Below are 144179 nucleotides of genomic sequence, written 5' to 3' on the forward strand. Positions count from 1 at the left end.
AAAAATTATGTTTGTAAATATAGATTAAAATTAAAAAAAGAAAATGATTAAAGACCGAATTCTCTTAAAAGAATTCTATTATACAGACAATAATTCTGAATTTTTTTATATTATTTAATGCATACAAAAAAGTACAACGATGTTTTAACACTGTGAAAACTATCGATGCATTAGCAATATCGATATCGCAACTCGATAACAATTTAGCTCATTGGATTATCATAGAAAATGAGCAATTTTGCATGACTGTAATAGAGGAATAAACAAAAACAACTATTATAACATTATTTATGAATAATGCATAATTTCAATATTAAATTTTAATTTTTTGTTGTTTCCATTGTGCTGGTTGTTGTTAATCAAACAATGGGCATAAAGTGAGCTGTTTGTTTGCCGACTCTTTTTAAATACGAATAATATAATTTTCAAATAGTCATATTCGCACATAATACTACAATAACTAAATATTAATTTACTTTTGTTACTTCCTCAGTTTCACATTTGCCACATTTATTTAAACGGCATTTTATGACTAGATATTGTGCAGTGCTTCCAAGTAAAAATAATAATAAAGCAAGGCGACACTTTTAACCAGATGTGGATGCACTTTTATGTAAAATGTATTTCAACTGGATTTTAGCTTGTATATTTTTATGTTTGTGCATTATCTGTCTGTATTGCCAACAAGATGACAACAAGTTACAATAATTGGCGCAATTAAGAGGGAGTCAAAAACTGATGCTCATTTCTACGCATGTTGTATATTGATGTGTAGGTACACACATACATCCATACATACACACATTCATACATTCATACGCATACATCCATGGTTTTGGAGTCGATTCAATAATATATACATAGTTTAATTTGCCGGCTAACAATACAATAATAAAACAAAAAAAAAACAGAAAAAAATTAATTTTTAACTAAAGAATAAACCACAAAAAGTTAACAATAAATTTGAGGATTATAATAAAGGTGTAAAACATTTTGCTTGTCAATCGTCACATTGGCTTTTTCACAAGCAAATTAATTTCATGCTACTGCGGCTGGCTAACCAGCAGCGAAAGATACTCGTTGGTGCGTCTCGTTAAAGAGTGCTACATTATATTTGTCCCACTCGCACTCCTTCAATTTAGCCAGAATTGTGTATAGTTGTTATTCGGCCATCTCTTTTTTATCTGTGCTCTCGATTAATTTAATGTTCATGTGCATATGTGTGAGTTGTATGTGCTCGTTAATATTGTGTATGTGTGTGTGTGTACAAAAGTGTGTAACAAACAAAAGCGCGCAACAGCTTTAACAAAAAATTAAATAAAATTACATTTAACTGGCTAAACAAAAATCATTGATAAAAATTGACAATTGCATATTTATTTATTTCGTCGGTTATTTAAGTTGCAAGTGCCGGCTGCTAGACAAGGACAACGATAGTTCCACATCCTGGTAGAAACTCCGCTGAATTTTGGTTTTCATGAAACCACATAGCGTTTAGTGTGGCCGCCACGACTAAAAACATGCACATTGGCCACACTCTACACCACAATGTATACACTCGTTATTTTGTTATCTTGCGATTCTCTCCTACACTCAGGCATACGCACACATACAAAACTCACGCACACACACTCACGGCGCATGCCGCCTAAAATGTCCAATTTCGATACCTAGTGGGAATTTGTGACTGCGCTCTGTTTTGATATACACATAAATGTGTTAATTCCAACCAACCGGCAATTTAATATGGCTTATTTAATGTTTAAGCATGTTTCAATTTTTCCAAAGCGATTTTCTGTTGTCTATTCTTTTATTTTCTATTTTACTATCTCTTGAATTTTATAATAACTACAAAAAATTAATAAATATAATTTTTCTTTAAATTTTTTTTTTAATGTACAAAATTCGATTTTAATTAAACATACGTGTAAATATGTTTGTATTTGACAAAGTTTATACATTTTTGTATTTTCCCAGGCAAATATGAATAAGTAGAAAATATATGCCACAAACACCATACAAAGTATGCCAAATGTGTATAGCGTAGTGCTAGTTCCCAAGTCAGCAGTGTGTAGTAAGCTATTTCATCAGCCAATTTTGCAGTTAGCCATTGCTTAGCATGACACTCTTTTTCGTGTCTCTCAATGAGAGCGAATCTGAGCGCTGAGCGCGAGAGCGTGTGCTCTCATTCTCTCTGTCGAGTACCCTTACTCGTCACTGTCGCCACTGGCTGGCTGGCTGGCGTTACTGGTCGCGCTGTTGTTGCCGTTGTCGTTGTCGTCGTCTGGCACTAATACACAACACAGAGTCGCGGTCGTTTCAGCTTCAGTCTTTCTTTCTAGTTCTGTTGCTACTCGTTCGCGAAATCAGTTGACTTTCTGCTGCAACACAAGCGGACTGAAAATTTTTGTTTTAGTGTTGCAAAAAATTTTTTATAAATTATCTAAAATAACAAAAAAATGTGAAAAATATATGGTAAAAATGCGAAATTTTATAAAAATACAACAAATAATACAAAATTGAGTGCGCTGTAAAATAATTTTTTTTTATTAAACAAAACAAGTGCGGAAATTGTACGAATTTTTTTTATAATTTTCTACACAATTTTGTCGAATTTCGTATTTTGTGCAAAAAATTTACAAATTTTTGTAGCGCTGTCAAAAATATTAAATACGCGTTCAACACAAAAAATTTCTGCAATAGAAAACTTTGATACGACGATGAAGAAAACGGACGAGCAGCGCCACAAAAAAAAAAGGAATATATTTTCTGCCGTCTGTTTTTCTTTCTTTTTTCAATGCTGCTCGCACTCGTTGTCAGTTGCCTGTGCTGTGTGTATGCGCACACCAGTGTGAAAATACCAATACCAAAGTAAACCGACGTTTATTATGTGCGCTCTCTCTCTCTCTCTCTCTGTCTCTCTACTCACTGTATACTCGCTGACATTATTGTCTCGCTACATTTTGCTGCTACGTGTGTGTGTGTGTGTGTGTGCGCGGACGGCGCGTCTCAAGCGAGACGGAGAATAAACGTTTACGAATATGTGTGTGTGTGTGCGTTGCTATATATGTACATGTGCACTGGGCGCGCGCCTATTGTATCGAAGTGTGCTTTTTTTTTTTTTGTCTGCGTATGCGTGTGTGTGTGTGTGAGTGAGTGAGTGATAGTGTGTATGTATTGCGATGTACTCGCCAGCCGACAAGCACAAGCAAGCATTCGTAGCGGCGGCAGCGACGTTTCGCTTATAAGCGAAAAAGCTTTCGAAAAGCTTCAGCTGCACGTCGTCTGCTAGTGTATGTGCATGTGTGTGTGTGTGCTTTACTGTGCTGTGTGCTGTGCTGTGCTATGCTCTGCTCTTTGCTGTGTGTTTACTCGTCACTCGCACTCGTCTCTTGAAAACAACCGCCACTGTTCCAACATATGCGTGTGATGTGATGGAGCCGCCTTTTCAGATGCGGAAGCAAAAAAATAAATAGAAATTTTTTATAGACATTTTTTTTTCTTTTGATTTTTTCTGTAAATGACAGATGATAATGAAATGAATGCAAAGCATAAATCAAGTATTTATTTTTCCCCAATAATTTGGGGCATTGTTTACAAAAAATTGCGCGCGATTTAAAAAGTGGCGCACTTGGCGCACGCTGCTCTGGCACATTTTGTGTTGCGTGCGTGTTGGCCAAGTAAAAGTGCACACACACACACACACACATGCATATAAAATCATGACACATAGAGAGTGAAACACGTAGACGAATGCGAGGCGAATACGAATATACGAAGCACACACAGCACAGCAGAGCTCAGCTCGCGCGTTCAGCGAGTTGGCGAATACTACGAGAGCAACACACACACACACACATGCACACACTCACACACAGACATGTAGTGAGAAAATAGCAGCGAGTTGTATTCAGTCGGTCGGTTGGTCGCGGTCAGCAGGCGGCTAAGACAGCAGCAGAGCGGCTGAGGCAGTGAAACAACAGCCGCACCGCACCGCATGCGGATAAAATACGAAAAATAAAAATCAAAACCAAAAAATAATGAAACGCATTTTGCAATATGTTGTTGTTGAAAAATATATATTTGTATTTCAATTTCAATTTGATGTTGAGTTAAAAAGTTATGTGCGTGCAAAATTATAAATCGCGCGATGCTGCGAATTCGAATTCGAATGTGATGCGTTGTGTTGTGTTGTTCTAATTTTTTTTTTTGTTTTGTTGTTGTGTTATGTTTTTACAGTTATGTGCGATGTTCAATACAAAGCGAATGTAAACAAGACGACAGAAGCAGCAACAACAACAGCAACCGAGCAGCAACATCAACAAAAATAAAAGACATTTTCAACATGTGAATGCGCTTTACAAGAATAACAGCAAGAAGAAGAGGAAGAAGAAGAGCAACAACAAGAACTAACTGTAAACCAAAACGAATATGAACAGAAATTGAAAGTGGACAAAAATGCAAAATAATTCAAAAATGTTGCGGCAATAACAAATCAACAACAACAAGAACTGCGACGACAGCAGCAAATGCAACAATTTCAAATTTGCGCGCATTTGTTGCTAGGGAAACAAGAGCTACAAAATCAGCGGCAGTGTCTTCTTCTTCTTTTCGGATGTCCATTCAATTGCACTGAGAACAGAGCAACAACAACAACAGGAACAACAAGAAATTTACAAAAATTCCTAGCCAAGGCCGATTTAACAAAATTCGGCCAATTTGGTGGATTTTGTAGATTTTAAACACAAAATGCACTCGTCCGCATGCTGCTGTAAGACAAACAACAACAATCACTACAACAACAAAAACAACAACAAGAACAGCAGCAGCAGCAACAACATTAACGAACAGCAGGAAGAAGAAGAGCAGCAGCAGCAGCAGAAATATCCAAGGCGGGAACTGGAAGTGGAACTGTTGGAAAGTGCATGGGACGCCAGCAGAAGTGGAAGCAGCCACAGCAACAGGAACAGCAACAACAACAACGATCTCAACGGCGAACCAACGGAGGAGGAGGAATCAGCGAGGACGTGCTCAGCTGGAGCGCTCGCGGACGTCGCGGTGACGATAACGCTGACGACGCTGACGTCGTCGACTTCGTCGCAGCGGCAGACGGCAGCAGCAGCAGCAAAAGCAACAAAAGCAAAAGGAGTAACAATAACAAAGGAGTTACGTTTGTCAACAACTCCCGCAACAACAAAAACAACATTAGTAGAACAATTTAACAAGCCAGTGTGGATCAAGAACATTTGAAGCTGCAGCACTTAAGGATAACGTATATATAGAGCGATTTTATATATATATGCATATGAGTATGTATATGTATATATAAGTGTATGTATTATATATATATGTATATGTACAACATATGTGTGTGTATATATATGTATATGTATGTATATATATATATCCCCATATATATGTATGTATGTATGCATGGACATATGTACAAAGGAGCTACGATATCCGTGCGAAAACTGTCAATCAAGAAACATATTTATTGTTCATACTCCTCGTCAAACTCAACTCACAACTCAAGAATTTGTCGTCGTCGATCCGAGTTTTGTTTTCTGTCACATTTTTTTTACGGTCTTGCAAAAAACAAATCAACAAACAAAAAGAAAACAAGCAATCGCTATCATCGCAGGCAACAACAACAGCAACCACTCCAACAACAACAAGAACAGAAAAACTTTATATATATTCTCTAAGACGCGTTTTGCTGCCAAGGCAAGCAACAAAATCTATATATGATGGCCGATCACTTGGACGAACCACCTCAGAAGCGGGTCAAAATGGATACAAGTAAGTAATCCTTTATCCTTTATGGATATATATGGTTCGTGTCTTCTTCGAAGTCCATGCTACGGTTTGTGTCTCCACTTACACTCAAATGCTAAATATTTTGATTCCGGAATTTTGATGTCCTCCTGAACTATGTTGTGTCAAAATTAAAACTGTGACAGAGTGATTTAGTCAGCACAAAGAATATATATAGAAGATATCCAATTAGCATTATTGACTAATATGTCAAATGTAGAGTCACTTTGATGAGTGAGGTGTACAACCGATAACTAATTCTTATTAATCGAGGACTTATTCTTATAAATATCGAAACCGATTAACATGAGAAACTATGCAATCGAAAACTTATTATTAATATCGAAGTACTAGACAAAATATACCAAATTGTACTCACCTTTTCTTTTCTTTTACCTTTTCGTTTAGCGGATCTATTCTTTTTGGAAGAAAATCTACCCGATGAGCTGGTTTCCTCCAACAGCGGCTGGCCAGATCAGCTAAACACCGGCGGTGGCGGAGTTGGCGGCGTTGTCACAACGACAGCAGCCAACGCCGGCGGCGCTGGCGGACCAAATAAAACACCTGCCCAGGGACCCGGCCCGGGACCGGGTGGCCCAGGAGGTGGTGGCGTTGTGGTGCCACCGCAAATGAATGGTGCCGGCAGCGGCAATGGCGGTGGTGATGACGGCAGTGGCGGCAACGGCGGTGGCGGTGGCCCAGCTGGCAATCAACTGCGTCAAATGCAACACCATCAGCACTTGCAGCATCTGCTGCAGCAGCAGCAACAACAGCAACAACAGCAGCAGGGCAACAAGGGAGCCGGCGGCGGTGGCGGTGGCATGGTTGTGCCCAGCATGAATCAATTGGGCAGCAAATCGCCCAATCTGCAATCGCCGAACACGGCCGGCATTCAGGTGCCAACACAAATGGGCATGGTCAACTCGATGCCAATGTCCATCTCGAATAATGGTAACAATGGCATGAATGCCATACCGGGTAAGTCTTCCTTCTGGAACTGAACCTCAAGTTCATATTTCATTCGTTTCTCAACAAACTTTACAACATTTCCCTCTTTCTCTCTCTCGGTTGCAATCTGTTTTGTACAGGCATGAACACCATCTCACAAGGTAATCTTGGCAACATGGTGCTCACGAACAGCGGCGGCATGGGCGGCTTGAGTGGTGCCGGTGGCATGGTCAACACATTGAAGCAACCAAACGCGGCATCCATGATGAACGCCGTGCCCGGTGCGGTGGGTGTGGGTGTCGGTGTCGGTTCCGTCACCGGTTCAGTGCCTAATCAACAGGGAATGCATATGCAGAACGGTCCGATGATGGGTCGCATGGTCGGACAACAGCATATGCTGCGTGGTCCCCATTTAATGGGCGCCGGTGCCGGTGGCAACGGTCCAGGCGGCAACGGACCCGGCGGTGTTGTTGGCGCCAGCGGTGGTCCCCGCATGCAAAGTCCAAATATGCAGCTAGGTGCGTATCTTTTCTTCTGTTCTTCTTCTGTCACATTTACTATATGTATGAAAAATCTAAAGATCTATATAAAACAAACACTTTGCCCATTGATTTTGTCAGTCAAAATAGCTATGATGTTCTATTCTCCTATTGTATTTAAAGTCAAATAATAAGTTGGTATATTACTACCACAAAATACTAAATCAATTGAGAGGAGCACCGATAATAAGTTGGTCTATCACAACCACAAAACACGAAATTCCCTCGTATCGAGAGACTCTACAAATTGTGCATGTCAAAAAATGTGTAATTTGAAAATGAGAATAATAATCCAGAGTACATTTGGTGTATTAATGCCATAAAATACCAAATTTCCAAGTTTCAAATGTCAAATTGAAAAACAAGCAAAAGAATTGAGAGTTTAGATTTTATTTTACTAATTTTGGCAGTCAAAGAATTAGTAAATTTAGAAATCACAATGATAAACAAGATGCTACCGAAGAGTATATTCAATATACCAATTGTTTAGAGCTCAATTGGTATATTAATGCCACAAAATACTAAATTTGCTAGTATCGAATGTCAAATCGAAAAATAAACGAAATAAAAAATGAGATCCCAAAATGAAAGAGTTTTAGTTTGTCAAATAATGAGTACATTTCAAAATTACAATGATAAACGAAATGATACTAAAGAATAAATATATATTATGTTAAACTATTAGTATATTACTACCACAAAATACTGAAATACAACCAATGGCGTTTCCACTGTCAATTTGTACTCACTGTGTGTTCTATTTCAATAACGTTTTGTTAAAGGCCAACTAAATAACATGCCTTTCGGAGTTGGCAACTACGGAGCGCCCGGCGGCAACAATGCACAACAGCAGCAACAGCTGTTGACCCAGCAGATGGCCCAACGTGGCGGAGGCGGCGCCGTTGTGGCGCCCAACATGAGTGCGAGCATGCCACCGCAGGGCAATCGACCCATTGGCACCGTGGTGCCCATGTCCAGCATGGGTGCCGATGGAACGCCAACTGGAGCACCTGGTGGCCTGCAACAGCAACAGTTGGCGGCAGCGAATGCACAAATGAATCCCCAACAGCAACAGCCCGGTGGATTAGGACCACGTGCACCGCAGCCTCAGCTCTTGGGTCATCCCCAGCAACAGCAACAGCAACAACAACAGCAGCAACAACAACAGCAGCAGCAACAAGGCCAGCAACAGCCGGGCACATCTCAGCAACAGGGCGTTCCACCGGGAGGAGTACCAAACGCATTGGGCGGTGGAGGCGGCGGGGGTGCTGCCTCGGCGCCAAGCATGTCCGATGAGCGCAAGAAGCAGATACAGCAGCAGCTGATGTTGCTGCTGCACGCCCACAAGTGCAACCGACGCGAGAACCTCAATCCGAATCGCGAGGTCTGCAGCGTCAACTATTGCAAGGCAATGAAAGCTGTCCTCGCTCACATGGCCACATGCAAACAGAGCAAGGACTGCAGCATGCAACACTGCACCTCATCGCGTCAAATACTGTTGCATTATAAATCGTGCACACGCACCGATTGCATCATCTGTCTACCGTTCCGCCAGAATCATTCGCTGTTCCAGAATGCGAGTGGTGGCACCCCAACCGGAGCGGCTGGCTCGACGCCGCTCCAGCAGCAGCAGCAGCAACAGCAGCAGCAGCAGCAACAACAAGGACAACAGCAGCAACAGGTGCAGCAAAATCCGTCCGGTGTTGGCGGCGTTGGTGTCGTCGATGGCAAACCTGTGCCACAGAACGCTGGCGGTGCACAGAACACAGCAATTGTGTTGCCACAGCAACAGCAACAACAACAGCAGCAACAGTCCGCTGCTGGTGGTGCAGGAAATGTGGCCAAGAGCAATGCGGATATGGCACAGCAATTGGGTCAACAGCAGCAGCAGCAACATCAGCAGCAGCAGCAACAACAGCTGCAGCAACAGGAACTGCGTCGCTTTGAGGGCGTTGGTCCCACGGTGCCGGCTGGAATGCTTGGAGTGCCAGCTGGCATCCGAATGCCAGGCGGCGGACCAGCGGTGCGTGTGTTTGGCGGCGGCGGACCCGGCGGACCAATGCCAGCCGGACAGCAGAATGTGTTGCCGGTGGCGAACGAAGTGAACAGTCTGCAACAGCAACAGCAGCAGCAACAGGCCACTCAACAGGCTGGACAACAGATGATGCTGCAGGGATGCAACACAGTTGCGCCCGGTGGACGCAGACGCGCCATTCCCAACATGGTTGAACAGCAAGCGAATGCGCAACAGCAACAACAACAGCAGCAACAGCAACAACAATTGGGTAACATTCCAGCGCCACTGTCGGTCAATGTTGGTGGCTTCAATTCCAATGCCAATTTCGTTGGCGGCGGCAACAATGACAAACAACAACAGCAGCAACAGCAACAACAACAACTGGTTGGTCAAGCCGATCAGCTGGCTAAGATTAAGTTGCTGCAGGCGCAAGCGCAAGCAGCCGCAGCCCATGGCAATGCCGTCTCAGGTGGTGGAGCACCACCCGGTGGCGGCGGCGGCGGTGGTGGAGCGGGTGGCAACAATGCCGGCGGCCCAGCTGGCAGTGTGCTGATGCCGGCCGATACAACGGGTGCCACGTCCGTCTCGAGTGTGACGGGCGGCGGCGGCAGCGCTGGAAGCGGAGGCGGTGGCGGAGGAGGGAGCACAGCTGGTGGAGCGGGAGCGGGTGGTCCGGCTGGGGACAATGAGAAAGACTGGCGAGAATCGGTGACGGCAGATCTGCGCAATCATTTGGTCCACAAACTGGTGCAGGCCATCTTCCCCACCTCGGATCCGACAACGATGCAGGACAAGCGGATGCACAATCTCGTCTCGTACGCCGAGAAGGTCGAGAAGGATATGTACGAGATGGCCAAGTCACGATCCGAGTACTATCACCTGTTGGCCGAGAAGATCTATAAAATCCAAAAGGAGCTCGAGGAGAAACGTCTCAAGCGCAAGGAGCAGCATCAACAGCAGATGTTGCAGATGCAACAGGGCGGCGGTGGAGGGGGAGGCAGTGGACCCAACGGACCCAGTGGCAATGTGAATGTTGTCAATGCCACCTCACTGCCCAACAATCCACTCCAGCAGCAGCAGGCACTTCAAGGCAGCGGCGTTCGTCCCATTATCAGCCCGATTGGACCAACTGGCATGCTACAGCAACAGCAGCAGCAGCAACAACAACAACAGCAGCAACAGTTGCGTCCACAGGCACCGGGCATGGGCAACTGTTCGAATCAGCAATCCAATATGGTTGCTGTGACCGCAAGCATGCGCAGCCATTCGCCCGGCGGCAACATGCTGGCGATACAGCAGCAACAGCAGCAACGCATGCAGTTCCCGCAACAGCAGCAACAGCAGCCACAGCCTGGCCAACAGAGCGGCATGCTCGTTGGCCCGCCCGGACCCAGTCCCGGTGGCAACATGGTTGCTAATCCGGTGTTGTCGCCATTCAATGCGCAGCAGAACATGCAAACGGCGGCCGGCGGTGTGCTGACAAGTCCGGTGCCCAGTCAGCAGCAACAGTTCATCAATGCGAACGGGGGCAGCGGAGCGCAGAGTCAGCAGCAACTGAGCGAGATAATGAAGCAACGATTGCTGCATCAACAGCAACAGAATGCGGCAGCAGCAATGTTGATGCCTCAGTCGCCCTTCAACAGCAATGCATCGTCAGTTCCCAATCAACAGCAACAGCAGCAGCAGCAGCAACAACAAACGAATGCGTTTAGCTCACCAATGCAACAGAAGACACAGCAACAATCGGCCGTGAATGTGCTCAACAATATGCCGCCGACACCAACCAGTTTGGATGCATTGAATGCTGGCGGCGGTGCAGCTGGAGGAGGAGGTGCTGTCAGCGGTGGCGGAGGCGTTGTTGCAGCGCCAAGTCCATCGCCCAGTTTCATGTCGAATGGACCAATCGGCACGCCTTCGAACAACAATCCGCCATCGGTTAGCAGCAGCCTGATGCATCCGCTGAGCAATCGCGCCACGACACCGCCTTACATTGCCGGCTCTCCAGTGCCGCCAGCTGTGGCTAGCAGCAGCAGCACACCGACAGCGTCTGGTGCAGCACAGTCAGGTGCTGGAGCAGCGGCGACGGCGGCGGCGGCAACATCGGCTAGCAACAGCAACAGTAGTAGCAGCAGCAGCAGTACGACTAGCAGCAGCAGCAACAGCAGCAGCACGGCAGCGGCGGCAATCACAACAATGACCACAACGGCAGTGACAACGCCGCTCAGCTGTGCCTCATCTTCGGTAGCAACACCCACATCCACATCGATTGCATCCAGTGGCAATGGCAGCGGCGGCGGCAATGGCAATGGCAACGGCAACAGCAACTCAACGCCATCCGCCAGCAGCACGTTGTTGTTGATGGCACGCAGCAGTGGCAGCGGCAGCGGTAGCAACAACAGCAACAGCGAGAACAGCAGCAGCAGCAGCACGACAACAACAACTACGGCAACGACAGCAGCCACAGCAGCAGCAGCAGCACCTCCGCCCAGTCGCATGATGATGAGCACCTCAAGCAGTTTGTCATCACAGATGGCGGCACTGGAGGCCGCAGCGCGTGACAATGACAACGATACGCCATCGCCATCGCCCGGTGCGGGCAATGATAATACGAATGGCAGCAATGGCGGCGGTGGGATGTCGTCGAAGGGTAAACTGGACTCGATCAAGCAGGAGGATGAGATCAAGAAGGAGTTCATGGACGACAGTTGTGGCGGCAACGGCGATAGCTCGCAAATGGATTGCTCCACCGGTGGCAAGGGCAAGAATGTGAATAACGATGGCACCAACATGCTTAAGATGGACATCAAGTCCGAGGACGGCGAGGATGGTGATGTCAAGATCAAGACCGAACCGATGGATGTCGATGAATCGGGCGCCGGACGTGGCGGCAGCGGTGTCGCCCATGGGCCCGATGGTGCTCCAATTGTCGATGGCAGTGGCAAGGATGATATGAATGGTGCCATCTATGTGAATGCTGCGGGCAGTGCGACGGACATCAAGATCAAATCGGAGACGAAGCCACTTGTGCCCGAGCCACTTGCGCCCAATGCCGGTGACAAGAAGAAGAAATGCCGTAAGTTGTTCTTCAATCTTTAATCGATATGATAATACAAAAAAGTGTTCTAATCATTTGCAGAATTCAATCCAGAGGAGTTGCGCTCAGCGCTGTTGCCAACGCTGGACAAACTGTATCGCCAGGAGCCGGAGTCAGGGCCATTTCGTTACCCAGTCGATCCACAAGCGTTGGGCATACCCGATTACGTTGATATTGTGAAGAAGCCCATGGATCTGGGCACCATACGAAACAACATACTCACTGGCAAGTACAGTGATCCCTGGGAATACGTCGACGATGTGTGGCTAATGTTCGACAATGCCTGGCTATACAATCGCAAAACATCGCGAGTCTATCGCTACTGCACCAAGGTTGGTTTCATTATCATCCATTACCGTCATTAAATATATACTGATCTCGAATTGAATTATTTCATTCATTTTCTTTACTTTTACCTTTAGCTATCGGAGGTGTTTGAGGCTGAGATCGATCCCGTTATGCAGGCGCTGGGATACTGCTGTGGACGCAAGTACACATTCAATCCCCAAGTGTTGTGCTGCTACGGCAAACAACTGTGCACGATTCCACGCGACGCCAAGTATTACAGCTATCAAAATAGGTGAGTTGTTGCGACTTTCGTCAACATATGTACTACTCTTCATGCAATACATCCTTTTTTTAAGTGTACCCAAATTGTATACTACTATATACTGAATACAATCTGAATATACTATATATTTATACTACTATATACTGAATATACTATATGTGCTATAGATATATACCACTATATACTGCATATACTACAGATATATACTGCTATATACTAAATATACTGTATATACTATGTATTGATACTACTATATACTAAACATACTGCATATACTATGTATTTTTACTATATATACAATATATTTATACTACTAAATACAGTATTTATTGTATAGATAGTAGTATACTACTATATACTGAATATGCTATAGATATATACAACTATGTATACGGTATATACAGTATTTATAGTATAGATAGTAGTATACAGTGTAAAGTAGTATATGAGTGTAGTATATACGGTATATAATAGTATTAATATATGGGTTATACAGTATGTACTATGATACATTTATACTACTAAGTGCTTTATATACTATAAATACATAGTAGTATAGCTACTATAGATATATACTGCTATATACCGTATATACCATAGATATATACTACTATATACTGTATATACCGTATACATATATAATAATGTATACTATATATATACTCTATAACACTGAACTCGCTTTTGGCGCTTAAGTAAACTTCCAAAAATGTTTCTCAAATCAACTCGTGCTACAGTCGCCATTTGTCCTAGTTCCTTTTGCTTTTTTCTGTTTGTTCGATGTTTGATTAATATTGCGATTACCATTAGGAATATAATTAGGATGCACACTAATGTGAATGTTTTTCGGGTTCGTCCTTAAGGATATATACATACATACATATATGTGTAAATGCTATTGTCAGTTGTTTTATAATTTAAATTGATGTCAAGTGTCAACTATTTTTATTTTTTATGATTTCTTTTTCTTGCTTGCTTGCCTACATAAATGAATAACTCTACATCGAAAGTACAACAAAGAAAAGCATAGCTTACATTTGGGTTCAAAATGCATTTTTAATGATGTGTATAAATCTCGTTTAAGAAGTATAGTTTATTACTTTGTAGTGTGAATTATCTCTGACTTCTAAATATGGTTTACAGACTGGGTATAAAACAGCACAGAATTAAGGAACTTTTTTTTTTTGAGAATATTTTAGTTTTCCCTCGCCAAAGCCATTTATTTATTTATGTATTTATTATTAATAATAATGACTAACAAAATATATCGGAAAACAATAATATCGGAGCTTTTGGATGTATAATAGAATGTAATTTTATACATTGGTCGCGTATGTTATTTTGAAATCGAACACAAATCATAATTATATTGTGTGATGATGAATACATATGAGACAGCAAGCAGAGATTATTATTTTTTGATTCATTTGTTTATTGCTGCTTATATTTTGAATTGAATTTTTATTATTTTGTAAATCGTGTGTTGTGCTTATCGTTAATTGTTCGTTCTATTGTCATCGCCTCCCCCCAAAAATAAATCTCATCGTCATCGTCATCGCCTCATCGCAATCGCAATCGTAACTTGTTGTTGCCCATGAAAATCACACAACAAACAGTCTAAAGGAATACGGTGTTGCATCAAATAGATACACGTTCTGCCAGAAGTGCTTTAATGACATACAGGGAGACACTGTGACCCTGGGCGATGATCCGCTGCAGTCTCAAACGTAAGTTGAACAAATGAAAAACGAATTCAACATCCACAAACTATTATTATTATTGTTATGTTCACGTTTTCATTCAAACACAGGCAAATCAAGAAGGACCAATTCAAGGAGATGAAGAACGATCATCTGGAGCTGGAGCCATTTGTCGATTGCCAGGAGTGCGGACGCAAACAGCATCAGATCTGTGTGCTCTGGCTGGATTCGATTTGGCCCGGCGGATTTGTGTGTGATAATTGCCTCAAGAAGAAGAACTCCAAGCGAAAGGAGAACAAATTCAATGCCAAGCGTTTGCCGACCACCAAACTAGGCGTCTACATCGAGACGCGTGTCAACAATTTCCTCAAGAAAAAGGAAGCCGGCGCCGGGGAAGTGCACATTCGTGTCGTCTCATCGTCGGACAAATGCGTCGAGGTGAAGCCGGGCATGCGACGTCGCTTCGTTGAGGGCGGCGAAATGATGCAAGAGTTTCCGTATCGGGCTAAAGCTTTATTCGCCTTCGAGGAGGTCGATGGCGTCGATGTCTGCTTCTTTGGCATGCACGTGCAGGAATACGGATCGGAGTGTCCGGCGCCGAATACGCGACGTGTCTACATTGCCTATCTCGATTCGGTGCACTTCTTTCGACCCCGACAATATCGTACCGCTGTCTATCATGAGATATTGCTCGGCTACATGGACTATGTGAAGCAGCTGGGCTATACGATGGCCCACATTTGGGCGTGTCCGCCGTCTGAGGGCGACGATTACATATTTCACTGCCATCCGACTGATCAGAAAATACCAAAGCCGAAGCGCTTACAGGAATGGTACAAGAAGATGCTCGACAAGGGCATGATTGAGCGTATCATTCAGGACTACAAGGACATACTGAAGCAGGCCATGGAGGATAAGCTTGGCTCCGCAGCCGAATTGCCTTATTTCGAGGGCGATTTTTGGCCCAATGTGCTCGAGGAGAGCATCAAAGAACTCGACCAAGAGGAGGAGGAGAAACGCAAACAAGCTGAAGCCGCCGAAGCAGCTGCTGCTGCCAATGTAAGTACATTTAATTCGATGATTTCTTTTTATTGGATATACCATTCGAATCTTCTGTTGTATTATTATAGCTCTTTTCCATTGAGGATAACGAGGTGAGTGGCGATGGTAAGAAGAAGGGGCAGAAAAAGGCGAAGAAGTCAAACAAATCGAAGGCAGCTCAGCGTAAGAATAGCAAAAAAATCCAATGAGCATCAATCGGGCAATGATTTGTCTGCCAAGATCTATGCAACGATGGAGAAGCACAAGGAAGTGTTCTTTGTCATACGCTTGCACTCGGCACAGTCGGCTGCAAGTCTTGCGGTAAGTTCATTAAACCTGTTGCAAATTGAATCATGTACATAACTTTCCCCTTCCATGCACAGCCTATACAAGATCCCGATCCGCTGTTAACCTGTGATCTGATGGATGGTCGTGATGCGTTCCTCACACTGGCGCGCGACAAGCACTACGAGTTCTCATCGCTGCGACGTGCCCAATTCTCCACGCTGTCCATGTTGTACGAGCTGCACAATCAAGGCCAAGACAAGTTTGTGTACACGTGCAACAACTGCAAGACGGCTGTCGAAACGCGTTATCACTGCACAGTCTGTGATGTAAGTTTTATTCTCCTTTTCGAAAACACCATTCTTCATCACTCACTCTTTTCATACTCTCTTTTTTTCTTTAGGATTTCGATTTGTGCACCGTGTGCAAGGAGAAGGTTGGCCATCCGCACAAGATGGAGAAACTTGGCTTCGATCTGGATGATGGCTCAGCACCGGCCGATCTCAAGCAAGCCAATCCACAGGAGGCTAGAAAACAATCCATCCAGCGTTGCATTCAATCATTGGTCCATGCGTGCCAGTGTCGCGATGCCAACTGCCGTCTGCCTTCGTGCCAGAAGATGAAGCGCGTCGTCCAGCACACGAAGAACTGCAAGCGAAAGACAAATGGCGGTTGCCCCATCTGCAAGCAACTCATCGCTCTCTGCTGCTATCATGCCAAGCATTGCCAGGAGCAAAAGTGTCCAGTACCCTTCTGTCCGAATATCAAGCACAAGCTGAAGCAGCAGCAACTCCAACAAAAGTAAGTACTGAGAGCTAACAATTTATAGTTAAAGAGTTACGATTACGAGAGTTATTCTCTCGCATTATACCCGCTACTCATAGGATTGAAGGCCGAAAAAGTCATCTCCAATTCCTTAAAGTATCTATATTCTTGATCAGCATAAACACCCGGGGCGATATAGCCTTGTTCGTCTGTCTGTCTGACCGTATAAAATATATTGAAGCTTTGAGACTATAAGAAATAAAAACTATAATGTTTTTCGACACTTGTTTGCACCTAAATCAAGATTTGTTCAGATTAGTAAGCGTAATTGTGTAGCAACATTTTTGGTATATGCAATATAATAACTACAGAATTTATAATTCCTGAAAATTAAATTGGGAATCCTATACAATTTTTAGAAGTTTTTTAAGAAATACTTTTGTATGGCAAAAAAAAAACCTACTGTAATGGGACTGACGAGCTGGTATATTTTGTACCCTATGGTATATTTTAAATATAATTCTAGACCGATATACAATAGCCTTCATATTTTAGTATTTTATCGATATGTAAGTTCGGTATCTTTCGAGTAGGTATATTTTGAATGTAGTACCAAACCCATATACCAAAACGTATCCTTTGGTATATTTCAGTATTTTTTGTATATAAATTCGGTATATATATTATGTATGTAGTACTATACCGATATGTCAAGTATATTTCCGGCACATTTCAGTAATTTTCGGTATAGTTCAGTATTTTTTCGGTACACAAATTCAGTATATTTTAAGCATGTATATTGAAAATGGAATACTACACATACCGATATACCAAACACAACCTTTGGTATATTTCAGTATTTTTGGCATATTAATTCGGTATATATTCAGTACATATTTTGAATGTAGTACTATACTGATATGTCAAGTATATTTTCGGCACATTTCAGTATTTTTTCGGTACACAAATTCAGTATATTTTTTGGCATGTGTATTGAAAATGGAATACTAAACGCATACCTATATACCAAACATAATACATTTGGTATATTTCAGTATTTTTTCCGTATATAAATTCGGTATATTTTTCGAATATGGTTTCATTGGAAATAGGTAGCGGGTAGACCAAACTCAACTCGTCGATCTCACTCGACTGCACTTTATTTAACGCTGTACTTAACCCACCTCACCTCAAATTCATTCTTTCCTCCCTCCCCCAGATTACAACAGCAACAATTGCTGCGCAGACGCGTGGCCCTCATGTCCAGAACTGCTGCGCCAGCGGCACTGCCTGGGCCAGCTGTGAGCGGGCCCGTGGTAACAGCCGGTGGCGTCGGAGTCGGCGGCGTCGGGGTCGGAGTCGGAGTGCCAGTGGTTGGGATGTCGGGAGCCGGTGGCCCGGTGGTTACCCAACAGGTGATACCTGGCCAGGCGGCCATAATGCCAGCGAGTGCCGGCGATATGAGTCCATCGACAGTACCGGTGCCGTCACCGGTCTCGGCTGCGGGTGGGATGGGCGGCATGGCATCGCCGCATCCACCGCATCAGCCGGGCATTGGGATGAAGCCGGGCAGCGGTCACTCGCCGTCGCCGAATGTGCTGCAGGTGGTCAAACAGGTGCAGGAGGAGGCGGCACGGCAGCAGGTGCCGCACAGCTTTGGCAAAGGCGTCCCAATGGCGCCGCCAGTGATGCAACGATCGATGGGCGTCGGTGTCGGTGTCGGAGTCGGCGGCGTCGGTGTCGGGCCCAACCAGGGCCCGATGGGCGGCATGGTCGGCAATGTGGGCGTCAATCAGCTGGCCGGCAATGTCGGCGTGGGCGGACCAGGAGCTGGTGGCCCACTCTCCGGTGGGGCCAACTGCAACAATGTGCTCAACGCCAACAATCTGCTGCCCATGGAGCAGTGGGGCGGCGGCGTTAATGTTGGCGGTGCCGGACAGCAGCGGTATGCGAACAATGCGCCCAACCAGCAGCCGGGCGGCATGCGACAGTCGAACCAACAACTGATGCAACAGAACCTTCAGCAACAGCAGCAGCAACAACAACAACAACAGATGATGGGCATGCCGCCCAATCAGATGGGTGTTGGCGTTGGCCTCGGTGTCGGCGTTGGCGTCGGCGGCGTTGGTGCCGGTCAAATGCCTGTTCTGGGCGCTGGCGTTGGCATGGGCGGCGGCGGCGGTGGCGGTGGTGCACCGCATGGCATCGGCATGGGTGCGCCCATGGGCGCGGCAGCTGGCGGCGGTGGCGGTGTTCGACCGCCGGGCGCTCAAGGTGGTCCGGTCGGTGCCGGTGGCTCGGGTGGCGGACCGAATATGGTGAATGGACCGCCGCTGAACACACAGACGCTGGCCCAGATCATGCAGAAGATCAAGAACAATCCGACCAACGAGAGCAACCAGCACATACTCAGCATTCTCAAGCAGAATCCACAGATAATGGCGGCCATCATTAAGCAGCGGCAGCAAAGTCAAATCAATGCTGCTGCAGGCGGAGCTGGCGGCGGATCGATTCAGTCCGGCAATGGACCCCAGACGGCGCAACAGCAGCAGCAGCAACAACAGCAGCAACAACAACAACAGCAGCAACAACAACAGCAGCAGCAAGTTATGCAACAGCAGCAAATGCAGCACATGATGAACCAACAGCAGCAACAGGGTCCTGGTCCTGGAGGTCCCGTCGGTCCCGGACAGCAAATGGGACCCGGCCAACAGCAACAGCAGCAGCAGGTGAACCTGATGCAAGCGACACAACAGCAACAGCAGGGGCCACCGCATCAACGCATGGCGAACATGCAGAATGCAGCGATGATGATTCCAAATCTGCCGCCCGGTGTAACAACGCAAGGCAACATGGTAAGTTCAAATCGAAAGCACTTTCAATGAACCCCACAATGAACAGATGCGGATGCGGATGCGAAGGCGGAGACGGCAATCTTTTTAGAGGATTGATTGTATTTCTTGTTTTCTGAGTAGTTTAGCCAAGATGACAAAATCCAAAACAAAACAAAATTTTAACGAGTTTATGTTTCTTTCGTTGTTTCTATTGTGTTATGTTTAAACTGTTTTTGACCCCCCACAATAATAATTCGCATTCATTGATGCCAGTTAGGGACAGTTTCAAATAAAAAATTTATGTTAATAAATAGAGTTCGAAACCATATTGCTTTTAAAAGTACTTCTCTCAAAGTTAGTGTTTGATTAAATTGAAACAAATTATAAAAGTGAATGCTCATTAATATTGTATCCAGTGTTTGTTACAGCCAAAACAAGATTGCTCCTTTGTATTATGTCAAGAAACGAAGAATTTGTTGTTGTTGTTGTGAGAAATGTACCAGAAGTGCATATATATATTTGTCTCCCTTCTAATACGATCAATCTCTCTTAATATCAATTATATAGTATTTGTTACAGCCAGAAGAAAAAGATTGCTTTATTCCCTACCTCAATCAAGAAAAGAAGAATTTGTTGTTTTCAGAAATGTACCAAAAGAAGTGTCTTTGTCCCTGTCTTTCTGATCGATCGTATAACGATCTCTCTTAATATCAATTATGCAGTGTTTGTTACAGCCAAAAGAAGAAGATTGAAGCTTGCTTTATTCCCTACCTCAATCAAGAAAAGAAGAATTTTGTTAACAGTTGTGAGAAATGTACCACAAGAAGTTTGTTTGTCTCTTTCTTTTTGATACGATCGATCGATTATTTTATTTAAAATTTGCAATTGTATTTGATGAAATTTAGAAAATATGATAAAAGTTAATGCCTATTAATGTTACATCCAGTGTTTGTTACAGCCAAAAGAAGAAGATTGCTTTATTCCCTACCTCAATCAAGAAAAGAAGAATTTGTTGTTGTGTCTCTTTCTTTCTGACACGATCGATCTCTCTTAATATCCATTATGCAGTATTTGTTACAGCCAAAAGAAGAAGATTTAAGTGGAGTACCCTTCCTCAATCAATCAAGAAAATAATAATTTGTTTACAGTTGTGAGAAATATTCATATATATATTTGTCTCTTTCTGATACGATCGATCTCTCTTAATATCAATTATCCAGTGTTTTCAACAGCCAAAAGAAGAAGATTGAAGTGAATACTCTTCCTCAATCAATCAAGAAAAGAATGATTTGTTCACAGTTGAGAGAATTGTATCAAGAATGCATATATATATGCATATATATTTGTCTCTTTCTTTCTGATACGATCGATCTCTCTTAATATCAATTATGCAGTGTTTGTTACAGTCAAAAGAAGAAGATTTAAGTGGAATGCCCTTCCTCAATCAATCAATCCCTTCCTGAATCAAGAAAAGAATAATTTGTTCACAGTGAGAAATCTACCAAAAGTACATTGTATTTGTCTCCTTCTTTCTGATGCGATCTCAATCTCTCATCTCTCGTCTCTCTTTCACACACACAGGGTGCTAACCAAAACTGGAACAAGATGCGCTACATGCCATTGAATCAATACCCACCACCATATCCTCAACGCCAACGCGGTCCACACATCGGTGGCGCTGGCCAACAACAATTTCCGGGCGGCGGGGCAGCTGGCAACTTTAATCCGGGCAATGCCGGACCTGTTGCTGGTGTCCCAGTGTCTGGGGCCAATGTTGGTGGCAGCGGGGGTGGCGGCGTTGCGGGTCCCGGCTCTGAGCAATACTCGTTAGCGAATGCGACGGTGCCGAATATGCTGCAGCAGCAGCAACAGGGCGGCGGCGGCGGGGGCGTCAAGCAGGGATCCCAGCAACAGATGGGCGTGATGCAGCCGGGCATGCAACAGCAACAACAACAACAGCAGCCACTGCAACAGCAGCAGCAACAAATCATGCAGGTTGTGGCAGGCGGCGGTGGCGGCATGCCGAATACGACACCAGGAGGCGGCGGTGGCATTGGCGGTGGCAACACCGCATCGGTGATGGGTCCACCGACGCCGCATACGCTGCAACAGCAATTGATGCAATCGCAGCAGGCGCGCTCATCGCCACCGATCCGATCACCGCAACCGACGCCATCGCCACGATCGGCGCCATCGCCTCGCGGTCCCTCGGCATCGCCACGTGCCCAGCCGTCGCCTCACCATGTGATGAGCAGCCAATCGCCGGCGCCGCAAGCGCCACACGATCCGATGCACGGTCATGGGATGCACCATCAGTCACCGCTGCCGGGTGTGCCCCAGGATGTGGGCGTTGGCGGTGTCGGTGTGGGAGTCGGTGTCGGAGTTGGAGTTGGCGTCGGTGTTGGCGTTAATGCTGTTGGCAATGTTGTCGGCAATGCTGGCGGCGTCCTGCCCGATGCCTCAGATCAGCTGACCAAGTTTGTGGAGCGGCTTTAGTGCAACAACAACATTGCCGGCGCCGGCAATGACAACAACAACAAACAAAGCAGCAGCAGCAGTAGCAACGTTCACTTTCGTTGCAATGGCCAGCCAACAACGGAGCAACAACAACAGCAACATCAACAGCAGCAACCATCGTCGTCGTCATCATCATCAGCGTCAGCGTCGAAATCGCCGCATTACTTTTGATTCACGGCGCATTTTCGCATTGAATGTTGCTTCTTCGATTTAGACAGAGAACGAAGTCAACAAGAATATTGTGTGTTACAACTTTATAAATAATTTTCTTATGTATAGAATTATGCTTAGGTTCGGCTATCAACTAACTATTATACTACTACACATACATACATACATACTATATCGCTTTAGTTCATTTCAATTTCAACTTTTGTGTAGTTTATTTTATTGTTTTTTTACAAACTGATCCTCTGATTGTGTTATCATCACTTTACTTACATATATTTACGTCATGCAGGAAAGGATTATTTTCACGAGTTTTCATATATAGAACTATATATACATACATATATATATATACGTATAGAACATAATGTGGCACTTGATAAGTTTAGGAAGGATTTGAACAAAGCTCATACAGCAACTGAAACGATTTTGATTATGATAATTACACCATATTGATTATCACTATTATTTTAAATCATATTTATCAATATTTAGTGCAATCGGTTAGGTCACACACACACACCAACACACAGCATACGGAAATAGCAAGAACTAGAAATATTAAACGTAAAACGTTAAAATTATGGTTTTTCTTTAGAGTACACAACAAGACACAAGTACACAAAAACAAAAGAAAGGAAACTTAAAGAGCAATGCTGAAGATGCTGCGAATTAAAACGAAACAAAAACAAAAAAGAAAAAGAAAAAAACAAGAAAAAAGTCGAGAATAATATTAACTAAACCAAACACAAATTAAAAACAAAAAAAAGGGAAAAAAACTTAGAATACATTATATATATACATATATATATGATAATACTAATAATAATAATATTGATAATGATAATGATAGTATCTGGATGTATATACACTCTATTTTATTTGATGCGTCTGTACTGTATGCAATTTTACCTACACGTTTAAAAAATCAAACAAAAAAAAAACACAAACAAAACAAATTTCAATGATGCAGAGATGGTTTATATAGAGTATATTTATTATTATTTTTAATATTTTTTTGTACCTAACTTTAAGATAAAAAGATAAAACAAAACAAATATCATTCTAAAAACAAGAGACATGCAAAACGACACAAAATAATAAAAAAAAAAAATAAATATATATAATGTATTGAGACTATCAAAACTATCAAATGCATATAGACTATATACAATATACGATAAACAAAGAAAATGAAAAAGAAAAAAAAAGAAACCCCGCATATGTATGTATAGTGTTTTATGGCTAGCAATTCTTGCGCTAAGTTGTTCGCTATTGTCAGTTTATTATGTGCTCCTTATAGGAGCTTGAATTGGGAACACATTCACACACACACCTACACATTCACACACACAAATATTTTTATATGGATATCGAATCACTCACACCAACGCCGGCAGACATATACGCATCTATATACACACGTTTCATATATACGCCAAATATATATGTACTATGTATGTATGCGTGCTTCACAAACAACAACACATACTATATAGACAGAAGATGAAAGAACATCGCGATATTGTATAACTCTCCTTTTTTTATAAACTTCCAATTGACATACAACAATAACAAAAGATATTGCCTACACCATAATAATAATAATATTGGTAGAGAGAAACAAACTACAACAACAACAACTAGAACACCAACAACAACAACAAACAAGCAACAACCATTTAAGCAATAGTCAAAATAAGAATCATAGAATTTATTGATCGATAACTAAATCAATCGATAACTAATTCATACAAATTCTTGTTTTTCTTTAAGTTTTAAGTATGTACGTAAAAAAACAAAACAAAACCCTTTTTTAAACTTATACTATATATACATATTTTGTTTGCCAATAACTGTAAATACAAACATTACATAATTTACTTAGTATTTCATTTTGTGATAGCGCTGGAAAGAGAAAAACAAAAACAAAAACGAAAAGAATCATATTTAAAAAACGTTTTCATTTGTCTCAAAATATCAAGACAAAGTACATAATGTTAATTTTATTGATTATTTCAACTGTAATTAATACGATTGCTATTTATAAACGCATAACACATAACAAAAAAAGAAAAATGAAGAAGAAAGAAAAGAAAAGAAAATCGTAGCAATAGGGAGCTAAATGTAAGGCTCGCACTATTATTAGGTAATAAGCAGTTAACTTATAGTCGATAATTTTTGATAAGCATTGGATGTAAGCTCATCATTTTTTTTCTATTATGATTATTATAATTACATATAATTACAAAAGTTGCCACCGCCCAAAATTTTGTGTACAGATCGAGAAGAGAGTGAAGAGAAAGGGAGGAGAACGAGGATGATAGCAAAAGCAAAGGATAAGAGAAAGACAACGCGTTCAACATTTTGCAAAATTAAATATACATACATACATACACATACATGCATACAAAGTGTATTCACATAGATACCAAATTGTAAAAATGCCTTAAAAATGCGTTAACAGGAGAAAAAGCTATGTTAAATGTAAATGTAAATATACACATACATACATACATATGGTATATATATAATATATGGAGCTGCACACTTTGTTATGAGGTACTTTGCTACATACTATATACATATACATATATATATTTGTAGACATATATGATGTATATATAAGTCAAATTCAACAACAACAACGTAGATTGTAAGCATTGAAAAGCATGCACAGTACATACATACATACATACATTATACATAATACAACAGTTGACGTGTTTTTAAATTGCCCAGTTTGTTATTTAAGCAAAGAAAGAATATCGCGAGACACGTAAAACACGATGAAGGGTCGCAACAACAACAACAACAACATGAAGAATAACAACAACAACAAGGAGAAATATGGGTCACAAGGCGCTACCAATAAATGCCTAAGGCTCTTTTTGCACGAATGAAAAACAAGAATAAAATAAAATCAAATATGAAGAAAAACCAAAAACAACAACTAACAATAGAGTATTTCGAGATAGTTGCTACGTTTGCTTATTTTCTGTTCTGTTTTGTTTTAAGGTCCAGTTGACGAAACGTTTTTAAATCGAGATTGTGTGTATGATGATGATGATGATAATGATGATGAAGAGCGTTTTGAGAAGAAGAATACATTTAAGCTTCGACGCTTCTTTTTAATGACAACTTTTTTTTTCTGTTACTTTGTGTGCGAGAGTGAGCAAACGATAGAACGCGAGAGACAGATAGAGCGAGGGAGAGAGAAAGAGCATATTCCAAAACTATTTGTGATTACAATTATATATGAAAACAGAAAGCAACACAATTAATTATTACGCGAAATAAGAGGTAAAAATCTAGCAAGTAAGCCCTAGTTTAGAACAAACACACACACACACACACATACAACAACAACAACAGCTATATACATACCGTACCACACATACATACACATGTATCTGTATGCATGCATATTGAGAGCCGATGAGTAGATCAGTAAACAAATGTAAATTATGAAAAGAAAGAAGAAAAACAAACAAAAAAAAAACAAGTATCATTTATTCTAAAGGCAAGTAGTGGGCATAATGCCCGCATTGCTGACATGTTTATTATTATTATAATTATTATTATTATTATGCATAAAAATGTAGTTTCTTAAAATCATAAATATAATATAAACGAAATAAGCTAAACAAATAACAAAACAACAACAACAACATAGTTAAGTCAAGTGTAAACCAAGCCTTAGTAAAAACTAGTTCTAATAACAAACAAATGAAAAACAAAAAAAAACTTACAAATACTAAAAAAAAGAAAAGAAAAAAAAAAAAAAAAAAATCAACACAAAGGTTACGATACGATAACGACTTGTAATATACTGCGAAGTGTATGAAAAAAAGGAGACAATTTGTTTTCAATGAATTGCTTTGATTATTATTTTCAATATTGTTTTTCGTGTTTTTTTTTTTACTTGAATTAATTGTATTTTATATCTTGAAATATATCTATTAAAAAATGATTAAACAGTAACATAAAAAAGAAAGAAAGAAAGAAAAAGAAGAAAAAACAAAAAGAAACAAAATAAAATGAAATCACACCCAACAAACACACACTGTAATTAACAAAAAATACTTTGCTTGAAAGTGTAAAATAAATTAATTTAAATAAAATACGGAATTACAAAAATTTACATATATTTCGATGTTTTTATTTAATGGAATGGATTACGGATAATTATTAATCGGATAAGAATTGACATAATATTTATTTGGTTGGTACTTAATGTATGTACTTCAGTCTATCTATGAGTAATTTTCGCTATCTCTTTCACATTCTTTGCTTCTCCTTCTTTTTCGATGTAGCGACATCGAAAATCGTTCGATCCCTAATTAGAAAGTATCTCTTATTAAATGCCAAACAATAACTGAACTTTCTATGCTTAAAGTTTCCTCAAGTCGAAGAGATTATAAAATTATAGATTGAGGAGTCTATGAGGGGAATAATCTTGGAATATCTGTATTGATCGGGCCAACCTCAAGTTATGTGTGAGATCACTTTACAATTTGTATGTGAACCCTTTAATTTATTTGTAATGTAAATATATTTAATAATGCAATAATATTGTTTTCCTCTTCTTGAACATAAAAAATGAATTAAACATTTTTCAAATCAAATCTAAATGTACATATACAGACATACATATATCTCAGAGACTTGGAGGCAGTAAAGATAAACATGTGTGTACATACATACATACATATGCCATTCAGAAAAAAAGGTAAATATGTAAGAGTTGGCAACACTTGAAAAGGTTGCCAACCTAATGGATTTGGATCTTAATTGCGGCAGTCACAGGTCAGCGTTTACTTATTTTTGTTTAGTTCCACAAAGATTACTTTCTATGAATACATACAATTGCAAATATTATTGCATTATGTCGTATCAATACATCGATGCCTGAACAATAGAATCGATCTTCGTGCAAAATCAATATCGATATAATATCGTATCGTGTGCATCTCTAGTTGCAATTTGTCTGTCGTGCCGGCAAGTCGTCTGTTGTTAAAAGTCGTTAAAAGAAAAGTCGTGGAAAAGTCGCCATTTATATTAAAGGTTTTTATTCTTAATTTAACATTAATATTCTTCATTTCCGTGACTTTAAATTAACCAATAGCCAACAAAAAATTGAGCAATTGTGATATGTGTAAATGTAATAAGTGATAATTGTGAAATACCAAAAACAAAACAAAATGAGATTAGAAGAAGAACACAATAATAGTCGAGTGAAAAATATCGAAAAGATAAGGTTCTCTAAAACCATACTATCTATGTAGCATTGAGTTTTTCTCATGAGTCAGAGCCAAAGTCAGAGTGCACGGAGAACAGTTGTTCCATTAATTGAGCGAGTAAACATATGTTTTGTGTAGTTTTGTGCAAATTGATCTGAATGAGACATCTACGAAGCTTTAAAGTTTATACCAAAATATATATTCTGGATCCAGCCGAGATGAGTTAACCATATCGATCCAGCAACAGATCTTCTTTCTACTTTCAATTTGTTATTATGAAAATTCACAAGGAACTAAATTTGATTTGGGTATTTCGTAGTCGAGCAATCCCAAATAGAGTGTTTATAATTGTTATATTTACTGCTGAGTGGGCTCAATGCAGAGCGATGAGCAAATAAATACAATGAGTGAGTTTGTTTTGAGGTTTGAAAGAAACAGGGGATTTTCTTTAATCTGCGAGAGATCGGCGAACGTAGAGTGGAAAAGCTGTAAAGGAGATTGGAAATTCGAGATTTTGGCCCGAATTCAGCCTTAAGTTGTCTTTTGTTGCGGCAATGATCTTTTGTCAAAAGACTTTGAAAAAAGAATAATCGGGGGAAATCCAAACATTCATCAAGTTTGTAGCACGTCTTCGATAAACTTTCATTGTTGTGTACGAATTTCAGCCTCCCTGCTCTTACCGTTTATTAATGTTAAATCAGTAAATTAGTTATCACAAAACAATTTTTAATATGTTTATGTGTACTAGCCAACTGGGTTAATAATTTCGCCTAGATTAGCTTTTTTAAAGATATTGTTCTTTAAGTGCTTTCGGTAGTGAATGAAAACTTGGAGTTTTCTTTTGAGTAGACAGTAAATGTGGTAGAAATTAAGATTGAAAACCACAACTATTCTGTACTGTAGCTAACTAATTTTGTTAATTTCATTTTTTTAGACAGCAACAGCAACAATTGATGCTCTCGTAGTCAATCATTAAAAAAAAACAACAACAGCGAGAAGTCATGTCACAGGAACAGATGGCGTCCCTGGCGCAGATAGTGCAAGGGATCAAAAACAATCCAAGCAGCGAAACTAGTCAACAGATGCTTCGCATTCTTAAGCAAAATCCACAGATAATGGCGGCCATCATTAAGCGGCGACAGCAAAGAGAAATGAGTGCAGCTGACGGTGGAGCTAGCGGAGGATCAATTCAGTTTGGGAATAGTTGCCAACAACAACAGCAAGAAGTCATGACACAGCAGCCGATTATGGTGAATGCGCCGCCGCCAAAGACGCTGGCAGAGATTATGCAAAAGATCAAAGACACTCCAGTCGACGAGAACAGCCAGCGCATGCTCCATATTCTGAAGCAGAATCCGCCGCAAAGAGAAATTAATGATCCTGCGGGTGAAGCTGACGATGGGGCGCTACAGGATCTGCAGCAAATGATGGAAGACATGATGATGAATAAATGAAACATGGCCAACAACAGCAACAAGCATCAATTACTTTTGGTGCCCAAATGTAAAAAACAAAAACAATGATGAAATTATATTCCCTGTAGCCATTCTTACAATGTACATAAAATATGTTAGCAGTATTCAATTCTGGTTCAAATATATACCGAATTTAATCTAACATTGTATTTGCTGCAACTCATGTATGCCTTATTAAAGAGACAATTTAATAACTTCAAAGGTTTTTATTTCGCGGTTTCTCCTGCACGTTCACAAATACCCTTGTTGTTGTTGTTGCTGTTGTTGTGCTTATTCTTGTAGTTGTAGTTGTTGTTGTTGGGAATTCCATGCCATGGCTGCAAAGTGCCAAGATATAGAGTGAAATACCAGGCGAACATAAATTAATAGCAAGCAGAAATACGGCAAGTCATTCAATTATTTAGTAGCGCCATCTATGATGGTTAACTGGAACATAGTATGAAGGTTGAAATTGGCGCAGCCTAAAAGTATGCTACGATTATTTCGCAGGCTAAAAATAGCATCAGAGCAGCAAACAATTTTGTAAAGCATACTTTCAGGCTGCACCAATTTCAATCGTCAAACTATGGCCTAGTTGACCTCCAAACATAGATGGCGTTACAAAATAATTGAATGACTTGCCGTATTTCTGCTTGCTATTAATTTATGTTCGCCTGGTATTTCACTGTCTATCTTGGCACTTTGCAGCCATTCGTCGTGGCATCGAATGACTAACAACAACAACAACATCTGCATCGAGATGACGAGTAACAACAACAACAACAAGCACAACAACATCAACAGCAAAAACAACCACAACAACAACAACTACAACAGCAATAACAACAACAACAACTATAACAACAAACACAACAACGACAACAACAACAGCAACAACAACAACAACAGCAAACAACAAGCACAACAACAACAACGACCACTACAATAACAACAACAACAACTGCAACAACAACAACTGTATTTGTGGATTTGCAGGAGAAACCTAAAAGCAATCGCGCAATGGAAATTTCGAAAATTATTAAATAATCTATTTAATGCGGCATATTATGTACATGAGTCGCAGCAGATGCAATGTTAGATTAAATTCGGCATATATTTGAACTGGAATTGAATACTGCAAACATATTTGATGTATCTCAGTTGTTTAAAGGACTTTTAAGAGCTACTTACCTTGATTATAAAAAGGTGTCCTTGCGGGATTGTTAAGAGTTATAATAATAATAATAATAATAGTAATATTTCTTAATATTCTTTCGAGTATTTGTATTGTTGTAATAGAAAAAGTAAAACAATGCTAGCAACAAAAGCCTAGAATCAGTTAATAATAAATTGTATAAAAACAGGCAGGATAGTTTTTATAGAAAATTGTATTGATAAAAAAAAATAGATTTATTTGTAAGTATGTTAATTACAGTTACGCATTTGATGGATTTGCAGCTCTGCTGATTGCAGGCTCAATTTCGGACACCTTTTCAGCGTCGGTGGTGGCAGGAACAGGTTCTTGAAGGGGCTCGCTAGCAGCCTTGGGTTGATCGACGGGCGCGGGCTTCTTGGGAGCGGGCTTTGAGTCACCACGTCCGAAGATGGCCTTTTCAATGCCCAGAATGGGAGCCTCAAAGGCCAATGTTGCAAAGATGGAGAGAGTCAGCGTGATACCGAAATCGTGCCACCAGCGCAGGATCTGAAATCAAACGAAACGAGGATCGTTTAGAAAAGTGAACCTCAAAGGAATCTCAAAGGAAGATTCACAACTTACCGCATCGTAATCGGAGAAATGTGTGTCCGTCTGCAGACGTGCGGCATTCACCAGTTGAACGATTCTGTGGATCACGTACATGCAATAGGTAAGACGACTGAAACCGGTGAAGAAGCTCCACGAAAGGAAGTCGTTGATTAGACCACCGTGTCCATTGTAACAGGCCCAAACAATCCATCCAATAGCAAAGGCCCACGAGCTGCGACTGAGTGGCTCGAACAAAGCGCCCTCAATGAGTGGGGAATCCGGAGTGTGGGGCAGGATGCGCCAGTAGGGACCCCATAGATCAGCGAGCATGGTGCCAAAGGCCAGAACCCAGCCGGTGATCACCCAGTGCTTGGCCAATGGAATTTGACGTCCACGATTGCGTGTGAAGAGGAAGTAGCCGAAGATGACGCCAATCAACCATGTGGGAATGCGTGTGTGTGTTGGATAATATGTGAGGCGCTGGCGAAGATCCACATGATCGTCCTGGACACGGAACAGCGTGAAGTCGTTGTGCAAGAATGTGGCAACTGTGCAGCCCAAGCAGAGCAGACCAAAGATCACAATTGGGATGAGCGCCTTTTTGCCCCACTTCCACAGCGGAATTAGGAACAATGGGGACAGGAAATACAACTGAGTATCTACGGCTAGATACCAGGATTGCGACACGCACTGTGGAAATAAAAAGAAAGCAAGTCAAAGGTTAATGCAGTTATAGAGGATTATTAGTAAGATGTGAGTTGTATAGTACATTTTTGGGTTTCTAAGTTATGTTTTATGTTTTGGTAATTATGGAAAAGAATTGGTAATTTAATAAAAGGGAAAATAGAAGGAATACTTGTAGGTCATAAAATGGAAACATTTCATTACATTTCACTGACTATTTCCCATTGGGAGCTCAAGAGTTCAGTCTGAGATATGAGATAGCTTTACTTACAATGCTGTAGGGGAAGGCATAGTTCTGCACATAGAGGAGTGTGGCCCACCAAGTGTCCGCGCAACGTGCATCCTGGGTGCCCAACTTGAACCACATGGGACCGGCGCCAGAGTATTTGTATAGGGACATGATGTAGAGGACGACAACGGCAACGACGGGAGTGAGACGAATGTAACGATGGAAGTACATCATGGGGATGTTCAGTTTGCCCTTGGTGCGCTCCATTTCACGGAATGCTCCCCAGCACATTAGCAAGCCGGACATGAAGAAGAAGGTGTCCACGCAGAGGGAACCGTTCTGCACAAGCATGGAGTACGGGGTCTCCAGCCACGCATAATAGATGTTGCGGTTAATGTGTGGCAGGTCATAGAAGGTCATATATCCGTGTCCGAAGACCACCCACATCATACTGAAGCAACGCAGACCATTCAAGCAGTGAATCACATTTGGACTGTTCACCTGTTTCACTGTGAAGATCTTTGGTGCATTGTGGAGCACCGAGAAGGCCAAATAAAGTGGTTTCTTTTGTCCTGCAACAAGGATTAATCAGAATGTTAAACTCCGAATGGGACTCTGTATTAACAATGTTATAAATTACCTCCATTGCGAGTCTGTACAAAGTCGTAGATACTGCTGGCTATCATGAAGAAGACAATCAGCGAGAAGAAAACGCTAGATGGAGAAGAGAGATATATTTATTTTCAAAATATTTGAAGATAATGGCATGAATGACGAGGGAAATTCTGAATGTCTAGAGAATGCTTCGAGTGCATTGCCTAGATCTCAATTAAATTGCACGATTATGCAAGCAATTTCAGATTAGCGATTCGAAGATTGGCTATCAAGCAAAAAGTGTTGTACAATAATCACATAGTACTACATACAAACATCGAACGCGGTGGGGCGAGAGCTGTAAATAAACTTATTTCGCTATATTTGGCAAATCGTGGGCTTTGGCGTAACCGTTTGGAACTTTTGATTTCCGATAATCGTATCGCCAATTTTCGATTTGACAGCAATTGTGCGAAATTTGACGTTTTGCGATAATGCCTGATCGGCTGATCAAAAATCTATAAACGAATCTATAGCACAAATAAAAAATGGTCATTTTGTTGCCTTGTCAAATAAATTTCCCAATTTCTGGGCATTAATTTGTGGTCAATTTGTGGGTAATTATTAAATGTTGAACTTCCTTAAAGCTGATGCAACAACCACAAAGCGTTGCAATAATGGGTAAGCAAATGTTTAAAGAGTTGATCAATCAAATCAGCTAGAATTCACGTGAATAAGTTCGGAATGGATTAATGAATAATACCAATACAACAGATTGTACTCACATGGGTATATAAATTTACTTATTTTATTATACTATTATTTTTGTAGTACGCATTATTGGAGTAATTTAAAGGGTTGTTCTTTACCATAAATAATTAATCAATACACTACGAAATATGCGGAATTCCCTACAGATTGCGATCTATATAAGATTGTTAGGTAGACGAACTATCGATTAAAAATATATAATATATAACTTTTTTTTTTTAAATTTGCAAGTTGTTATGAGGCTTGTGTGTTTGAAAATAGAAAACAAATTGATTGTACTTACATGGCAAAAATATCGACGCCACGGAATTCAATTGGTGCATCATATTTACACCAACTTTCCGAAACCATTTGCTCGGTGAGATTGACATAATCAGTGCCATAAAAGTGTTCAATAGCGTATTTGAGAAGTAGATCAGTTTTCTCGGCACTGCACGTGCTTGGCACACATACGCCCAATTCAAAGATTTGTGGATCAGTTTGCTTATAGCTGATACGTGCTGATGAGTTCTCCTCATTCCTGCGCCTCACTTGGCTATAGAATTGGGTGATATTGAGACGCGTCAGGCAGTATTGACCGCGGATCTCATCGCCGTAAGTGCTTGAAGCCGCAACGCATTCCTCGTATTGACCCATGCTGATCAGATGGCCCCAGAAGAAGCCAACTGGTAGACGACCCCATGTGTCGGGAACTGCAAAGATCGTGGTTGAAGTTATAGAAAATTGCATTCTTTAGGTTTTAAGATATTCGCATATTCTTATGGCACAATATATGTATGTGTATACGCTAGAGAAGCGATTGTCTATTGTCTGAAGATTATTATAAACATACAAATTAAAATATGAGCGAGCCAATTATATCTGTTAATCCACTATGTATGTAAATGAAATGCAGAAACAAAATCACTCTACTCAAAACGAATTTCTCTAAAATTTTAATGAATTTAAACTATCTACAATTTAAATAAATAAACCATAGGATCCACCTACAGTTGCAACATTTGGTACATTTCGATTACAAGTTTTGGGACATTTTTCATTCGTTGGTACTTCTTCTTCAAATGGCAATTTGTGCCATGCATTAGATCACTTCATCAAAAAGGGACATTTGTTCTATGCATTGCATCACTTTTGCCAAAAAAGGAAATTTGTTCAATGCATCGGTAGGTACATTTTTAATATTGGTTCAAGGCGCTGCTAAAGTCCCAGAACTTTAAATAGTTGAGGACATTTTCCGATATAAGGTGCGATGATCGTTTCGAATCTTTTTTAGTTTAACATTTAATTTCAATTTATATTGAAACATGAATTCGTATTAAATGGAAAATTTCTTCAGAAGTCTTTAATGTGGATTATGTGCACAATTTATCATACTTCACATGGAGTTAAGTTTCATTAGAACACATGATTTGTTGGAGTAAAGAAAAAAAAATTGATCACTTCACTTGTTCACATTAGTTACTAGGATGAAATGGCATTTCAACACATTCATTCTGGTTGCTCACGTTTGAAACTGTGATTGGAATACAGCCGAGCTATATATCAATCAAATCAGGTTACTGTAAAACACACGCCAATATCTTTAATAGGGGGGTAATCGTAAAACGTTGTTTATAATCGATAATCACGGTATAAAAACGATGGTGGAATCTGTTGCATCATAATACGATTAATCAAATCTTATCACTTATCAAAATTTACAATATGCGTTGAGTTCTTATCAAAATTTGATTTTCAATTTGATTTACCACCGACAATAATACGAATTCTTCAATGGGGGATTAAACAACCAACGAAAAAACAACAACAACAACCCAAAAAAAAAGAACAAAAAAATTGAAGCTTACACTCGAGTGCCCACTCTTCCATATTGGCGATTGCGTCACGGATGCGTGCCACATCTCGATCACAGAGATCATCGTTGTAGGCTTTGTTGCCATATGTGTTGCTGGGGGTCAGCAAGCCAGTGCTGGCGGTTTGATTCGAAATGGCAATTTGCTCCGCGGCAAGGGCAAAGAACTGATGTGCCAAGCTGCTCTGCATTGGCAGCGAGTGTCCCGTCAGCAGATCCTGGCCATTGTTCAAATGAGCCGTGGCTGTTGTTGTTGTTGTTGCTAGCAGCAGAATAAATGCTGTTATCGCCATTGCTGGCATCGCCAGCTGATGGAGTTTCGTTGTCATAATCCTGATCGAGACGAAGCGAAACGAGACGAGACGAGACGAAGCGACGAGCAGATGAGCACGGAATTGAATGCTCCGCTAACTAACTGTTTGGCCAATGGACACAATAGCCTTTTATAGGCTCACCAATAGCCACTTGAGGCGTCGTCAGCATCGACGCTGACGTTGCGATTGTCGGTTGCGGTTGCGAAGACGCTCATGAAATTTATAAATAGTTGTTGGAACATACACATACACATAACACACATTGTACATAGATGATGCAGGCCCTTGATAAGGAAGTTTATAATCAATCGCGCTTATCTGATTTTGTATTTCACTCTTTCCTTTTTGGCTACCTGCTACCTGGATTTGCTTGGGATTTGCAGCGCAGCTGGTATAAATTATATCAAAGTCAACTGTGCTTTAAAACTGTACAGATAAGCCATGTCGATTTACAACTAACCGCTCTTAATTCAATTACTGGAAATCCCGATAGCAGTTAGTATTGCTCTCGAACTTCGACCATTGCGCTTAAAGTGAGTAACTTTCTCACAGTGTTAAATAGTTTTGATAACCATGTATTGTATGTTAGTATATTATAAGATTTAGTAATTGGCTCAGTAACAATGTTTCCGTGTTTGTTTCAACTTGTTTGTTATCTGGCATCTAGCATACCTTAGATACTGCTAATTATTACTCAAGAGTTAATCAGTTAATTGAATTCATTTAAAAAGTTCTCTTTTTTTTTTTTTTGGGGGGGGGTAACTAATAAACTTATTAAATGAAATGATACTAATAGTAAGTAAAGAAAATTGCACGTAAGAATCATATGTTCAGAAATAAATAAGCATAAATAATACATAAATGTATTTCATAGATTACATAATAACTTTTCATTAATCGATGAAAGCAACTAATCCTTCCCTATGAAATTATTGTGAGATTTTCAGCAAACTTATTTCCAGAATGATCATTTTAGGATAAAGTTTCAAAGTATGGATCGGACTCTTTGATAAACTTTAACATTCTTGTTCAAAATTGTATTGATAGAATGTTAATTCAAAATAATTATTATAGAAAATAGTTGAACTGCAAATTTAAGCTTTTATTTTGTAATAATATTTCTACTCCAAAGTCAGTTTTGTTATTGAATAATTGGTATTTATATATATATATTTTATTGTATTTAATTAAACTCTGTATAAGCCTTTATCATAGTTTGTAAGGAAAATAACTAGCATTGTAAATTAACTAATTATGTCTTAATAAAAGGCCAAAATTTGGAAGTCATTTCAAAGTTATAATTTCTGAATAGTGATTTAAATGGACTAATATTGATTTCTTCTTATGAATATAACAAATTTTACACAATTGAATTGAAATAAAAAAAACTATAAATTGTTAGAACGTAGTGTCATAATTAAAAAGCTTCAGGTAATAGCAACAATAAAAATAAACTAATAAATTATAAAATTGCATAGTACTTGAGAGTGAAATATAAGAATGGAATTAAGCGGAAGGGATTTCTAATTCATTTAGTTCAAAGAATGAAACAATGAAATCAAATCTGTTGATATTCTTCGCCAATAAAAATTAATGCAGATAGAATGGGAAAAAACCAAAACCGAGTAAAAAAAACATTCCTTGAGAACAATCCCAAATAAAAAAGAAATTCAACCCCATAATAATAGTTAATACTTGCATGCGAATTAATACACATTTCTTAATTAAATAAATACTCTCCCATTCATAAATTTCAATAGAATCGAAATTGGGCATATCACGGATTAAAGTTATGCATACAGCTGGGAATATTCATTTCTGATGATTTGATTTGAACGGTGACTGGACTATAAACAGGAACAACAAAAAAAAGAATTGTATGATTTTATTTATTATTTCCTGAGCTTATAATTTGCTGCCTCGGTGAAATAAAAAAAAAAAAAAACGCGTTAAGGAATATTCAATATAAAAATCGATTGATAAGATTAACTGATCCCATGATAGCCGTTCTATTGGATTGGCTCTGAAGCTGAAGCTCCCACGCCGTTATTCATATATGATCTAGGCTGCATTGAAGGCGACAACATCGACTTTACAAGGTAGAGACAGACGGAGACGGACACGCCACAAAGCTATAAATTTTAGACATGCGTCAGTCGTATTATAAACAAGGCAAAGCTTTTCTCATTGTTAGAAGAATCGACCTTTGCGACAATAGCTCTATTGCTATGTTATAGAAACTGTCCCAGTCTATAAGATAACAAATCTAGAAATCATTGAAATCACTCAGCTGAGTTATCTAATCTTTTTTATTTAATATGTTACTTGCTTTCGCCATTAACAACTAAATTTTTAATCACTTCATGCTAAAACTAAATCTTGGTGATGCAGAATCTAAACATTGTTAATTTTAATCCAAAATTTCAAGAAGTTATCTTTGAAACTTCGGATTAGTGTTGAACACAATTATTTTGAAGAATGGACTTTATCACAAAAGAGCAACTAATATTAAAATGTATAACAATGATTATGTTTGTATTTAATTCGTTACAATTGGAAGCTTTGAAACATCTAAAAACTTTGAAAGCTAATGTTTTATTTTGAATTTCATAGCAATCATATTTCTATGTATGATTTGTTAAATATTCGATATTCATAATGTTATCAATAAAATCATGTTTTTTCATCTCTCTTTGGAAATTCGAAATTAAACAACGCACATGCAATGCAAGTTAATATCAAATTTATTCACACAGTAGATTCTATAGTTAATATCATTGAAACATGTTACCGCAAACGTTTACTTATAAAAATTACTCGGTGATTTAGCCTAGTATTACACAGACAGCATGTAATCCTCCTAGTCGAGACTACCTAGCGTTATAGATGCGACTGCTCTTGATATCCACATTGAAGAGTCGCGACCAATCCGCAATCACATCCAACTGCAATCGAAATTAATCAGCAAAGCAATTAATAATAGAGATCAATGCAACAGTTAAATATAAATATCACCTACATCACGATCCATAATACTGTCGCAAAAGCTGAGATCCAGCAATTGAAGCTTCGTACAATGAACCAAAATACTGAAAATAAAACAAAGTAGTATGAAAAATAGTGATCAACTGTGAAATACCCGCTCCACCCATTGCAAAACGATAATGTAGCCAACCAACCATCAACATATAATATAATAATAATATATTACTTAACGCAATATTCGATAAATATATCAAAATAAAAAGTATTTGCTATATGAATTTGTTGAATAACTATAAATCATTAGAATTATTATTGTTAATTTGAGTATTCTACCTTGCAAGCTGCACAGTTTGAGACAATTTTGCAACAAAATTTAGTAGATTCATATCTTATACTTTCAGGCAAACATAAAGGTAATCACGATCATATCAACACGCCCGCTGATCAAATATATACATATTTATTTTATGACGACGCAAATGGTTGTCTCTCTCTCTCTCTCTCTTTTACGTTGTGGGTAGCGAGTATTCAGTAAATTAAAAAACTCACTCATAAACTCGTTCGTGGGTTATGTTAAGAATTCCCATCAGATCCAATTGTTCAAGATTTTTGCCCAATGTTGCTATATGGACGAGATCACGTTCTGTAATGCCGCGCACAGCCGACAAAAAGAGCTTTTTTAATTTGGGACAGTTGGATAGAAGCTGATGAAGGCTATCTCCTAAAGTTGCTTCACGCAGGCTGCAAACAAAATTATCAAAGAACAGTTAGAAGACGCAGAAGCATATGCAACAAGAGAAAGGGCAGCTTATACAAAACTTTAAACTTACCACCAGCCAAGATCGAGCTCCTCTAGATGCTGACATCGAGCTAGAGATTGCAGGCCGCGTGCGGACAAGAAATGAGCTTTCCACATATCCAGCGATACAAGCTGTGTGTTGTAAGTGCCGAGATGTGTAGCAACATTATCCATATTCACCGAGACACCACAGAATGCTGCATAGAACATTAGAGAAGTGTTTGTTAATCAGATTCATTTACGCAGATCGAAATTCGATGATGATGGATGACCCACCTAAATTCAGATGCTTGAGCTTGCGATTGCCTTCGAGCATGCTCAATAATAGCTCGGACTCAAATGCAGTTTGGAAAAGATCAAGGCGCTCCAAATTCTTGAGATTGGCCAGACACGAGAAGTTCAACAACGGCGGATCGATGGCACAGTTGCGAAGGCTTAATTCTAATTTAAAAAAAAAAAGCAGAATACGTATACAGTACATATAAAAATGAACTATTTGTAGGGACTTACCTATCAGATTATCACAGACTATGCCCACAGTCTCAATGCAGCTGGCATTCAGAAATTTGCAAGAGTTTAATCGCAAGTGGGTCAGATTATCACCTCGTTGGGTTAGAAATCTGTGTGTTGAAAATTGATTCATTAAATGAGATCGATTAGCAGATTATTTCGACTTTCGACTGACTTTTTAAACTCGGTGGGTGAGACTTCACCAAATCCCCCGCACCATGATAGATCGAGTTTACGCAACATTGTTGCACGTCGCGCCAGCGTGCAAAGAAGCTTCGAGTTGGTCAACTGCCAGTAAGGCTTTAGACTCAGCTCTCCATATAGCAGCGGATGTGTGGAGATGTCGTAGAATAGACGCGACACTTGACCCATTCGGAAGAGTGACTTTAGGTCCAGGTAACTAAGTATTTTCAATAGTATTTCAAACTGCAAACATAAAAATAAAGAGAGAATATGTAAGAGTGAAATTGATAAGTCCTAAACATATTTGTGGACTGATCGTAGTTATAATGTTCAAATGGATAAATCGAATTAAGATTGACGCACCGGCAGATCCGTTAAACATGTTTGTGAAGCGCTACTATTCAATTGCTGACCGGGCTCCAAATTGTTTTCTATTAGAAACTGGCTCAGATCGTTGTTGATGAATTCATGCAATTTGGCGGCATAGTTTTCACGACAACTCGGTTGAAACTTAAGCGTGCGCAGCTTGTTGGTAATGGGTCCGCCACTTGTAACCTCTCGAGAGCCATCAAGACGCTGGAGACCTGCGGAAGCGGATGCGGATGCAGATGCCGTTGCAATGAGCTGTTGCATGCTACGCATGGAGACAGTTCGTCCGCACAACATGATGGCATCGATCTCAGTGTAGTAATTCAATTGACTGTGATTGAAATCGATGCGCAATGTCCTGTGTGAAATCAGACAGATATCAGAGATATGAAAATCATGAATGCGCGATTTAAAAGTGAAGCCTTTTACTTAGTTATAACGTTGGTCTTCTTCAAAGGCGGTGCAAAGCGTCGAGAGTCGCGTAGAGCGTAATTACTTCGAGTCCGAGGCTGAATCATATCACTGCTCTTTGCTTCCCACAAGCAGGTCCAATGCTTTGTGATGTTGTATGCCCAAATTCGCACAACGCCGCCCGGATTGAATGTCTCGAAAATGGCCACTTCCGTTGGCACCACAAACTTCTCGAAGTAGACAACTATTGGCAGGCAATATAAACAAAATTAATATGAGAATACAGTTAACGACACTTTATGTTTCATACTTACCAATAAAATCATGTGTGGGCAACGTGGGCAAATTCTGTGATTGAATCTCTCGCATGGATGATGGAGCGCACTGCCACCAGTCACCATAGGTACGCTGTAAGTAAGGTAAGGTACAGTGAATACAGTTCCTAATAGGTACGATGTAAGTAGGCTAAAGTACAGTGAATACAGTTCTTAATAGGTACGTTGTAAGCTAAAGTACAGTGAATAGAGTTCCTAATAAACCAATAAATCAACCTCAATTAAAATCAATTTATTGATTCCTTTCAAACCAAATATAAAGTATATCATTAATTCTGTTCTCTTCAAATACTATTTACTATCATTGCTAAAACAAATCCCCAACAGATTCTTGCTTTCAAAATCGTAATCTGACGCAATATTTGAATTACAAAACTAAAGACAATCTATTTACAATTGTAATCCAGAATATAATGGCCTATTTACAAATCGATGACACACAAATTGTTTGTAGGGCTTCTTCCAATTTGCAAATAATTTGGAATACAGTGAATATCGGCTAGAAAGAATTTCGTTAACTGCAATTATGTGCAAATATTTCTATTTAACTTAAGAAGTGAGAAACGAATTGTAATTATTGATTAACTGCATGTTTGCTACAAATTAAGTTTAACTTCATGAAACAGTTCAATGTTGCCTATAAACAGCATTCATTTTAAATAAACAAAAGCCCACTGTAATTGGTAAATGTATTTTTTTTTCCATGTAGTAATTTGATTAGCATTCTCATACTTACACATTACCTGTTACCTACAGAAACTAGTTTTTATTAAACGTCAAATTTATTCTAGACCTACATACATAGATGCTTTTCGGAGAATTCCTTTTTACACAATTCATAAAGATATGTTTAGTATAGGAATATATTCGACTTCTCGGCTCAATACGTTTTCTATATGCTAAAGAATTTTTAAGAACCTAAGAACTTTTTTCAAGTTTTCATTGGATTTATTGAAAAGCAGAATGTTTTTCAATCTAATATAATGCTTAATCAAATCTCATCTTTTTCATCAAACTAAACCAAAATAACGTCACAGAAAATCAATGTAATAATCGGATTTGCATTTGTTAAAAATATAGTAAATTTCTTTCAATAAAAGGTTTTCAGCTGATTGAAAAAACTTTCACTGTTATTTGAAAACTATTCAGTCTATTTTATTTTTGGAATATATACTACGATGCGATGTATAAATTTGATTTGTCTGACGTCGTTTACTCACCATAGTAAAGGTCTCGGGATAGTCGCCATACGCAGGAAATTTGGTCGGTCTACCAATTACATTGGCGGCCGTATAGGATATGCTATAGTCGATGCCATATTGCGAGCTAAAGTCCAGTACTCCCAACACATATTGTCCCAGGCAGTAACCCTGATTATCCAGTGATTGCGATTGCAGTTTATTGTCCCCATCTCCATGCAGCCAACTGCTGGAGTCATTGCAATCACCATCATTGTCGCCATGTTGTCGCTGCTCCATTAGCATGGCGGTGAAATCAATGAGTTCATCGGGTTCGGTGTCGCTGGAGTTACCATCGTCGACGCCACCATCGTATGCCAGTAGAGACATTTTATGGCGTTGGGTTTGCTGGTTAACCAGCGGATAAGAGGATAGCTGTGTATCAGTCTCAGCGTATCGTTTGCTTGTAAAAATCCGATGGCTCGCTCCTCAACGTTGCAAGGCGAACGTTTGGCATACCGCGCTTTCCCCTCGAATGCTCTGCACTTGCAATTGCCTTGAGTGACTAAATCAGCCTCACGCCAACAACGTCGTGTTGCTGCACTTGCCTGACGTTATACAAGTTAAATGAGAACCGAACACAACGCTAATCCAATTAGTTAATATGGCGAATTCGCATTGCTCAAGTGCTGGAGTAGTGTGACGTCTTGGCTTGGTTTGCTAGCTTAATGATTGTTTTGAAATGGAAAACAACAACAACATTCGTGAAATCTCTGATAACAAACAATCCTTATTTTTTGGCGCTATTTTTCTGTTTACTATTTTACATACGAGATACCACTGACAATTGATCGTCTTTTTTTGATGATTATTTCTTTCCGTTTTGTGGAATTTCAGTTAATTTACTTGTGAATTTTGATAACAAATCCAAAACAACAACATAACTAGTTCAGCTCCTAAATGCAGTAATGAAAACAGTCGCACTGTTGCTTTCGACCAACCATCGATTTCGATATATCGATATATACGTAACTGACAGTCCAACGGTCTAGGCACGCTACGACTGCTGGCACCTCTCATGCAATATTTAATTTGTTGTAAAACCAATTAATGTGCTTAAATTTAATAATATGAAATGACAACTTTCATCATTAATTTTGTTTTATTTTCATTAGTAAGTGCGAGTAAATGCAAAAATGTATTGATCCAATTGTATAACCATATCAAATATGTAACAATGTTCGAAGTGTTCGATAGACAGCTTGCAACATGTCGTGCAACTGAGTCGTACCAAAACCAACAGCATCGTTGTATCAGCCGTCCGCATGGGACCCTCGAAGTGGTTGTCGATTTTAGATAAATTCATTAAGAACATGAGCATAGTGAATAAAAAGCGCCAATGCCTTGATTACAAAAACAAACTAATCCTGGCTCCCATGGTGCGTGTCGGCACATTGCCAATGCGTCTGCTCGCCCTTGAAATGGGCGCAGATATCGTGTACACCGAGGAGCTGGTTGATCTCAAATTGATCAAGAGTATTCGACGCTCAAATCGTGAGTTTTGTGCATACCCCATTTACACGCTACATTCCATTACATAAAACGCATTTTTGAATTCGTTTAGCTGCCTTGCAAACCACTGACTTTGTGGATCCATCCGATGGCACGATCATATTTCGCACATGCTCGCTGGAAAAGTCACGCGTTGTGCTCCAGCTGGGCACCAGCGATGCTGCGCGAGCCTTAGCCGTTGGCAAATTGGTGCAGCATGATATTGCCGGCATCGACATCAATATGGGCTGCCCCAAAGAGTTCTCGATTAAAGGCGGCATGGGTGCCGCGTTGATGGCAGTGCCCGATAAAGCCGCCCACATACTGAGCAGTCTGTGTTCCGAGCTCGATATACCGGTAACATGTAAGATACGCATACTGCCTGATGTGGAGGAGACGATTAAACTAGTGCAGAAACTGGCGGCCACGGGCATTGCAGCAATTGGAGTTCACGCCCGAACTCGCGATGAACGACCGCAACATCGTCCACATCCGGATGTGTTACGAGCACTCGCCGATGCCGTGGATATACCCATTATAGCCAACGGTGGTTCCAGGGACATGCATGCCTACGAAGATCTGCACAAGTTCCAGCGACTGTGTGGCGCTGACAGCGTCATGGTTGCTCGTGCTGCCCAACAGAATGTGTCCATATTTCGTCCGGAGGGTCTGTTGCCCATTGACGATGTGATATGCAAGTATTTGCGTCTCAGCGTCGATTACGACAATGCGCCGCACAATACCAAGTATTGCGTGCAGAGCATACTCAAGGAGTTGCAGGAGACGCCGCGTGGCAAGCGTTTTCTGCAGTGCCAGACGCTGCAACAGATATGTGAAATCTGGCACCTGGGCGATTATTGTCGAATGCGCCAGCAACAGCACAAACTTCACGGCAACATTGGACGTTCCGATGTGGTACCGCCATCCGAAGATGACGAAGAAGCCGTAAGCAAACGTCGCAAAATTGAGAGCAACAACGAAGACTCGAGTGCCAACGAGGCATATGACGAGGGCGTCATTAGCCGCAATATGGCTTTTCTGCGTTCCACATACCCGAATGGTAAGAAAGCTCTACTCAATTGTAGTTTCCAATGATTGTCATATGTGTACCATTCTTTTTGTTTGCAGACAATTCGCTGCCAAAAACGTTGCTCTACGTCCATGCTGGTCGCTTGGATAAAGAGGCGCCCAGCTATGAGACACAGCAATGCAACAAGTTATTCCGCTCGATATGCACCTTTGATGGTCAACGTTACAGCAGCAGTTTCTGGGAGAAGAACAAGAAGCAGGCCGAGCAGGGCGCAGCTTTGGTGGCATTGCTCACACTGGGACAATTGCAAGAAGAAACGCTTCGGGACAATGGCAGCTTAGTTAGTTAGTTAGAATATCCTTCATACTCCAATATATGTAGTTACACAATGCATAAGAGGATCGACCGTACGATTTGACGAAACTACTATCAGGCAAGACCTGCTACGCCTGCTGTGATATTATAGCAGTTGGTTAACACGATTGTTCAAATTCCGCAATGTTCACATTTTATAGTATGTAGTCGAGTACAATAATATGGCTGTGACAATCGACAATGTTTGTAACACGCCTCCAAGTCTACACACTCGATTTTATGTTGAAAATAAAATCAAAAATTACTTGTTAATACGATTAGTTTTGCCAAAATAAACTAAGTAGTAAATCTATTCTCGTTTTCATTTTTCGAAAAACATCAATATTGATAAAAAAAAAAGAAAAGTTTGTCGCAAAATCACGAACTTTATTTTGAAGATCAATTTCAACTTCTTTTGTCACCATAATAAAATAAGTTTAATAAATCTGTTCCTTGCCTTAAGTTTTGAAATTTCCATAGATTTTTAGAGTTCTGCAGATACTTAAGATCAAATCACTTGTTAATTTGACTATTTTTCGTAACACAAAGTTTAAGATTGCAAAGTAATTAAATTATCAAACTTCATGGTTTATATATAATTTATGTGGATTTATAAACATTACACTCATAATGCTCTCAATTCTACAAATCCAATCACTTAATGCTTGTTTTTGTTGTATTGAATTGAAATGTTCAATAAATACATTTTATTTTTGAAATAATTATGAATTTATTTATTTCCTAGTGTGTGTATTTATGTGGTGAGGGGGAGGATGCGGTTGGTAGTGTAGGAAGGGGATGTGGGAGACTTTGCTTAGATTTACTAGCGTCGTTGGGCGGCCGGAGGAGGAGGCATCATTGAATGATCGTCGCGGAAGCCGAAATTTGCTATAAAATTGAGTAAATATTCCTTGGTGATGGGATGCTTGATACTTTCCACGACGGCTGCAAAATTGAGAGTGTGTACATTAATTATAATATAGTATACATAATTTACATATCAACAATACTTACAGACTGCAGTGTTGAAGCTGTTAGGCAACTTCTTGTCCGTACGCTCGCGCATAAACTCCCAATTTCCGTATTGATTCATCGTGCACTCAACTATCTTATTATCCAAATCTCGAATCTCCTTAGTTAGCTTTTGCATGCGACCAAAAGGTGCATCATGTCCGCCCACATAGAGGAAGCCCACTTTTTTTGTTAGCAAGCTAAATGAGAACATATAAATTAATTAATTCAACTCCTAAATATATTAATATATGTATTCAAATTAGGAACGAAAGTTCATTCGTATCGTATCAGAGAAATCGTTAACCGTTTAACAATGTAAGATAACAATTTTTTAATTATTTATTAATTTTTAAAATTAAATTCAGGTATGTTCCCGTTGATTAAATGTTAATTTTTCAAATCAGTAAAATAAAAAGTGATCTCAAAAATGACATCTCTACATTTTGGAGATATATTTATATTGATCGCAGCTTAAACATATTTTTCAGTTGCTTACCCCTCTCCACGTTCTGTAATAATCTTGAGACGAAAGTCCACGGAATTGAGTTCATGTGGTTTCCATTTAAACACATCGGGACAAACGCCGGCTGTGTACGGCAGCTGAGAGGGTTGAAAGATGAGGCCGTCAGGTTCATGGGCCAAAGAACGAGAAAACTTTTCACCCAATAATCTGGCCGATGTTCGTATTTCCCAAAAGTCTTTGTTGCGAACGCTGAAAGGCTCCAGAGCGCGGTTAATGATGCCGTGCTTCATGGCCAGAATGCGAGGTCCTGTTACATTGATTAATGTGCTTTACTTAATAATAGGTTTGCATTTGCGAATGTTTCAAAACGTGCACTTACCTATAACATCGTTTTTAATGTATTCCAGGCGATGTGGATAAAAGGCTTCTTCGCGTACATCTCGTCCCGCCAGTCTTACAATATCGTACACAAGAAATCGCGGCGTCACAGTCTCTCCAATCTTGTCTAAAACCATTTCCTGCGCAAATATTATAAAATACAATTTAATTTGGAATTCATTCGAGTATCCACGCAAGCTATACGTCTTGCAGTCTCCGAGTTTTAGACTCCTTGACAAACATTTACTTATGATAAAAAAGAAAGAAAACTTACACCATCGAGCAATGTGCCATCTAGATGTTCGTGCAGATTCTTGCCGAGCACAAATGTGACATTCTCGACATGAAAACACGAGTTATTGCGGTCCACAAAGTAGACCTCATCGCGTCCATCAATGAGCATCATATACCGCGTACCGTCGGCCTTCCACGACACACGATATGGCATCTCGCTAAGTCGCTTAATGTTGTGTCTGTCCATCGAGACAGGCTGTGCGCCGGGAAATCCATTCTTTTGCCATTTACACCAGTCCTGCACCTTGTGCTGCAATGCTGTCAGACGTGGCTGATCTGCCACATGACGTACGCCGGGTACACCGGCCATGAATGAGGCATTCTTCACAATTAATTCGCGTCGTCGTTTTTCCTTTTGCTGGCCTTCCTCACTGTTGGCATCCCCATCGCCATCAGCATCGCCAGCAGCAGCGTCATCATCATCAGCTTTGGCACCTATAGCCGCTTGTGAAGTGGATGAGCAGTTGTCATCCGAATGTCGCTTTAAGCTGCCGCGATCTGCAAAATCATCGCTGCCATTGCTATCATCATACTCCAAGCACCAGTTGGGCTGCTCTGGCGCTTGGGGTGCATCCTCCTCGTCGTCGTAGCGTCGGAAAAGCTCATTGATATAATCCTGCTTGTAAATGCCTGGCGGCCGTGTGTTGGCAAATATGGCAAGTGCCGCTTCCACCGAGCAATCCATGCGCTCCACCATATACGAGATAATAAGGAAACCGGTGCGATTAAAGCCGTGTGTGCAGTGGACAGCGATCACATCGAATGGCCGCTCGCTGATGAAGTTGTCCACCAGCTCGATGAAGCTGCGCGTCTGCTCCACGGATGGTGTTTCGCCATGGCCGCGGCACTGCAGCTTAATGTATTGGGCGTCTCGTTCCTCGACTGTGCTGCGATCGTAAAATCGCTTCGTGTTGGTCAAATCGATCCACAGTCCGAGCTTCAGCTATAGAAATCGAATATTCATGTTATACTAGTATATGATCATAATAATGAACTTGTTGCCGTCTTACCTTTAGTGTCTTGCAGTAGTCGAAAACCATTTCAGGCCGAAAGGTGCATTCAATAGGCATTTTGTCTTGGAAGGCTTGGCTCAGCGGTGTCTTGAATGCAATGAATCTCTCGGATATCAGTGTATCACTTTTCCGTGGGCAATATAACCAACGATTTGGTAATGGACCTGAGCCCCTTTCGCCGCGCTGAGACTGAGACATTATTATTATTATTAATTATTTGGCGACACTGCGGAGGACGGAATCGACGGCACTCGACACGTTCAAGTGAGATTAGCGATGGGGAGCAGGGGCGAGGGGGCTATTAAGGGGATAATTGTTGCCAGCAAGGTAGGTGAAGAGTCGACAGCAATTGCGTTGCGTTTCGTTACTGGTCCGATGGCAACAATTTCGACAGTTTCGGGATATGAATCGCTGTCAAAATCGCGATCTGCTTGCGTTGTTCACTTTTTCACAACATCTTCATTATGTGGTAGCGCACTCTCGTTGTGATTGCTTGCTAGCTTTACTTCTTAGTGATGGAAATGACATTTCTACAGAGTGACCGCAATTTCAAATTAAATAAATATACCATTTGCCTTCACTACGTCCAAAAATACTTCATGCGACAATTGCTACATTGGTCACACTATTTTATTGGTGATGTGCACTGACATGGCGCTAGATTTTTAAATACTTTGGTTTTCAATTAATTACGCTATTATTTTATCTATTTGAACGGCATCTCAGAATTATCTCATCTGTTATAACTTATTAAACGTAAATGCTATATGTTTTGAAAATTATTATGCCATTACCATGATACCAAAAATTATCTAATATACAATATAGCTGCAATATTATGAATACAAAATACGAAATGGCTAAAAATTTAAACGATTCACAAAAGAATAGCATAGTTAATGTCAAATTATTATTGACAATGACAATGACAAAATGTTAAACCATAGGAAGACAAGCGTTAATTTTAAAATTAGATAACAGATGCGACTCAATTTGTATTTTAAGAAGCCATTTATTCATTTATACAAAAGCAAATAAGGATTAAATTTAAATTACATTTGCATACTACATTTGGATCCATACAAAATATAAATTGAGCAGCATTGCCTGGTTTTTTTTATTAAGGATAATTGCGCAGAAGTCGATATTTTGTTATCGAAACTATCGTTGCATTAATTCAGAGATGCTTTAGTGTAAATCGATGTTTCTGTACCTCTAGCGTCGCATCGATAGAGGAGACGATTAATACTTTGTGCGTCTCACTCGACTCTAAATTCCTGTTTATTTGTTTTGTGTTTTGTGTGCGGCAATCTCATTTAGAATTTAAGTAAAAAAAAGAATTGTCGTAAAATGGGACAATGGCGACGGCAAGCAGAGCTCGCCACTGGACTGCTACTGTTTACTGCGGCACTTGCAGCGGCAGCGTTGCAGCCGGCATCAAAGCCACTGACCGACACCGTTTACTTGGCCGAAGGAACCTCGATCGACATCACCGCCAATGGCTTTGGACACAATGTGCTGCGCACGTATTGTTATCCTGGGAAAGGACACTCGGTCTTCAGCCTTTTTGAGACGGTGGAATTTGCCCTGTCGATTGCCAACGATGATTATACCGAATATGGTGGCAAGACGCCCGGCGAAGTGCTCGAACACTACAAGGAGCAACGTTCACTTTTCAGCTTTACGCTCTTCTCGCAGAAGCGTCAACGCATCCAACTCTCGCCCTTCGAACAGCAATGCATTGGCGTCTCCTCGCGTCAACCGTACAACGTGAGCCTCAAACATTCCCAACTCGATTTGTGGCGTCTGCTGCAATTTGGTGTGGGCATCTTGATCTTCTGGAGCGCTGCTCGTCTGGCCAAGAACAGTGTGTTCTACTACTTGGCTGGCATTGTGTTGGGCATCTGCGCCTCGTTGCTCGTACTGATAGCCATTGCCTCGAAGCTGGTGCCCCGTCGTCCCATGATGTATGGCGTTCTAATTGGCGGCTGGACAATTGGATTGTTTGTGCTCAAGCAGCTGGCGGACAATATACGCGTCATCCTGCTGACATATCGCGAGTATGTTATGTGGTATTTGGCCATCACGGGACTGGCGTCGTTCCTCTTCTGCTATCGCATTGGACCACCGAAGAATCCGCGATCCCAGCACATCATCAGCTGGGTGCTCCAGGCCATTGGAGGCGCCTTGGTCTACTTCAGTAGCTGGCACACAAGCGCCTGTGTTGTGCTCATGGTTGGCGTGTTTGTGGCACGCTATTTTCCCGACTCGTTGCTGCAGTATGGCCAGCGATTGTACAAGCGTCGTTTTCCGCCCAAACGTCGTCTGCTCACCCAGGAGGAATACTATCAGCAGACGGTGAACGAGACCGCTCGATCGTTGGCCGAGTTGCGTGACTTTGTCACGAGTCCCTATTGCAAGCAGTGGAAGACGATGTGCAGTCTGCGGGATCCGATGAGATTTGCATCGTTTGCGAATGGAGCGCCCCATCTGTATGACGAGGAGATTGAGGATTATTCGCGCACCATTGAGGAGTCCATGGAGGGTGCCGACGAAGAGGAGGCCGAGGATTATCTGCAGTGCAACATGTACTATCGTCCATCGGCCAGGCGCAATCATCAACGTCAGACGCTGACGTCGCCAAGCTATTATCAGCCAGCTCGTCATTTGCCAGTCGCGGGGCGTCAGCAGCTGGAGCGTAATGCACCGCAGCGGCCAGAGCCTGACGATGATGATGAGGAGGAGGATGGCGACGAGGATGAATATAATTAAGACTTTTTTTTTGCCACAAATTTAAGACTCATTTAGTGGATAAGCTAATGATGCAAAAGACTATTCATTAACATTTAAAAAAACTCTTCGGGTGTTTTTTTGTTCTTTTTCTGTTTTGTGTCCTAGTCCAAGCCAAAAATGATCGATCGTACTTAAGACTTAAGACTATATTCTAGCTCGTAAGTTTCTTCAGGTTTACAAAAAAATAAACTTAATAATCTGGTCTCAGTTTCCGACTCATTTGTAAAAATCAACAACTGTTTCTACACATTTAAATATTATTTATAATAAATATTAAGCTGAACTACCGATTCTTCAAAGAAAAATCTTCAATTCTCCTTTCAACTGATAAAAAACAGCGCTGATCTTTGACTTGAAAGATTACGTTTCAAGTTCGCATATTTCAGTCTTAACAAATCTTATTTATATAATAATAAAAAAAATACCATTTTTGGTCCATAGTTTATGCCATCTCGCTCTTTATGGTGGGGTGAATTTGACATCCCTTTTTTGCGGTTGCTCGCGTGTCGTAGCAACCAGCTGCTGTCAGCTACATCACATGCCAACATCTTCCCTCTCGTTGCGTTTCAAACGCTTTGGCTCGCTGCTATGAAAAGGCGAGGACGATGAAGGAGAACGCTTTTCTCCCACCACATACACGACTTTGATTCGTTGCATTAAATTCTCCATTTCCACCGGCAGTTTTTCATCGAGAACATCATGTCGTGATCGTTCACGACGCTCGCGACGTGGCTGCGGCACCGCAAATCTATCGTAAATTTGCTGCAGCTGAGCCAGCGATAAATTCTCCACATTCGGCACAAACAATGCGCGCTGTAAATGTAACTGTTAATTATTTATCAAAATAGCGTATGTGCACTTAAACCTTTTTGAACAACTCTAAAATCGAGGCACGCGCCGTTTCGTCACATTGCATGGGTTCCATGTTGTTTTTGCTTTTGTTTATGTCGTCCTATATTATTCCATAATATAAACATTTCAGTTCTACAATTACTAAGATCAAGTTGCCGGTAGAGTTTTATCACTTTGTTAAATAAATTGTAAACATTCATACGTTGTCCAATTAGACAAATGAACAGCTGTTTGCAAGTGTGACCGCAAGTTAAAGAAAAGAAGAATGTGTTAATATACCAAATATACCAAAAGCGAAAGTCATCTGGTCACGCTTGAATGTAATGTATGTACCAAAGGTGCGACATTTAAATTGAACTTGACAATACTTTTTTTTGTTAATATGTAATTACTAATTATAATCAATACTTTTAAGTATTTAATAATAATACATTAAATGGCGTTCCCTTTTATATCATTTATTCAAGCTGTTAAAAATAATATAATTAAATGACTGCGCATCAGCTTAATGGGTTCACATAAAGTTTGTAGCATACTTTAAGGTAGTCAAATATAATTTGCCTAAGTTTCAAAGGCACTTTGTTATCGGCGAGTTTATACTGATATTTACTATAAGGATATTGCGTAAAAATAAACTTTTTTGTTAGCACAACTAAAGTCAGCTGCAGCTGGGCTACTTAGACGTGAGCTCATTAATATGACACAAGAAGGATGTGTGTGTGTGATGTATGTATGTGTGTGTAGATAGCTGATGGGGCCGATTAAGGCGATCAATGAACCACATTGAGAGGCGCATCTCCATGCTAAGCATGTATGAAGAGGTATAAATACATGTATAATTAATGCATGTTGAATTTCATATGGCGACTATCCCCCGGATAGCCTCTCTTTCGCCTTCGGTTTTGTTGGTCGATCGTCTCTGGTTTCCACTACAATACGTATGTACATATGTATGTACATATCTCTCGCATCGTTTCGTCTCGCACATTGACATTGACGCTGACAGTCGATGTTGGGCAGACGGACAAGGAGACATACACACAGACAGACAGACGGACAATGCGTCGCTTCGCTTCGCTTCGACTCGACTCGCATCACATAGCGTTGCGTCGGCGGGTTCCAATTTCCTTTTGCCATAATTTTTGGCACTTTATGTGCCGGAAGATAAGAAATACTTAATATGCCTGACTTTCGTCTGTTGTTTTTTATTTTCTTCTTATTTTTGGGATTTTTTTTTGTTGCACTTGTCATACTCTGTACATTTCCGTAATGGGTATTTTACTAAGGGTTTGCACTGCTCTTTTGAATTATCAATTTAGATGTATAAAAGAGTTCAGGCTAAGTAGTATTCTGTTTAAGGGAAAACTTAATGCCAGCCAGTGTTTTTTTGTTATTAAATTATTTGTATATAATACAAATATAATTCAAAGCTTGACAACCATCGAATACAAAAGTATGAGTGAATATTAGTGTTCTATATTTTAATAGATCTACATAAATAGGAAAACTTCGATAAAAATTATACATGAAATATATGAAGAACCTGTTCAACTTAATAAGTACATTAACAACACAAGGATAGTATGTGAAATTTAAAGTTAAGTTACTCACGTTTTCAAATTTGCATTTAAAATATAATAATAATAAAAATAATAAAAGTTAATTTTTCGATTGTTTTTACACTTTCTACTACTTGGTGTTTTTTTTTTTGATTAGTCTCTCACACATAGGGTATTTTGCAGTCGAGCAGTAACTTCGTTGTGCACTGCTTAATTGTCGCCTTAAGTGTTTAGTGCTAAACGTTTCCTTTTGCCCCGCAAGCTACTGTCGTTGTTGTTGCTGTCGTTATCCTTTGGTAAAGACAATTGTAAAACGTTTCACGTCCGCCAAAGTGTTTTTTTGTTTTCTGTCCGTCCAATTTGTCACTTCACTTGGCTGCAACACATCAACAAATTTTACTCAAATATCATTTACGCATAGCGGCGATCTTTCTAACTGTGTCCATCTGTGTGTGTGTGTGAAAGGCACAAGAAGCAGCAGAAGAAAAAAATAACAACAACAACAAGAACAAGAAGAAGAATAAAAAACTAAAACTCTCTCATCAGTAGGGGGTCAGGGCAATTGCCTAACTGTTGCTTAGCTGCTGATTGAAAATTTTCCGTAAGTGCATTCAAGTATTAACTATGCGTGTCGCTGCTGCCGTGTTTGTGTGTGTGTGTGTGTGTGTGTGTGTGTGTGTTCCCCTGCCTTGCCTAAGATAGTAATAGTTGCAGCCCCTTAAGAAACACACACGCACTTAAACATTCGCTCTTACTCTCTCTCTCTCTTGCTCGCTCTTGTTCGCTCTTTCAATAGTTCATTGATTATGTTAATATGAAAATGCCGCCGCATCGTCGTCGTCGTTGTCGTCGTTCCCCTTGATTCCACCTTATCACTAGGCTCGTCTTTTGGTCTCGCTTCTTCCCCCCTCCCCTATCCATGCTGCTCTCCACTCGCGCTCCCTTGTTGTTTTAGTCTATTTTATTTACTTTGTCTTTTGACTCCGTTTTTTCTTTTCGTCTTCTTCTGGCGCTCAGCAAGTTGCTGTTTGTTTCGTTCTTAACGAAACTGAAACTAGGAATCGAAAGCCCAAAACGGAATCGAAAAATCTCTTTCATAATCTTTATGTTGTTGCATTTTATGTGCGTTGACAATTTTACCCCGCGCTTCTCCTTCTCCGCATCCCCGCTTCACCCCCATCTCCACTGCATTTGATTTTGTTTTCGAATTCGGAATTTACCTTTGTGGGTTTTCCCGTTCACACGTTCGCCCCATGGAAAATTTTTTCGTATCGTATAATTATTCTATATATACATACGTATGTGTGTGTGTTTGTATGTTGATCAGTTTTCAATCATTTGCATTTAAATTTGTGCATGTTTTTAGCTAAACTTCTTTCACTCCACCGAACAGCAGCAATCTATCGATGTGATGGGTAAGGGGAAGGGGGAAGGGTGGGAGTTAGTGGAAAGAGCGTGAAGAAGAACCATTATGGTTAAGGTAACGTCAATGTTGACGATCTTGTCTGTCTTAACTCGCAACATATGTTTCTATAAACAAGAACAAGAACAAGAACTTGGCTCCATTGAGAATTATCACGAAAGTCTCTTAACTTACTTAAGTTTATTATCATTATTAGTATTATTATATTGCATGCTTATTAATATTATTATTATAATTACTATGATTAGTTTGTGTGCTTAGCCTTAGTTGCATAATTATTTCCTTTTAGCAGATCATCGTGCTATAGTTTGTAAATTATTGAGATTTGTAATATGAATATTTAATGTCATTCAAATTATGTAAGCTACAAATTATATTTATAGACATAAATCTAATGATCTAACGTTACGTAAATTTATATTTTTTTGATTATTATATTATATTATTTTATTTATTGTATATAACATTATCAATATATTACCAATTAAACAGAATAATTTTCTTTTCAAACATATTTACGGCGTTTTATTTCTTTCAGAGTTCTCAAAATAAATGAAGGAAACAATGCAATTGACTTAAATTCAAATTTCGAATTTTGTATTCATAAGAGCCTTATTATTATTATAATATTATATATATGATAAGCATTTGCAAACATTGCATACAAATTTATGCAGTTATGCTTAATGAGCACTTAACATGCTTCGGTTAATTAACGATTAATATAATCTCATTACTAATATGGCGACTAAACGCAATAATTATGCAATCTTTCAAATCTTTTTGCAAATAAATGTTGTGTTAAAGTTCTATTACATAATTGCTGTATTAATCCAATATATCATTGTGTAATAATGCTGCAACAAGTATTCAATTATACACGACTCTTCAGGTGTAATAAGAGAGCTATGTTTTTGCATATTTTTCAAGAATTTTGCTGACTTCAAGATCCGTTTTATGAAAAAAGTTGAAATAATTGCGTGAATTACAATTTAAATAAATACATAAGCATAATCATACAAATACAGCTGTGAACTTTGAAATAGCAGTGCGGTTTTTATACCCGTTACCCATAGGGTAGAAGGGTATTATAACTTTGTGCCGACAGGAAATGTATGTAACAGGTAGAAGGAGGCATCTCCGACCCTATAAAGTATATATATTCTTGATTAGCGTCAACAGCCGAGACGATATAGCCATGTCCGTCTGTCCGTCTGTGTGTCTGTCCGTCTGTCCGTCTGTCCGTATGAAACACTGGATCTCAGAGACTATAAGAGATAGAGCTATAATTTTTTTTCGACAGCATTTGTTATGTTTGCACGCAGATCAAGTTTGTTTAAAATTTTTGCCACGCCCCCTTCCGCCCCCGAAAATTAAAAAAAATCGAAGAACAAGCGTACTTTTAAAGCTAGAGTGGCGAATTTTCGTATATATAATAATTACTATAGTAGTTATGATTTCTGAATTCCTGAATTTGGTTGCGATCAGATGAAAATTGTCGAAGTTATTAAATAAATACTTTTGTATGGGCAAAACGTCTACTTACTAGGGGTCTTAGTTGCTTTAGATGGCAATCTGGTATATTGTGCCGTCTATGGTATATTTTGAATGCGGTACTACATCGATATACCAAATATACCATTTGGTATATTTTTAGCATTTTTGCAGTATATTTGGTATATTTTGAGAAAAATACCGTAAAATATATTTCATTTATTCAAAATGGGTAGCGGGTATCTCACAGTCGAGTACACTCGGCTGTTGCTTTCTTACTTGTTTCATATTCCCCTTTGTTAGTTGATCGCTTGCGCATTGTTTTTGTAAAATGGAACATAGGATAAGAAACAATCGAAAACCCCGTTAGATTTGTACAGTTTTCTGTTTTCTGTTACACAAGTGCACAACGTTTTGGCTGCTCACTGAAATAACAGTCTTTGATTCATCATACAAGAAATGTTATAGTATATAGTATATATAGTATATTAGTATAGTATATATAGTATATTCCAATATAAGAAATATGCTTGGACAATTGAAAGTTGGCTTTGCTGACTAAGTCACCTCCACTCCATGCAGATACCTATAAATATCTATAGAGTATTAATGAATAGTACTTACTTATATGCACGTAAGTGTGTGTGTGTGTGTGTGTGTGTGTAATACACACATGGTTGCCCTCCCACACCCTTGGATGATCAAATGATCTGTGACCCGGGTGACTTTCAAGTGTTTCATTTTCGTCTCTTTTCCTTTCTTTGCTCATTTTTGTCACACACACACACACACACATAGAACTGTGTAAGTGGATACTTGAAGAGGCACTTTGGACTGTCATTTGTTTGTAATAAATATCTGAAAAGAACCAAAAAAAAAAGGATCGTTCCGCATTACATGTGTGTGCCACACTGTCAAAAAAAAAAAAGAAGAACAGAAATGAAGCAATTAAACAGTGCACAAAAGTAGTATATTTACATACTTATATGCATGTAAGTCGATCGTAGGCGTCCAAGAAAAAAATTCAAATTAAAAAAAACTCAACGCAAAACAATTTGAAAAATGCATGAGGAAAAATTACACGAGAGTAGAAAAAAGAAAGAATTGATTGTCAACACATGGAAGATGTCGTCGCGTTGGCATCGTGTGGCAGCAGCAGACACCAAGTGGAGGCACAACACACACACACACAGAGCACAACACACTTTCGACTACCTAAAGATATAGTCAAGAAAGTCGCACAACACACAAACACACACAAAAGAGAGCAGAGTTCAATAACATTTTGTGCAAATAATTTGTTTGCATTGCATGGGGTGGAGAGGGGAGAGGGGTGGAAGGGGGCAGGACGACGTGCCGCCTTTTGTTGCACGTCCAATGCTTGCAACTGAAATTGTAGACACGCACAGTCGCAACTTCCTTCCGTCGCTTTTTCTTTTTCTTTTTATTTTTGTTTTGTTTGTCGTGGTACAGGCTCGTTAAACAACAAACAACTTTCGGAGGATCGTCGTCTGCTCAAAGCTTTGGCCAAAGGAAGCTGCAACATCATCATCATCATCATCATCAGCATTATCATTATCATTAACATTATCATTACGATGCTCGACAGCTTGAACGCATTCCGCTCTGTTTCACTCAACTCTCAATGATCTTCCACGATCTCTCTCTCTCTCTCTCTCTCTCTCACTTTGGTCATAAAACATGTTAATGTTGCAAGCTGCAATTTTTTGTTGAACTCTGTCTTGTTAATAAATACTCTTATCCCGAGCAACCCTCTTTGAGTTGTTCACTCGATTTGCACTCCAAAGTTAAGAGGATAACTCAAGTGTTCTACACCGAATTAATACAATCAATTTGTAGTCCATAGTTGACAAAACAATGCAAATTTTATTTATGCTTTTAATTTATACATAAAACTTGAATTTCAATTGAAAAATTTATATTACTAATATTATTAGTAGATATCATAGGATTATTATGCCATCGAAACTTATGATAAGAATTTCAATGCAAATTGTATTTAACATACATTTAATGAAAGCTAAAAACTTTCGTATATAATTAAATGTATATTTTATACTTTACAAAAATCATTCATAATATCTAAAAAATTTTAATAAAATTTGGAATTTTAAATTGAATTTTGAATCTTAAGCAAATTGGAAATTCTTAAATTCTTAATATGCCAAACATTTTTGCATTAAAAGTTACACATATATTTTGCTTTAAATCTAAATAAGGCAATGAGAGAAAATTCCCAAATTCAAATTACTACAGCTGAAATATATCTATAAGCTTTTCATATATGTATTATATAATCTTAAAGCTTTGCAAATGTTTTTAATTATTTTAAAATATAAATACTATTACATATAGAACAAAAATATTAGATTGATAAGTAAATTATAAATCTTGATTTCGACTGCTAATCTTGATTTAAGAACTTTTCGTTCTTAAATAAAATCATGAATCTAAGTTGGGGGAAACTTTTTGAAAACTCTATTTATTGACATAACGAACACAATTTCCTATTGCGATTGCTTGTTGTTCATATTTTGCAGCACTCTTCTGATGCCTTTTTAATGACGTGTAAATGTTGTAAATAATGGCATAATTAAAGTGATTATTTTAATAAAGTAGCATCAAGGCAATCAGTTGATATCCTCTTGCATTGAAGGCGTTTAAATTTGTAATGTGAAGACATTATTATTTCCTATTCCCAGGAATATTTATGAACCCAATAATTGGCTTCTCATTACTATTTTCACACATAGTCAAGTCAATGAAGATCGCTGAAGAACTCTGTAAATGGCATAGAATTAATATACTATATATAGACATATATATATATACAGTAGAATAGTTCTGCAAAATATGAAGAACAAATTTCGATTTTTCAGTTCGACTCATCTCGTTATTTTAATAAAATACTAATAGTGATGATAATTTGTTTGTTGATCGAAGGCGAAACTTGAACCATTTTGAAATCTTCAAAAGTTCAGGTTATAAGCAAATGTTTCCGATATGGGTCGCAACTTTTCTTTAAGAAGTTTTTAATGCAGCTTGTAAAACTTTTCTTAAAAATATTTAAATCTCAAAATAATGTGTACTTCATTAATTATATAGTTCGATTTAAACAAATGTGGAATTATAGTAATACTTTTGATGTTTAATACCTTTTTGTTTTTCATATAAATAAATTATACCATATAAGAGTATGGATAATATGAACTAATTGAATTTTAGTAATACTTGTGATGTTTAATACCGTTTTTTTTTTTCATATAAATAAATTATACCATATAAGAGTATGTATACTATGAACTAATTGAATTTTAGTAATACTTGTGATGTTTAATACCGTTTTTTTTCATATAAATAAATTATACCATATAATAGTATGTATAATATGAACTAATTGAATTTTAGTAATACATACTTGTGATGTTTAATACTGTTTATTTTACGTAGATTAATTATATTATATAGTTGTATATGTACTATATGGTTTACGAATTATGGTAATACTATTTCTTTTACATAGATTAAATATACTACATAGTAGAATATATACTGTATAATAAACGAGCAGCTCTCATCTTTGGTTTTCGCAGTGAACCGGACCATAATGTCGGCGGCGTCTGCTGTTGTGCTTACAACATAATTTTAATTTATAGCGGCAGCGGCAAGTACAGTTGAGACAGCAGCCAGCCAGCCAGCATGCAACAGGCCACAGGCAACCGGCAACCGGCAACAGGCGTCTGTTTCATCGTCTTCAACTTCATCTTGATGTTCGCTTTTGCTCTTCAGTTTTTCGCTTCATTTTCGGAATGACTCAGACGAGTTTGGCAAAAAAAAAAATAACGAAAGAGCTGCAACAACAACCACAACAACAAGAAGAACAACAACAGCATCGTTCTCGTATAGAAAAGAGAACCAAAACAAAAGCACAAAAATACCCATGCCCAATGGCAATGCCCCCTTGTGTCCCTCACTCCATGTTACTTACTGTCTCTTCTTTTCTGTTTTCTGCTCTGCTCTTCTCTCCTTCTGTGTTGTGGTCGCCTGTTGCCAGTTATAATATTATTGTTGTTGTTGTTGTTTTTGCGTACTCTCGCCCCAGACACAATAAACAAGCGGGCTTCTTTTTCTCTAGGCTGCTAGAGTTGCAGTTACCCTGCATACATATCTAGCTTAGGGCAAAGGCTTTCCTTCTTATAACCAGCTATAACTGTTTACTTTATGCATCGTTTCGGTTGAAATTTACAAAATATACACTTACACATTTACAAGTAAATCTAATATGGATTGAATTAGCTTAATAATAGTATTAATATTAAATTCCAAAATATATATTCTTATATTATTTGTACATAGAATAAAAAGAGCTAAAATCAAGAATAAAATCTTATTTTAAGACTGTTTTTTGTTTTAAGATCGAAAAAATCTCAAGTCAAGACTTGCAGTCTACTTTTTAATTGAGAATAAAACATTCTTGAATCAAGATTTTAATCTTAAAGTGCAATTTAGCATAAAAACCGAGGTTTAAGATTGCTTCAACCTAAAAATCATTGATTCATCTTTTTAAGATTGAAAAAATCTTAAATCAAATCTAGTGGTAAAAATGTAATTTTATATAGACTTTTTAATTTAATTAAAATAACTTTGTGAGTTTACATTCTTTTAAAATTTTCAGTATTTTAAATATTTATAAGTCAAGCAAAGAAGGGAAATTACAATCCAAATTATAGTACAACTCTTATATACTTAGGACTTATACTGTAGCCAACTGAGTCACTAGTCTATCAAACCCTTCTCACTTAGTTTGTAACAAACATAACCTAATGCTGTAATTGGCTTTTGTCATTTCAGTTGCAAATTACAATTTCAAACAAGTCACCTCACTAGTCGAGCTTAACACACTGCAATGCCTGTTAAATTACAGGGTATAATATAGACGCCGCGTCTGCGTAGCAAACTTGAAAAGCGGTTGCCCGATTTCTTGCACTTTTTTTCTATTTGTTTACGCTTGATTATACGATTTGAATTTGTTTTCTGTGTTTCGTTTTAGCTTTTGGTTGAAAGCTAACTGCGAAAGCTCAGCCCGCAGAGCTTACAGAGAGTTTACAGTTGTTCGGCCAAATGGCACATTAAGTGCAACGGGCAACAGCTGTCGCAAAAGTGTTGAAGAGAAGATGAAAACATGTTTCCAAGCATTTGTGTTAGTGTTATCCTGTTGCTTGCTCTTGTTGTTGTCGTTGTTGCTGTTGTTGTTGTTGGTGTTGTTGTCCCGGCAATCATGTTCATGTTGTGTCCAGTTGGCTCCTTTCGAGGCTCGTTTATTGGCTTGCTTGGCACAAATTATGATGGTTGGCAAATTGCTTTCAAGTTTGCTGCTTGCGTGTCCCACAGCCATGTGCTCCATATGGCTGCAATTGCAGCCCCCCTCTTTCCCCCCTCCCTCTTCTCATCTCTCTCTCTCTCCCTTGAACTGTCTGTCATTCAAGTCAAGTAGTGCGCCCAACTTCAAAAGAGACTCCCCAAAACAGAAACAACGAACAACGAAAAACGAAAAGAAAAATGAATCCCAATCATAATTAGTTGAAAACCGTTAATAAAAATTTCAGAGTGGCATTCAAGGGGCGTAATGTTATGAGTGTTGTGCTTATTATTGGGCAATGGAAGGGGACCTGCAGCGGGGGTTGTAGCATCCAATAGCACGCGATGAGAAGTAGATTAAGTAGATTACTCGGCATCGGCATCGACAGCAATTGCAGTTGCAGTTGCAGTTGCCCCCCACCCCTCGCTGATAAGCGGCAATCAACCCCAACTCCCAAGTGGCATTTAGCACACTTCACAAGCCCTCTTCCTCTTCTTTTCCCTCTCTCTCTCTCTCTCTTCACCCTTTATGATGCTTTGCTTAAGTTTTACTTTCTTCGCAATTTAAAGATTTTCATCTTTCTATCAAAACTTTTGTAAATATTACATTTATACTAAGGACAGCGAAAAACGTTCTGAAATAAAGTACAAACAAGAAAGATGGATTTTTCAATCAAGTTCATAATTCTAGAATAATTATAGATTGGTTATTATTGAAGTGAAAGAAACATTCTCTTTCGAGAGTCGATAAAAATGTGCAAATTGAAATCAGATTGCAAAATTCTTCAACTCTTCAACACGAATTCTAGATTAATTATAACTAATTGAAACTGTTGTCAATCTTCACATAAATAATATATTTATGACATTTTAAGGAATATATAATGCCGTATACTACTGAATGAAAATATGTGAAATATCGTAACATTTATGTACGAAATTTAAAAGACAAACTTGTAATTCAAATTATTTATTCATTGTACAAGTTCATCTGATGATCTACTAAAAGAATTGTATATTAAACTGATAATATTTCATAGAATTAATACTGTATACTCAGAAAGTTTTATATATTCAACTTCTTGTCAAAATATTGTGATTTACGAAATTTAAAAGTCAAACTTGTAATTGAAAATTCTTCATTTTTGTCTCTTACATTCTCTTACAACATCGTATGGAAATATGAATTATTACAAGAATTGTATATTCAACTTATTTGTCAATATCTCATATAATTTATTAATGTTAAATTTGTTATTTGCTATTTCTGTTAACTTAAAATGAATTATACAATTTACTTATTGTTTAAATAGACAGATTGTAATCTTTTATTTACTTTAGAGAGAAAAGAAACAACAAATTTTAAATTTGTAATTGAAAATCCTTAATTTATATGCGCTTAATCGTTTTCATATTAGATGCGAATCTCACGCTTCGACACGCTTTCTTTCTTTCCCCCTTAAGTCGCGATCATTATGTTTCAATTTACAGCGCAATCAAGATACCCATCTTGCATCTTGCAGACCCCTAGGGTGTCTTCGCAATTGGCAATGGGCAAAGGAAGAGTCTCGCTCGTCGTTGTCTGCTGTTGACATAATAATCGAGGATACTATGCAGACTTATCCGACGATGATAATCCATCAAAAGGACGAGTGTCCAGGCACTAAATGGGTTGTTGCGGTTGTTGCTAATCCCGATGACTTTGCCAGCTGTTGTTCGTTGTTGAGCGTTGTTGGCAATGGGGGAATTGCAGCCTAAATAACTATTTGACCAGGCTAAGGACGAGCACGAGTCAAGGGTGCTAAAAACACTGATATCCTGCGGCGACCCAAAGCCGATCATGCTTAAAGGTATTTCCACAAAGAAGAGATATGAAAAACAAAAAACCAAAACACGTAAGAATAACAAAAATACAAGAATGAAGACAAGAGAAAGACAAACACTTGAATCAGCAAAGCCGCAAAGCCACACAAAACCCCGCAAAACTGATCAATCATACAACATCTGCATATAATATATGATATTTTGGGAATATATCATGAAATCCCTGGCTAGGTCTCATATCGATGGGCCTGCACATTTTATACAGTCAGTTAATCAAGACAAATAATTGAATGTAAATATTATAAAAGTTATGGAAGCTATGAACAAAGTAAGCTGTTGGTACTTGATTAATCTTTAAATTTTTTCAAGAAAGTTTATGTTGGAAATAAGATAAAATCGAGTTTTAAAACAGTTTCTAAAGTTAATGTTGCAAATGTGCTTAAATCGAGTCCTAGCAATGAACTTTCTAGAAAAAGTCAGAATGAAGAACTGGCATAGAAATAATGTTTAGTAGGAGTATTTTTAAATACTAAAACTCACCATATGACACATTATCATAGAGTATCAAATATATTTGATAATATATATATTAGATTGTCAACAAAAGCCACTAAGCCCTGTCGTAAGAAGGCGTTTTCCTCAAACAATTCTTATCCGATCCCAACCAAATTTTCAGGAGAAATAAAAACTATAGTTATTATTGTCTGTACCAAGTTTTGGGTTGTTATTCGATTTTTATACCCGCTACCCATAGGGTAGAAGGGTATTATAACTTTGTGCCGGCAGGAAATGTATGTAACAGGTAGAAGGAGGCATCTCCGACCCTATAAAGTATATATATTCTTGATCAGCATCAACAGCCGAGACGATCTAGCCATGTCCGTCTGTGTGTCTGTCCGTCTGTCTGTCTGTCCGTCCGTCCGTATGAAACACTGGATCTCAGAGACCATAAGAGATAGAGCTCTAATTTTTATTCGACACTATTTGTTATGTTTGCACGCAGATCAAGTTTGTTTCAAATTTTTGCCACGCCCACTTCCGCACCCGCAAATCAAAAAAATCGAATAACAAGCGTAATTTTAAAGCCAGAGTTACGAATTTTGGTATATACAATAATAACTATAGTAGTTATGATTCCTGAAAATTTAGTTGCGATCAGATAAAAATTGTCGAAGGTATTAAAGAAATACTTTTGTATGGGCAAAAACGCCTACTTACTAGGCGTCTTAAATGCTTTGGCTAACAATCTGGTATATTGTGCCGTCTATGGTATATTTTGAATGCGGTACTATATCGATATACCAAATATACCACTTAGTATATTTTTAGTATTTTGTAGTATTTTGGTATATTTTGAAAATAATAGCGCAATATTTTGCTTTCATTCAAAACGGGTAGCGGGTATCTCACAGTCGAGCACACTCGACTGTAGCTTTCTTACTTGTTAAATACTAAAACTCACCATATAACACATTGCCATAGAGTATCAAATATTGTCAACAAAAGCCACTAAACCCTGTTGTAAGAAGGCGTTTTCCCCAATCAATTCTTATCCGATCCCAACCAAATTTTCAGGAGTAATAAAAAACTATAGTTATTATTGTCTGCACCAAGTTTTGGGTTGTTATTCGATTTTTTCAATTTGCAGGGGCTCTATCTCTTATATCTCTGCGATCTAGGTATTCATAGAGACGGATGGACAGACAGACAGACGGACATACATGACTATATCATCTCAGCTGTTGACGCTAATCAAGAATATACATACTTTATAGGGGGGGGGGAGATGTCTCCTTTTGCCTGTTACATAGGCACAAAGTTATGATAACCTTCTACTTTATGAACAGCATGTACAAATATTATAACTCTATCTCTTATAGTCTCTGAGATCAGGTGTTAATACGGACGGACGGACAGACAGCCAGACAAAAGGATATCTATCTGATCAAAAATATATATATATATGTATGTATGTATACTTATTATTTATGTGCTCTGAGATGAGAGAGGGAGCTTTTCTTCTACCCTAGAAAATCGTTATTATTAGGGGGTACTTTAATGTTCCCTAGAACGCGAGTAATCCTCATTTAGCGAATGCAAATTTCGAGTTTTCCTGACATTGAAAATGTATTTAATGTATGGACAATACATTTCTTATTCTCGTTGGCATTTGAAAGTAACAGAAACTAATGAACCACATTGTTTTATTACATTTTGGGATTTGGAAATAGTTTTGCAGTAGCATTGGGATTTCTGCCTTAATCTCAGTCTCTGTTAAAGCCAAGCTTGTACCTGGCTTTAGCAACATTCTGTGGGATTTGGATTTGTGCATTAAGAGACGAGACGAGATGAGACGAGATGAGGAGAATACTTAAGTTGTCAACGAACAGCAGCAAAAGGTGTTGGCAAAAGAACTGCGGTCAGTCTTCGACTTCGTTTGAGACGATGTTGGTCAATTGTGGCACGTTTTGTAATTAGCCCAAGTCTCACATGGTAAAAAGGGGCGGGGCAATGGGCAGGCGAATATGGTATAGGGGCGCATTACTTCTGCTTAGCTGGACATGAAGATGTTGTTACAACAATTTCAACAAGCTGATCTTGTGGCAGCTGCAACAACGCGATGTTGCAATAGCAAGTTTTTTTCTTTGTGTTTCTTCGTTTTCTTGCTCATTAACAGAGTTGTAAGAGAGATAAAATGATGAAGTTGTTGTTTGTGGATGATCTTTTGACCCCCGTAAAAAGCTACCAAATGTATCTTTGTATCTCTCGCCATGTATCTGCATCTGTGTCGTTGTCTTTGTCTATGGCTGCCTCAAGTTCAACAGAGACACTTTCTTTTTGGGGCGTCGCGTTGGTAAATTTGTAAATTGTTTTCACTTTATTGCCTTTTGCCTGCGTTGGGCCCAAGTTGTTGTTGTTCTTGCTTTATACTTAGAACATAATATCATTGTATGCTGCCTGCATGCTGTAGTATCTGTTTCCATGTCACAAGTATCTGCAAAGTGTGTGCGACTGAGTGACTCTCTGACTGACTGACTGACTGACTGACTGACTGGCAATGACAATGGGCCAAAAACATGAACAACGACAACGACAACAACAACGACAACGAGAGCAAGAAGAACAGTGACAGCAATGACAAACTACTTCTATAACATACAAACGCCATATCGCTGCTATCCTAGGTGTTCTTTGATAGTTCGGATACCCTGTCAAATGCCACAAGCAAGCGGGTATGCTGCATTTTTAGTTTTGTGAGAGAACATAGTTATTGCAAATGAAATACGAAACGGCAGCAATTCAAATTATGTTAGAATTCTATAATTCAAATTTCATAAAAATTAAATTAATAAATAAAATAATTATTACATAGCAAATACAAAACTGCAGTCATTTAAACAATGATAGAGTTTTATAATTAAAATGTAATTAGTTAAAAATATAAATAAATAAAATAATTATTACATAGCAAATACTAAAATAATGATAGAATTGTATAATTAAAATCTAATAAAAAAATATTTGTAATAAAATCAGCAGCAATGTAAATTATGGTACAATTAATAAACTCTAATAACAATATGTATGTTTTTTTCATAATCTATATTCTCCTAATAAATTCAAATCTAATAATATAAATTTTGTTTGAGTTTTAAAATTTTTAAAAAAATTCTTTCTTGCTTAATCAAAATTACACACATTTGTATTAATGAAACTTATTTTAAATATCTTTTATTTATTTCAACTTAATGAATTCTTTAACAACTGCAAATAACTTGTAATTTTCTTTAAGCCGAAATTCCGTATTCTATCTTTTAACATTGATGTATGTAACCTTTTACATATTATTTGGAGATTGTTTAAAAATCTATACACTCAAAAAAAAAACCAAGTTCTTAAATCAAGAATATTCGTCTTAAGAATTGTGTTCTTCAAATAAGAACAAATTTTGAAAACTAAGAACATTTAAAAGTTTGTAGACTAAAAAAAATGCCAAATTTTTTAAATAAATTAAACAATTTTAGATTTAGGTTACACAATTCTGTAAACCATTGAAATTCGTATAAAGTTTTTATATTGGTTTGAGTATTTTCGTTCATAGCTCAGTTAGTCGAGTTGTGGCGAATCATTTTCAATTGCAGTCTAAGAGAATAAAACCTGGTATTGTAAAGAGTAAAGTAAGTAAGTGATCAACATACATTTAAATAACTGAATGCGCTAATTAAATCATAAAATGGTATTTAAATAAATATGTAGTATAATAAGAAAAACAATATATAATATTTGTTTGATCTCGTAAGATTTTTGGTCATAGAACTCTAAGATTTTTTCTTCTTATTTATAAGTACTTAAAAAAATAAGTAAAAACAATTGTCCACAATCAATAAATGTAAAGTGTTTATTAATCGAAATGTGAATTTCTTTGAGAGAGTTAAAATTTGATAAAGAACGAGAGTTGCTTTCTCTTTGGAGAGATTGTTTACAGGGTATCTCTACGTCCAGGCAATGACAATTAGAGCAGACTGGCTATAGAAATACGTGTAGTTGTCGTTATATCTAGTTGTAGTTGTAGTTGTAGTTGTAGTTGTAGTTGGCGCAGCAAGTGATAATGATGATTAAATTTACCGCAACGTTGCCAACGATTCGTGTGTGTGTGTGCGTATGTGTGTGTGTGTGTGTTTGTCGCCCACCAAAATGTCATTGAACCCCGCCAAAAGAATTCCCAACAACATTACTATACTACATATATATTAACTGAAATTATTGAAATATTGAAAGAGTAGAAGACGAAGAAGCAGAATGAGACCAAGAAGAAGAAGATTGGTAAATGCTTTTTATCACCAGACGCAACGTTAAATGCTTCTTTTGTCATCCATCTCTTTCGCTCGCATTATCGTCCGTCTCTTTCGCTCCGAGTGTGTCGCACTTACTATTTCGTTTTTCTTGACACAAATGAACTGATTGCCATTTGAGGTTTTTCGTTTTTCGTTGTTGTTTTTGTTTTTGTTTTTCTCTTGTTCTTGTTCATCTTCTAAAAAAAATTTGAGAACGCGCCAACAGCGAAGAACATTAACAACTAAATGTTTTTTGTAACAACAAAGTGATGCCAAATGCCAAAAGGAAGCGAACGACAGACAGACAGACAGTCAGACAGATGAACCAATAGACTGACAGCTGAGTTGCCGAAGATGATCTCGAAAATATTGTCAAAAAAACAGATAATTCAAATGTATCTGAAAGAAATCTGCTTTAAACAAAGTCAAATAAAATGGAGATTGAATAAAAATCAATTAGCCAACAACATTCTAAGAAAAGTAATATTAAGATCTAGGATTTTTTCCTCAAATATTATAATAATACAAAATTATAGATGATCTCCAACGTAGTTCAAATATAGTTGTAAGAAATATTTTATAAAAGGATCTTAAGATTTCGACTTTTTTAGGAGTTCAGACAAGTTGCTAAAGATGGCGAAAGAAAAAATTAAATTCTACTAACCACAATTATTATTATAATTATGATAGAATATAAGTAAGTTTAAGATTTAGACTTGTGTTTTAAATATAATTGACAATGATAATAAAAATATTACACAATTTGATTAGATTTAAATAAAAAATGAGTCAGTATATTTTTATAATCGAAAAGTTATATTTATATAGTTCTTGATCAGAAAGTGCAACTGCAATTGCTTTGTATTCACTTTAATTGCATTTCCAAAGAACACAACCTTTAGATTATGAATCATTTACTATTTAGTATATTTATATACATATTTTAGTATTTAAATGATATATTTCTTGATCAGAAATTACAACTGCAAATCTTTTACTTTCACTGTAACCTTTCGAAAATGAATTTAGTATTCTTCTAATATTTAGTATATTTTTAGTATTTAAATTCTATATTTATGCTTGATCAGAAAGTGCAACTGCAATTGCTTTGCATTCACTTTCGTTCTATTTTCAAAGAACAGTTATTAGATAAGAAATCATTTAGTATTTAGTATATTTATAATATTTAAAGACTATACTTTTTACTCAGATGGTTAGTATTTAATATATTTTCATTATTCAGTATATTATTAGTATTTAAATGCTATATAATTGCAACTGCAATTGCTTTGCTTTCACTTTGATTACATTTCCAAAGAGCGCAAACTTATGAGGTGCGACTTTTTTCGGAATCATGCCACACGCAGTTTCACACACTCTCTCACACACACACACACACACACACACACACTCACACACACTCGCGCACACACTTTCACACACATTTCATATCGCATATCACTTTCGTTAAAAATCAATTAAGCGCGCCTTTGTTAACATAACATAACGCGTACCACCTCCAAAAAGACAAAAGCAAAAGCAACAAGAATCGTACCTCCGAAATGTAGGTTCAAATGGGGGTAGAGGCACCCCTACCCCCACCCCCTCCTCTTCAACCTTCTATATAACATATAGTATAGTGTTGTTGTCTTGTAGTGCTCTAGTGTTGTGTTCCCACGTCGTGCTCGTAAGTAATTAGGTAGTCAATAGTTGCGCTATCAGAGACGTTATACTCTGCCACAATGTCGTCGGCCCCTTTTCATTTTTTTTTTTGTTTCACCCAATACCCAATACCTCTCACAATGCATTTAATGGGGTAGCCAACCAAATAATAAAACTGTTTTCAATTTGCAATAAAGCTGACACCTCTTGCATTTCAAATAGTTTGATATTTTTGACGGTTACGTTCTGAAAATTTCAGCTGAAAAGTAGGAAATATCTATTTTCCTTTTTATTTGTTATCAACTTAAAAGGAATTAGCAAATACTTTGTTTCAAAGTATTGTAAATTATGTTATTATCGTTTTCTTGTGTGTAAATTTAATTTGTTTGTAATAGAAAATATAAAACTGATCTTTTTTGCTAAGCTCGTTTAGTTGTTAGAGTTATGGTTGCTTAGAAAATATCAATATTTATTCTATCAAATTTATTTTGTATTCATTATAAAATGATGAAGTTTTTGCATATACTTTCTTCTTCGAAATATTGTGAATTGTGTACAATTTATTTGCTTGTTTGTTTATTCTTTTTCACTTTTCAAAATTCTATTCATATTATTTTTTAATAAAGTATTTCAATTGATATCGTTCAGTGATATAGTTTTCATGCTAGCCCATCTCATTGCACTAAGGAATTGCATTCTTTATTTTAATAAAATAATAATAATAGTAGTAAAAGTTGTAATGCTTTAGCTAAGGAATTTCTTTTATGGCTGCGGTTATAAATACTTTTCAATTAATGTGAATCTTCATTCTATTAAATAATTCTAAAACAATTGCTATGATATTTTCAACACACTTTACTTCACTTCTCATATAAAATATATTGGATTCGACCTTAGACAACTATTCAAATTATTTGATGGTTGCACTTTTGGCTTGGCAAGAAAGAAATAAATAACTATAGTCTATATAATTCTTGAAAGTTATTTGAATCAGATGAAAATTGTAAAAGATTTTTAAGAAATTCTTTTAAATGGATGAAAACTTCTACTTATTACGGATCTGATTTGCTTTGGCTGACAATCTGGTATATTTTGCAGTCTATTGTATATTTTGAATATAGTACTTCACCAATATACCAAATATGGCCTTTGGTATATTTTGATTATTTTGTGGCACTGTTTTGCTTTCATTAACTTTCATTACTCGTTTTTTTTTTTGTTTTTAGTAGAGAGCATAGAGAAGAAAGTTTCTATGACTAATAATTTGATAAATGGCTATAAAGTATTGCATTCTATATATGATTTATCGTGAATAGTTATCAATAGTAAATTTCATATACTTAGGGAACATTTATAGGGTAACTTCAGTTGGCACTTTTGTCACCTGATTTGCTACAGAGTTTTGCCAATAGACGATAGTCGAAGCACCTTCGAGGCTTTCAGTTTTGTCCCCCATGATAAATGACTTAATGAGCAGAGCTTTGCAGGAGTGCGCAGCTATGCGACAAACGATGTGCGAGGGCAATCATCCGAGCTATACTATATAACATACATATCTATGCGACCCACCTCCATACATAGTATAGATATAGATATAGCTATAGATAAAGATATAGATATATAAATGTTAGATATATCGTATCGTCCCGTTGGAGACAAACTGGTGGGCGTCACTCGACTATTTCGGTGTTAGTTGTTTTAGTTTGTCTCGCTTGTCGCGACAAATGTTTCCTTCTTCTTCTTTTCTTTGCCGCTGTGGCGACTTTTCTTCACATTTCCATTTTGCTTGTCAATCTCTCGCCTGGTGGTTTTTTTTTTGGTCTGGTCGTGGGGTTGTCAGGCGAGCATTTTTCCAATGGAAATTTTGACTAATTTTCAGCACTAGGGAGGTCGAAGACCTCTTGAATATTAGATGACGATGTCTAATGGTAATACATATAGTACATGGATGGGGCATACTCTATCATATGAACATATATATGTATATAATGTACACACAGCATTAATAATAACTAAAAACACTAAAAACAATCAACGGCTCTGCATAATTAGCCAAAAATTAAAAAAGAACAAAATTTAGTTGTGTGTGTCTCGACTGTGGCAATGTAAATTTTCGCCAATTAAGCGGCAATCAACAAAACGAGGGATGAGAAAATATGGAACTGAACAAACTAGCGGACAGATGGACGGACAGACGGACGGACGGACGGACAGACGGACGGCGGGGTGTTTGGAGTGTGCTGGTTGTGGGGTTGACTATGGCTTTTTTAGGGCCATCATCATTGAAGTACTCTATGGTTTCTTTTTTGTTTTTTTTGTTGTGTTGTATTTGGCGTGTGTGCGTGTTAAAATTAAAAACTCGTAAAATAGCAACAAACGTAAATTGCAGCATAACAAGCATTTAATGGCCCATAAAAAAGGAAGGCAGCCGCAGTCGCAGTCGCAGTCGCACTCCCAAACTCCCGATTCTGGGTCGTCGTCGGTCCCTATGCAATCAGTCATGGACTACAAACTACCCTGCACTTTGTCCGTACCGTTGTCCGAAAAGTGTGCTAAAATTTAATATTAATCCTGGCAAAACCGAAAACATCCATCCACCATTCCACCACTCCTCGTTCCACCCTCTTTTTGCTTAGCAAAATTCCATCAGCTGTGCCTAAGCTTCAAATTGTTTTAATGCACAAAAATAGTTTCACTGTTCAATGCGCTGGGCAAATGCATAATCCTGCCACGCTTTTTATTATTTGCATTTAAGGACCACACTTAGCTGTAGTTTATTTGCTTTAATTAATTTAATTATGCAAAAATAGTTGCTTTATTTTGTGTTTTTGCGATTTTATTATTTGCTGTTAAGTGAAATTTAAAGTTAGTTGCCTCTATGCTAATAATGATTTAATATTACTGACACTATACACTTAGCTGCATTTTTATAAATTTCTTAATTAAAAGAGAAATTCATATTGCTTAAATAGTTGTTTTACTTTACTTTAATATTTGCTGTTAAGTAGCGCTTAAGGTTAGTTGCCTATACATTAATAATGATACAATGCACTTAGCTGAAAATTTGCATTTTCTTCGCTGTAGACAAATTTATTACGCAAAAAAAAGTTGCTTTACTTTACGGACTATTTATATTTTTTACTTCTAAGCAGGATTTAAAGTTAGCTCGCTGTACATTAATAATGATATTATATAAATATATAAGAGTTACAATATTAAAAAAAAGAAAACAATTAAATTAATGCAGATTGAAATGCCTGAACGATAAGGCACACAATTATCCAATGTATCCAATAGAATATATTTTACTTGAATTAAATCCCATTAAAATGTACAGAAATCAATTCGAGGTCTTTTGATAAAATGTTGCCCTAAAGCAAAATGAATCTATGCACAAAAGTTCTAAGTTATGTTAAAAGAGATTCTACTTTTCATTTGTTTTAAAACAGATCTTACTTTTCTTACAGATCTTCTTTTTTCGTTGGTTTCTAAACAATATTTCTAGTTTGAAAATAAATTAAGGTGAATTTAAAATTTCATAGTAAAATTTAAAAACCTATTTGCAATTAGTAATTCAATTGTATTTAAAGGAAGAAATAATATTTGAAAAAATATTTGCAATTAGTAATTCAATTGTATTTAAACGAATTTGAATTTGTTTTAGTTGAAAAAGTGATACACGTAACCAAAAATTCAATTGCATTTAAATGAATTTGAATTCTTATCTATACTATGTAGCATTTTTAATTTCAAAAGGACATAAAAGTAATTACAAATTCAATTGTATTTACGCAACAAAATTTTCCGAGTAAAATGCAAATAAATGACAACGATTAGATCTGTGAAATTTCTAGGTAATTGCCTTAAGGCAAAAACAGATCCTAAATTTCCCTTTTCATTTTTTTTTGAGATCTCTGCAGGGTTGTTTTTGCTGCGGTTTTGCAGTGAAGTGTGAATTGATGTTGGTCCATTCAGCGATCAGCGATCAGTGACCAGGTTGCAATTTTCAATTTTCACAGCACACGTTGCAATATGCGGGATGCTGCTGGACAGGGGTTAATAAGAGAGGGAGAGAAAGAGAGAGTGAGAGAGAGAGGGAGAAAGTAAGCAGAAGGTAAGCGATGGGTTGATCGCTAAGTGCTCAGAGCCATGTCATTTCACATAGGGGCAAATCCTGCCTTACACCAGATGATGGCGCTGTCTTTGTGAGTGTGAATGTGTGAATGTGACTATGCAAGGAATGTGAATATGAGTGTATAACTGTGTGTGTGTTTGTGTCAGTTAGTGGCAATTTTTGCCATTTGCTTGACTTTCTTTTTGAGTTGTCTCATTGCCTGCATGTTTTTGCGGTTGTTGCTTTTGCTGCTGTTGCTGTTGTTGTTGTTATTATTGCCTTGTTGCCTTTGCTTTCGGGTTAAACATTTCGTGACCTGCATTTTGTTTAAAATAAATTGGTCTTCGTAGTCTGGTCTGTGTGTGTGTGAGTGTATGTGTATGTGGAAGCCAGTCTCAGTCGGAGTCGGAGTCAGAGTCTCAGACTCAGACTCAGCCTCAGACTCAGTTTCAACCATGCAAGCAGACATATGGCATGCATGTGGCGCACGTACAAACCACTTCACTCCTTTCAATTATGTGCGAACGCAAAAATACCAATACACTGCCACAAAATAATACACATACAGAGTGTGCGAAAGAGAGACGCAGTCGGTGGGGGGGGGACTGTCAACAGGCTCAGGGCCCAGGGAACCAAATAAGTCTCCCGACGCGACACCCGAGAGTCGCCTCCTGCCAGCTCCGTCTCCGTCTTCATCTTCATCGTTAACTCCTTCTCCCTCTTCCTCTTCCTCTCCCTCTCCTTCAACTTTTGCTGCTGCGACTTTTCGCTTGTTTTTAATTACAACTGCAAATTTCTGCAGACGCTGGCAACAGCAAATGTAAAACAAAAACATGGCATAAAGAGTTTTATCGACTGCTAAGCACTCTGTAAATTCAAAACTTGAATAGGTCAAAGATTGTTGTCTCAGATCAAACTATAAGTAAAATTCTAATTATAATACTATATTTACAAAAATAGTATATTAAAATTATAATACTCTGTTTAGAAGAAATATTTCTTATAACAGACAATGCTGTGATCATCTGTGGCTATAAATATAATTATATTATTATATTGATGATGTTTCATAGATTAAATATCGCACAACATTTTGATAAGAGAAAAAAAAAGAAAATAAAGAGCAGCTCTGTACTATAAATACATATGAATATTATGATATGTGCTAATAATAATAATATTTCAAATAACTTATTATTATTATCTTTTTATAGCAAATATATTATGATGTATGATAACTGAAAAGTACTAACTTCAATAAACTCCTTGAAACTATTATTATGATTCGAAAGTATGGCAACCATATAAAGAAAAAGTTTTGCAAAATGTATTGAAAGAGTATGCATGACATATTAAAACAAAATTCAATCATTTTAGAATTTAATGATCGCCTTGACTATTAGAATGAACAATTCTAAATGTGTTGCAATATACTATAGATTTAGTATACCGATAAAAGAAACTTTGGTAACATCTTTGGTAAATAAATATACAATACAATATACTAAATATGTTGTAATATACTATAAATAAATAAATATACTATAATATATACTAAATTCGTTGCAATATACTATACATTTAGTACACCAATAAAACCTGTACCTTTAACAAATTTGAAAAAATGATTAAACAATAATTCTAGAATTAAATAATATTCTATAAACGCCTTTGAAATTGAGTTTATACATAGCAGAAGAAAGTGCAGACATTTAACAATTTGCTAAAGAACATTCTAGAACGTGCTTAAAAGAATTCTAGAACTTTAGAATATGTAAAGTTTGAATGTAAAATATGAAAGCGTGAAAAATTGATTTAATTAGCTAGTTATTATAGAGAAGAAAATAAAGATATAAATTTTGGTAGCTACGCAAAGTTGCTTCTCAAAAATGTCAGTTAATAAAATACAAAATTTTAAAGAAGTTCTCAGAGCAACTTCTAAGATATAATTTAATATCATAGACATAATCATAAACATAATATCAATTACCTTCTGGCTACCCTTTTGCCAGACGTACAGTGAGCACAGGGTATTTGGTAAACGAAGCAGCTGCTGCAAATGTTTCTGACACGATCAATCGGGGCAGGATCGTGAGTGTCACTTGTGCTTGCCACACACTCGTGGGATCGGCGCAAAAATCGAGCGCACAAATCGAGCGCAAATCAACACTCAGTCAAATAAGACATCCAACAGCCTTCTAGTTTATGTTGGTTTCTTTAGCAGGAAACTCTGTGGAGTAGGTCGAGCGACCTTGTGCAAAGGTTAGCAGATTAAGAGAGACAGAGACAGAGAAAGAGCAAGAGATGTTGAATTGAACATGAAATACTTTGCGATGCGATGCGATAAAAAGCTGCGACTGTTAAATGCGTCAGTGATAATGCCAGATGATGATAATGGATAGAACGGAAGAGCGTAACCGAGCATGACACCCCACAAACAACATAAAACACATCATCCACAGAATTCCCATGACGATCTGCAAGTGAAGAATCCTTCTACATGATTGTGATCTGTGCAAACTTTGATTACTCTTAATTGCTTCCTCTGCTGTGTCAGAGTCAGAGAGCAAGATCGCATTTAAAGAGAAGAGACGAGCCCACTTAACGCTGCCAACTTGTTGGATCAGTTCTAATCTCAGTCTGAGAGAGAGAGAGAGAATATCATGAGTTTGCACTCTCTCTCTCTCTCTCTCGCTCTCAAAGTTATCCAAGCACTTCCGACAGAGGAAGTAAAAGATTAGCTGCGACTGCAAATAATAAACGAGAGTGTAAGAAACCAAGTAGAAAAACTACAGCCGAGTGTGCTCGACTGTGAGATACCCGCTATTCATTGTGAAGAAAAGCATAAACAGTATTTTTCTTAAAATATACCTAATTAATATACCATAAAAATACTGAAAATATATCAAATTTACATTGATATAATACTGTACACAAAATATACCAAATTAATGTTCGACAAATATACTAAAGGGTAAATATACCAAATTAATACGCCACAAAACAGTATACCATAAAAATACTGAAAATATATCAAATTTACATTGATATAATACTGTATTTAAAATATACCAAATTAATATTCGACAAATATACTAAAGGATAAATATACCAAATTAATCACAAAAATATACCAACGACGATATTTGGTATATTGATATATTTCTGCATTCAAAATATACCAAATTTTTATACCGCAAAAACTAAAAATATACCAAAGGCTATATCTGATATATCGATATTGTACTACATTAAAATAAATATTCTACAAAGTACTAAAAATATACCAATGCCTATAATTTGAATATTGATATAGTACCATATGCGAAATATACCAGATTGTCACTCAAAGCAAGTCGGAGATGCCTCCCTCTGCATCTTGCATACATTTCCTGCAGGCACAAACATATAACACCCTTTTACCCTATGGGTTAGCGGGTATAAAAAAAGAGAGATCGAATAAGAGCACAAAGTTGTGGTCACACCCAGTGACAAGAAGTCAGCGAAATGCGAATGCGAATGCGAATGCGAATGCCCACGCCTCGAATAGTTGATTGCCATTATATATTATTTAGTATATTCGTATATAGAGAGAACTGCGTCAGTGTCACAACTTTCCCAAGCGCTAATTTCGCCTCAAGGGAGAGGCGCAGGGGTCACACAATATCTTAAAGTATTCAAGTAGAGATCTCGCAAAAAACAAATGGAATAAAAGAAACCTAAAAGCGACAAAAAAAAAAAACGTTCTCTTTGTGCTCGCGATTAATTTATGCTGCTCTTTTGATTGATGATTAATCCAGACTTTGACATTTGCCATTGACAGCGGCAAACAATCAAATGTTGTTGTTTTAATGCTCGCTATGCTATATATGAACATGGCTTGACTCAATTTGCATTCAATGTTTCAGTTCGAGGAAGCGATTAGAACTGCAATTGACGACTGTAAAACTTGCAACCGCAAAAAATATTGCTTTAAATGAATGAAACAGCTTTAGAAGAAAGTTGAATTCGTATTATCATTAAGAAATTAATCACAAGAGACAGAAAAGCAATAAAATACTAAGACTTTTATTACGTCTATTGCTTCTCAAAATACAGTTTCTTGAAAGTCGTTAAAATATGATATAATATAACTCACTAAACTAAACACTGAGTGTGCTCGACTAAAATATATTAAACTAATATACCGCAAAAATACTGAAATATGCTGAACTATGCTAAACTATGCTCGATTTTAAAATACCCGTTACCCATTTTCAATAAAACTATATTCTTAAAATATACTAAATAAATATACCGCAAAAATACTAAATATAAGCTATATGGTAGCTCTATCTCTTCTAGTCTCTTTATGCGGTCTGCCTGTTACATACACTTCCAGTCAGTTATAATACCCTTCTATGGGTAGCAGGTATAAAAAGGAATTCAAATACAAGGAAAAACCAAAGCTATAAATTATAAAACATGCGACTCGAATCTGAATTTCGTGTATCGATAAAAGTGAAATAAGTAAATCGTAGAGTCGTAAAGTCGTAGCTTACTATACGCTTAGGGTATTCTCCCCTCGTCGATATTTCGATATTGGATGAATGGCAAAGACTTTGCCATTTAATTGTAATTGCAAATATGGGCGGAAGCGAGCGCGCTTTTGAATGAAGCGTTGTAGGAAATCGGGGTTACGCATAAGGGCAGCCCATGAAGAAGCCCAAGCTCAAGATCGGCAAGCGAAACGAAGCAGAAGAAGAAGAAGGAGAGGGGTCAGAATTGTGTGTGGCGAAGTCTCAGTATCTAGTAACATTCATACGAGTTGTTGTAACCGCAGGCCCTACACAAAACAAAAACAACAAGAAAAACCGAATTGCGTTGCTCGCATTATACAATAATTTTGTGTTTTTTAGAGAAATCAACAACGAATTGATAACGTTTTTTTTTTTTCTGTGCGTACACTTGCCACATTTCCTTTTAAGCCGCAATTCCCTCGACCATCGTTTTCATATCGCACATCGCAAATCGCACATTCGCCCCTCGGGGATTGGGTCACTTGGTTTTCTAGAAAACTATTGGCAATAAATTTGATTCAACAAATAACGAAGGGGGATCTGGTAAATAAATCACAGACTTAGTCGAATATAAAATACGCTTACTTGGGTACAATTAAAATACGTCATAATAAAAGTAAAATTAAACAAACTTAAAATACAGAATAATAAAACAACAAAATAGTGAACATACATTTTAATAAATTAAATAAAAAAAATCATTAAAATAAGAAAATGAAATTCAAAACACCAATATAAACTAATAAAAGTAAAATACAAAATAAATAAAATCAAAATTAAAACAGAAAAGTTCAAACCAATTAAATCAAAAAAAAAAACATTATTTTGAAAAAATTAAATAGCTAAAATAATAAAAATTACAAAAAAAAAATAATAAAAATAAATATAATAAGATAATGACGATACAATTAAATAAAACTAGTAAGAAAGCTACTGTTGAGTGAATTAAATAATAAAAGTGGGGTATTAATTTAAATATACATCAAACTAATATATTCCAAACATATAAATTATACCGAATGACATCATTAGTATATTGATATACATAGTACTACATTTAAAATATACCATAGAGTGCAAAACATACCAGATCCAAAGTAACTAAGATCCATAGTAAGTAGGCGCTTTTTCCCATACAAAAGTATTTCTCTAATAACTTTTACGCTTTTTATCCGATCACAACCAAATTTTCAGGAATTGATAATAATTGTATGTATTATTATGTGCTTCAAAATAACCCTTGTTATTCGATATTTGTCTATTTTGAGGGCCGGAAGTGGACTTGGCAAACTTTTTAAACAAACTTGAAATGCAAGCAAACATTACAAATGTTGTTGAAAAACCTATAGCTCTATCTTTGATAGCATCTGAGATATAGGCGAGCCAACGGACGGACGTCTAGGCTGATGATCCTGATCAATAATATATGTATATACTTTAAAGGGACGAAAATATCTCCTTCTGTCTGTTATATACATTTTCAAACATTAGCCAAATCATACATTTAAAACGATTAAACTAAACTCTCAACTTAACCCAAATACATGAAATTTGGGAAAATTTCCAAATTCTATTGGGAAATAGAAGTAAGTTTAGACCAGAGTATGCCTCAGAAGTCAAAGTGCTGTAGGCTTGACTGCAAGTAAAAAAACTTGCGTAAACATAAATAATCGTAAATACGTAATTTTGCATTTCGCCAGAATTGGGGAATCAAGAACAAACGCGCTTCACTGTTTGACGTCAAGTCGAGCAACATAAAAAATGGAAACAAAAAACATATTTCTAACACTCCCCCCTTGGGGCAGGCCTCTTAGCACTTGGAAAGTGTGAAAGTTTGCCATCGTCGTCGACCCGCATAGTTTGTTGAATTCCCGGGTAATCAGCATTTAAGTAATGGAGCCAGGGAAGTGTGCAAATGCAATTGGGAACTGCAAATGGAGCTGGGACACACAATTTTATGGCACTTCTGATGCCCCATTAAAATCGGTCAGCAATAACACGTAGCAAACAAACAAAATGTGTGACGAAGTCAAGTCGTCGAGGATCGGCGAGCAATTACTTTAAACAATCGCAGGTCGCTAATCTTTTCAAGTACTAGTATTTTCATAATCATTATGATGACAATAATAATAATAATAATGCTTAACTACGTTATGTAGTACAATTGGATATTATTGACAAACAAGCAGCCAAAACCAAGCAGAAAACCAAAAAAAAAAACTAAAGTCGAAACGTTGCCAAGCATAAACTCATCTAAGTGCGACTATTTCATTAGATCTAAAACCTTATAATGGCCATTTCGTATGAAATTGAAGTTCATTTGTTCATTTGTTATGTGCCTTTAAGGTTTTTAAACCCATAAAAAATAAAAATGTTTGAAAACGTTAATAACCCACAAAGCGGACAAGTGATCGACCAAAAGATACGCTCTTAAAATAATCGAAATAAATGACGAAGACAGAATAAAAATAAATAAATAAAAATAGAAAATAAATAAAATACAAAAAATTTTAAATAAAATTGATGTTTGCTTTGGTATGTCTCCAATCTTAAAAAAGAATTTAAAAAAAAAAATGAGTTGACTTTAAAGTTAACGAAATGAATAATATTATAAAACTTAAAATTATTTGTTCAAATTTCTAAAAAAGAAAGAAATTTTAGTTGAACTAAAATTAAAATGATAAAATATGATATTATTTCTAGTTAATTAAACCCCATTTTCCGCTTTTTATGAGCACAGAGTACGCCGAAAATCAAAGAAAGAAAAAAAAACATACGATTCAATAGCCTTGAGAATAAAACCACAAAAAGCAAAATGTATGCGTCGATTTTTTTGTCTTTTTTTTTGTTGTTTGTTTGTGTGTGTTTAGCTTTTTTTTGGTGTTTTTTCTAAGCATTTTGCATACATTTTGTTTGAGGGCAAACATTTGCTCAATAAACTTGAAATGGTTTATAATTAGTTGGTGTTGAATGGAGGAAACTTGAGCAATTGCGGATCGTGTTTGAATCGCATCGACGTAGCCAAACAATTGAATATAACATTGGACCGAACTCGAATAGTAAGTACTATATGTAGTAAAGATCAACATTAGATGGATCGATCGTTGTTGTTCTTGTTGTTGTTGTTGTTGCTGGGAGCATTGACATAACTTTGAACGTATGTAGTTGGCTTTGCCTTTTGATAACAATGCGACGACAGTTGGTAACACACAAGTTTGTGCTTCTATTAGTATTAGTATTAACTATTGTATACTTTAAATACTAAATACTATATTCAGTATATGGCATATAATTATTAGTATTTGTATATATATTTAGTATAAGCACATAATCAAAACTAAACTAAACCAAATCAATTTCGAATTTGAACCCAAAAGCGATTGGACTTGCAACACTTTCGGTATCTTAAGATAGTTTCGCAAGTTAATCTGCAATTGAGACTTGCTATAAAGATAATCAGCTCACATACTACAAAGTGTTTGGTCAGAGTTCAGATTGATTGAAATACGATAATCGGTTCTTTTTCAGTATAAGTGATTTATGATTCATTAGTGATTCCTGCTATTTTGTGGTTAAATTTAATTATTTAAGAATGTTACCCAATTGCTTAAGCACAAGAACTTATATTGGTTATTTTAGCTGAAAATGAGAGAAACGATATTATAGATTTTTTCTTCAATTGTTTAAAGATATTAATATAATAAATGGCTTTATTTTAACTGAAAGTTATTTATCATTTTTTCTTTTAAGAGGTCAAAAGATATTTCCAGAATAATTTGTTTGTTTATCTTAAGCTTTTAACATTTTGAAAAGCATGTGCTTCATTCTATTTATGAAATTTATAAAAATCATTATATATGACTTTTTAATGCTTTTTAACTAAGCTGTTTATATTACTATTCAATAATTGAACAGAGTTCAGAATTTATTAGCTTACATGAATGTAACATTGGAATGCAATATATTAGATAATACTGAAGTGTATTAAATAAATCTTTGCAATTACTATTATTATAAACTGTTGCTTAGTTCATCAGTTGTAGTTTTAGCTAGTCAATAAATAGATCTATATGGATCTACCAGTTAATACTGATTGAGCTGCTTTGATCTCTGTTGCTGCAGGCGATCTTAAATGAACTTATTTCATCTACGATCGATGATGCTCAATAAGTTTCTTATAATGTCGCGATCTGGTATGAACAGCTTTCAACGAGAGAGCTGCTCTTCCTCTCTTTCTCTCTCTCTCTCTCTCAGTATCTCGATTTTATAGTGGAAAATTGAAATTGAAATCGAAATCGATTGAGAGTCTCGCACACACCATATCAGCGATCGCAATACTGAACTGATCGAGCACACATAACACATAGTTGCATCAAGTAAATATTTACAGAGTGCGATTGGACATTGGACAGCCGTAACAGTTTTTACCTTGTTTGCGGATATAAATACAGAATGTGCATGACATTTATATGGTTAAGTTTACGATGCAAACAATCCGAGAACTCTGAGAACGGATCTATCAAAAAATACACACATATATCGATAGCTGAGCGAACATTTTTTTGTGTGTTTAATGATATGATGATCCTGTTTGAAATGTTGCTTATCGCATATTAATCACAACGTGACAACGTTTATGCTTTCTATTTGGTCGTTCGTTCAACAGTTCAATGATCTACGCAAAAAAAAGGAAGGTTTATATCTGCAAAAAACTTAATCTCCAGCGCTGTATCTATGCTAATGTATCTCGGTAAGTATTATTGGCAGTTTCTGCGAATGTAGCAGAAGCATCGACTCATTCATTAAATTAATATATGCCAGACACTAAAAACGTTCTGTATCGTTGTTCAGTCTTAAGTTTTAGTATTTGGTGCCGTGCTCATAAGCATAACGCCCAGCACTCTGACTGAGAAACAATAATAATGAAGAAAAACCAAACGAAAATCACTGCTTCGTCTCCGCAGCACAGCACAGCACAGCGCCGTATTAATTGTCGGCTAAATTCTGTTTGAACACTCGCTCTAAGCCTGGCTAAAAAGGGACAGAAGCGGCCCGAACAGGTACCAAATACAACAACAACAACAAAGAAGCAAGTAAGAAAGGTAGAGTAGAGTGTGCTCGACTGTGAGATACCCGCTACCCATTTGCAATAACCAATACCAATACCAAATTAATATATCGCAAAAATACTTAAATATGCCAAAGACCATAATTGGTATCTTATAGTGGAGCTATATTTTGAATGTGGTTTGATACTGATATACTTATTATATATTTTTATATATACCGCAAAAATACTAAAATATATCAAAGGCAATAATTGGTATATCATAGCGTAGGTATATTTTAAATGTAGTTCTATACCGATATACTAATTATATCTTTATATATATATACCGCAAAAATACTAAAATATACCAAAGGCAGTAATTGGTATATGATAGTGGAGTTATATTTTGAATATAGTTTGATACCGATATACTTATTATATCTTTTTATATATACCGCAAAAATACTAAAATATATCAAAGGCAATAATTGATATATCATAGCGTAGATATATTATATTTTAAATGTAGTTCTATACCAATATACCAATTATAGCTTTTGATATATACCGCAAAAATATCAAATGGTATAATTGGTATATTATAGTTTCGGTATAATTTTTATGTAGTACTATACCTATGTACATATGTACATATTCACATACCAATTAAAGCCTTTAGAATATTTTGTGTACCAAATTAATATACCGCAAAAATATTAAAATGCTCCGATGGCTATATTTGGTATATCATAGAGTAGGCATATACCAATCAAAAGCTTTAGTATATTTTAGTATTTTGTGGTATATGAATTTGGCATATAATTAGTAATACACATTCAAAATATACCATAGAGAAGGTATATTTAGAGTGTAATGCTATATTGATATTCTTTGGAACATTTAAGTATTTTTGGGGTATATTAATTTGGCATATATCAAAATATACTCGATTATCAGTCAAAAAAAACACAAAAGTATTTAATACTGTAGTGGAGCACGTATCAAAAATCATCATTATACTCAATAACATCGGAGATGCCTTCTTCAACCTGCCGGGCACAAAGTTATAATACCCTTCTACCCGACAGCTAGCGGGTATAAAAAAAAGTAGCAGCGGCAATCAACCAGAGGTTGACCAATAAAACATAGAAACAGACAGACAGAGAAAGAGAGCGAGAGAGAGAGATAGAGAAGGAAGCAACTCTAAAATAAAAAAAAAAAAACAAAACAAAGATACAAAGTTACAGATACAGATACTATTTGAGCTATGCCTGGAGTACGGGTTTCTCAAACCTGGCTAACAGGTACACTTTTGAGCCCTATGCCGTTGTTGGGCTTCAATATTTAAATAAATCGTAGATTAGTGTCGTTTAGCAATTTGGTATTCTCGATGCGGTAAATTGACTGAAGTCTGGACTTGGACGCTAAGACTGGCATTTCTGGTATGTGGTGGTCCACACACAGTCTCTCTCTCTCTCTCTCTCTCTCTCTCTCTCTCTACCTCTCTCTTTCGTCTCAAGATCGTATTGATTAAGACCTTCAAAGCGTTGCGCGCGTGCTGCCACCAAAAAAACGAAAAAATAAATAAACCAGAACCTGAACTCAATCAACACTCGACTTATTACACATTCACCATTCTTATTTATTAAGAATCCCGAAAAAAAATACACTAATCCGCAAAATGGTTTTCGTTTAAAGTCCATGAATCATAAGCGATTCCAATAATTTCAATATTATCGCCAATATTTCTAGTTATTTATTGTGTGCGACAAGTTCTCTTGAATTACTTTACTGACCTTTTCAGCAAGTGTTGCTAGAACTTTTAGTTCTGTTTTCTTTTTGTTTTTTTTTTTTTTTAATTTTCTTTTTAATTTTATTACTATTTAAATTTACATTTTTACATTTCATTTCGTTTCGTTTTAGTTTCAGTTTCATTTTGAGTTTATGCTTCCCTTGACATTTGACTCACGGCTGAATCATAAAATTAATCAGCATAATGCTGTTTGACATTATGCTGATAGAACTAAATAGTACACTACGCATGTGTGTGTGTGTGTGTGTGTGTATACCCTATGAAGCTTGTGGTCCACTAGTGAGAGCTTCTACTGTACCAATTGCTCATTAATTATAATTCATTATTGAAAACATTTCCTCCAGCCCGCATGTGTCCGAGCATAAAACTTAATTATTTTGAAAAAAATACATAAAATTGTATGAATGGAAAACTTGCTAATATTTTTTTGGAAAGTACACAATCATTTTTTTTTTTAGATTAATCAGAAACGATTTACGTTCGTATGAGTATGAGTCACCTTTAAGTTGTACACTGCAAATTGTATAACAATTTGTACTAATTTAAGTTTTTCAATTGTCATCCTCGACATGAAATTTAAAAATCAGTTGTATGACAGTTTTTTTTTTCGCCCAGTGTATTGATAAGCAAATGTAGCGCTCCATCTGCGTGATTGCGTCTAATTTTTTTATGATTTTCATTACATGACAAACTGATCTAAGAGAGAGAGAATGAGAGGAAGAGATTGAAAATAGTCCGTTTCAGTTAGATGTTCAACTGGGCGCGAGGTCAAGCGCGGCCATTGAAATGAAAGTACGAGTACTCGAGTAGTTCGAGAGCATTGCGATTAGATTAGAGCAAAGCCCAAAGCACACGCACATCGAGAGCACCAAGAACACACACACACACACACACAAGTGTAACTGATCCACTTTGGATCTCAACTAAGTGATATTGCAACTCGAAGCATTCAAGCAGCTAAACCTCGTAACAAAACAAAAGGCAGGTAAAGTGATTACATTGATTTAAAACGAATTTATCAAAAAGAAATACTTGAATCGTTTTGAGTTGAGCCATTTGGTAGGCCTATGCGACGCCTACCACGATACACAACGGTACCGCTCTCTTTAGATAGTTTATGACAGGGGCTTTGGCTCTTTAAGACCCTGTCGCGTCGTCGTCGGTGTCGTTGCCAGGCCGATATTGTACAATCTTAATAGCTACGCACAAATCAATCATTAAATAGTAAACCATATGCGCGTATTCGAGCCGCCTTCAGCTGCCTATGCAAGGCCTGATACCAGGTATCAGTGGCGTGGCAAACACCCCGCGGCTGTCTGGCCAAACAATTGCTCAGCAATCAGCCGGAGGGGGCGGCAAAGAGCTGCCCCTGGCACTGCCGTAACACCATCTCAATTTCAATAAGAGATGCAAGCGTTAAAAGCGCTTACAGCGTAGAGCCTCCTCATGTTTTACCAGCCCTGCAGGGCATAACAACATTAATAATAGAGCAACAATTCACAAATATACATTATACATGTGAAATGAACAAGTTTTTCGGGACAAACCTGACGACCTTATCGACCTTACCAGGCTAATCAACACTACCGAATGCAATCTGCTACGGATGCAAATCACGACCTTCTCGATCTTACCAACTGCTGCACAAATTTCTTAACTGTAAAACTGACGACCTTATCAACCTGCTCAACTCCATCGCAAAGCCTTATCAACCTTACCGACTGCAAATAACAGAACTCCCGTTGTTAATCCTTACGACCTTCTCGACCTTACCAACTCCACAGCAAATTTGCATATCTCATTGCGTATATTTTCCGGGTGGCAGAATTGTATACAGCAAACGTGAGGATCTTATCAACCTTACCAACTCTTACGGACATTACCGAGTCTAATGCTAATGAATTCCTGACAGTTCACTTGACAAACTTATCGACCTTAGCAACTCCAACGCAAAGCTTAATCAACACTACCAACTGCAATATTTTAAGGTAACAAATCACAGAACTCTCGACCTTCTCGACTTTACTAACTCCAACACGACTTTTATCAACCCCATCGACTTTACCGGCTCTAATGCTTGTGAAATGACAAAAATTCTTGACAGTAACTCTGACGACCTTATCAACCTTCTCAACTGCACTGCAAAGCCTAAGCAAACCTACCGTAATGCAGATCAAATCATACAGCGTAACAGGTTCAATACCCTATCGATGCTATCGACTCCACTAACCCTACACAGTGCAGCTTGCCACCTGCCCCACCTGAGTGTGCTTCTTCTAATCACAAAGCTTAACAGGTTTACCGAAAAAATGGAAAATGAAAGAAGAAAGAAAAGAATGCTATGCTCCGGTTGCTTGTGTACTTTTAACATATAATTTCATCAACTTGCATGCTTCTGATTTGTTGCACTGCACACGATTTACTATATGGTATATAGAGCTAATATTTATTGTATTTAAGTACGATTTGGTTTTTGTTTTCTTACCCCAATCCCCTTTCCCATTGCACACGCAGCACTTCATCAGTACTTTGCCTAAACTCATTCCATTTCATATCATATCTTCTAATTTTTATATACCCTACAAAATGTGAAGTCTAACGAAATTTGCAGATATCTTAAAGATGTAAACTGAAGATACTTTAAAAATAACTCCAAATTAATTAAAGATTTGCTTAAGCATTATTATTTGGCTTTTGGCTTTTGTTATCCACAAAATTTCCTGATGTTTGCACAAGAGTATAGCAAAGATTATTCCATTTTATATAATTTCTTCAAATTTTTGTTATACCCTACAAACAGTAAAGTCTACTGGAAATTCCAAATATGCATCTTAAAGATGTTAACTGAAGATTCTTGAAAAATAACTCTCAATTACTTAGCGATTCTTGCTCAAGAATTATTTTAGGCTCTTGGCTTGTTATCCACAAAATTTCCTGATGATTGCAGAGTATCGCCATCGTCGTTGAGTCACTTTTCTTGGCGTAGCTTGCTTTATCAATTTCATGTGTGTGTTTCCTTTCTGTTTACACACGTTGCGTTGTTTGCATTTTCTTCAAATTTTGTTTTTTTTTGTGATATGCTGCTGCCAACGGACGACACTTGTGTAATCATCCATCCATCTCAGGTAAAAGCACATAAAGTATCTCCGCTCTTAAGTTGAACAATTGCCAAAACCTGAATGAAGAAGTTTAGAGTCGACTTCGACTTCGAAGTCGAAGTCGTTGTTGCATTTGGTTGCATCGACATCGGCTAATCCAATAAAAAGCGAATGCTAATCTCTTGGGCAAACGCTCGAGTCAAGCTCGAGTTCCACTTTGATGTATAGCAGTTTTTTTTCTTTCTTAAGTGGTAGGCGCTCAGTGTAATCAAGAAATTAGAGCGCACGCAGCAGAGAAAACTATCAAATGTGTGTGTCTGTGTGTGTGTGTTTCTCTCTCTTTCGCTCTTTCATTCTGCGATAAGACAAGACATTTTGTTTTATATGTCTTGGCCAACTTCTTCTATCGCATCTATTTCTTAGCTGTATTCCTTCCTTAATTTTCGGGTAAATAAAACAAATCAAATAAGAATTCCCACCAGCAACAAAAAAAAAAACTCGAGTATATGTGATATCAGCTGTTAAAAAAATAAAAACTCAAACATTTTTCCACTTCTTCGTCGTTGTGTTTGTCTAGATATGCTCTGTTATCAAGTGCATGTAAGTGTGTGTTTGTATGTTTGCCTCCTCTCTCTCTCTCTCTGTCTTTCTCTATTTCTCTCTCTCTCTCTCTTTCTCTCTGTGTGTTTTGTTTGCGCACAAAATTCTCACGTCTGTCGAATAAAAACTCGGCACAAGCGCCCAAGTTTCAAACCAAAAGAAATTATCATCAGCAAAAGACGAAGAAAAAACATACAAAATAAATACACCAATTCACTTGCCATAGATTACGACGTGTGTGTGCGTCTGTGTGTGTGTGTGTGTGTGTGTTGTGCAGTGCACACAGATCATCATCATCATAATCGCTGCTGCTGCTGCAACAACCCTGAAACTTATCATTTACATACGATAAGCCGCAATCCGAGAACGATAAGTTTATCAATTGCTTGCATCAAAGTGAAAACACTTTTCCATAAATGTTGAACACATCGAATTGCGATATCGTTTAAATAATTCTTACTTAACGTATTACTGACTTATTCTATCCGTCTGTCCGCTTACTTTAAAGCCTCGCTCTCGGCTTTTATTAAAGTTAGAGACTTGAATTTGACCAAGTGGTTGTTGCATGCTTAACTGAACTAACTAAAGCATTTTCAGAATTTAAATTAGAAACTGCAAACTGTATAAAACAAAAGCTAGATGGCATATTGTATTGCTTGCATCAAAAAGAAAACACTTTTCTATGAATTTTGTACAATATATTGGACACATCGAATTACGATATCTTTCATACAATTCTTACTTTACTTAGTACCAACTATCTCGTCCGGCTGCCCGTCTGTCCGCTAACTTTAAAGCCTCGCTCTCAGTTTTCATTAAAGTTAGAGACTTGAATTTGACCAAGTGGTTGCATGCTTAACTGAACTAAAGCATTTTCAGAATTTAAATTATAAACTACAAAACTGTATAAAACAAAACCCAGCTCGCATCAAAGGGAAAACACTTTTTCATAAATGGACAGACCGAATTACAACATATTTCATACAGTTCTTATATTACTTATCACAAACTATCTCGTCCATCCGTCCGTCTGTCCACGTACTTTAAAGCCTCGTTCTCAGCTTCCATTAAAGTTGGAGACTTGAAATTTAACTGAACTAACTAAAGCATTTTCAAAACTTAAATTTTAAACTGCAAACTGTATAAAACAAAAGATAGCTCGATATCTTTCATAAAATTCATAAATAATTAAAGCATTTTCTAAACTCATTTTCTTACTCTTACTTTATGTTTGACTAAATATCCTATATGTCAGTCTGTCTGTCCCCTAACTTTAAAGTCTCGCTCTCAGTTTTCATTAAAGTTAGAGACTTGAATTTGAGCAAATGGTTGCATGCTTAACTGAGCTAACTAAAGCATTTTCAGAATTTAAATTATAAACTGCAAACTGTATAAAACAAAAGATATATTCTATTGCGTGCATCAAAAAGAAAACACTTTTCTATGAATGTTGTACAATATATTGGACAGACCGAATTACAACATATTTCATACAGTTCTTATATTACTTATCACAAACTATCTCGTCCATCCGTCCGTCTGTCCGCGTACTTTAAAGCCTCGTTCTCAGCTTCCATTAAAGTTAGAGACTTGAAATTTAACTGAACTTACTAAAGCATTCTCAAAATTTGAATTATAAACTGCAAACTGTATAAAACAAAAGATAGCTCTATATCTTTCATAAAATTCATAACTAATTAAAGCATTTTCTAAAGTCAAATTATAAAATGAATTCTTATTCCCACTTAAATTTTGACTAATTATCCTATCCATCTGTACCCTTACTTTAAAACCTCGCTCCCAGCTTCCAATAGATTTGAAGACTTCAAATTTGCCAAAACTAAAATTAAGCTGAACTATAATAAATTATAAAATGAAAATTGTGTAAAACAAAAGGTAGCTCGATATGCTTTGTTTCAGTGACTAAGAGTATGAATAAATAAAATAAAAATATTGAAATCTATAAAATACTAAAATCCAAGTAAATAAATCAAATACTATATAACAAAATTATACCTTTTAATCTGAACATGTGTTTCTGCATACTTCCTGGTCAAATAATAATTGCTCATTGGGCAGCTGGTCAAGAGAGAACACTAAAGTTGTTGTTGCTATCATAAATATGCCAGTTTGCACAGTGTTTGATTGATTGAAATGAGTGTGCGAAGTGTGTGTGTGTGTGAGTGTGTGTGTGTGTGTGAATGATTGCTGTGCAATGGGCATGTCCAGCTAATCATTCACCTCAACGAAAGTGATATACAAATGTTGACAGCACGAGACCAACGACGTTGAGTCGAAGATGGAGGAGAAGGCGAAGGTGAAGGTGAAGAAGGAGAATGTTTTTGTTTGCAGTGGAAACTAATGCTTCAATATTTGTCCTGCGATTTGCGTTGGTGATTTTTGGCCACACTGGCCAAATTAGGCGATCCGACTAAATCACTTTGGATAGCCGAACTAGGTAAATTTAGAATTGACAAATTTAGGACGCATGTCAACTTGATTTGACTTCGAGTGTTCTGTGTGTGTTCTTGTGGCTCAACAGCAGCTGCCTCTGGCATTTTTCGTCTATTGTTCAAATATCATCAAGTATTCAAATATAAATATATACTACAACCGTACAATGCTTATGGAAAAACGTAGCGAGTATATTTTAGTGATTAGTATTAGCTTTTTTTTTGCTTTCAATTTGTTTTAATTCTTTGCAGTTTTGGTATACCCGCTTCTCATAGGGTACAAGGGTATTCTCAAGATTGTGCCTGCAATAAAGGAGGCATTTCCTACACCATAAAGTATATTATTCTTGATGTAGCTATGTGCGTCCGTCTGTCTGGCCGTCCGTCTGTGTGTATGAACACCTTGATCTCAGAGTTAATAAGAGATAGAGATATCATCAATTTGGTTATTTTATGCTCTATGGTATATTTTAATATTATTCATATTAATATACCAAATATACATACATTTTTGATAATATTAATATGTCAAACATATGTTTCGGTATATTTTACTACAATCGCGACTTTGTTGCTTTGGCTGACATTGTTGCTTTGAATTTTGTACTTTATGGTACATTTTGAATGCAATATTCATATACCGAATGTAGCCTTCGGTATATTTTACTATTTCGCGATAAATTGTTGTTATATTTGTAGAATATGTGAATCTTACATACTATTGTATGTATATTTTAAGCGTAGTACAATATTGATATATCGTATATAGTTGTTGGTATATTTTAGTATGTCTGCGGTATATTTGTAGAATATGGTTATCATATATACTATTGTATATTTACATGTTTGTACATTATTGATATACCGCATATAATTGTTGGTATATTTTAGTATGTTTGCGATATATTTTCGGTATATTTGTATAATAAGTTTTATTGAAAATAGCGGATGGCGGGTATGATATATTTTGAACGTTGTAGATTATTAGTATTTCTGCGTTATAATGTTGGTGCATTTGCATAATATGATATTATTGGTATATATGATATCTATGGTATATTTTGAATGTAGTACAACATTGATATACTAAATAATATATAGTTTTCGTTAAGAAACTGGTTAGCGGGTATCTCACAGTCGAGCACTCTCTAGTTTAGCTTTTATTCTTCTTGGTTTTTTTTTCTTGTGGTTTCTATTTTGCTTCCTGGTCGCTGTTGGGACTTATTTTTGGATGGCGGCGCCGTTTGGCAACAACAGCAACAGCAAAAGCAACAGCGACAACAACAACGACAACGATTCCATCAAAATCACATAAATCCAAAACAAAACGTTTTAGTCGCCAGCCGCCCGTTTGAATCTAAACTAATCCATTCCTTGCCTCCTCCGCTCGTCAAAGAGATTTTTACTACCACATAGAGTGTACACTGTACAGTGTACACTCGGTGCTCTTCTTCTTCTGCTCGCTCAGCTCGGTGTTGTGGCAACGCTGCTGCCCGGCACTTCTTCAAAAATAGTTTATGTACACATTTTTGATTTGATGCCAAAATGTCGCAAAATAAATAACTTTTGAGCGGGCAAACGAAACTGTTTCAGCTTTTGGTTTCTGTTTCTTTTGCTGTTTCTGTTTCTGGCTCGAGTAGCATGAATGCCATGGAAATGCTGCATGCCACACACACACCACACAACACACCGATGAATGCGCCACATATTTTCCTTTTTATCTCTCTATCAATACAGCATGTCCAGCAGCAGCCGGCAAGGCTAAGTGGGAGTCACGTTTCTTATATTGCATATCAAATGCAGATATAGATACATAGATACAGATACAGATGCTGAGATATAGCTAAGCAAGTGGTTCACATGAATCAACACTTAACAAATGCAAATGAGTCACAAATAAATAGAGTCTACTTGCATTTAAAAGATACAAATGTATCTTTACTACAAATTGTGTTTATTTACAAAAAAATAAAACTAAATAGAAGATACAAATATAACTAATTTAATATAAGAAAGATTCTGTTTATACCAGAAAAATAAATCTATATAATTACCAAAATATAATTACTCTCATTTTCAAACATAATAAAGATGCATTTTACGTGGAAGTTCGCAAAAGATACGAAGCTACAACGAATGAAAAGACTTCCTAATGAAATGATTTTGAATCTTTCTTTGAGTTCACTTGAAACAACAAATGTATAACTGAGAAAGAAAGCTACTCTTGACTAAAATTTCAATTGTACTAGAAATGTATCTACAATGGAAATGCATACGAGACGCTTAGAATCAAATGTATCTTCGATTGCATATTCCGACAATTTGAAAAATAAACATAATTAACATTCAGTTACCAATTAAAAAGAAAATTATTAAATGCATCATAAACGAAATACAATCTTGCTGTCAAAGATACAAAAGTATCTTCCTGTTTGTGTTTAAGGACGCAACGTTGCATGCATATTACTGCGTCTGTGTTTCAATCAAATCTTCTTTTATCTTTTCCATCTGTTAATGAATAAACAAGACTCAAGGTTGACCCGGCCTTTTTTTTTGGTTGTTGGGGTTTCAAGATGGAAATGCAAACAGAGATGATAGCCAAAGACCGGTTCAAACAGCAAGTCACAAGTTGTAAAACCTCTAAAAACTACTAGAGGGCAACTTTAATTTTTTACCTTTTAAGTTTAAAGCGACTGCAGTTTATTAGAGACACACATAAAGAAAGAGAGAACGAGAGAAAGATGGAAGCCAAGTTGTCAACGAGACTTTCCAAAATAAAAATTAAATAAAAATGAAATCAAAGTTGGGAGCAAAAGGTAAAGTTACCAAAAGGTCTTGCGAGCTCTGAGTTAGAAAGTCACACAAGTGTAGCTCGATATGATATATGAATGATATAATACTAAAGAAAAGTAAACAAAAAAAAATATCGCCTGATGAAATTCTCGAACTAAAAAGTATTAATTTTATTTCATTTTATTTTCCACTTGACTTGAATTTATTTCCCTTGTGCTAATTTTAAGTTTTCATACTTTTTTTCCGCATAATTTTTTTCTTTGACATTTTCTTTTTGGGATTTGTAAGAGCTGAACACACCCCCGCAACACATAATTCCAATTGTTGTTGTTTATAAATAGAATTTTTGGCATTTTGAATGTGTTGAAAATGCTACACGTGCCGCCTTCTGATTTAATTTACATTTTACACCTCATTCTATATAACATAGTATCTCGTATTGTTGGAAATTTTCTCGGAAATTTTGTTAATCGCTCAAGCAATAAATTTGTTAGCGATTCTGTGAAATGAATTGGAAAATCTGCAAACTTTTCAACATTTTTGCGAAAAGTGTGCGCGAAATATGATGTCACATTAGCCAACACTAGAGAGTAGTGTTGGTCAATACAGTTGATCAGCGATTATATCTGAATGGCTGTAATTATGTATTAATTTTGTGTTTTGTTGTTTTTACAAGCAAGAAAGCAAAGTCGAGTGTGATCGACTGTGAGATACTTGCTGTCTATTTTGAATAAAAGCAAAACAGGGTATTAATTTTAAAATATACCTAATTAATATACCCCAAAAATACTGCAAATATGTGAAATGTTATATTTGATATACTAAATATACCATACATTGAAAATATACCATAATTTTAAAATATACCTAATTAATATACCGCAAAAATACTGCAAATATGCCAAATGTTATATTTGATATACTAAATATGCCATACATTGAAAATATACCATAGAGTGCCAAATATGCCATGTATGTATGTGATATGTATTTTTTACTATACATTTTTAAAATCATTTTTATTTGATCGTCACCAAATTTGCAAGAATCTTTAAGACTATAGTCAATATTGTATGCACCAAAATTCGCGTCTCTAGCTTCAATATTACGCTTGTTATTTGATTTCTGTCGATTTGCGTGGGCGGAAGTGGGCGTGGCAAACATTTCCAACAAACTTGATCTGGGTGCAGGCATAACAAATGCTGTCGAAAAGAAATTTAGCTTCATCTCTTATAGTCTCTGAGATCTAGGTGTTCATACGGACGGACAGACAGACAGACAGACGGACATGGATAGATCGTCTTGGCTGTTGCCGCTAATCAAGAATATATATACTTCATGGGATCTGCCTGTTGCATTCATTTCCTTCAGTCACAAAATTGAGAATACCATTCTACCCTATAAGTAGCGGGTATAAAAAACGTCAAATCGAACTGCGCAGAAGAAATCAAAGAACAAGAGAAAATATGGAAATCGAAAAACGACAAAAAACGCTACCAAGTTCAATTTTTTTGTGACTTTCAGTGTTTTTTATTTGGATATTGGGCGTGCAACGTCAACGTTTTGGCCACTCTGGTCTCTCTATAGGGTATAAGGTGACATTTCCTGCGGCCCCCTCCCCACAAAATCAAAAACAAAAACAACAAAAAGAAAAACCAAAATGCTGAAATGGCCTTCGAAGCACTTTTGCCAGCCATTGACTGAAGACACTTTTAAGCAGTGGAAGGAGGGGAGAGAGCGAGGAGCGAGAGGCAAGATCCCGCTGTTAATTCGCGTCGCAATTAGCAGTTGATTCCATTAGGTTCCATCGCGTTTCCATTGCCAATGCCAATGCCTTCTTTCTTATTTTTTACCAAACACACACAAATTTGCTGTCAAAAGAGAAATAACAACAAAATTGTTGGTTCTTGTGAATCGCTGACACTTGCCACACACACCAACACACACACACACAAAATGCCAAAGCACGCAATATTTATACCCTCATCCTCACCCCCCTTAACAAAAAACAAATATATGTATATAATAATGTTATTGAACATTTTGCATTTACTGCAAGCTCAACACAAAACTAGGCAATTTAATTATGGAAATTGTAACTGAAACCAAACAAAAAACAAAATGTAAATAAATATTTGCGCTCTGCATGTAAGAGTATTTCCATTTATGCTATTTCATGTGCTTCTGTCTGTCTGTCCTAAAGCGACGCAGTGGCAGCTCAATAAACTCAACGTCAATCGACAAATCGACAAAAATGTGCGCTACCCTCGAAGAATTGCGGCATATATCATCGCTTCTTCAAGCAGCTGCCAGGGAAACGTTTACGAATGTCACACAAAGCAAGGCAGAAAAAGAATCAAGATAACATTTACGAATTTTGCACAAAGCAAGGCAGAAAAAGAAACAAGATAACGTTTACGAATGTGGCACAAAGCAAGACAGCAAAAGAAACCAGAAAACGTTTACGAATTTGACACAAAGCAAGGCAGAAAAAGAACCCAGAGCAGAAAAAGCAACAAGAAAAGCATGAGAAGCATAAATAAATAAATACCATAAAAGTGATGAATTGAGAAAAGATAATATAAAAATTATAAATAAATAAAACAATCAAAAAAAACTATAAAATAAAAAATACATAAAATAAAAACTATAAAACAAAAAATATATAAAAAACCCTAAATTAAAACGAAACAAAAACAAAAATAATAAACAAATTCAAAAATAAATAATAAAATTCAAATGTTCAAAACCAAAAGAATCCAACTAAATAGAAACATTTTGACTAAAATTATGAAAAAACAAACAAAAAAAAATATACTATAACAAAATAAATAATATATATACATTTTTTTAAGAATAAGCTATAAATTTGCAGAAAATTGTAGAAATTGTAGAGCAAAATGAAGAAGTAAAATAAACAACAAATTTATAAAAATGCTTGCAAAAAGAATAAAAAAAAGTAAAAATTAATCAATTAATATCCTTGAGTTTTAAATATATACTAAAATTTTAAAGAAATTCTATATTTGTATAATAATAATAAAGAAGCAAAATAATTATAGAGAACAAAAGCAATGAAAATACAAATAATAAGAAAACCTCAAATCGCAAAACAAATCTATACTCTTATAGAAAAATCAAAATGAATGAAGAATAATAAGAGCACTCAATATTTGCGTTATTTACGTGTTTGAGAAATAATTCTTACAATTCTTTATAAATTTTTATTTTTCTCTACAAATGTAGAATAAGAGTTGCTTTTTGGGGTTCTCAGTGATGAAATGTGAACACAACTTTCGACAACGGTAGAGCATTGGCTTAGTCGTTGCTGCTTAGTTATGAACATATGAACTTGCCTGAAGCATTGTGCTGAAGTGCTCGATTTTGCTCTTGTTATGGCATATCGCGATTTGGTATCGAATTCACCTGATCACAGCAGAATGAAGAAGAAGGTGGTGGTGGTGGTGTTGGGCACTATCGAAACATCTACTTAATTAATGCCAACCACAAAACGATTGTTGTTTCAAGTTTACATTTCTGTAATTGCCGTGCGAATGACCTTATTAAACCACCAGCAACAACTCCTTCAGGCCAGACGTAGTTCTTCCTATCCAACAACAACAACAACAACAGCAAAATATTAACAATTTTGGATTAATTTCGTTCTCAGCAAATAATTTTTAGTTATTTCATGATTTATGCACTTGAAAAAAAAGGAGAGAACCAAAAACAACCACAACAACGTCTTCAGTTTTGGATTACACAAAGTGCTTTGCCATGAAAGCCAACAACAAAGTTCCCAAGAACTGAATTTGAGAAACCAGGAATTTTGTGTAACAAACGAAAAAAAAAAACGGCCAAAGCTTTTCAATTTCCACGCGCCAATAATACTGTCTACTGGACACAAAGTAGAGCTCAAAGCTCAGTCTACGACACTTCCACTTCCAGACATTATATGATTATGTACATATATAAATATATTATAGATATGATCCGAATAAGATGACAAAATGATGAGGGAAATATGAGTAGAAAATAACGGAAGCACGATAAAAAGCATTTAATGTTTAAATCTGGAAAAGAAAGAACTTCAATCAAAGAAGAATATATAAAATTAATAATGAAATTGAAAGAACTTGAACCAAATATAGAATATATAAAATAATTAATTGATATTGAGATTTTAGGTCTTAACACTGTAAGATTGTTTTCTCTTATAAATAGGATCTTGGACCTTCTATCAAATGTTCTTGAAATCAATATGTGTTTTCTAACATTAAGATTATCACGCTCATATCACAACTTGCTGATATTTAAAAATATCCTTATTTATTATTATATGTACTATATGTACTTAAAATTTTAGCAATAATACTTGCAACACTTATGAGTTACAATAGATGGTTTAATTTATACTTTATAGAATCAAGATTTGCATATATGCAACTAATAATTGAGCATAAAATTTCAATAGCAAATATCTTTACTAGAATAGCATTGAACCTTTAATATTTAGTCTTAAATATTTGTAGATTTAACTGGAATAAACATTATGTAATTTAGTCTTAAGCATTTGTAGATTTCTCTGCCCATTCTCATGGTCTTCTATATCCATTTCTAATCGCCCACTCAATGCATTAATCCCGCTTCGATGTGGTTTTCCTCATGCGTCAAGGCTGCTTTGGTTATCAAAAATAACAAAAACAACAACAAAATAAAAGAGAAAAACAAACGACATATAATTATCTGGTTCTTTCCCATGGGCTCTGCTACAGTTTGCCTAACTAATAAGTCACTCGCTTTGCAAGAAGAAGAAGTGTATGCAGTATTCGGTAATTGGCAAATTGCTCTGACTTTTATCTAGCTCATTCAACGCCAACAGCTTTGTGGTTGCTTTTTTTTCCCACGCGCCGTCGCAACGCTTGAAAGCCGAGGAGACCCCCCCTCCCCACCCCTCTCCCAACATCGTTGGGGGGAACAAGTAAAGCCAGAGAGAGAAAGAGAGATGGAGAGACAGAAGCCAAAGCTAAACCGGAGGCAGAGAAACAAAAGACTTCGAGCGTCGAACCGGGTGGCAAAGCGTTTTGCACAGCGTTTTATCGCATTTTATATTTGGACAGCACTCTGCCACACTCAAACTGAAGACTATATAAGTAAATATACTAGATATACGACAGCCATATACACACTCATCGCATGGGATTTTTTTGTGCCCTCTAATTGGAGAGAAGTTCAACTCCCCCCACCCCTTAAAATAACGAATCCCACAGATTTGAGCAATTTTGCCTAAGGAATGTGTGGCATCATCATCATCGCCCCTTCAAACAAGTTGACTAACGATCTACGCATTGATCTTACACCTGATCAAGCAACTAATTTACCTAAGACCATCCAAAGGCGCTCATCACTAAACTTAGATGTAAGCTCTACCAAATGATCTGCAAAGTAATTTGCCAGGTGATCTTCCAACCGATCTACAAACTTATCAGTCAATTTACTCAACTTTGATGTAAGCTCTACCAAATGATCTGCAAAGTGATCTGGCAAGTGATCTTCCAACAAATCTTCCAATTTACTTAACTTAGATGATGCTTCTACTAACTGATCATCCACTTGATCTGCCAATTTACTGAACTTAGATGATGGTTCTACTAACAGATTTACCAACTAATCTACCAATTTAATAAACTTAGATGTTAGCTTTAGCAAATAATCTGCCAAGTGATCTTGCAAGTGATCATCCAACTAATCTTCCAATTCACTGAACTTAGATGATGCTTCTACTAACTGATCTACCAATTTAATAAACTTAGATGCAAGCTTTACCAAATTATCTGCAAAGTGATCTTCTAACTGATCTTCTAACTCATCAGTCAATTTAGTAAACTCAGATATTGCCTCTACTAACTGACCTGCCAAGTGAATTACTAAACTGAAATGGAAGCTGTATCAATTAATCTACCAACTAATTTTCTTATTCATCTATCAATATATCTTCCACTTGATCTTCAGAGTGATCATCCAATCGATCTACCAACTTGATCTTTCAATTTACTCAACTTAGATGATGCTTCTACTAACTGATCTACCAATTTAATAAACTTAGATGTAAGCTTTACCAATTGATCTGCCAAGTGATCTTCTAACTGATCTACCAACTTATCAGTCAGTTTAGTAAACTCAGATATTGGGTCTACAAACTGTTCTGCCAAGTGAATTACTAAACTTAAATGGAAGCTGTACCAATTAATCTACCAACTAATTTTCTTATTCATTTATCAATATATCTTTCACTTGATCTTCAGAGTGATCATCCAATCGATCTACCAACTTGATCTTTCAATTTACTCAACTTAGATGATGCTTCTACTAACTGATCTAACAATTTAATAAACTTAGATGTAAACTTTAACAAATGATCTGCCAACTGATCTACTAACTCATCAGTCAATTTAGTAAACTCAGATATTGGCTCTGCTAACTGATCTGCCAAGTGAATTACTAAACCTAAATAGAAGCTCTATCCTCATTCATCTATCAATTGATCTACCACTCCAATTGATCTAATAATATACTTACTTACCAATCGATCTATAAACTGATCTTCTAAATGATCTATTAACTAAACTACAAAATGATTTACTTTTTAACTGATCTACCAAATTATCTACCAACATTAAGCTACCAACTGCTCTAACAAACTGATCTTACTTAACAACTGGTCACTAGCCAGCGAGTTTTCTATCTTAAGAATCTATTTACCATCTGCTTTCTTAACTTCTTGTAAAGCTTGACAACAACAAAAACCGATCTACAAGCGGCCACGATTAAGCAAGTTTACAGCTGATCTCTGGTGATCGAATAATCGATTCACTTAACTAATTTTGCAACTGCTTCACCAAGTGTTTGTCCAAAACGTTTGAACAACTGATCTGCCACTAAGATATGCCAACTGATCTATTAAGCAAGCTGTGATCTAACACACCTGCTCATCAGCTGATCTTCGCAACTAGCAAAAGGCGTTTGATTTCCTCTCCCTTCTGCATGGCAAATATGTATTGCACGCGCCGTTGAAACACGCGACAAACCCGATCGAGCTTTGCCTTTGCCTTTGCTTTGTGTCGTTGTTGTTGCCTACCCATTTCCATACACTTGTCATGGGCACGCACACATGAATCTACAAAAATTAAATAAAATAAAACACAAGACAAAATTCATCAATAGTAGAGACTTTTTTTCATCTTACTTCTAGTCTTTTTTCTTTTGTGCTTTGAGAAGGGCTGCAAACCGGAGGGACCACCAGCTAATCCAGCACGGCAACAAAAAGCGAAAAAAAAAATTAGAAACAAAAAATGTTGAACAATGGCCATGGCAATTGATCGACGCGACTGACGATCGTTTCGGTTAAAATGTGTGAATTGCTGTACGGTGGGCACAAGTGGTCAGCGCAACGCATAAAACGCCCACATTCCACACATTCCAGCGACAGTGTTGTACAACACTGAAAGCACAGAACAAAAAGCTTGAGGATTTTTCAAATGAGAACATGCTTTTGACTTATTTTATGTGCTATTGTTTTCTACTTCATTCACTTTCAAATTAATGTCTAAAATACAATTGTGTAAAGACACATTCTAGAGGTAGTGTTGTGCAACACTGAAAGCAGAACAAAAAGCTTAAAAATTCTTTAAATGAAAAATTTGTTTGCTTTTTAAATTAACCAACTTATTTTGTGTGGCTTTTTATTCGAATTCCAAAGAATAGTTTAAATAGTTAGAAAATTGCAGACTCTTAGCTCTCATCTTTAAAGCTGCAATAGTTGATAGAACAGTCAGTCAATAAAGATTAAAAATTTACATATATACATTTGTTTATTGAGTAATATTTTTAACTTACAACGATTGAAAGTAGTTTATTTAGTGATAATAGTGAAGATATTACAATAAGCTGTTGTAAAGAAAATCCACATTACATTTTCAAATCCACAAAATAACATTAGAAATGGCTTTGGCGCCCACTGTAGCCATTCGCCAGCTAGAGACGACAGCGTATGCCCAAGTTTCAGGGTCAACCATGTAATATTTTAATTTGTGTGACGTTCATTATTTCGCCAGTCCAGAGCTAAGGTACGAGGTGTGCTCAAGTAGTTAGTTGCTAAGCACTGCAATCATATTGGCAAAGAACAAAGTTGAAAACGATTTAAATTGTAGCCAAAGAAAAAGTTGATTTATGAGACCACAAAAGAATATATATTTTGATTCAAATATATATATATAATACAATACTTAAACTTTAAAAATATTTGCAGTTATTTCAATTTGTATTTAAGTATTAAAGTAAATAAAAGAAAGCGACATTCTAATAAAAAAAATATTGTTATTTAGAAATTCTGATTTCTTCTACACTATTTTTTAAAATATGGCCTTTTACTTACATTTTCATCAATGATAGAATTTGCAGTTGCTTTTAGTTTGTATAAATAACATATGTCTCACTAAATAAATTAATATATTTATAGTATAGAAATTTTGATTTGTTCTTGAAAACTCTATGCAAGAATTGATCAACTTTTAAAGAAATAAAATGAAGAAAACTTTTGCCTGTTCCAAATTTTAAAAATGAACATTTTAACAAGTAGAATACAAAGTAATACAAGAATTTTAAAAATATAGAATTATATCATTTTTTACGCAATAAAATGAAAACTTTTGCATGCCCAAATTATTAATTATTTATATTATTTATATGTTATTTATATGGCAACCCTCGTGCATATGGACATGCTTGATTATCATGGTTTTATTTTTGTTCTACCTTTCTAAGCTGACGTCGCCGCATTTGCGTCTCCACGCTTTATGCTTGTGCTTCGTTGGACTCTATGTTTTGCTATGCGATTCGTAAGCTTCCCCCGAATGCGACCCACTTAGTTGTCAGGCAAACCGAATCGAACCGAAATGAACTGAACTGTTGATCTTGATCCCGATCTCGATCTAGATCTCGATCACCACCAACTGAAGAGAGAGGGAGACAAGGCAAAAGGGTTTACACAATGTGTGTTGGTCAATTATGAAGAGCATCATCATCATCATCATCATCATCATCGGCAGCTTCGATATGTACAAAGTGTATCTTTTATTGCCATGTATCTGTATCTTTATTGTGCGTTTCTATCTTTCTCTCTTTCCATTTCTCATGCCCAGATTCTTTTTGGCTAGCAAATCAACTTTGGTTCGGGTCTCGACATGTTCATTAATCTTTTCGCCATCCACTTTTTTTTCTCTTGGAGAAGAATATATTAAAATGTTGTGCGAACTTATCGACTGCGGCATATCGACATTTTGCCGAATTTTTTTGTATGTGGCCCATCAAAGCTTGCTTTTTTGTTGCCCCTGCGACGCCCCCCATTGGGAGGTGCAACCCCTTCCCCTCCTCCTGCCTCCTGCCTCACCCCTTCCTGAACTCTTCCCTGTGTATTCCCTGTGTGCTGCTTGTTGCGGCTTTTGTTCTTCCAATTTACTTAATTAACTTCTAAACGTCGCCTTTAGCATATTGCTATATTTTTCTATACTCGCCTATTTTTTCTTTTCCCTTTTTTCTTTTTTTTGTTGCTGTTGCTGTTGTTGTTGTTGTTGCTGTTGTTGTTGTTGTTGTTGTTGCTGTTGTTGTTGCTGTTGTTGTTGTTGTTGTGTGCGTTGTTCTCTCCATGCGAAATTCTTTGGCTCACTAATTAGCAGTTTCGTTTTGGTCTTCCTCTTCATCTTGTTCTCTTTGTTGTTGTCTTTTCTTTTGCTTGAGTCTTTTCGCATTACATTTAGCACATTTTGTGGTCGTGAAATGCTGAGCTCGTCATACTAACAAAGGGCTTTGGCATCCTATTACAAATATTACATTGCATGTCAGTGGAACAGTGGAATCGAAACATGATAAAGTTATGTATGTAGAGGAAATTGTATTTTTAATGAGCTTGTCAGATTGTGACATCGGAAGATTGCATTCATATAATGTTTTATTTGGTGAAATGGTGGAATTGAAACAGTATATTTATAGTTATTCAGTGGAACAGTGGTATCGAAGAAGTAACTTTATTTTATATTTACTTTTATTATTATTACAAATGTATTGCATTGAAAGTCAGTGAAACAGTGGAATTGAAACACGATAAATGTTATGAATGTAAACTAAATTGTATTTTTAATTAGCCTGTAACTCTTCAACACAAATAGTTCGCAGTTCTTTGAACCTACTTTGATGGAACAGTTGGAATTGAAACAATTTTATTGATTAATTGCCTTTGTTTCCGCATTAACTTAATGAACAGAAATAGTTATAATAACAATTATTCACGTTGCTTCGTTAGCCAAATAGTATTAGGTGGAACGGTGGAATCGAAACATGATAAAGTTATGTATGTAGAGGATATTGTATTTTTAATGAGCTCGTCAGTTTGTGACATCGGAAGATTGCATTCTTATAATGTTTTATTTGGTGAAATGGTGGAATTGAACAGTATATTTATAGTTATTCAGTGGAACAGTGGTATCGAAGCAGTAACTTTATTTTTTATTTACTTTTATTATTTTTATACTGCTTAGCATCCTATATGTATGCCATTAAAATTGAGCGAAACAGTGGAATTGAAACACGATAAAAGTTGTGAATGTAAACTAAATTGTATTTTTAATTAGCCTGTAACTCTTTAACACCAATAGTTTGCAGTTCCTTGAACCTACTTTGATGGAACAGATGGAATTAAAACAATTTTATTGATTAATTGGCTTTGTTTCCGCATTAACTTAATGAACAGAAATAGTTATAATAACAATTATTCATGTTACTTCATTAGTTTAATACTATTTGGTGGAACAGTGGAATTGAAACAATGCTACAGTTGAATTGCATTTGTTTCGCCATTAATAAGCAACAAACTTTTAAGCAATTTGCTTTAGACGGATCATAATTTTGCAACTCCATTGGATGTTCCATTCCATTTGTTCCACACACGCACACACGAATCAAACTAATCAAGCGCGATACTTCCACCGTAAATCACTTAGATCGCCAGCGATGACTATTTCTATATGGCTGTTCTAATAAATTTGTGTATATGCTAATCTATGTACATATATATTTTCTACATAGCATTTCGGCAAAAGAAACTAAAGTGATTTGAGTCAAGTTTCGGCAAAACGAAATGAAACGAAACGAAACGAAACTGTTGGCAGCCGCCGCTATGCGGTATAAAATTGCCGTATAGATATGGTCTATATGGTATTGGCCTTCGTTTTTGCGTGGCTAGCAATTTATTGTTGCTTTTTATTATCAGCGCTAACATTATTAATATAATTAAAGGCCGACGTAGAAATAGTGCGAAATGCGTATCACAAAATTTCACCAACAACAACTAACTAAATATGTGGCTAAAAATTTAAAAAAAGAAAATAAATAAAATCAACTTTACCAAAAGGAAAAAAAAATATATTAAAAATTCAGCACTTGGCAACGATTTGATGCTCTATAAAAATGATAACATATTAAATATTAGAGAGCGTACATAAATCGGACCTAGTTTCATATAGTTAAAAGTTGAAAAATATCGCCACCATTTGAACAGTTTGTATTTGAAATATTGTATTCAATTGCGAAACAGTTTTGTAGAAAATTTCATCAGCCTAACTAAAGCATTAGCTGAGTTCTCTGAGGTAGCAGTGTTGAGTATAATCATAAAAGAAGAACTTATAGTTAAAGTTAAAGTAAATATCGCCAGCATTTGATTAATTTATATTTGAAATATTGTATTCAATTGCGAAACAGCTTTGTAGAAAATTTCATCAGCCTAACTGAAGCATTAGCTGAGTTCTCTGAGGTAGCAGAGTAGAGTATAATCAAAATCAAATAAAAATGCGCATAGGAATCCTAATAGTTCCTAATAGTGTGTGTGTGTGTTTTAGTAGAAGAGATTAACAACGCATATTTTGCAGAATCGCGCGATGCAGACCTTGATTGATAAGTATATGTATGTACATAGCTAAAAGAACTATAGAACATGTGAACAGAATCATATTCGCTTTATGTACATACATACATATAAATCGCGCATATAGCAACTACATATACATATAGAGACCCGACTTTTTTAGGGGCGATACTACGCCGAGCGACCTTCGAAACAGTCAACGCCAGAACGAAACGAAACGAAACGAAACGAAACAAAACGGGGAAAAAAAAAGTGATAGTAAATTAGTTGAGTTAGTTTGTATTTTAAATGAATTATAATACAACACTTAAGTCTCTGACATTTGATAAGATTTCCCTCCCTATGCTAAAGATATAACTCAAGTATAAAAGACAGAGAGAGAGGGGGAGAGAGAGAAAGGTGTGTGGACCCCCGCACTTCAGATAGTCAAATCTATTTCTTACGCATAGTTTTTTTTTTAATCGTTTCTACGTGTTCCGGTCGCAAAAAATAAAAACTAATAAAAAATGTTGCATATTTGCGATAGATAAGCTAAGATTGCACTATTGAAATGGGATAATAAACTAAATAGTTAAATTAAGAATACCTTTGAAAATAAATGAGCACAAAACTGAGGAAATTTATAACTGTAGCTAATATCTATGACAGAGCTATCAAGAAAATGCCATAAAAATTCCACTATTGTGAATGGAAATGCGTAGATGTGGAAATGCGTGGAAATGTGTCTGTGACCATGGAGGATGCTTGCAATAAAGTACTAAATAAATGCTAATGAACAAACTGTTTGTGCAAAAACACTCAAAAAGCTCGCACTACAGCTACCCTATAAAGTATAAATTAAACCAACTATTGTAACTCAAAAGTGTTCCAAGTATTATTGCTGAAATTTTAAGGCTATAAAGTAGATGCAAAAACAAGAAATTTTATTTTAGAATATTGTTGAAAAAAGTTGACGTTCTCATATGAAATTTGCATAACATATTAAAAAATATTATGAAAATTTACGCATAGAAAAAAATAAGTTCTAAAATCAAGATTTTGGTCTTAATACTAAGAATTTTAGTCTCAAAAGTGATTCAAGACATTAAGATCTTAATGCTAGAAAACACATCTTCAAGAACATGAATGCCAGCTAAAGTATATATTATACTATTAACATATAACTAAACTCAACTATTGTAACTCAAAGGTATAGTTGCTGAAATTTTAAGAATGTAATAATAAGAAAAACTATCTTGAATAATCAGCAATTTGTTAAATAAACATAGAAAACAAAAGTTCAAAAATCAAGATTTTAATCTAAGTTAAGAACATGAAAATCTTAATAAAACAAACATTTGATAGACGACTCAAGTTCTTAAAGTTTTTAAGACCAAAAATCTTATTATAAGATGTTGTTATTATATTTCTCTCATATGAAAATTTTCTAATATGCATCGTTATATTTCCATACATACAAATTTATTTACTTTAGTAAATTAATTTGAATTGATAAAAAAGTTCTTCAACAGATGCTGCAGCTTAACACACCCCACTAGCGACAGCACTTTGTTGCAGGGTATGCGCATAAAGTGAAACAAATGTTTATTATTAAGTTTTATGATTCACTTTTGATGTAAGCCAATTGCTTATTTAGAAACTTTGCCATTTACTTGTGTCTGTCATAAAAAGTAAACTCACGACTCGAACGAGAAGGCACACAACATAATATACACAGAAAAAAATCAGTTATAAGTACTAAGAATTTTTATCTAAGAAGTGCGTCAAGAACATGAAAATCTTAATGTTAGAAAATTACATCTTGATTTGAAGAACATTTGTTATAAAATTCTAGTTCTTAGTAAGAAGAGTAGAATATTTTTTAGGTTCAAGACCAGAAATCTTATTATAGGATCAACAAAACATATCAATTATGTTTTTTTGTTTTTTTTTAAACTATTTATTTTATTATTTCATTATTTAATTGGCGCATAAAGCTATTCAATTGTATGATAATCTCTCTACTTACGAAATAATTATTATCTATGCACATAGGTTGAATACGAATGTTGTTAGACACTGTTTTTCTTTTTTTCAGTGTACATCTATGAATATAGTTTGTAGCGTCGTCTACTACCAAAAGTTGTGTGCGGAATCAATTTATTTTCGGTCTGATTGTCATTGTGCATATTTAGTGAGGCTGTTCAGAATCATCCATGGAGATCATGGGTATTCTTATACCTACTCTTAACTCACTCTCTCCATTTCCCTCTCTCTGACGATCTCAAGTGATATTGAGCGGAATCCCAAAAAAAAAATAGAAAAAAGAAGCGATCCCCAGGTGGGCTAAATTTAAAAGCAGTCGGAGATGTCGCGATGCCAACAAACTGCATTCTAAATTTGTATTGTAAAAATGTTCGAAGGGTGGCCAAAAATATCGAGTATACTCCACATCTATATCTGAATATATATATATACTATAATATATATATGCTATAAGTGTGCATTTTAATCGGAGAAAAGGTCACGGCTCTTACGTTGTCGCTGTCGTTGGCGATAAAGCGCCGGAAATTGTGAGCATTATGCGTGACTTCTTTTTCTTTTTTTTTGTGGGCTAATAGAGTGAAATTTAAAGTTGGAAACATTTGCGCACTGATCGACGCATAGATACCCTTTAAAGTCACCTCTAGTTGCGTTGTTTTATCTCAACTCTCTAGTGTGAAACTTTCAATAAAACTATTTTGTGTAGTTCAGGCAATTATCGACTACTAGATACCCTGTAAATTGGTGCATACTTGTTGTAACTTTACGTTATTCTTATTATTGGATACGTAATAAGAATTCAGCATCTACATTTATGCTCGACTAGTAGATACCCTGTTACAGCACACAACTTAAATTTAAGCAGCTGAAATGCTTTTTACTTAAAATAGAAAGTAATTGAAGGTAATTAATCATACCCTGTTATTTCTAAATTTCAAATATTTCTTGACAAAGTTCAGCATCGATATTAATGTACGACTAGCAAAGACCCTGTTAAAACATACAACATAAATTTAAACATGGTTTTAGCTCAAATAACAACACAATTATAACACATGTGAACCTAATACCCTGTAATTTAAAATTTGTAAATATTACTTGATTGTTTTTAATTATTTTCCACAGTCGTGCATACCCTACATTTCCAACTCGCAGCTTGCAGGGTATTATAAAAATTGCATTTATGAACCTGATACCCTGTAATTTAAAAATTTTCAAATACAACGTGAGAAAATTCTTAAAGATAATCAAATCATTGTTTAATGCACAACAATAGTTGAAATGTTTTAACAGTCGAGCAGACCCCAGCATGCCGACTAAAGGGTATTATAAATAAGAGAATTATCAATGCGGCGTCGGCTAGGAAAATCTGTGGAAATGGCGTAAAAGTATTACGGAAAAATCGACAAAAATCTAGCGAGAGAGTGGGAATGGGAAAGGGAGAGGGAAAGGGAGAGGGAGGCAAGAGAGATTTCCATGCTTATCGCCTGTGCGTTGTGCACATGTGTGTGCGTGTGTGTGTTTAATGATTTTCCATAGATAACCTCAAGTGCAACATTGACGGAGACGAGGAACGAGCAGCGAACAGAGAACATCGAGCAACGAGCAACGAAGGTCGAGCAATCAAGTGGCAGCCCAGATACCCGGTACTAAACCGTATTTGAAGACCAGAAAGTAGACCCTGGGCATGGTCATAGACGACCAAAGGCATGCCCACAGATAAGAACAAGAAGAAGAAGAAGCTGGAGAAGAAGAAGAAGTACAAATCTAGCGTTCTACTCACCGAACGTCGAGGCGTCGCTTCAGGGCGTGGGGTCGTTTTTCTAGATTCCCCGCCTTCTTGTTGTTGTTTTTCCTTTTTTTTTTTGGGCTGTCGTCGATTATGTTAGTCGCTTATACCCTGTAATAATGTAATGCTCAACGAATGGGTTCTTTGTACAATAAAAGATGTCTATAAATCAAACTAATTTCAAGAAATAACAAATTAAAAAGTGAAAGCTATATAATTTCAATTAATTAATGACAATAATATCAATTAATGATAATAATTATAATCATTATTATCAATAATTGATGTACTATTTAAAACATTTTAAAATAATGCTAGAACTTCAAAAATGTTATGCAAATTTTATACTAATCGAATTTCGGAATCTTTAAACTCAGTTTTGTTAAAAAAAATGTATTAAACAACAGTTTTTTTGGACATTTAATATAAAAAAATACAATTTGCGTAACAATTTAAACTATTTCATATAACTAAAATGATTGACGATGATGATTGATGATGATTGATTATGAGTGATTATGATTGATTATGATTTATGATGATTGATGATGATTGATTATGATTGATTATGATTGATTGATAATGATTGATGAAGATTGTTGATGACTGATGATGATTGGTGGCGATTGAAGATGATTGATGATAATTAAAATCTAGTTTTAAATAATATCCTTTAATACTAAATACGGTAACATTTTTTATGCTAATTTTGATATTTATAATATGGGCACATTTGCAACAATACAGGGTATTTCTCCAGTCGTTACTATGCGATGTTGTTGTCGATGTTGATGTTGATGTGTGGCAGAAGCGTCGGCAACGTTTGCCCTCTTAGCGTTGTCGAGTGGGTCCTTTGCTTGGGCACTTGTGCGCCACTTTTCGAGCACTCTTCGCTCCGTTCTCAGTTCTCCTCGCTCCGTTCTCCTCTCTCTACTCTCCTCCACTTCAATGCAATCCTCTTCTCCTCCCTGCTACTTCTTATTATTGTTATTGTTATTGTTGTTGTTTTCATTTCAACATCTAAGCCTCAAGTGCATTGCGAGGAGGGAGGAGAGGGAGGAGTCAGAAGAGTGCAGAGGCAGAGGGAATTAGGTAAACTCTGACGAGCTTCAGGTGCTAAAAGATAGATGAGATTGATACTTACAAACATAATAGATACATTAATAATAATATAATAAATATGTATAATAATATAGTAGATATTCATACACAAAAATATTTTGGATATATATAAATAAATATGAACAACTAAGCGACTGATTGAGGGAAAACAATAAATACGTGAAGGATAAAAAAGAGTTATTTAACTGATAAGGATAAACATTAATGTTCATCCATTATACGAAAGTATATATTCAAATATTGGAATCTTCAAGAAAAAAATAAATCATACTATTTTTTTATTTACAGCAAATTGAATCTTAACAACAAATAAAAAAAAAATAAACTATCTCAAAATATTCTTGAATAAATTGGAAAGAATACAAACTGTTTTAAAATAGATATACTATATATGAAAATATAAATGGACGTATCTAATATATCATGTATAATATTTCTAAGTTATATATACATAGTTCATATAAAGTAAATGTCTATAGCATATTATAAAATATATAATAGTGCAATAAATAGATAAACAATGTTCTAGATATAGATTAACATCAACATTCATAAACTGGAAAAAAATCAAGTAAGAAAGCTACAGTCGAGAGTTACCCATTTTTAATAAAAGTAAAACAGTGTGGTATTAATTTAAAAAAAAAACAAAACAAAATAATATACTGCAAAAGACTAAAAATATATCAAAGGCTATGTTTGGTATATTGATATAGTATACCATAGAGAGTAAAATATATCAAATTGTCAGCCAAAGCAACTAAAAGTATTTCTTAAATAACTCTTACAATTTTTAATAACATCTACATTCAGGAAATATGTATATAAATGCAATATATAAAGCTAACATCTTTCTACATTCCTAATTAATCGGTAAAGTATATAAACTCAAAGTATCTGCAGATTTAAAGATGTTATATTTTACTCCCTGGCCTTTAATTTATGTATTTCATTTCCAGTAACTAAATGCTTGCCAAATCCAAACACAATTTTCATAAATATTTGTATTATGTTCTATATATATTATATAAATAGTTCCCTCTAATATTTCATTACTTTTATGATAATACATATATCATTTAAGTAATCAGATAATTGAGTAAAACAATTAACATTTAAAACATTGTATAGATTTTCAATAAATATTTTCTCAATTGCATTTCAATACGTTTCTTATAATATTTTATTTAAATAATTAGTGAAGTAAGTAAAACATTTAATTTTATCATTTTCAATATTATTTTTATTAGCATAATTAACTAATTACAAATTGAATTCCCAGTTATTTTCATAATTCGTTGAGACCTGTCAAAGTGTCGGTTAAACTATGAAAATACATGTCATAAATACATGTGTGTGTGTGTGTGTGTGTGTGTGTGTGTGTGTGGCATAGATTGCTGTGGCAACGTCAAGCTTGCCACATGAGTGTCCTTGAGCTTGACAGGTTAATGGTGCCGCAGCAGTTTCAAATTGCTTGGGTTGGAGGCGATGTTGTCTGGCTGCTTTTCCTCAGTCCCCCAAAAAAAAAAACATTGTGAATCCCAAGTTGTCTCTTCCCTGTTTCCCCATTTCCCCAAATTCACAATTTCCTTCTATCCTCTCCATTGTTTGTCCTGTTTTGTTCCCCTCCACTTTCCCCCCGTCTGCATTGTTTGCACATTTTTTTCCGTCTGCCTCCTTTAGGCGCTTCCCTTTTCCCGCCGGATGCTGCGTCAGCCCAGACGCTGTTATGGCCCACAAGCAGGATGCAGGAAGAAGCAGCGGCGTCCATTTTGTGTAGCTCGTGTGACCTTCAGAGCCCAAAACGAGGCAAAGGATGCGTGCCGTAGGGAGCCCAAAATCTTCGAAGGATTTTCTTGATTGCGCAGCAGACAAACGCTGCCCTTTCCCTCCCTTTCCCTTTCCCTCCCCCTCACGCTTTCTGCACATGCCTGTGTCCCTCTCTCTGTCTCTCTCTCTCTCTCTCTCTCTCTCTTTCTTTCACACGCTCCCTACGCAAGTTGAATGTCCTGTTCGGTTTTTTTTGTTGTCTGGCAAGTTTGTTGTCCTTGTTGTTGCTGTTTTGCTGAAGGTCGCAGACAGCACGCAACGCGACTACCCCACAACTCCCTCCACCACCACCCCCCCCCAACCCAACCCTTACTAGCTTCTCTTCGCTTTCCACCACGCTGCCCTTACTCACCACACACACACACGCCAAATATGCAGACAAGGATAAGCAGCTTTCCCTCTGTCTAAAAAAAAGGTGCGCCTCCCTTGGGGCGTGGCACCGCCTCAGACACCTTTAAATCTTTAATGCAATTTTGTCGCAAAAACAAGAAGAAGAAAAATGGGAAAAGAAAAACACAAGCCGCAAATTGCCCGACGACCTTGATTAGGCCACAAAGCAAAAACAAAAAAAGCTCAGGCCACCACAGACCACCGCTCCCACCACAGCACTGTCTGCATTCAAACACTTTCACTCTTTCACAACCCGCAAGCAACATGCTGCCGCAACACACAAAATGTTGCTGCACTCATAACATGTTGCGCGCATTCTCTCTCTCACTCAAAACATTTGCTCACCACAGCGTTTGTGGTGTGTTTGTTGCTGCTGCGCTCATCTCACTCACTCAGTCACTTGCTCACCACACACACACACACACACTAACATACACTCACTCACTCAGTTGGCCACTCTCTCACTCACTTGCTTGCCGCTCTCTCGCAACTCGTTTCGAGTGTCAATTATTTTTGCACTGCCTCAACTTTGGCCTATGAGGTCTATAATTAGTTAATTGCATATACAGTTTCAATTGTTGGTGAAATTCAGGCACACCAAAGTGCAAGAGAGCGACAGAGAGAGAGAGACACAAAGAAAGCTTGTAAGAGAGGCAGAGAGAATGGCATTTGCATAAGTTGTGAAATACCGGCATTAAAACAAGAGCAAAGCAGACCGGCAAAAAAACAAAAACGCAAATGTTTTGCATCATGTTCGCGCAAAGCTCTCTGTGTGTGTGTGTGAGTGCGAACGGTACGCCAAGCTCTGTGTGTCGCCAAAGCGGGTGCGACAGAGAAAATGCGAAACGAATTCAACTCGAAGTTCGAGTCGAGTTCGCCTCGCCAGCGACGTCGAACGTCGACGTCGTTGTTCTTAAGTGCAGGTTCATTCCGTTATAAAGCTCGGCGAATGCATTTGCTTGCCTGCCTGTCCAATGTGTGTGTGCTTATGTGTGTCTGTTTGTGAGTGTGTATGTCGCGACTGTACCAACGACAACGAAGCGTCTTCAGCATTGTCGCCGTCGTTGTGGCTGTTGTCTTCTTTGCGTATTGTTATTTTTGCAGCTGCTGCTGCTGTTGCTGCTTTTGTTTACTTACTCTCTCCTTCTTCCTCTGCTGTTGCTGCTGCTGCTGCTGCTATTTCGTTCTATTGTTGCTCATTTTGCACTTGTAATCCTTTCATCTGCTGCTGCTGCTATCGTTATTGTTATTGTTATCGATCAATTGCAGTTGACGTGTATTATGAAATTGTTAAAGCTTTTCATCGGATCACGATATTATGAAATTATACTAAAAAAGCTAAGCAAAGCTTTTACCTCGCTCTATGCGTCACACGTAACTTTTGAAAGCACTTTTTTGCGTTGTTGTCTTATTGACTTTGCTCTCTATGCACACACCACATATTGCACTTTATTAGGTTTTTGGAATGCCAAATAATGATAGCAGCTGGCGCCAAAGTCATTTAATTACCGTCGACACGCACAGTAAATACCCTGTAATCGTTTTTAAACATTGCAATTGCCAACTGTGTTGCAACTTGGGAAAATTTACTTGAGACAAATTGCAAAATAACTTATTTCGTTTGTAGTTCAACTCGGCAATATAGTTTTGAATTATTCAATTATTTTACAACATTATACAATTTCACTAAACTTTAGTGACTAAAGTTTTATTCGGCAATTCATATTCAATTTTCATACTAAGCACTTTTATATTTTTTATTTGGTTTCGAATTGTGTAATTATTATTTGTTATTATATGAAAATGAAAACTATTGTTAAACTAATGTTCTATAAATTTAGCGAATTTGTAAAATTGCAGAATATTTAAAACAAAAAATTAATAATCAAAGTAAATTTTAAATTTTCATTGCTATGTATTAAAAAAAAAATCAACCTAAGTTTATATTTTCATTGTAAAATATTTAAAATCTAATTTTGGAATAAAATTTTGAAATTAAATCAACTATTGAATTTGTTACTTTGCTATAATTCCGTTATTTAAGAAACATTTGGCATATCGATGACTCTTTGCTTATCGATAAATGCTTAAGTGTTTAACCACAGTTAATGAAATCATTTTGGAATAACATTTTTTTTTTAGTTAATCTCAATAATTAAATGTGATTGACATTCAATCAACTTCTGAATCTTTCACTTTACTAGGACTTCATCACATAAGAAACATTTGGCATATCGATGTCACATTGTTTATCGATAAATGCTTAAGTGATTTGCCACAATTTGTAACGACGCAAAATGACAACAATGTTGCCCTGAAGTGGATGCCATATAACAAAAACTAAAAATACTACGAAATTGTTGCGTGTCAAGCAGACAGACGTCGCTTATCAGTTGACAATAGGCCAAAGCATACTCTTCACACACACACACACACTCAAACATGCATAGAAGCAAGCGAAAATGCATAAGCACCTACTCAACAGTTGCTCAACAGTTTTGACGGCGGCGTCTGCGACGTTTGTATTTAAATTGCAATTACAGCAAAAACACCTGCCAAAGCAGTAGCAGCAGAAAGAACAACAACAATGGCGACGGCTGCTTATCAACAATAACGGCATGTCGTAACGCCCTCTTGCTTACTACTCCACCTTCTCCCTCTCATCCTCCTTCTCCTTCTCCCCCACTCAAGCAACTGATTACAATGTCATTCGCACGTGTAAGCCGTTAAATATGCAAGCAACCTTAAGACGAAGCTACGCAAGAGAGCAAGAGAGCGAGAGAGCGCAAAAGAGTGAGGCAATGGAGGCAGCGCAGTTTGGCGCCTGCAACGTAAAAAGCCTCAAGTAAGCTTTTCAATTAACAAAACGTATTAACATTTGAATATAAATTAGATAATTTTCATAGTTTTGCATTTTGCATTTAAGAAAAATAATACAAAACGTCACTGCCGACGTCGACGCCAACTGAGGACTAGCTGCCCCCACTCACACACACACACACACGCATACACACTTGTTGACATTATTTACGCAGTTGGTTGGTTCCGCAATGGCGACGACGCATTTACTATGAACATAAAATAACAAAAACGCAAAAAGCCAAGAACAAGCAGAAAATAGCATTTAAAAAAAAAAGAAGAAAATAAAAAAAAAATAGTACACGCGCGAAAATAATTGCGCAAAATAGCAGCTACAACTACAACAATAATAATAAAAGCGACGAAGTGCAGCTGAAAAAGCAACAACAACAACAAAATGCCAAACACAAAACTGCATAACAAATGCAAAGAAAGGCGAACAACCAAAACTAACACTGACTGACTGTGCGATATCCGATCGAAATATTTGAGCAGCGAATTAAACTTAAATTACAATTTTTATTTAACTTAACTAATATAGTAATTGTATTAATTGTTTTTTTATTTTATATTAAAATTCACTTAAATATTTCTTTAACTCTAGACGTATAATCATTTTGACTTATCACTTACCCGATATACCCTTTCATGAGATGACAATAGGCAAAATGCGCGCCAACCTGACGAAACATCTCTCGCTGCTGCGCTGCACTACTATTTCTGCTGACGTCGACAGCGACAGCGTTGCGAAGTCAAAACAAAACAAACGCGCGCGTGTGTGTGTGTCGAAGGGCCACAAAATAAAAGCGACTAAAGCTGCACGCGCGAAAAGTGCAAAGCGAAATGCATAAAAATGTAGACGAAAGCAAAAGATTTTTCGTATGTGCATCTCTCACTCTATCCTCTTGCTGGCAGTTGCCAAAATTCACAGCAATCAAAAAGATCAAAATGGCGACAATGCGATGGAGTTTGTAGAAACAACTTAAATGCCAGGAGTGGTGGGGAGGGGGTTTAAATTTCCTCGTTGTCGCAGTGCGCTGTACACAATTTAATTTTGGCTGCTGCTTTGTGAAATTATAAGCGTATTATGAAATATTAGCCATGCCCGCCTACAACTAAAGTTCTATGTTTGCCAGCCCTGCAGTCTGTCTGCGCTAGTGCGTCAAGAATGTGTCAGTGTGTGCTGCATGCGTGTGTGAGTGCGTAAATCTAGGCTGCACTACATGAGTGTGTGTGTGTGTGTGCGCTTCCAAGCTTCCTTGCGGTTTTTGTCGCAGTGCCTTTTGCGGTTTGCGCACAAATACTCTACAGTGCACTATTTGGGCTAGAGTGATTTTGTTATTCAGTTTGGCATGCTAATATAATAAAATCAAGTTGAAATAGTTTTGGAAATTTAATTTCAAAAATTATTAAGTTAATTCATCTATAAATCAATTTTGATTAATTGGGGTTTAAAAAAACTTTTAAAATATGTAATCATAAATATTTTCAGCTTTATACATATCTATACATATATTAAATTGTATTCAAGCTTTGATATATTTTGCAACAATTTACACCAATAAAGTATTGAGAAACTTTATACCAAAAATCAGTGTATAATTAAATTTCAACTAGAGCATTTGGCATTCGTAGTTCATTGATTAATTGTTGCTCCTTTTGCTATCGATACCCTTTTTCACAGCTTGCTCTCTCAACTCAATTATGCTTTTCGTGTGTTCTCCATGTATGCATCTTCTTCCCCCCTTTCTACACTCGGCAAGCACCTTTGTTGCTGCCACTGGAATTGGAATTGGAACTGTTAATGTAATTTGATAGCACAAGCAAGCAAAAGGAAAAGAAAGGAAAAAAAAACAGAAAATCCTGCTGCGACTCCTGTTGCTTCTAGCCTTGTCTCACTCTAGCGCACGTATTAGGATTGCAGTCAATATGCTGATGAGTTCGACAGCCTGTGTGACAAGTTCTACACTCCCTTCCCCCTCCCACCACTCCATCCCAACGACCTACCATGCCAGTGTTATGGGGCTATGCAATCTATCTCTTTTGTTTGCATTTGTTTTACTTGTTGTTGTTTCATTTGGGAGCGCATAATTAAATTAGACTTGAGGTAGGTTTCATATGTATATAAAGTTGTTGTTGACTCTCTTTGTTTTTCTTTTACTTAGTTTTTTTTACAATGTTGTTTTTTTTGCTTTTTTAGTTGCGGCTTCTTCGCTTGCCGCAAAGTTCAGCAGTTCAATCAACTTGAGGCGCAACAGAAATTCGAGTTGCCAAACACAACTAGAAAAGCTACAATTACATGCCGTCCACATAGGAACATATGTATGTACATACATATTTATATGTGTGTGTGTGTGTCAAATAAATGCACAATTTCTTATTTAATTAATAATAGCGCAAAACAAAAACGCATTTCACTTCAAAACACACACAAATAAAAACACACTCACACTCACACACACACAACGAATATTGCGCTCAAAAAGCTTTTTTTGTTTGGTAGCCGGCGGAGGCCGCCGGCCGGCGCACAAAAACAAAGGTAAATAAACAGAGAACGTGTTAGCGTGAGCGAGAGAGAGCACGTGAGTTGGGTTGCGTTGTCTAATGAAATTCATATTGAGTTACACACACACACGCACACGTGCACGCTACTCAACCGTGCTCGCATGTGTGTGTGTGTAAACGAAACGAAATTCAACTCAAGCAAGGCATTCTCACCTCACCACCACACACCACACAACACTTGCTCACCACAGTTGAAAGAGAGGCGACTCGACCGGCCCAAGAGATATTGGAAATCACTCTTTCTTTAGACTCAGGCACGGCTGAACGTTCGTTGCTAACGTTTGCTACGTGCGCTCTAATTCGTCTTTTGTAGATTTTGGCTGTTTCCCGCCCAACAAAAAAAATCAAATAAAACACAAGAATTAAGCAAAATAAAAATATACACAACTTAAAAAATATATACATACATATTAATCTACATTTAAAATACAAAATCACTAAGCTTAACTAGGCAAAGCAATAGACGACAACAAGTAATCAAAGCGAAATATACAAGCATAAGTTACCAAAAAAAAAAAATAAAGGAAATTGCAAGAAACGGAAAATAAATTCAAACGGCGAGCATCAAATTCGCAAGTGTAACAAAATAAAAGTAAAGAAAGACAAGACAATTCAGCGCCCGCCAAAAAAAAGAAAAACCGAAAGAATTCAAATAAAATAAAATAAAAGCTGCTGCTAATATAAAGTGAATGTGAAGTTACTACAACAGCAGCAACAACAACACATAAAGCAGACAATTTTTGTGGGCTTTGAAAGTGTTAGTGTGTGAGTGAGCGTGCAAATGTGTGTGTGCAAGCAAAAGGAGCAGGAGAAGAAGGAGCAGGATAGATAGATGCCGCTTCGCTACTGCAGAGCCACCAAAAAAAAAAAACGCAACACAAGAAATCAAAGTAACGAAAGTTTTCAAGAAGTGCACAGAGGAGCAGAGAAAGACGTAGACAGCAGACACACAAGAGGAGACTGTCAAGCAAAAAAAAAGGAAAAATAAAGATTTAAGTAAAGAACATAAAATTGCAATTTGCCAAATAAAAAAAAATTTGAATTAATCGCGAGTGCGTTGCGTGTTATAAAATAAATTGATGTAATATATCAATATAATTTTTTTTTGTTCTTGCTACAATTTTTTTCGGGTGTAAAAAAACTAATTTTTTTTGTTGTGTAAAAAAAACCCATAACTTTATAAGCCGACAACAGCAATTGGATTACAAAAAATAAAAAGCACAGCAAAAGGTAAGCAACAAAAAAAATTCAAATTTTTTTTTGGTCTCGAGAATTTTGGGCAAGAAATTTACAGACACACAAGCACACACACACACACATGTTACGCAGATTTCTACAAAATTCGTTTTCTCGCGAAATGTCGACGTCACAGCACCGTTAGAATTCGTTGCCGCTGTGGCTGCTGTTGTGTGCGTGCAAATGCAGTTTGCAATATGTGTGAGTGTATCCGTATGTGTGTGTGTGTGTGTGTGTGTAGAGAAACACGCGCGTGCCAAATTTATTGCCGTCTACGTTTTGCATACTATTTACTACATTTTGTAGGGCAGAGTGTGAGGAGAGGAGGTGCATGTTGATGGGTGCTGCGCGCGTTAAGAGTGAAAGGGGACAGACAGAGATAGCTCGACAGAGATCATCAACACAGCTTTTATCAGTTTATGATTGATGCAGAATAGAATACACATTTCCATAACGAGAGACAGAGAAAGAGAGAGTGATGAGCGTAACTGGGTATATGGTATATTAAATATGATTTTTTGTTGCCAAGCTAATTTAGAGATCGCAAATCAAATAGAATCGAAACAATTTATATATAATTAAAAGCGCCCCGTCTGTTGTATTTTGCTCTGATAACTTTTCTGAACTGTCGACGTCAGCGGCGACTGTGGCGCCAACTGACGACGTCAAATGAAAATGAAATTCAAAAAATTGACAATTAGCTTGAGCTTCGTTAGTATGTGTGTGTATGTGTTTGTGTTTGTATTTGCATGGATACCGTTACGGTTACTTCTTTATGCAGTCTCTCTTTCTTCAAGATGGCGACATGTTAGAATTTAATGAAAATAGTGTAAATGAAGGAGAATGCAGAAATCAGAAATGAGTTTTATTAAGCGGGGAATTTTTATACATCATATTAGTTCTCTATAAGTTTTACTTTTATCATTATGTTGATAACGCCACAACTTATAACTTATCGCAAAATAATTAAACACAAAAGATAGCGCAATTAATGAGTTCGAAATTGCCAGAAAATTAGATGACAGAGTTGAATGAAATTAAGCTGACAGAATTTAATGAAATTAAGTTCTAGAATAAAGCTGACAGCATTTCATGAAATTAAAATTCTTCACATAATACGGAATTAATTTAATGAAATGGTGTTCTAGAAAGAATTTGACCGTATTTCAGAAATTCTAGAAAGAGGTTGACTAAAGTGAATGGAATTAAGTTCTTAAGCCAATACAAATATTAAATTGGTAAATTTTTAGAATTGGAAATATTAAATTTAAAAAATTCTTACTAATACAAATTGACAACATTTAATAAAAATATTTAAAGTAAAAACCAAGTAAATGACTTGAAAAAAAATCTGAAAAGAAATAAATTAAATGAAAAATGAATTAATAAGTGCAAAATTTTCGCGCTCTTTTTATAAAATAAATTTTCATTACAAAAGTAAAACTGAAACAAAATTGTTTTGTAATAAAATTCGTGTTTTTAAATAAATATCATTATTAAAGTAAAACTGAAATAAAATAGAATTGTAATTAAATTTGAAATTCGAGTTTTTGAATGATAAGTTTTAATAAATACTAAATAAATGAAAGAAAAAAAATCATTAATTTTATTTCTGTCTATCTAAAAAATAATTATTAAATTAATTTTTATCTATTATCATATAAAATGAAAGGTTCCGTTATTAAAAAGAAATTAAACTCAATATTTTTTTCTCGCTTTGCAGTGTGTGCTACAAAGAATATATAAAAAGAAACAAATCACTCTCAGGACGACACTGTAAACATTTACAGTGTTGGTAAATACACAAAAAAAAACTTAGAAACTAACACAGAAATAGAAAGATAGAAAAAATGGCGACAATGTGCTTTGAAAGTATGAGCGGCTGTGATTTTCCACACGATTACGAAGACAGCTTCGCCGACACATTGAAAATGCCCCCCCTCGACGAGTCACTTTTGTTGAACGATAACGATATGGTTGGCTTCGAGGATCTTGTGTTCGTCGGCCGCAAAGAGCAAAGCATCCGCGGGGATGTGGCGAAAATTGCTGCCGAACGTTCGTCATGGATGTTGGATGACTTGCATGACATTATTGACATTAAACCCGATATACGTAATGGCGATTGTATGTGGTCATCATTTGGTAGCGCCAACACTTGCAACAATAACAGCAGCAGCAACAATGGTTGCAACGGTGCCAACAACAGTGCTTGCAACGGCGGCAATTCGGCTGCCTCCAGTTACAGTGAAAGCAGCGCTGTGCCACCGGCAATTGTCAGTTGCAGTGGTACAATGATGATCAAACACGAGATGACCGAGGACGATGAGGATGATGTGGTCGATGAGGATGACAATGATAATGATGACGAGGAGGAGAATTGCAACAGCAGCAACAACAGTAACAACACAAGCAGCAACATATGCAGCAATAAACTGACAACATTTGCCACATCCGCTAGAATTACAATTCGACCAAACAAATCGGCGACACAAATGCGCTACAATAACCACAACACAACGTCTTACAGCAGCAACAACAATGTGGAACAACATATACCGCCAGGTGCATCATTGTTGCGTAAGAGCAATCCTTCGACTGCGGTCTCAGCCACCGCACTGAAACTGAAGCAACAATATCACTCGCTCAATCGTCGTTCCTCGCCCAAAGAGTCGACGTTCGTCTTTCCCGATCCACCGCATCAGGATAACAACAAGGAGGATGCATCGATGGCACCAGTTTTTCGTCACAATGTCGATTTGGCCGCTTGTCTGGTGGGCAGCAACAACATCTCGTTGACGAGCAGCAGCGAGCCAAACTATCACATTGATCACATCAGTCGCGAGTTGCAGAATGGCAAATCACGTTTCGATTTGTATCACAGCAATTATCAGCCACAGATTAGCGATGTTCTCGATGTGATCAGTCAACAGGTAACAGCCGATGCTGCTGCCATCTCAGCATCATCATCATCGGGCTCGTCAGCATCAGCAGCAGCAACCACATCGACGACAATGTCACCGCCAGCGAGTAACTCGGATTGTGATTCCGATGATGGTGATTGCTCCATGGTGGACTCCAATTGCGGCTCTTCGTCATATATGCGTCACATTAGCGATCACAGCTACACGCGCAGCGAAATGGAGACCAATCTAGAGACGCCTTCTGATTCCGGTGAGTTTTTCTACCGTTATACAAAAGTGTTATATACAGAAAACTGTTATACAGCGAGTCCTTTGAAGTTATGAAGTTAGTTCTATTAATCCATCAACTGTTATACAAGTGTTATACTGTTATACAACTGTTATACGGCTATACAGCGAGTCCCTTGAAGTTGTGAAGTTAGTTCGATTAATGCACCAACTGTTATACAAGTGTTATACTGTTATACAACTGTTATACTGCTATACAACGAATCCCTTGAAGCGCAGTAGTTAGTTATATCAATGCATCAACATTTATACAGTTGTCACGCCTTCATCGAAGTGTTATACTCTTCTTGCTTTGCCTATAGTTTTGCAATTGCCAATTAAATTCACACCATACTATTTCCCATTCACAATTGTCGATCGAAGCAAAAATAACTGTGCATGGCAGCTCCTCTCTCTCTTCCTCTTTCCCACCGCTTTTCCTTGCACAACATTCAACTAGTGTTGCCGTCGTCGTCGCCGCCGCCGCCGCGCTGTGTGTGTGTGTGGGCGACATGGGAAATGACGCGCCTTAGAAAATCGATCGCCTACGTCAACAGCAAACGTAGTAAACTTTTTCAATGCGCGCCCACACACACACACATGCACACTTAGACACGCCTGACGTCGACAGCGGCAGCAGCAGCGCAGTTGCCGGTTGTTGGTGTTTGGGTGGTTAAAAGAGCTTTCATTGATTTTTGTTGTTGTTGTTGTTGTTGCTGTACATTTCATTGGCGCCTTGTGGCCTACGCATAGCGACACTACGTGACCCAGCCCAACCCAACACCACCCCCCTCCCTTCTCTCTCCAACCCTTGAAGTGATGGCGCGTGGCTTTCATGGCTCATTATGTTGTTCCCCACCATGGCGTCATCCCCTCTCTCGCTCTATCTTTCTCTCACTCATTTTACATCCCCCATCGCAAGCAGCGTCTTGCGCAGTTTGTGCTACGCCCAAAACCAAAAAAACGAAAGCACACTATCTATCTTTCTCTCTCTCTCTCTCACTCTCACGCTTTGACAACACCCGATTTTTCAAGGATGTCTGCGCCCATGCCACAAGCCACGTGGCGGCATTTTGCGCCTTGACTTCGCCAGTGTTGGGTTTGGGTTCAATGTCTTTGTTAAGCACCAAACAGCCAAACATATGGAGCAACCCTCGCGCTGCAAATACTACTACGACTACTACTACTACGACTACTACTACTACTAATACTACTGTTTTACTACTCTTCATACACTTACACACACACACACAGCTGCAATTTGGCGCGTAAAGCTTGTGTGCTTCCCATTCACAAACTGCATGCAGTGCTCACCCACACACACAGCCACATACATACACCTACACTACAATCGTCGTCGTGCATAAAGAAATTGTACAAGTCTCGTTTTGTGTGTTCGACGTCGGCACACTTCGTGCACACTTCGGGCACTTCTTGCTGCTTGCTGCGTTCGTTCGTTTCGCGTTTGCCTGCCGAGTGCATTTGCACTCGAATTGCAATTGTTGTTTTTTTTTGTTATGTCTGTTTTGATTTTGTGTTGATGCTGCTGCTGCTGCTGTTGCTGACAGCGCTGTTCGCATGCTGCTTTTTGCTTGTACATTTTTGGGTGTTGTCTGCTCTGTTACTAGGCGTGCTCATTTATGCTATGTCTATATCTATGCGTGTGCGTGTGCATTTGTATGTGTTGAACTATTAGCGAAAAACGCCCACATAATAATATGATTCAACGCCTAGCGTAGTGGCGATTGCCAAAAAGTCGCGCGCGTGAGACGATAAAAAAAAGCGGCGACGTCGCTGCTATCAGCAGCGTCCAGCAGCAGCAGCAACAACAACGTTTGATGATAATTGAAAAACGCAACATAACTCAAGTACACACACACGCACACTCTCGCATTTTGTCAGCTGCGAACACACGAATACAGCATGGCAACAAAAAGCAAAAAAAAAAAAAGCAAAAATATTCAAAAGCCAACAACACACATACACGCAGTCGGCAACTGTAACAGGTGCGTGCTGCCGATTAAAAGCGGTGTATGTGTGTCTGTGTGTGTGTGTGTGTGTGCGCGTGACGCTTCATTAGCAGAGCATGATTTTGTGCGAGCGAGAGGGGGAGAGTGTTGGAGTAATGCAAGAGATGTGTGTGGCGGAGAGGGTGGAAAGAGGATGATAGTTGATAACGCAACAACGTAAAGGATTGACGTATGAGCAACAGTTGAAGAAATAGAAATAAACCTTGCTGGCTTCCACTGCTCAATTAACTGTTTATGTTTGCAGAATTTATCTAATATTTATCTAACACACACACACACAATGTTCTATTAATATACACGCATAGTTTTCGCTTTTGCGTTTGGCTCTTCTTCTCTTCATGTGGTCAGCCATGTTTAGTATTAGTTGGCGCCTCTATTTCCATTTCCATTTTCATTTCCATTTTTTTTGTTTCACGCACATTTTATTGGCATTTTCGCACCTTTTTTGACTCTGTGTGTACACAAAAAAAAAATCGAAAAAAAAACTATCAAAATGTTAATGAACTGAATGAAGGTCGCGCAATCATAAAACCTGCCAAAAAAGTGCGTAGCAGAAACCGAATTCGAAGCTGAAAGCGAAATAGCAAAAAAAAAGAACTCGACTTTTATGCGTTCTAATATTATTCTATTGTAATAAAAATAAAAGTCTAGAGCGTGTGTGTGAGGGAGACGCATATAGAGCCATTTTAACTATGTTTTTTTCCATTTGCGTTTTGTGCGTGTGCTTCTGGTTCTTCATCTTCTGCTCATGGGGTATTTACAAGTTGTGGTCAAACAATTGCTTGCTATAATAACTACTTGCTGCCTGCCGGGTATTGCAAAGTCGAGTTTGTTTTCTTTTTTGCCAACGGCGTTTTTACTTTCATTTGCGACGAAATTTATGCGTCTGGCGCCAACTTACAACATTTCTGTTTCTGTTGTGTGTGTGTGTGTGCCCAACCCCAAAAAATATAACAAAAACAACAACGCATAAAAAGACGCAAAAGAAAAGAAGAGGAAACAGCAGCAGCAGCAGGAGCTTTAACAATGCGCTGCCAGCGTCGTCGTTGTCTGCGCTGCTTTTTTTGTTTTTTTTTTTGTTTTCGCTGTTGCTAGGCGCGTCTTTTTCGGCTGTTCGTCGTTCGTCTCTCTGCGTGTGCGTGAGTCCGTGTGAGAGTGTGAGTGCGTGTGTGTGTCTGTCTTGACTATGCGCGTCGCCGCTCTCGCTCACTCGCTCGCCCGCTCTCGCAAGTCGTGTGCTTGACTTGCTGCTTATTCTTCGCACACGTGAAGCAATAAATTGTTATGCTCAAGGTCGCAAACGACGACGACGGCGACGCAGCAGCGGCAGCGGATGGCAATAAAATAAAAATGCCAAAATATATGTATACGCACTTTGGCTAGCGACGTAGACGTCGACGTCGATGTCGGCAGCGACGTCAACGAGCCTCCCTTTTTACGGTTTTGCAAGTTTTTGCTATTGTTGCGGATATACACAAACACACACACACACATACACACATAGAGACAAGTAAAGCATGCATACATTATGTGTAGCAGCATTGTTGCTAGCCTTTGACACGCCCAAAGAGCACCAATGAAGATGTTGCCAAAGCCTAAGCAAAATGTTGCCAGACGTATTTCAATTGTTGTCATATTTTATGTGCTTTTATGTATGTATGTGTATGTGTGTGAGCTATTGATACATTAGTGTTGAGCACTTTTGAATGCTTTGGCGCATTGCGGTAACTGGCCCCTTAACGACTTCTTCTTTTTTTTTTTTATTGCTCTTGACTGATGAGTCATAAGTGGTGGGGGTAAGCGCGGGGTGGGGAGATTAAGCATTAAGCGATGCTGTCAACAAAGTTGCCAAGTTGCATTTTGCAGTTTTGCAGTCGTAGTCTCGCAGTTTAGCATGCACTTGGCTTTTGTAGTCGAGCGTGGGAAATTTTGCAGTCAGCGGAAGCGACTCTTCATCTTCCTCTTGCACATTGTGTGTCTGCAATTGCAAATTGAAAACCGCAATGTTTTTGTGTGTTGCTAGCCGAGCGACATGTTGCCAACACATGTTGCACTTTGACAGCCACTGCTGTGAGCGTGGGAACAACAGTTTGTGATGCACTGCACTGCATCACTTTGTAATTCTCTCGGATCGAGCGTGTGTGTTTGTGTTTTTACGCTAATCTATAGTCATCAAATTTCTGCGAAATAAAAACACAACACAAACACACACATTAAATTTCTAATTTCAATGGAAGCCACAAATAAACAATAAATAAATGCGAGAAGAGAACTTGAAATATTGTGAAATGAAATCATTGTGTGTCGCCCAACAACAACAACAATAATAATAATAAAAAAAATTACGACTTGTTTTTGCATGTTGAAATTCTTCCTGCAACGTAAACAAAGTCGAGACTCAATTAAACACTTTACAACTGTGTGTGTGTGTTTGTGTGTGTGTGTGAGTAAGAGTGTTCCATTACACCCCTTCCCCCTCTACAACGCTCTCCCACTCGTTCTCTCATGTGGGCGTCAGCGAAAAAAGTGTCGTCAGCTTTTCGTTTTTATGACTTTCGCGCACATTTTTGCTGTACCCGTGGACCACTGTGCGCATAGCGGCAGAAGAAGAAGAAGAAGACACAGACAGATCTGCCGTCATATTCTGTTCTCCTTCGCCTTCTGCTTCTTCTGTGCATTACATCATATGCCATTTTTATTTTTATTTACGTTACGCGTTACGTGTTACGTGATGAGTTTTACGTTACGTTGTGCGCTGCACTTGCGACTTTTTGCTGTGGCTGTCCTTTTATTTTTGTTTTTGTTTTTGCGTCTGCTTTTGCATTTTGTGTTTGCTCCAAAGTATATTGCGTTTGCTTTTTCGATTCGTTTCGTTTTAGTTTTATGTTAATTTTGTAGGGCAAAAGTGCTGCATGCTAAAATCTTTATGTGTGTGTGTGTGTTAGAATGTGTGTGTGTGTGTGCGTGCAGCTGCATAAAAGTTGCGCAACTTATTTGTTGGTTGTCGTGCATTTTATTTGCAATTGTAATTAACTCTCGACACAAGCTGTTTCCTCTTTTGCTTTATTTTGTTGCTGTTGTTGTTGTTGTGTTTCGTTTTATTATTACTATTATGGTTTAGCTTTTGCTTGCTGCTTTGATTTGCTGCGCGCGCTGCTTAGCAACAAAAGTTGCCAACTCTCTTCGTAGTGTTTGGTTGCAAACAAGTTTGTCTGGTTTTTTTTGTTGTTTTTTTTTTCTTTGCTTTGCTTTTTTGTTCACAGCATCACAGGTACACTGATTATATTTGCTTTTGCTTTTGTTACCAAGAGCTGAGGAAATCCCCTTTGGACAACAACAACAACAATAAACTAGTTGCATTTGTTTTTGCTTTTGCGCAACACATTTGGCGCCATTTGTTTCTGTTGTTGTTGTTGTCGCTTGCAATGCAAATCTGTGTCTGTCTGTCTCTCTCCCCCTCTTTCTATTGCTTTGTCGGTGGTCGTCGCTGTATGGCAACATTTTAAGTTTGCTGCGTCAGCAACATCTCGCAGTTCTCGTCGTCGTCGTCATTGTTGTTGTTGTTGTTCTGCATTCCAAGACGAAGACGAAGACGCAGACAATGCTGATGACAAAACAAAATGGCCGCTGGTCACATTCTTGAAAGGTTTTCAGGTCTGCAGTCTGTCTAGCCGTGTTTGCTGATGCACGCCTTGGCAACATGTTGCCAAAGGTGATGCAACTCATATATATTTGTCCGTATGTCGCCATCTCTTTCGCACTCTGCTTTGCACTTGGACTTGGAGTTGGACTTGAAGCTTGAACTTTGCCAGCTCGCTTTGCGTGTTGTGCATTAAATTTCGCTGTTTGTTTCTTATTTTATTTTATTTTATTTTTTTTGCTGTGCTGTGCGCAATCTGCGTTTGCACAGTTGCCACAAAAAGAATAATAATAAACGCCAAATAATAATCAACATTTGTGCAAATACTCGAAAGAGACAGAAAGAGAGAGAGAGAGAGAGAATGTGACATAAGTTTCGTTTTTCTTTTTCAATAATTTGATTAAAGGCATTCTCGAAAGCACAGGGCTGGGTCGCATTTTTTTTTGCTTGCAACACTCGGTGGCAAGCGACGCCGGCGACGACGTCATGGTTGGTTCAATGGACGCGCGCCAAACGGAAGCGCCAAATTAGCAACGGAAGCTGTTGGCGGGGCACCGAAGCGAATGTGAGGGGGCAGAGAGGGAAATGTGTGGACGACGACGCGACGCATGCTGCTATTTTTTTTTTGGGTATTTGTTTTTGCCCCCATGCCCCACTATCACACACTTCGCTCTCGCTCTCACTCACACTCTCCCTCTCTCTTTCGCTCACAGTTGCTTGGTACCGTTATCAGCAAAGCGTGCGTGGTTGCGCTTGTCGAGTTTATAGTTTTTTTTTTTACTTTGTTTTTGGCAAAGAAGAACGCACGCACAAAGCCACAACACAGACCACCCAACTAACAGCCTTTCCAACCATCCGAACCAACTCCCAACCTCCTCCCACCAAGCCTATCCCAAACCCCCCCGCCTAACAGTTTATGTGCTCTTTTTTTTCGTTGTTGGTTTTGTTATTTTTCTACTGCTGTTTTGCAGTTCTTTCTGCTGTTGCCATGCGGAAAAACGTTTGGTCGCATGACGTCAGCGCGCCTAGCGTCGCCTTGCTCTCTCTCTCTCTCTCTCTTTTAAGGGCGTCGGTAGGGGTTGGGGAGTTCGCTGTCTCTTGGGGGAAAGGAGGAGGGAGGAGGTGGGAGGTCGCTTTGGTCGTTTGTCTGCGTGCAAATCTATTGCTTCCTGAATTCTGATACTACTGTTGCAAGTGGCGTCAAGCCACTTGTGCCCCACAACGTTGACACACTAATCCGCTTTGCGTGGGGCACACACACACACACACACACACAACCCTCAAGTGTGGGGAGTGGGAATGACATCATCGTATGGTGCTCAGTCATTGAACTGTCGTTGACATTCGCTAGACATTTGCAGGGCTTTCCTTTCCTAAAGCTACTTACTGACGCGTCTAGGCGCGTCGACAACTCGTTAATTACACTCGTTGCACTTTACTCGTCACATTTAAACCTTTGTCTACAACTTGTAATTCGTTATTTTCAACACGATATGAAAGACGTATCATTTTACTCGTTAGTCTCTACTCGCTACTCGTTACATGTTAACTAATGTTTTTTTTCTCTTTGCTTTTGGTTTTTTGTTTCTATAATTTGTAACTAGTTAGTTCGTTTACACTCGCCACAGTTGACTCGTTAGTTTTTACTCGCTACTCGTTACATCTCAACTAATGCATTTTTTCTCTTTGCTTTTGTTTTTCTCCCTCTCTCTCTCTACACACAGATGAGGAAATCGATGTCGTCTCACTCAATGACAAGACGCTGCCCACAAATCCCTCGGATCGCGATCGTCGCGCTCTGCAAACAAAGGTGGCCAACAAAATCTCGACCATACCGCCACCGCGACGCGGTCGCTATGAGTTGCCGTACACACCGGCGAGCAGCAGTCCCGTTAAATCGGAGGCCAATTCCCGTTTCCCATCGCCATCGAGCACGCCGTATCAAAATTCTGGCGCCGCTGTGGCCACAGTTTATTCACCGCTGCTCTTGCGCAACACCAGCAGCGGCAGCAGCAGCAGCAGCAGTAGCAGCAGTGCTGGCAGCGATTGTGCAACGTCAACGATGCTTTGGGAGGGCAGCAGCAGCAGCAGCATCAACAACAAGAGCAGTCGCAAACGCTATCAGGACACTTGTCGCAGCAGTGGTGCGTTCTCCAAGCAGTTGCAGGCATCGAAAAAGAGCCGAGCAAAGTTGAGCAACAACAGCGTTTTGTCAACGGCGCATCCAGGTGCGCAACTGAAGCAACAGCAACACACGTTGGGCGCCAACAGCAGCAGCAGCAGCAGTAGTGCAAGCAGCAACAGCGCAAGCAGCAGCAATGTAAACTTCAGCGTGATGAAGCGTCAGTTCAGTCTCGATGAGGCCGACACCATTGAGAAGCGTAATCTGCACAACGACATGGAACGTCAACGTCGCATCGGACTTAAGAATTTGTTCGAGGCACTGAAGAAGCAGATACCCAATATTCGGGACAAGGAGCGTGCGCCCAAGGTGAACATATTGCGTGAGGCGGCAAAGCTGTGCGAACAGCTGACCAACGAGGAGCGTGAGTTGAGTCTCAAGCGTCAGTTGCTGAAGGCGCAACTGAAGCAGCGACAGGAGAAGATTGCGCGTCTTCGCTTGAGTATGAATGCCGCCGAATGATGATAGCGATGATCATCATCGATAGACGTAAGTGTGGGTTAAACGGGTTAAGGAGGAGTTAAGTGAGATGATCATAAGTTGAGATGCGCAGAAGAAAGCGTACATTTTTTAAGCAGCGGGGGGGCAAAGTGTGCGGAGTTGGCTTATCGAAAGAGAGAAAGAGAAGCGCTTGCAAGCAAAAAAAAAAAAAAAAAATGACCATAAGAGAGAATGCTACCCGATATAGATATATATATATATATATATATATATATATATACAGCAGATATATGCATATATAAATAATAATATTTTTTTTTTTCTTATAAGTGTACTTTGACGTAGGCTCACAAGCATTTTTTATGAACTTCAATATCAGTTTTTAGTATTAGCTATTAGAGCGTACGAACGATCAATCGAACCATGTCTCGATGATGATTACCGATTAACGATTAACGATTGTAATAATCTATGATGATGATGATGCTGCAAGTTGATGTCTATGCATCGGATGCTATAAACAAGAATGCTATGTGTACATTTATTATATATATCATCGCTATATATATATATATATGTATATATATATATATATGATTTTTATCATCTTATGCGATATCGATATATATATATATATATACTGCTTCTCTAGATGATAGTTGAAAATAGTGATTTAAATTGGATTTCTTTAATGTGATATTTTTTGATTTGATTTTGAAGTAAGCAAAATGCAAGTTGGAAGAAAAACTTTAACTAAAAACTTAGGCGGCGATAAAACCGATAAACCGATAAACGATAACGAAATACGCAACTAGGTTTACATGGAATTGAATAATGGAAAAAATGGAAAACGGAACGAGAAAACACACAAAACAAAATGAAGTTCTCAGTTTTCTTACATTTTATTTGATTTTTTTTTCTTTGCGATTTACGATTTACTATTATTATTACTGTACATAGAAACTAGGGAGTTTAATATTAGATAGTTACTTAACCATGAAGGGAAGGACAACAAAACCAAAAACCAAACAAGGAAACAGAAAAAAAGGGAAAACGGGAATAAACGGAAAACAGACGAAAGATGCAAAATGAAAAAGAGCCACTAAAAAGTAGCAGCAGAAGAAAACAAAAAGTTGATGAAGCTTGAGTGTGAAAGAAAATTCAATGTATAAAGTTGACGGAAGTAGAAGAGAGAAAAGATGTGTTAGAACGTAGCCAAGAAGTGAGCTACAATTGAAGAAGAGAAACAAGAGAAAACAAAACAACATGCAAATGAAAGAAAATGCACGCAAAAAAGAAAGAACTAAAATTTATACAATTTTTTTTTTTTTTGTTTTAGTAATTTAGTGTGACCATCCTATATATTTATCGATATACGACGATCCTTTTTATATATATATATATATTTACTATTAGCTATCTAGTTACTATATTTTTTTTGTCGCTCATATATTTGATATATACGAGTGATCGAGTATATATATAGTCGATGTACATACTTATAGCATTTTGCACAATGAATACGCAAAATTGTCTATCGATTTTTTTTCTGTTTTTCATTACACACTTATTCTTATTGATAATCTAATTCTATATAACATTAGACGATATCGTCTCAAAAAAAGAAAAGAAAAGAGAAGGAAAACACACACACAATACAAAATACAAAGTGTTACAAATTTGGCCGATTCATCGATCGGTTTAGCTTTCTTAGGGCTTATAAAGGAAACGCTTACACCAATTTTACTGCCTATATATTTTAGATATATTATTACTACAAGCGGCTTATTCAATTTCCCCCCCCACACACACACAACACTTCCCTCAGATAAAAACTCCTATTTACTATATTTTGTTTGTTGTTTGCGAGAATTTTTTATTAAATTTTTTTGCAAACTTTATTTTCGACAAATTATTTTGATTTGTTTTCGGGAAAACTTTTTGAGTTTATCCTTAAAAAAAATTCTACAAAATGCATATGAAATGCAAAAACAAAAACCTATTACAACGATATAAACAACAACAACAACAACAAAAATGGGAGCTATAGTTATAGTTAATAGAAATGAAAAAAAAAGAGAAAAACTGAAAAAAAGGAAAAAAGGAAAACAAAAATTTTGTTAGCTGCAAATGCAAAAAGAAACAAAACTTTTTGTCAGCTGTTCAACTGTCGATTTTTTGCTAATAAGAGTTATATATGAGAACCGAAACACAACGGAATGAAAAGAAGAAGAACATGAAAATGAGAAAAGAATTCGAAAAAGAAACTACAAAAATGCTTAGAAGAAAGTTTTCAAACATGAAGTGAAAAGAAATAAGAGAACTTGAGATAACGAAAACAAAACAAAACAAAAATAAAAAAAACTGTTATTTAGGTTTAGTTTGCTTTTTTTGATAATAACACGATGATAATGATGATGATGATGATAATCGATGACACTAACTAGGAAACTATTAGCCAGCTAGTAATACTAACTAAAACACTAACTAACTATTACAAATACAACTACTATATACATAAATAATATATCTATATATAGAGTTATGCATATATGATATGATATGATACCCAATTTATATGTAGCGACGTTTCAACGAAATTTAGTGTGTAATGGCTTTATTTTTTTAAAACCAACTTCATGATTCTATATATAATCGATGGGGAAAAATATTTGAAACTAAAAGAGAGAGAAAATAAAATTGCTGGGTCAATTTTTCTGAACGCTTGCAAACGCATGTAAATATTGAACGAAACGAAACGAGAAATGTTGAAAATATTGGGGAAAAATACTGAAATATTAATTCTGAGCCACTCCCACTTCCGCCCCCATATATAATATTTTTTTTTTTTATATATATTTTATAACATTATAAAGAAAAATAATTCATATATTTACATATAAATATCTACACTATTTAAAGCGATATTAAAAAAAAAAAAAAAAAAAAAAAAATCGAGAAAAAAAAGAAAACAAATTGTTATATGTAAAATGCTAATCAGCTGTTTAAGCAATTTATTGAAAGAATTACAAAAACAACAACACTAAAAAACATTTTTACACGCAAACAAAAACAAAAAATATAATTTATATTACTAAAAAAAAAATAAAGTAATAAAAGTCTATTATTTTTTTGTTGTTTAAAAAAAGAAACACTGTAAATAGAAATCTCGTTAAATACTAGTTACAAAAAAAAGAAAAAACAAAAAAACAAAAACAAACAATATTTTCTTATCAAACAATAGAGAATAGAGAAATAGATCCAATAAAACCGGTAAACACAAAACACAAAAAAAAAAACAGAAAAATGCGCCACATATAGCAATAGACTTAAGCGAAAGAAGAAAAAAAACGGAATATTGTAAAGATTTTTTTTTCGATAAATAAACACACACACACACACACACCCATACAACTGCATATTGAATTGTAAGCTCACACACAAACACACACACATACACACATACGAATGCACCTAGTTTCCTATAGTACATAACATGAAAGAAAATACAACAGCAACAACAAATACAACAACTACAATTTGAAAACCGTACAAATTTATCAGCAACAACAATAACCATAACAACAACAACAACAACAAAAAGCAATTTAATTTATTGTTTGTTAACAAAAAAAGAAAATACCACAAAAAACAAAACCCAAAAAAAAAAAAATGAAAATAATGTAAACTTATGCATTTTATTATAAATCTTTTTTTTATAATATTAATACTATTTGGTTTATCATACTTTTTATTTAATTTTTTACGTTTTTTTGCAACCAAGTGAAAACACAACAACAACAACAACAACAAAACAAGATAAACAACAACAACAACTACAACCAAAACCTCCAAATCCTCGCAAATAAAAAAAAAAACAAAACAAAAGAAAACAAAAAACCATTATGCTTATGTTTATAGATTTTTAATTTACAATTTTTTATACACATAGTATATACAAATATATATATATACATATTTAAAATCGGAGCTAACGCTCCGCATAGTTGTTGAAGTAACTGCAAAAAAAACCAATGAAATCAAAAAAAAAACCACACAAAAAAATCGCAAAAGAAAAAAAAATCCTGAAAAAACACAAAAAATCTTTTTTTTCTGGAATTTGTTTAAAATATTTTTTTTTTTATTTTTTGATTAAATTTTTTTCGATTTGGCAAAAACAACAAAAAAAAAAAAAAAAACTATGTTATATTTTTTCATGAAACGCAAAAACACTAAATAATACTATATATTATATACATCTATATATATATATAAATATTCTTAAACAAAAAAAAAACTTATAAATATGTCTTATATCTAATCATTTTAACTCGTTATTTAGTTACTTATATATTAATTGTGGCAAGATTTTCGGCCCGTAATAAAAACAAAAGAAACGAAAAAAAAAGAAAATGTATATTCGATAAATACATAGGAAACAGAATATATATGTATTTATTGATATATATATATTTATATATATATCATATATTATTATTACAACCAACAACAACAACAACAACAAACAGCAAGAAAATATTTGCAAGCAAAACAAAACCAACAAAAACAAATGTTTAATTATTATTATTATTTTTTTTTTTCAAAATTTATGCCTATCAAATTATACAATAAATATTTGAACATACCAAGAAAATCAAATTCATTTATCGTCTTTTTTATTCTTTATACAATATTCTTTTTTATCTTTTCGTTAGCTTTTTATTTGTGCTTGTTAGAAGATGAAATTCAACTCTTTTTTTTTCTACTTTGTATCTGTGAATCATCGAGGGGTGTTTTTTTTTACTGGTCGACTTTTTATTGCGCTTCCAAATAATGCAAGCAGACTACTTATCTAAATGCGTGAACCCGGAACGGGGGGAAAAGGAAAAAGGGGAAAAGTGTTTTCGATGTCTGTGAAGTGCGCAATCAGTTTTGATTAGGCTTGAATCAATTTCACATGCCTGCGAAATTTCGTCATTCCCCATCGAGTGAATCACACACACAGTTCACAAATGATCCCCTCGCACCTCTGTTTCTGCTTCTTCATTACCCCTTTTTGGCCACGAAGTGAAGCCAATTGGATTTGTCGCCGTTTCTAATCAAGTGCATCAAAGTGCTGCTCGTGCACGACCCGGGACAACAAATGCCAGCAAAAAACACAGAGAGGGAGAGAGGGGAAGCTGTAGGCTAGCGTACACGCCTCCACAATTCACCACCCTCTTCACTACCCCCATTCAGTATCCCCTTCACTACCCACTTCACTACCCACATTGACTACCCCTCTTCACCGACCACTTTATTATACCCAGTCACTACTCCCCTTTATTCCCCACTTCACAGCCCCATTCACTATCCACTTCACTACCCCCATTTACTACACACCTTACTACTCCCTTCACTACCCCCATTCATCCACCGCCATTTTCACGCTCAAATTTTGACACCAGAAATTAAGTTAATTCAATCAATTTTGTTGCTGCTTTTTGTTTTCACTTTTAATGTGTCGCCAACATGCAACAACAGCAACAACAACGACAACAACCGGCAAATTGAATAAAGCTCAAAAAGCCGGCCGGGAGACAGCAACAACAACAGCAACAACATGAGAGAAACAACATCAACAACAACTGCGAACAAAAATCACAACAAAGTTTTGTTATTGTTATTTGCTGTTGTTGTGATTTCTTTTTGTACTTTTTGTCTTTCGGTATTATTTTTCATTTATTTATTTCGCTTGTGTTTTTCCGTTTATGTTATTTTTTTTCTTTTTTTGTTTTTGCGATTAAATTAAAAGTTGTCAAGCGCGCGACAAACGCAAGTCGCACTCTGCATACGCTTTCCGCTTAGCAATTTGTGCTTAGCTTTTGCTTTTTAGCATTTAAGATGACAAAAATGATCTATAATATACATATATTATATATAAGATGAAGCACTCAGGTATATTTGAAAATCGATATATAGAAATAATAATCATGAAAATAAATATCTAATGAGTAAGATAAGAATATAAAAACAAAAATTTGACAAAGAAATTGTCGCTAAAAGCGAGCAAGGTTCGAAATATGAAATGTTGAAAATTCTTAGATAGTTGGTTCATTTGTATACAAATTATATTATTTATTTATATGGTATTTTTCAAAATACTTACATAGATTTGTTTTGATTTGTGAATTTTGTTTTTGTTTCAAAAAAAATTGTTGAAAGCAGTTTAGCTGCATATTGAACATTCTGAGATAGTTTTTAATTCGTTTAAAAATTTTATTATTTATTTTTATAATATCATTTTTTTTGAGGAAGTGAAGAATCTAACTTTTAAAATTAGATTTTAATTTTTTGTTTTTAGCTTTTTTTTAGTTTTTTGTGTAAATTGTTGTTTTTTTGGTAATTCAGTTTTTATTTTCAATTTTTTAATATTTTGTTTTTATTTTTTTATTTATTTTATTTTTAAGCAAATTTAATATTGTTTTATTTATTATTTATTTTAAATTTGTCTTCCATTTTTGCATTTTATTTAGTTGACTTCATGTACTTCAAATTTAAGCAAACTCACTTTGAACTATTCTAACTTTGCCTTTCCTATGCACTACGAAGTTCGTGCATTAAGTCTTTTAAGATCAATCTCATGCAGGGGTGGAAAGAGCACAGTTGTCATTCGCTCTCCCAACAACAAATGCATCTGGTCATACTTCATGCAGTTGTACTCTCTGTCGCTCTCTCGCAAGCTTTGTCTGTCGTCGGCTATTGCGTCGATTGCAGCAACAAATAACAAAGCGCATAGCACCATTTTTGCAAATAGCACCCAGTCAGTCACACACACACGCATACACACAGAGAGACACAGACACGCAGACATGCACACGTTTTGCCGGCGAATTGAGTGCAAAGACAAAAAGCTAACACAAACACAATGCGCACACGAGTGGGAGTGAGAGAGAGCAACTGAAGCCGGCATCAAAATTGGCGTGCGCAATTGGTGTTTAACTGCAAATTTGTTTTTTTGTTGTTTTTTGTTTTCGTTTTGGTTTTTTTGTAACCTCGACCGAACGTTGGGTCGTTTTAATGGGTGAAGGTCATCGCCGGGCTGCGCTGCTTATCTTTGTTTATCTTTTTGTTTGTATTTTTCGTTGTTTTTTTTTTTTTGTATTTCGTTTGTTCGTCTGCTGCGTCGCAGTCGCAATCACTGCTGCTGCTGTTACTCTTTCTCTTTCTCTTTTGTTGCTGATCGCTCAGGGATGCTTCTGTGTAACGGTTAAAGCTTGTCCAGTCCACTGCTCAGGCTTTGTTTACTCAATGAAAGAGTGAGTGACCTGACTCCCCCCACCCTCTTCCCATTCGCTTCATCTTGTAATCACTTTACTAGTCTAGAACTTATTCATTTGGGTTTTTTTTATTTTAATCTTTTATTATTTCATTTTTTGCTTTGATATTTTTTGTAATGCTTGTTTCATTTTTATATCTATTATTCTTTTATGTTTTTCCTTCATTTATTTATTTATATTTTTTATTTTTGAATGCTTGTTTCTTAAAATCTTTTATTATTTTATTTTGTATGTATTTTTAAATTTTCCTTTAATTTTATTTCAATTTTAAATACGGTGACTGTGGCGCATCACTGTGACTGGTTTGGTCATTAAATGTTATTTGATTTCTTCACTTTTTTTTTTTGCATACAATTTTATTTGTTGTTGTTGGGGTGGGGAGGGGGAGAGAATTGTCGTCTGGTTTTTGCGTGCGTTCGAAATTCATAAATTTTAACGCCTCTGCTAAAAGCGTGCATCTATGTATGTATGTGTGTATGTGTGTGTGCACATACTTATTTCTGTCACTGTTTAGCGTATATAATTTGTTAATTTATTGCTTAAATTTGATTTGAGTTAGCTAAGTGGTCTAGCATTCCCCTCCCATGCAGCTGACCTTGACCATTAACTAAGTACACTGCACTGCACAGAATACACTAGATTCTCAAAAAAAAAAAATGAAGAATATACAAATTTCAAAAACATAGGAAAAGTACAAAATAGTCATAAAAATCTTCAAATTGCTTCATTTTTTTCTCTTTTAAATTTATTTTTATTTCGTTTTGTTTACATTTTGTTTTTTTTTTGTTAATCTAAAAAACGAAAACAATATAAATAAAAATAAAATACAGAACAGCTTTAAAAGTTATAAAATGAACATAAAATACATTTTAGCTCGGCTTCAAATAGTTTAACTAAATAATACATAAAAATAAAAAAGTAATAAATACTATATACATATATATTTATATTCATATATTAGTCTAGAATAATCAAGAAACAATTTTTGGGTATGTGGCACAGGAATTTGAATACGAATGAAACGAAACTAGAGTATACAAAGTTTGTAGAGAGGAAAGAATGTAAAAAAAATACTCCATATATTGAAATACACTTATGATTCAGATTTACTACTAAATGTTTTATAATGTATACCAAATCGAATTGAATACGCAACTATGCTATATACCCTATAACAAATATATATAAATACTATATGATATGATAATGTATTTAAACTTTATACACGACGAGTACGTAATAGAATCTAACAAATTGTAGGCAGTCTTTTCTGCCCCCCAAAAAAGAAATATCCAAGTAAATATATACACACATATTTATACATAAATAGTAGATATATAATATACAATTGTTGCTGACACACACACACACACACATACACACTTACACTTGGATTGTAATATTGTCTTTATAGAGAGCTTAAAGAAGTTGTCCAAAATGCAGCGAACGAACAAGTTAATAAATAAAAAACACAGAAAACGAAAAAAAAAGGAAACGAAGCCCCAGAGCCAAACCACAAAAAAAAAACAAGAAATTTTTGTGTTTTCCTTTTACTGACACCGAGGTGTGTATACTCTATAAAAGAAGGGAAGTTGCTGTAACAAAGCAAGTCATTACTGGGTCAGGGTAAGGTAAGCTTATATTTCTAAAATTGTGAATTTCCGAGCTTAATTACAGGGTATCTACAGTAAGGCAAGCTCATATTTTTAAATATTGGATTTGCAAGGGGAATTACAGGGTATCTACACTAAGGTAAGCTCATATTTTAAATATTAAATTTGCAAGGGGAATTACAGGGTATCTACAGTAAGGTAAGCTCATATTTTTAAATATTGAATTTGCAATGGGAATTACAGGGTACCTACTGTAAGGTAAGCTCAATTCTTTTTAAATTTATATGTGCGATGTTAATTGCAGGGTATCTACAATAAGGTGCGCTTATTTTTTTTTAAATTTGAATTTGCAAGATTAATTACAGGGTATCTATGTAGTATTAACTGTATGTGTAGGTACATTTTAAATGTTAACTACTGTTAGATTTTATATTGAGTTTGAAATATTTGCCTATGGATAAGTACTCAAAAGTTCAAGTTGAAGCGGTGTCAATTCTTAAAGAATATACAATTTAATCTTTAATCTTAATCTCTAGAACTAAAAGTCATAAAATTTAATACAACTTCTTCATTATTTGTTTTGTGATGTTAATAAAGTAGTAGCGTAAGTAGTTAAGCTATCTATTTAAGATATGAAAACTTCGCTGATTCACTTGTGATTCAAAGAAAACCCTTAACTTATATTATTTTCTTATGGATATGTACTTGAGAATTCAATTTGAAGCGGTGTCAATTATTGAATAATTCACAATTTTATCCATCTTTAGTACTAAAATACGCGACTTCCTATGCTGAAATTCTGAAATTCAGTCTTAAATTTAAGAAAGTTTAATTTCTGTTGTGATTTTTACTCTTTTAGGTATGTACTTACAAAGTAAGTAGAAGCGAAGGTAGTTGAGCTGTTTAAGATGTTGGTTCATTTGGAATTAAAACTCAGCATTTAACTAATGTTAAACATATTTCTTTATTTATTTGGAATATAACATTATTATTAAATGGAATTATAGCACAGATTTGAGATGAAGTCCACAGTTGTGTTTTACTTACTACTTAAGTACTTACCAAGTAAGTAGTAGGGTAAGTAGGCTCAAGTTGTTATGCTGTATGTCTAAGATGTGGATTTCAGCATTTAACTTATTTTAAATATATTTCATTATATATTTGCAATATATTATTATTAAATGGAATTATATCCCAGACTTGGGATTAAGTGCAATGTAAGTTTCGTATTCGCACAGTTGCTTTTTCTCTTTTCTTTTTTTTTTTTGGTTCAACTGGGATAATTTCAGCCAGCTGTAACCTATAGGCCCTGCCCTTGCTCCCGATCTCTGCGCCTCACCGAGAGGGAATGAAGCAAAGTGCAGGCTGCAATCTGCAGCTATCAGCGAATGTCACATAACTGGCCCAGCAACTTTTTTTCTTTTTTTTTTCGTTTTTTTTTTAACCCTTCTTGTTAAACATTTCAAGCGTCTGCTCAAGTTGCCATTTCGCTTACTCTCTCTATATTGATATTGCTTTCTCTCTCTTGTTTTCTTTTTGCATTTGGTGTATGTTTTTTTTTAATTGCGTATAGATTTCGGCGCTTGCAGCTTGCGATCCTTGGGACAGGTGCAATTTCCCAATTGGTGGAGCAGTTGAATCGCGCCGCAAAAATGGAGCACAGCGAATTTTGAATGCTCTCAAAAGTTAGAGGAGAACTTTTTCAAGTTTAATAAAATTAAGGATTAAGGTTTTTAGCTTAAACTTACGTCACGGAAAACTATTTCGAAAGCTCATTAAAAGCTGTTCATTTTCATACAGATATTTAGTATCAAATTAAAAAAAAATATATTATTATTTTTTATTTGTTGCTAAAACTAATTAAAATTAGTTTTTAATTACTTGAAATGTTTGTTCAAGTCATAAGCAGTGAACAATAAGTATTACTAAACAAAGCTGTTACAGCATTGCTTTAACAGCTTTCAGCAGCTTTTAAAGCTTTTGTTTGCGTATTACGTGTATTGCATCAGAAAATATTTGCGCGTTGAGTAACTTTTGGGTAGTAAAAGAGTTCTTGAATCACACAATTGTGCACAAAGTGTTTTCAGCTGCTTTTTTTTGGAAAGCTTCAAGTTAGTAATTGAAATGAGATAAGTATCTGTTTACTTCTTTTTTTTTTTTTTGGTTGGTTGGTTGGAAAATTCTGACAAGACAAGCGAAGAAGAGTTCAACAGAAATAATAAAGTTAAGCTGTATTTTTTGTTGTTTTTTTGGTTTTTTTGTGCAAGGTGTGTTCACTAGGCACGGGTCTTGTGGCAACTTGTGGCAGCTTGTGTGCGTGCCGCTTAATTGAGCTTAATGCCAGCAACTTGGACAAGTCAAGTCCGGACAGCAAGCTGTTCGATACAATTAGGCAGTGCCTCCACCTTTTTAATGATAACCCATTCATTTTAATGGTCGACACACACACACACACAAAAAGGGTGCCACACTTCAGAGAGATCTTGTTTTCAGTTTAATATATATATGTATATATAACTTTGTTTTTTTTTAATTTTGGTAAAAATTTGTCGTCAGCGCGTTAAGCCAAAGAATCGAAACGCTTCGACCAGGTTGCTTTTAATGGCATTATCAAAAACCTTTCGCACACAGTTGACCAACGCAAGGCTGCAGATCAGCCGCAGTATCGCATAGAGCGTCTTCGATTGCAGCTGCACGCGGCCAGTGACCAGATCCACAATCCACAGCAGAATATCCAGCTTGAGCACAATCGAGTTCACGAATAACCATGGCAGCAGAAAATACGGTTTCATCTAGAGTTAGAGATAACATTTATGAATGAATAACATTTTAATTGAATAAATATTTATTCACAGCTTTTTGCTGTGATCTTAAATATTGACAAAGGATTTGAACTATCCATACTTTAAAACTACCCATGCTAACTCAACTCTCCACTGAGCTAAGTTGCTGAAATTTTCGTATAATAATTGTACTAACTCTTAAAAGAGTCGTAGACTATTTTCATACGTTTTTAACCATCCATACATTTAAGCTAACTAAGCGAACTCGACTCTCCAAGCACCTAAGTTGCTAAAATTTAGTATAGTTAGTTGTGCTAAAACATAGAAGTGTTCTAAGCTATGTTTATACGCTTTTAACCATCCATACATAATATCTAACTATGCGAACTCGACTCTCTACAGCGCAAAGTTGCTGAAATTTGGAATACATACTTGTACTAAGAAATAAAATTGTTTTAGACTATGTTCATATGCTTTTAACCATCCATACATTTAAGTTAACTAAGCGAACTCGACTCTCCACGGACCTAAGGTGCTCAAATTTTGCATTGTTAGTTGTGCTAAAACATAGAAGTGTTTTAAGCTATGTTTATACGCTTTTAACCATCCATACATATTAACTAACTATGCGAACTCGACTCTCTACAGCGTCAAGTTGCTGAAATTTCGTATACATACTTGTACTAAGAAATAAAAATATTTTAGACTATGTTCATACGCTTTTAACTATCCATACATTTTAGCTACCTATAAGAACTCGACTCTCCACAAAGCTACATTGCTGAAATTTGATATAGATATTATTACTTTAATATTAATGTGTTGTATTGACAAAGAAATGTGATTTAAG

General features: G+C 36.7%; 10 protein-coding genes and 1 long non-coding RNA gene across 13 annotated transcripts in view; 6 read left to right on the forward strand and 5 right to left on the reverse strand.

Annotated features, from left to right (window-relative positions):
- The first annotated feature begins 2285 nt into the window (after positions 1–2285).
- On the forward strand, positions 2286–22522 carry LOC132796997 (CREB-binding protein). Its single transcript, XM_060808396.1, is given in 15 exon segments — positions 2286–2475; positions 4240–5802; positions 6226–6795; positions 6906–7283; positions 8087–12394; positions 12458–12747; positions 12838–12995; positions 14603–14713; positions 14797–15745; positions 15817–15921; positions 15923–16048; positions 16111–16341; positions 16416–16813; positions 17997–19632; positions 21193–22522. Coding segments are annotated over 14 exon segments (10230 nt in total). The 5' UTR covers positions 2286–2475; positions 4240–5747; the 3' UTR covers positions 22108–22522.
- A 4741-nt stretch (positions 22523–27263) lies between these two features.
- On the forward strand, positions 27264–29209 carry LOC132797008 (uncharacterized). Its single transcript, XM_060808411.1, has 2 exons — positions 27264–27363; positions 28474–29209. Exon 2 carries the CDS (start codon positions 28541–28543, stop codon positions 28991–28993), a length of 453 nt encoding a protein of 150 aa, XP_060664394.1. The 5' UTR covers positions 27264–27363; positions 28474–28540; the 3' UTR covers positions 28994–29209.
- Positions 29210–30373: 1164 nt separating this feature from the next.
- LOC132796627 (nose resistant to fluoxetine protein 6) lies at positions 30374–35291 on the reverse strand. The gene is made up of 6 exons (XM_060807869.1): positions 34863–35291; positions 33299–33707; positions 32291–32364; positions 31693–32222; positions 30771–31427; positions 30374–30695 (listed from the first exon to the last, which is right to left on the reverse strand). The coding sequence occupies exons 1-6, from the start codon at positions 35194–35196 to the stop codon at positions 30429–30431; spliced, it is 2271 nt and encodes a 756-aa protein (XP_060663852.1). The 5' UTR covers positions 35197–35291; the 3' UTR covers positions 30374–30428.
- Positions 35292–37902: 2611 nt separating this feature from the next.
- On the reverse strand, positions 37903–42918 carry LOC132795262 (F-box/LRR-repeat protein 4). 2 transcript variants are annotated; one of them, XM_060805888.1, is made up of 12 exons: positions 42783–42918; positions 41994–42724; positions 40753–40846; positions 40457–40682; positions 40022–40385; positions 39651–39901; positions 39476–39585; positions 39242–39406; positions 38997–39162; positions 38716–38907; positions 38201–38270; positions 37903–38126 (listed from the first exon to the last, which is right to left on the reverse strand). In XM_060805888.1, the coding sequence occupies exons 2-12, from the start codon at positions 42339–42341 to the stop codon at positions 38052–38054; spliced, it is 2061 nt and encodes a 686-aa protein (XP_060661871.1). In that variant the 5' UTR covers positions 42342–42724; positions 42783–42918; the 3' UTR covers positions 37903–38051. The 2 variants fall into 2 exon arrangements, with proteins under 2 accessions (XP_060661871.1, XP_060661870.1); XM_060805887.1 differs by having other exon boundaries at positions 41994–42918.
- A 304-nt stretch (positions 42919–43222) lies between these two features.
- LOC132795264 (tRNA-dihydrouridine(20) synthase [NAD(P)+]-like) lies at positions 43223–45272 on the forward strand. The gene is made up of 3 exons (XM_060805890.1): positions 43223–43505; positions 43576–44562; positions 44631–45272. The coding sequence occupies exons 1-3, from the start codon at positions 43277–43279 to the stop codon at positions 44879–44881; spliced, it is 1467 nt and encodes a 488-aa protein (XP_060661873.1). The 5' UTR covers positions 43223–43276; the 3' UTR covers positions 44882–45272.
- Positions 45273–45555: 283 nt separating this feature from the next.
- LOC132795263 (mRNA-capping enzyme) lies at positions 45556–48573 on the reverse strand. Its single transcript, XM_060805889.1, has 6 exons — positions 48046–48573; positions 47016–47978; positions 46743–46881; positions 46397–46670; positions 45901–46097; positions 45556–45831 (listed from the first exon to the last, which is right to left on the reverse strand). The coding sequence occupies exons 1-6, from the start codon at positions 48244–48246 to the stop codon at positions 45710–45712; spliced, it is 1896 nt and encodes a 631-aa protein (XP_060661872.1). The 5' UTR covers positions 48247–48573; the 3' UTR covers positions 45556–45709.
- Positions 48574–49269: 696 nt separating this feature from the next.
- Positions 49270–51048, forward strand: LOC132796186 (nuclear envelope integral membrane protein). The gene has a single exon (XM_060807263.1). The coding sequence runs from the start codon at positions 49399–49401 to the stop codon at positions 50818–50820; it is 1422 nt and encodes a 473-aa protein (XP_060663246.1). The 5' UTR covers positions 49270–49398; the 3' UTR covers positions 50821–51048.
- On the reverse strand, positions 49627–51936 carry LOC132796187 (uncharacterized). Its single transcript, XM_060807264.1, has 2 exons — positions 51707–51936; positions 49627–51654 (listed from the first exon to the last, which is right to left on the reverse strand). The coding sequence occupies exons 1-2, from the start codon at positions 51764–51766 to the stop codon at positions 51376–51378; spliced, it is 339 nt and encodes a 112-aa protein (XP_060663247.1). The 5' UTR covers positions 51767–51936; the 3' UTR covers positions 49627–51375.
- Positions 51937–115535: 63599 nt separating this feature from the next.
- Positions 115536–116930, forward strand: LOC132797201 (uncharacterized). 2 transcript variants are annotated; one of them, XR_009633640.1, is made up of 2 exons: positions 115536–116318; positions 116380–116930. It is a non-coding gene; the product is annotated as an uncharacterized LOC132797201 (long non-coding RNA). The 2 variants fall into 2 exon arrangements; XR_009633639.1 differs by having other exon boundaries at positions 116400–116930.
- Positions 116931–119129: 2199 nt separating this feature from the next.
- On the forward strand, positions 119130–135957 carry LOC132797200 (myc protein). Its single transcript, XM_060808770.1, has 3 exons — positions 119130–120127; positions 121857–123304; positions 130716–135957. Exons 2-3 carry the CDS (start codon positions 121984–121986, stop codon positions 131633–131635), a joined length of 2241 nt encoding a protein of 746 aa, XP_060664753.1. The 5' UTR covers positions 119130–120127; positions 121857–121983; the 3' UTR covers positions 131636–135957.
- Positions 135958–143003: 7046 nt separating this feature from the next.
- LOC132796996 (uncharacterized) overlaps positions 143004–144179 on the reverse strand; it is a 2213-nt gene continuing 1037 nt past the window's right edge. The window contains exon 2 of the mRNA XM_060808395.1: positions 143004–143338. Coding sequence (XP_060664378.1) covers positions 143099–143338 — 240 coding nt within the window. The 3' untranslated portion in view covers positions 143004–143098. The remainder of the gene's footprint in view (positions 143339–144179) is intronic.

This window comes from Drosophila nasuta, chromosome X (genome assembly GCF_023558535.2).
Source record: "Drosophila nasuta strain 15112-1781.00 chromosome X, ASM2355853v1, whole genome shotgun sequence".
Taxonomy (NCBI): domain Eukaryota; kingdom Metazoa; phylum Arthropoda; class Insecta; order Diptera; family Drosophilidae; genus Drosophila; species Drosophila nasuta.

Coding starts and splice junctions, on each gene's coding strand:
- LOC132795262 (XM_060805888.1), bottom strand. CDS start 42,341: ATGTCTCTACTGGCATACGATGGTGGCGTCGACGATGGTAACTCCAGC. Junction 39,586..39,650: donor TCACCCACCGAGTTTAAAAA/GTCAGTCGAAAG, acceptor TTCAACACACAG/ATTTCTAACCCAACGAGGTG. Junction 39,407..39,475: donor AGTCTGTGATAATCTGATAG/GTAAGTCCCTAC, acceptor TTTTTAAATTAG/AATTAAGCCTTCGCAACTGT.
- LOC132797200 (XM_060808770.1), top strand. CDS start 121,984: ATGGCGACAATGTGCTTTGAAAGTATGAGCGGCTGTGATTTTCCACAC. Junction 123,305..130,715: donor AGAGACGCCTTCTGATTCCG/GTGAGTTTTTCT, acceptor CTCTACACACAG/ATGAGGAAATCGATGTCGTC.
- LOC132795264 (XM_060805890.1), top strand. CDS start 43,277: ATGGGACCCTCGAAGTGGTTGTCGATTTTAGATAAATTCATTAAGAAC. Junction 43,506..43,575: donor GAGTATTCGACGCTCAAATC/GTGAGTTTTGTG, acceptor GAATTCGTTTAG/CTGCCTTGCAAACCACTGAC. Junction 44,563..44,630: donor GCGTTCCACATACCCGAATG/GTAAGAAAGCTC, acceptor TTTTGTTTGCAG/ACAATTCGCTGCCAAAAACG.
- LOC132797008 (XM_060808411.1), top strand. CDS start 28,541: ATGTCACAGGAACAGATGGCGTCCCTGGCGCAGATAGTGCAAGGGATC.
- LOC132796627 (XM_060807869.1), bottom strand. CDS start 35,196: ATGACAACGAAACTCCATCAGCTGGCGATGCCAGCAATGGCGATAACA. Junction 33,708..34,862: donor GGAAGAGTGGGCACTCGAGT/GTAAGCTTCAAT, acceptor CGATCTTTGCAG/TTCCCGACACATGGGGTCGT. Junction 30,696..30,770: donor ATTTCTCCGATTACGATGCG/GTAAGTTGTGAA, acceptor GTTTGATTTCAG/ATCCTGCGCTGGTGGCACGA.
- LOC132795263 (XM_060805889.1), bottom strand. CDS start 48,246: ATGTCTCAGTCTCAGCGCGGCGAAAGGGGCTCAGGTCCATTACCAAAT. Junction 46,671..46,742: donor CATTAAAAACGATGTTATAG/GTAAGTGCACGT, acceptor TCAATGTAACAG/GACCTCGCATTCTGGCCATG. Junction 45,832..45,900: donor CAGCTTCAACACTGCAGTCT/GTAAGTATTGTT, acceptor TCAATTTTGCAG/CCGTCGTGGAAAGTATCAAG.
- LOC132796187 (XM_060807264.1), bottom strand. CDS start 51,766: ATGGAACCCATGCAATGTGACGAAACGGCGCGTGCCTCGATTTTAGAG. Junction 51,655..51,706: donor TTTTAGAGTTGTTCAAAAAG/GTTTAAGTGCAC, acceptor TTACATTTACAG/CGCGCATTGTTTGTGCCGAA.
- LOC132796186 (XM_060807263.1), top strand. CDS start 49,399: ATGGGACAATGGCGACGGCAAGCAGAGCTCGCCACTGGACTGCTACTG.